The sequence below is a fragment of the Vitis riparia genome, chromosome 4 (assembly GCF_004353265.1).
Source record: "Vitis riparia cultivar Riparia Gloire de Montpellier isolate 1030 chromosome 4, EGFV_Vit.rip_1.0, whole genome shotgun sequence".
Lineage (NCBI taxonomy): Eukaryota > Viridiplantae > Streptophyta > Magnoliopsida > Vitales > Vitaceae > Vitis > Vitis riparia.
The window spans coordinates 23699914-23844092 of NC_048434.1; the positions used below are offsets into that span (position 1 = coordinate 23699914).

Below are 144179 nucleotides of genomic sequence, written 5' to 3' on the forward strand. Positions count from 1 at the left end.
TAGCACACAGCCCAAACCCATTTTGCCCCCTACAAAACAAATGCAGAAATGAAATTCAAATTCAAATTCAAATTCAAATTTTGAATGATGAAATATGGTTCAAGAAAAAAGTATCAATATGAGAAGGGGACAGGAGTGAAGTGAAGTCAGAGGTTTGGTGTTTTTCTTTTGGGTAAGGTTTGGGTGCTTCTAATGAAAATTTTCGTAGTTGATGTGTTCCTACTTGTAACATGCGAGAGTGCATTTCCTTCACATGTTATAATAAATTATTACTTGTCCCAAAAATTGTATATATTAATAAATATAAAGTATTAAAACCCCATTTGAGATTGATTTTAGGCTCCTTATATTTATTATAATTAATGCATTTTTTTTATAGGTAAAGAAATTATTATAATTAATGCATGTAATAAAAAAATATATCAAAGAATTTGGCTCATTTTGCAATAATTTTGAGAAATTGGTAAAAGGTAAATTTTCAAAATTAATTTTCTAAAAATCACAACTTGTATTTTAAATTATCTATTATTTCTTTAAATAATTTTCTTTCATATATTTTTTTTTACATATCCTTTTTTTCATTTTTTGTAATCTAAGCTGGTGTTTGTTTTTTTTATTTAATTTTAAATAGTACTTAACAGTGTTAAGTATTAGATTGCTTGTTTTTGTAATATTTTATTTATATTAAGTATTAAAATATAAAGAAAAATTAGTATATTACTTTTTTTTATTTAGAAAAAACCAAATATTATGAGGGTGTTTAACTTTTTAGTTTTTCATTAAAAACAATTTTCTTTTAAAATTTACATTGTTTTTTGTTTTTTTTTTTACTTTTTCAAGATGTATTATAAATTTTTTACTGAATAAAAAAAAATCAAAATATTTGGTTTTTTCTAAATGGAAAAAAATAATATATTGATTTTTATTTTTTATTTTTTAGTGTTTAGTAGAAATAAAATATTACAAAAATAAATAGCATAATACTTAACACTATTAAATACTATTTAGTTTTAAGTTATATTTAGAATTAAGTAAAAAAAACATAAATACCATCTTTGGTTTTTTTTATTCTTAAAAAAAGTTATAATAAGTCATAAAAAAATAAAAAAATAAACTATTTAAAGTTTGAAAACAAATTTATTTTAATAAAAAATTAAAAAAACAAACATCCTCTACAAGTTATTTCATCGGAATTTTATTTATTTTTTTTGAAAATTTTAATAAAGTTGATGCCACGTAAGCTGGCATTGGTAAAGTGTGGAGAAGTTGGTGACTTGTGGGTAGGCTTGAAAATAGTTGCCACTTTTGGGTGGGTTGGACATGGTCAACGCGTCCACGGCTATCACTCCATTCACACTTCAACTATTTCAATTTCGAACTCTCCATCCAACTCCCATTTCCAATGATTTTAGGTTATGTTTGGTTTTCCAAAGAAAATGTAAAAAAAAAAATTTTTTTTTTATATATTTAAGATTAATTAGAAATTTATATATTTTTAAATTATTTAATTTTTATATAAAAGTATTAATATAAGCAAAATAATTTAAAATAACATATAATAATTTATTATTAAATTTTAATCTATATTTTATTTATTTTTTCATTATTTTTTCCTCATATTTTTCAGAAACTAAATATAATCTAAGAAAATATTTTTAAAATAGTATATACTTTAAAAAGTTTAAAAAATAATTTTGCTTTATGAAGAAACAATTGATAGCGATATTTTTTTAAGACCATTTTCATTAAAAATACTTTAAATAAAAAAAAATCCGAAACATATTTATAGAATATCTATTTTTTGAATAAAAATCGAAAATGTCTCATCAATCAAATTATATTATATCTATATGTCCAATCTTGTGGCTTAATTTTTGAGTCACATTTATTTAAAATATTATATCTTTATGTCATTTATTTATAAGCTTATGAAACAATTTACATTTCATCATTACAACAATGAATGAGAATGAAAGTTTGATGGTCACGATATCTTAATATATTCTCCACCTTTATATTCCCATCATATATTTTAATTAAATTTTATTTAATTAATTTATTTTGAGCAATAAAAAAGAAGTTGACAAAATATTATGATTATTGATGCAATATTGTAATGACTCAAATTCTAAAGCCAAATTTTTTTAAAGATATTTATTTTTGGTTTTAAAAGCAATTGACTATTATAATAAGATAATGAAACTTAAGTTTTAAAAATAGATATTTATGATATATTTGGAAATTGTTTTTGAGAAGTTTTTATTTTTATTTTTTTAGAATAAAAAATATAGAAAATAAGTTTGATAATTAAAAATAATTTTTTATTTTTTGTTTTTAAGAATAGAAAATAAAATATTTTTAAATAATATTTTTAATTGATTTTTGTTATTTTCACCTGTTTTTGAAGGGTTGTTTTAAGAAATATTTAGACAAATATGTAAAATGATTAAAATAAAATATTATATATAAAATTATTTTTAAGATATATTTAAAAATATTAAAAATAAATAAAAAATATTTTAAAATTTTAAATAAATTTTTATTTTATAAAAATTAGAGAGCAATCTTCATAAACTATTTTTAAGAATTGCTTCCGAAAACAGTTGCCAAACACCCTTAAGTGAGCTATATTTAACGGATCCACGAGCCCTTTACAGACATGGGATTGGGGAGTGGAAATAGCAATTCCGGTGGTGGGCCCAACCCAATGCTATGGTGTACCTCCCGGACGGCGCATCCTAGCACCCAATGGACGGAATCTGTGAAAAACACACCAAAGAAGAATTTTCAAATCTAAACAAGTTGGGTCTGATTGGTTTTACACGTATATATATGATTCTGACTGTGTCTTCTTCCCATTCCAACTTCTGCGTTTTTCCTTCTTCTCTCTGATTTCCTGACTTGCCAGACCTTTTATTTCATTTTCTTGCTCAATTTCTCAGAAGGGGTCTTCTTTTTTCCTCTCCATTTTCTTGTTCTTGGGCTATTTTTGTTGTGGGGTTGTTTAGGATTACAATATTGTACGTGGGTCTTCCTCGTGCATTTGGAGCTTTTGAGTGTTTGGCTTAAATGGGTTCAAGGTAATCTCTCTCAATCTTGATCGGTTTCTTGAATTCTTTTGCTTTCTTGGGTTTTCATTTGATCATTCCCTTATGAACAGAAGAAAGTTTGTTTCAAATTTTTTATTCTCTGTTTGTTGTTTCTAATTTAGAAGATTATTTGCTTCTGTTTGGGTTTAGAAATCAATAATAGAAACTTGAGCCCCCTTTTTTCGGATAAATTTGTATTCATTTTTATATAGTCAACTCTTTCTATATATAGATGCATGCCAAGTTCATTGCTATGAAGTGCCATCTTCTGCTCTGGCACTGGTTGATCGCTGAGAAACTGTAGCTAAGGAAAAGAAAACTTGGATCTCTCAAAACATCCTCCACAACCCCAACATCACATATCATTCTAATTTTTCTCATATTTTTTTACTAGGTCTTCTTGGCTATTGATCATGTGGAGCATTATGATAAAGTTGAGTTCTAATAAATGGCAAGATGAACTGTTGGAAGTGTTTAACTCTAGGTCTCCAGTTCATGGTACTTCTTGGGCTAAACTCAATTGCCTAACTTGGTAACTTTCCAAGATACTAGGCAATAACAGTTGCCCATATCTTGATTGGGTTATAGGATACTCGGTGTTTTTTAGGTCAGTCCATGGGAGTAATGAATGATCAAATCTCCAATTTTTTAGTGAGTTTTATTCACCATTTGTTTAATTAAGAAAATAAATAAATAATAAATAAATAATGAATAAATATAACTACAAATCTTGAGCTTCAGCCTCAATTGTGCCTTTGACAACACATGTATGGTGTTTTTATTTAGGACCATTCTCGTTCCTTTCCTCTTGATGACTTATTCGTGATAACAGAATTAGAAGAAAAGGAAATTAGAAGTAAGATCCTAAGTACCCTGCGTAACTCTTTTTAATTTTTTATATAGTGGAGGCAAAGAGAACATAAGTGATTTTTTAAGGAGATATTTTAACTTAATATCTTTTAAACTATAGTATGATAATCTTTTTAATAAACAAGTTTAACTTTGATTTTTCATGATAACAATTAGAAACAGTCAATGTGCAAGTCTTGTGCAGATCTTAAATAGTATATATTGTGTTGTATATCATCAGCATATTGTAAGGTACATTTAAGATTCAATACATTAGTCATCTGCTAACATATGCACCATGTCATATACCATACATTTTTGACAACTATGGTGGGGATAGAGGTAATTGATAGTGTAACACTTAAAAAATGCTTGAATGTGATACCCAGTTTTTTTGTGTTTCCTGAACAATAGCTCAATCTGGTACTCCTGCAAAGGCTTTGGGTGCTTGAGTGACCACCTGGCTAGTTGATACATGTAAATTCCACCTCCACCATGTGCTTGCAATTTTAGCCAAGTAGCAGTGGAACTGGTGTCTAGGTTCTGTTTTGGTCTATGATTATTTACAGGCCAATACCAAGGTGTTTCTCTGAGACCATATTTGGCAAACATCTGTGACAGTCATGAAGTTCAGTTAACTGGATGTATATCATTAACAAGGTGAACCATATTGCTATTATGTGCTCCTTTGGCAGTGCATGGGGTGTATGTGGGCTCTATTTCTTGACCAGCTTTGTAGATCCACATAGTTGTTGATCAAAGTAATTTGTTGCTTTCATAACTGGGTAGACTTGGTAGAAAATTGCTCATGTTGCATTGATGGTCATCAATTGATTGAAACCAATGACACTGTGGCCTTGTAATGTGTCGATGTGTCATGTCCGTGTTTATGCTGAATAGTTCCTGATATAGCCTGCATTTGAGCCTACATTTATGAGAATGTGCTCCTGATATTATCAAATTATAAGAGAGGCTTCTGCAGAAAATGGTAATTGTTAGTGAATTGTGATCTTACATTCCCCTTTGCAATTGTCTGTGCTTCATTCTGCAGTTTATAGTGTCTAGTCAGGACTTTGGAATTGATGACTAATATCCTTTTTCCTTCTTTTGTGTTGAAGATCTCTGTATGGTCCTTCTCTAGATTCTCCTGATCCTGTTTTGGAAAGAAATCTCATGGAAGATACAGGAACAGTTATTCGAAGTGGGGAAAGAAGCTACAATCTTCATGAAACAAATGGGGTGCTAGATCAGGTCTCTAGTCCATTGAGAAGAGAAGTGCTTAACAGGTATGGTTCCCTTAATTAAGGGCAGTTGGACTAATTTGTTTACTTGATAATGCATTTTCCAGTGTGCTTATAAACTTGTTTCCTTCAATTTTAAGAACCGACAGGTTTTGTTTGATAGTCTTTTGTTGCCATTTTCTTAATGCATATTAACTTTGTTGCTGGATTTTCTTTCTCCCCTTCCCTTCCAATGGAATTTCTATACATGAAAAGATATACAGCATTTGATTTTGTTACTCATTTTATTTATTTTCATGGCACTTGACTTGATTCAGACAATGGATACTACTGAGGTGGTAGAAAATGCCAATCAAAGACCTTCACTTTGAATGGATTTTGGACCACCAATTCTCCTTGTTAAAAAGAGGTTCATCTTTGTGTTGTGGAGAACAAGTTGATGGAAATGCAGACTTACATGGGAACAGATATTAGCTTCAAGGTCTGAAATCCTAGACTGAAAAAGAGTCTGAAAGATACATCATATGGAAAGAACTTTGTGAATTTTCCCTAGAAGGGTAATTAGGATGGAGGATATGAGAGTTTGCAATGGGCACATCATTATCTTTTGAAAAAGAATATAGACATGCAGTCTCTCCAGTAATTATCACTCTACAACTTGATTGTGCTACCTGTCCTAAAAACATATTTGGTATGAGAAAAACCAAGAGTAACTTTGGCCAGTAACATTCAAGAACCATAATCAGTCTTTTTATTACCTGCATAAAATTCCCACTATTGACTGGATTCTTGTTTAAAATAACAGCATTCCAGTTGTTGGTTCATCTTATTTTTGAATTTGTCTTACATTACCTCTTTTGTGTTTCTGATATAACCCCTTAAGGCTCCTAGTATGCTGATTTTTTGCTGCATATAGTCATTACTTTTTTTGTTTCTTATGCTTCTCCTTCTTGAGTATCTACTACCTCTCTACCATATATATATTGGTTAAGCATCCCTTTTCTCCATTTTTGCATACACCTCAGTGCAAGCCTTTTTGTTTAAGAGGCTTCTCATGGTCGATAATGTGAACCCCATAAATTTTTATGAGAAAAAACTCTGATTGCAAATTATGATGAGTTTGGTTTCCCAGCAATAAAATGCAGTTATATTGATTATAATGCTTTGCTTTTTCTGGAAGTTGTCCAATTCAGAGTGCGGTCTCTTAAAATTTGTTACTTTGCTGCATAACAATGGGACTACCTCTTCCTCTTTAGTTAACTTCTGTTAAGTGGAAATTCTCTAGTTGTTGGCAAGCTCAAAATCTGCCAACTAATTTTAGGATGGTGCTTTGAATGGATACTTTTGGGTTCTTGACCTTTCTCTTTATTATCCTTCTTTGTTTCCTATTTTCACAGCATGGTCGGGTATGTGGAATGGTAATGTCATCTTGACACTGAGAGCAAACCGATATCATTAATATGTCAGAATAACTGTTACTATCTAAAATGTGGATTTTGGTCTTCTTGAAAGGCGCAGAAGTCTAATGGAGATTATTGATTGCTAGAGCTATTGTGAAGGAGTTAGGGTTTACTCACTTCCCAATGGTTGATGCCAAAGGGGACATGATGGAAGATACATATTTAAGTCCACTTAAAAATATTAATATGGATAACTTGATTCTGGTGGGGTACATTGTATTTCTTGGTTTATCCGTGTCTGACTCTATCCTTTGCAAAAACAGAGTTTCTTCTCTTTGGACTCAAATCTAATTAATAATTGATTTGTAAGTAACCAACTTCTAAGATTATTTTTGATTCATTGTCCTCAGTTTGCTTGAAAGCACAGCTAATAATCTTCCTGAAGTCTTTTTTTTTTTGATAGGAAACCACGCATGAATATATTGATAGAAAAAAAAATAGTACATAAGGAGGATGAGAAATCCTCCAGCCAAAGGTAAAACTAAACAATACAAAAAGATAACATGACACTACACCGTCCCATTGGAACTACACATTGCTAGTCAATCTAGTTGTAAAACGTTAAGGGGAATGCCCTTAAAACCCGTTGAGCAAAAAGCCCAAAACGAAGCGAGGAAATGAATGGAGTCCCAAAGATTCTCTGAATTCCTAGCTTTGTCCTCAAATATCCTAGCATTTCTTTCCTGCCACACAACCTAAATTAAAGCTATGCACGCGTTTTGCCACAAAACCAACCCTCTCTTGGACTTGCCAAAACCTTTATAATTGATGAACATCATGTCTGAAATGCTTTTCGGAGGAACCCAATCCATCTTGGCTAGCTGAAATAGTTTGTGCCACAACCCCAATGTCATAGAACAATGAAGGAAGAGATGATCTGCTGATTCTCCTTGCTCCATACACAACTTACAAATGTTAGGGCTAAGAGCTTTGTGGGGTCTCCTCAATTGTAGCAAGTCATTGGTATTTACCTTCTTGTGTGCCACAAGCCAAACAAAGGCCTTAACTTTGAAGGGGACTTGAGATTTCCATACAAACTTAGTGGGGAAAAAAGGAGATGAATCAGGCATTTGGGACAAGGCTGTAAAGAAAGACTTGACTGTAAACAATCCTGAAGACAATAAGGACCAAGATCTCGCATCTGAAGCGGAAGTGGATAGATTCATACAATCAAGAGAGCGCATGAGGCATTCTAGATCTTATATCTCAGAATCGGTTAGATTACGACGGAAATTAAAGTTCCATGAGAAAGGGCGAGCCGAATCGAGAATTGAAGATATAGGAATATTTTTATCCGTTACTACTCTAAATAGTCTTGGATATTGGTCTTTGAAGATTTGGTCCCCTCACCACAAATCTTCCCAAAAGTGAATTATTTCCCCATCTCCTACGATAAACCGAGTATACTTGGAAAAATCCTGAAAGACTTGTGCAATGGCCTTCCAAGGACAACGATGTGACCACCTGACTAGAGTGTTGGCATCCCAACCATTTGAGTGTGTCCCGTAGATGCTAAGAATGACCTGATGCCACAGAGCTGTACTCTCCCTAGGAAACCTCCACAACCATTTCCTTAAAAGAGCGCGATTCCTTAAAGGAATCTTCCCAATCCCCAAACCCCCTTTTACCCTCGGCTTACACACTACATCCCAACTAACAAGATGGTCTCTTTTACCTTCCCCAACCCCTGACCAAAGAAAGTCCCTTTGCATCCTCTCAATTTTTGCAGCCACTGAAGCAGGAATCTTAAACAGAGAAAGAAAGTAGCTAGGGATATGGGATAGGCATGAGTGTGGGAGAGTTATCCTACCACTAAAAGATAAGTAAGCCTTTTGCCACCCGTCTAATCTCCTAGAGATTCTCTCAATCACTGGATCCTAGAATCCATAAGCAGTTGGATTCCCTCCCAAAGGAAGACCCAGATAAAGTATAGGCCAATCTGAAGCCTTGCAGTCAAGCAACAAGGCTAACCTAGAGAGATGATTCTGATAAAGGTTGATGCCAAAAAGATTGCTCTTGTCAAGATTGACCTTAAGCCTAAAAACTTGACCAAACACTAACAATAAACTCTTAAGAGTTTGCAGTTCTTCCTCACTAGAGCTAGCAAAGAGGATGGTATTGTCTGCGAATTGCATATGGGACATCCTACACCTATTTCTACCTACCCTAAAGCCCTCCAACAAACTTCTTTCCTCAGCTTTCAACAACATTCTACTCAACACATCTGCAACAATAGTGAACAGGAAAGGGGATAAAGGGTCACCTTGCCTTAAACCTTTAGATGCCTTGACCCACCATTTAGCATTACCATTCACTAGAATAGCATAAGAGACCGACGATAGATAACCTCTCATCCATTTCCTCAATTTAGAACTAAATCCTTTCTTCTCCAACACATGATCCAAAAAATCCCATTTAACATGGTCATAAGCCTTTTCAAAGTCTATCTTGAATACAACTTCTTCCTCCCCTGATTGCCTTTTCTCGTCCACAATCTCATTGGCTATAAGAACTGCATCTAGAATTTGTCTCCCTTTAACAAAAGCATCTTGAGTGGAATGGATGGTCTCTTGTAGTACTCCTCTTAGTCGCCCTGACAAGACTTTTGCTATTACCTTATAGAGACAAGTGATCAGGCTGATAGGTCTAAAATCTGAAATCTTCTTTGATTGACTCTTTTTGGGCAAAAGAACTATGAAGGAGGCATTGGTGTTTTGATTAATAATCCCGCTATTATGAAACTCTGCAAACACCCTCACTAAGTCATCCTTAATCACATCCCAACAATCCTGAAACACTGCTATGGTGAAACCATCAGACCCTGGCGCCTTATCCCTATTTAACTGAAAGATGGCATTATAGATCACTACTTCGGAGAAAGGGGAATCCAGCTTAGAAGCACTCTCTTCTGATATAGGGGACCGATCAATACCTTCTACTCTCCAAGACTCACCAGGAGGACTCGAGTAGAGCTTTTTGAAATAAAGTAATTCCTTAACCCATTTTACCTTAGCTTTTTGTCTCCAATGAATTTTTACCCTCATAATTATTTCCTTTAGCTCCTTTTTTCTTACAGCTCTTTGAACAGCGAGATCAGAAGAGAGAGCCCCTTCTTGTTCATTGGCATCAATGTTAGCTATTTCATCCAAGATGGTTTTTTTCCTTTCCTTAAGCATTCCAAAAGTATTCTTATTCCAATCTTTCAATTTTGCCTTAACAAATTGTAACTTCCTCATGAACTTGTGTCCTTCCCAACCATTTCCTTCAAATTCTCTCCACCAACTGCTAAAGCACTCTTTGAAACTATAATGTTGCAACCACATATTCTCAAACCTAAAAGGTGTTAGACCCCACTTGAAAGGATTGGTATCCAATACAATCGGCCAATGATCTGATGTCCATCTAGGAAGAACTTTTTGAAGGCTTTGAGGGAAGGAAAACTCCCACTCATTTGAATAGAGAAACCGATCCAATCTCTTACATACCGATGACTCTTGCATATTTGACCAAGTAAAAGAGACATTTCGTAATGGGGGATCTTGTAACTCACATTCTCTTATAAAGCCATCAAAATCCCTCATGCTAGAAGTGAATCTAGAGCCACCCAGTTTTTCTGATCTTCTCCTTATAACATTGAAGTCACCTCCCACACACCCTGAAGGAAAAGTAAGGCCAAAAAGGTCTAACAGCTCTACCCAAAAATCCTTCCTAGTTAAGGGGTTGTTTGGACCATAAACTGCGGACAACCACAAAGGTCTACATCCATCCAACAAGAACTTGACTGAGACAGAAAAAGATCCAATTACCACGTCCTTGCTGCTCATTTTCTTTGAGTCCCAAATGATTAAAATCCTTCTTGAAGCCCCGCATGTCGGGAGAGCAACCCACTCCTTATTCCTAACCGACCAGACACTTCCTACAAACCTTCTGTCGCACACCTCTCTTTTTGTTTCCTAAAACATCACTACATCCAGATTCTGAAGTCGCAAAAAATCCTTAACCACCCTTCTCTTTTTCCTAGATCCCAACCCCCTGATATTCCAACTTATGATCTTCATAAAAACACCTCACTGACCCTATACCTCCTAACCAACGCCAACAGAACTCAAGTATCTGTGGCGATTCTTTTCTTTCGCCTTGAATACACGTTAATATCCAAGGAGCTTAAGACCTCACAAGCTTTAGCCATTTTGCTAGGGGAAAGACCTTCAATTTGGAACCCACCCATCTGGGAGAACTCAGTGTCTCCCTGGCTAACTGTACCCAGAATAGGGGCCCCATGAGGCAAGCTGAGTTTGGTCTTCTCATAATTAAAGCTTTCAGACAAAAGATCTAGCCAGCTGGGGCACCGCATCATCACGGTTAGGAATGCCAACAAACCCAAGATGATAAGCCCCAATGTCATCTTTTTTTGAAAAAATTTCAGATAACACTCGATTTTTGGTAGGAAACTGGGATTGAAAGGCTAGAATGGAGAGATCAATAGCAGAAGAACTCGGGTGTGGAGGAGCCACGCTAGAGAAAGGAGAATGAAAAGGCAGAGAAGGCTGAGAAAAATGATGAGAAGATACCTAAAAAATTTCCACTTTCGTCATTCCACAGTACCCCTCAAAGTTGAGCCCTTTTTCTCTGGTTGCGGGATAAGAAAGATGATCTGTGACTGAAGATCCACTATGAGAACAACCCACAAAACCCTTAAAACCTGCTCCGTCTCCTCCTTTAGCAGTATTGTGCATTTTCTCCTTCCCTTTTGACTGAAAAGGAGCCCTAAGAAGATTCCTTTGCTTCGCGTTATCCTTCGTCGACGTCGTTCCTTCCTCGGGACACCCTTGAACCAACTGTGTTCCTGCTTCGGTGACGTCTTCCAATGGAAGAGTATCACTAACTGGCATCAATCTCTCAGTCGTGAGTGGCTCGCTTCAGCTTCGATTCCCTTGTCGGCATACAGAGCTTGATGGAAACAGAGCATTCCATAGCTTCCTTGAACCGCACTTCATCGCGGAGCCCCTCTATTGATTTTTAGGATCCTCGTGGCCTATCTTCGCCTTCCCCTTTGCAGAAAGAATAGCTTTGTGTAAAGGGCCCTTCGAATATCTATCTTGATTGTCTCCCATCTCTTGGCCCAACAACTGAATCGGGCCTTTCCCATGGACTTCCCTCTTCCAGCCCACGTCAATTTTAGACCGTGGGCTGGGCTTACTAAAAGGATGTGCTCTTGTCATATATTTGGAGGCCCGAAACCCATCTTGGAGAGTTGACTGGGCTTTGACCCCTCCAGCCTGCTTTGGCCCATCAGATCCAACTCTCTGCCTTTTTGAATTCGAATGTAGTGGAGGTTGGGACCAGCTGTTTCCCACTGACGTCCTGTTCTTTCCACGTGTCCTTCCAGGAGCGTTCTCAGCCTCTTGACCACCTCTCCACTCCATTGTTCTGCCAACTGCCCCAACCGAAGACCCCTTTCCAGCCGTTGATCTATCTTCCTCTTCCCTCTTTCTGCCAACTGTCCCCGTGTGAACCTCAGCCAATTGCCGAGTTGACTCACCCATTTCTCTAACCTGCCTACCGTCTTCCTTCCCGGCCACTGCAACTGAAACTGTGAAGTCCCAACCCCCATCTAACACCTCAATCAAAGCGGGAGAACCAATCATTCTTTCATTACCACTTTCACCCTCGCTTTGCTTAGATAAAAAGGTTTCAATGTTCGCCAATCGATCTTTGTCACCGGCCCCCACTGCTCCATAATTTTCTTCAAGTGAACCTCAGACCATAAATGAAATGGTAAACCCCTTAAATCTATCCAACCTTCCTTGAATTTCCCCTCTACTTCTGAATTTTCCTTTGGCGACCATCTTCTCAACAAGACTGTAATTCCGTCCTTAATCCTGATGAACCTTGAATTGTGTAGTGATAAAGCTTCCTCTAAGGTTTCTACAAAAAACAATCCTTTTCCTTCGGCGAATGGGACGATTGTCACCACGCCTTTGTGCCCTAGCCTTCTCGCCATGGCCCGGCCGACCTCAGCCCAGTTAACAGCACCATCTTGACATTCGCACACCACAACCCTCGCCCATCTCCCAAATGGAACAAGACCGTCTGTCCTCAGACCTTCGTTTCTGACTACATTCGCAAAGGACCGTTGTAAGGGACCCGCATTTTTGTGCAAAATCCTTCATTCCCTGCTCTGCCTTCCCTTTTCATCAAAACTCGAGGAGGGGACCACCAACATTGAATACAACGCAGACTTTAAAAGTTCCCATCCCCTGCTATTCTCTCCCTCAGGTATTACCAAAAAAGTTGACTTCCTATTGGAGGCGAACTCTGATAATCTTATAAACCTGCCATTGAAGCAAACCTCCAGTAGATGTACTCTGGTCTTTCCTCTAAATTTTCTGTTGAAACCCATAAAAATCTTCATCTCAATGGCCTTTGTCAACTGTTCTATCAACCAACTAACCTCCTCCTTCTCAAAGCCTAAGACGAAAACGGAGCCTTTACTGTGGTCTGTTATTGAACACCATTTTCCTCTGACCTCACCCTCGAACCTAACCTAGAAGGTCTTCCTCTCCACAGAGACCTTCAAGGTCCTTACCATTCTCTCTCATTGTGTTTTGATTGTATACCCCAATTCTTCCTGAAGTCTTTTTTTATTACCCCCTCTATTGAAAGAACGTAGTACTGATCTTTAGGGACACATTTGATATTTTGTGTTTACTGATCTCTAAGGACACAAAAGCCAGTCTATATGTTTTATGCATTTCCCCCTCTATTGAAAGAACATAGTAAACATTAACACAATTGAGCTTCAATTATAGGTTCTTTATTAATTTTTGTTGCATTTTTATGTAGGTCAGTATTTTCAATGAAGCCTCTGGGAAGTGAAGAAACAGACTTGGAAGATGGGAAGTTGGAAAAGGATAGAGAGAAATCAGTACGAAGTAACAGGGTAGTTAGAATACACAATCAGGCTTTATTGTCTGGCTTTGCATATTGCATCTCATCCTGCAGTATGATTCTGGTTAACAAGTTTGTCCTTTCCAGCTATGATTTTAATGCCGGGATATCTTTGATGATCTACCAGGTTACTTTTCAAATTTGATATCTGTATTCATTTACAATGAAGTTTCTAATGTTGTGTTATCACAATTATTTCTAATGATCTCTAAGTAGATCGTATTAAGACAACTTTTGATGGTTAATTGTGGCACTGTTCTGTTGATGCAGAATCTCGTCTCAGTGATTGTTGTTACTGTATTGAGTTTTTTCGGCCTAATAACAACAGAACCGCTTACATGGAAGCTGATTAAGGTCTGGTTGCCTGTGAATGTTATATTTGTTGGGATGCTTGTTACAAGCATGTTTAGGTATGGAGTTCTCTCTCTCTCTCTGTATATATATAGCTCTCTTCAAGCTGATTATTTTCAAAATCAGCTGAACACCTTTCATGTTAATTTTTGGGTAAATTGCAAAAATCACTTGTCTTAATTTAGCTTCAAAACTTTTTAAAGCAATTTCACCCCTAAATAATGCCCAAATATCAAACAAGATTCAGATTTTTCTTCAGAATTTGATGAAAAAATTCATATGACAATCATATATACATTTCCATGAACTTTTATATGATATGTTTGGGTGTCCAATTTGTCTGTGCTTGTCACATGAGCTTCTCCAGTCAAGTTTTTATGAAAAATCTGACCAAAAGGACCTATTTGACGATTGGGCATACTGTAGGGTTGAAAAAAATGTTCAGGGGCTAAATTGATACAATGGTAAAAGTATAAGGGTGATTATTATAATTTACCCTTAATTTTCTGGATTTCAATGGAGATGCAAAAATATTTTTAGTTTATTCTTTTTCTTTTGGTGGAGAAACTTCACTCTTTCCTTGCACATTGGAAGAATTTTTTATTTGATGTTGTCTACTGATTGAAATTTTGCAGCATTATGACTAGTTCCTTTTTGAATTTTGTACTGAATAATTGTAGATGGCAACTTGGTTACCTTTATTTCCTGGGTAGTTGAGCATTAAATTTGATGTATGACAAGGTGCAAACACATTAAAATATTTCTAAGTTCTAAGAGGATTCTATATGAGGAAACATTAAGTAAATGAACCTTGAAACATACGGTACAATGATTTATGCTTGTGAATTTTACTAATAGTTTATGTTAGTATAATAGTCAATTCAACAGTTTGTCTGTAAATTTAGTTTCAACAACAGGTTGAGATTTCAGCATGCATTTATTTATGGTTCAAAAAACCATGAACTCTTGCTTGCATCTTGTAGTCTAATTGTAGTACATGCGAATACTAGTGGTGGAGGATGGTTATGCATCCTGAACTGTGTTTTATTGGCATTTGAACTTTTTTCTGGTGTATTTGTTGTACTAATTGTTGTGAAACCTTAGTGGTCTATAATGTGTTGACAAAAATCCAATGAGAGATCTGAAATTCTAATTTTATCTGTTGGTAGACTAGGGGATTGTTTTTCTTTCCAATTCTAATATGTCATTTACTAGAATATTATTACATGGTCATGTCTTTTCTTTGTCTTCCAAGGGTATCATTAGATTGTTACAGTTATTAGTATTCTATAATTGATGGATTTGGTTTATCATTGCAAAGAGGAGGCAGTCATTCCAGTTTTATACATACTTCTTAGGTGTATATAGTTAATTAAGAGCATCGACACACATGAACAAGTTTGGAAGTTTAGTATTGTTAACTTCTTGATAAATGATTTTGATTATGAGAATTTCATTCTTCCATTTTTATTTTTATTTTCAATTTTAAATTTTCAAACTCATTTATATTTTCAAACTTATTGTGCTGTGTCATTGGAAAAGGTAAAAAAATTCAACAGGCTAGATGGTCCAAATAATTTGATATGGGTTGGGGAGGGTTTGTGGGAAGTTCTAGGTTTAAGTCCTAATGGGGACAAAAAATTTACCTATCAAAAAAAATAAAATTATGATAATTTGACTTTATTCATTGATTTATTTTATTTGTCATTGAAAGTCTCTTGGGTGGAATGCATCCAGTGGTGAATGTACAGCTGTTGTCAGTGTATCCTCTTGTAAAAGTATTATGCTTATGTAAACCCATTTTGTGTTTTAAGTAGTGAGCCAGCACCACTCTGTTCTTTTGTTTTATTAATAAAATATGATAAATTTGTTTGCAGCCTGAAGTACATTAATGTCGCTATGGTCACAGTTTTGAAGAATGTTACTAATGTGATAACTGCTGTTGGTGAAATGTATCTTTTCAATAAGCATCATGACAACAGAGTCTGGGCTGCTCTCTTCTTAATGGTATGTTGAACCAGTTAAAATGTAAATTTGGGATTTTTTACATATTATTCCTTTACAAAACTAGATGGATTTGTAAGAAAAATACTGATTAACAATTCTTCTGTTAGTTATTGTCACCCTTCCTCCTGCTTGGATCTGCTTGTCTCTCATATTCTATTGTCTTAGTTGCCTTTATTTTTCTTTGTTTGCCTGTTTTAAATACCTACTGTGTCTTATATAGATATCTGGGATTATCATTTGATAAGTCTCTTATTATCTCACATAACTATTGCTTTTTTTCATTTTGAGTATGCAATTTGTGGGAAAAAGGTTTTTTCAATGGCTAGGCAAGTGTGGGATAGGAGCTGCTTGTTTTTGTGTTTTTTTTATTAGTATGAGCTTGCAGTGCTATAGGGGGTGGGTGATCCATTTATCTATTTTCGTGCTTCTCTTCCTTTCTTACTTGGGTGTGATGTGCACACTCCACATGTTCTTTGGCTATGCCCTTATTTGGAACCTTTATAAATGTATTTTCTTGCCTATCATAAAATAGTATGGGGAAAAAAGTTCATCAAAATTTTATGCATATTCATTTTTTATCTTGGGTCACAAGGGGTCTATTTACTTAGTTATTTGTTTTTATTGTGGGATAGAGACGAGGGTGCAAGAATTTGAATAGGATTTAGGAGACAAATTGATGTAGGACAACCCTAGGATGGTTGCCTACACTCAAGGGTAGGTGGGCTAGGGTTTTATTTTTAGGGTGTAAGGAGAGGAACAAGGAATAAATTTTATGGTAGAAAATTATAAGATAAGAAATAGAGAGAAAGAAGAAACAATGAAGAAAAGATGGAAAACCTTAGAGTCTCACTAAGGCCTTCTAGGAGAAAATCAATGGAGTCTCACCATTGAGGGTTGCAACCTTGCAATGAAAGAAAGTATAACATTATTCATCAAATTCCTCCGTTTGATTTACATTGATTAGCCTATTTATAGGCTTCTCTAAGAAATCCAAAGTCTACTAGGACTCTAATAACCTATTATAACTTAAATTCTAATTATATTATAACTCAACTAGCTAATCCTAATTAATTAGACTCCAACAAATACCAATCCCAATTCAATTCTAATTAATATTAATCCTACTTAAAGTTTACTTAGGTCTTCACTTTCTTCCTTGAATAAACTTTAAAAGGCTTTCCCCCATCACAAAGTTTCATGATGCCAATGAGATTTATCTAAGTTTTTTGAGTTTGATTCTTGACAAAGTAGCATGTGAAAACCTTTAAAGGATTAGGCCTGCAGAATATTTATATTTGATATTTTTTTAACATGAACATGTTTATTCGATGTTACAATGAATTCTCTCTTGCTGGAGTTTTGTGTATATCATGATGCTATGTTTGCCATGATAAGTGACGACACACTTCCCTTCTTTGAAGATGTAAAATTTCACCAACTGTTTTATCCACCTTTTTACTCAGTGAGAAAATTTGGAGATTTATCAGCAAATTCACAAATTTCTAAAGCTTATTCACATTGATGTGCTTCATATCTTGTTATGGATTTTTGCTAAGGTTCCATTAAGGAAATCTATGAACAGGCTTTATTTTTTCTTTTACCTTGTGCAGATCATTTCAGCAATTTCTGGAGGAATTACTGATCTATCTTTTAATGGTATTGGCTATACATGGCAAATTATTAATTGTTTCTTGACCGCATCATATTCTGTGAGTATTTAATTTGGAGTCTTAGTCCTTTTCTATGTAGTAGTGATTTTTATGACACTGACACACACACACACACTGATCTATGTTTTAAGGCTATTGGTTATACATGACAAGTTATTCACTGCTTCTTAACCGCATCATATTCTGAGAGTATTTAATTTGGAGTATATGTGTGGATGCGTGTGAAATATCATAGTAAACTTTTTTTTTTTCTTATTATTAAATATGCCAAACCATAATTTCTTCTTGCTTTCTATTAATTTGTGATGCTAGTTTACATGTTTTTTGCCAGTACCTCACAGCCAAGGGGCGTGTGTCATGATTAGAAAACATTGGTTATTATACAAACACACATATGCACACATGTAAAAGAAAGCAAATAAATAAAAAATAAGGGGACATGTGAAATTTCAACTCGGTTCTTATATTCAATTCACTGCTCCAATCTTTTAAACAAATATCCATCACAGTCCCATCCTCCCCTAAATCTCATTAAATTCATAATAAAATTTATGATCCATCACTTGGTTCATACAAACAAAACACATAAGGTCTGGTGCCAAATCAACCAAATGAATGGCCATGTCACTAAAATATTTGTTATGAAGAGAAGGGAAATCTGAAAAGGTTGAATCTTCTAGCTTGGAACATTAATCAATTATTGATGGGACTTCCAAATTACCAACTGCTGGCTGAAGATTATTGCTGAAATAGTCACTCTTAGAATAGTTTGCTTTGTCATTAATAAGTCTGATTATTATGAAGTGAAGAACATCTTGCCCTTGTTAATATCATCAGGATAGTTATCTTTGTCAGTGGACCCCAGTTTACAAATCTCTTTTAATTGTTCATTTTCAAGACTACAGTCTGTTATGTTCGTTCACTGGTTCCATAGTTGCCTCCCAGAACCTCCATCATTGGCCTCATGCTCCTGTAACTGAGCCACTTGCATGTTTCCTGACAAATATTCTATCTTATGTTACATGGTAGTCGTCTCTGTCTGTTGGGTTTGCTTTCCCCTTCCAGCATGGAATTGTGGTTTTACTCCATTTGGCCATAGTTGAGATTTAAGGTTTAAGCTCAGATACCAATTTGATGTAGTAAAAAGGGATCGGATCTGTTGTTCTTGCTGCTATAGTTGTGAGTCCACTAAAAGGAGAATTTCCAATGTTAAAATGTCAAGAAATAGCAAAAATCTGTGAGATCAAATTTGGAACTTTATAACTTGAATTTTTTGGGTCCACTAGACAATATCATTTGATTTTTTATTAGTGGTGGAAAACTTAATATAATGGACTCGAGTACGAATATTAAGTGTACAGTAGCTCTACAACCTGATACTTTTGCCTTTCGATCTTAGCCCTTCACCCTACTAAAAAGGGTGACATAACTACTATTTATAGGAGGATTGAGAACATGATGACAGTCTATAGACAAAAATAGAAACAAAAACTACTTTAAACAAAACCCAATGAAAACCAATCCTTAGGATAGAGCTGAACTAACGTTGAATTCCAAGCTAACTCAGAGAGCCTCTTCATGTTTTTTAAATGCTACTGTGTCACTTAGTGCTATTATACATGGATCAATACATAGTTTTTGGGTGTTTTTCTATTCAAGATGGTTCTGGGGACACCTGGCCCTCATACTTATGTTTGAGTAATTTACTTTAGTATCGAGTCCTAATGGTTTTTTAGTTTGTTTATTTATTGATATACTCTGCCAGCTATCTCTCATTTTCCGTTAGTTGTTTAATTACTAGTTATTGTTCTAGAATATCTAGCTGATGGATTATTATTTATTTATTTTTTTATGTAGTTGACCCTACGTAGGGTCATGGACACAGCCAAGCAAGTAACAAAATCTGGAAACTTGAATGAGTTTTCAATGGTCTTGCTAAATAACACACTTTCAATGCCTCTTGGGGTTATCCTTATGTTTGTGTTCAATGAGGTGGATTATCTCTCTACAACGTGAGTTTTCTTCTTTTTTTTTTTTTTTGTATTAGTTGTGTTATTAATTTGGTGCATGAAAGTTACAGTTAATTGATCCTTATCATTGTTTGTCTACTTTGATTCTTCTAGCGGATAAAAAAAAAAAAGAAGGAAAATTATCCATAATGTTTATGATTAGCTCATGAGTACTGAAAAGGGTCACCAAGTTTGCAAATTCCCCTTAACAAATATAATGATTTTGTTTTTTAATTACAGGAATGAAACAAGAATTTATAAAATTGTTATTATTATTACTTGATCAGCAAGCAAGGTTATATATATATACAATAATAATAATAATTTAATAATAAAAATTATTAATAGTAGTAGTAGTAGTAATAAATTGAAAAAGGAAAAGACAAAATAGGAATACATTTGATTTAAAAATGAAAAACATGGGTATACTTGACCTTCATATCTTTTAGATCTTTTTTAGGACTTACAAAAAGGGATGATCCTTAAGGAGACTTACAAGCTACTTGTGACCCTTCTGGATGATTTTTCCTAAAAAATAGTCTTTTGATTTTGTGCTATCTGATATCTTTATTTCTTTTAAGTCAAATGATTTTAGTTCAACCAAATAACTATTGTCTAAATATTTAGGTGGATTAGGAATACAATGAGACTACAAATATTTCCTGATGTTATCAGTGTCTCCTTGTTTCTACCTTTGTATTCTGTTTTTTCTAAAGGGATTTTTCTTATTTCCTTTTTGTTCCCATTTTGTCTGAGCAATTTAGTTATCTTATTGAAACTCCTGCATCTTTGAATTAAAATTAACAGGCCACTTTTGAGGCTGCCTACCTTCTGGTTGGTGATGACACTGAGCGGATTTTTGGGTCTAGCAATCAGCTTCTCTTCTATGTGGTTTCTTCATCAAACAGGGGCTACCACATACAGGCAAGATGCATCTTATTGTGGAGATTTCATATTGGGTCTTTGTTATTGTTGTTCAATAGGTCTTTCGTAATTAAATTATCTTTTTTTTCTTTCACTCAAGTGATAAATTAGTGACCAAACAGATTTTCTTTCACTCAAGTGATAAATTAGTGACCAAACAGATTCTCACAAATGTTCACTGTTAATTGTCTGCAATCTCAGCCTTGTGGGGTCATTAAATAAGATTCCTCTATCTGTTGCTGGCATTGTTCTATTCCATGTCCCTACTAGTTTGGAGAACTCTGCAAGCATCTTCTTTGGTAAGTTCTCTCCATTTAGTATGCCCAGCAACATGATTATCTTCGTTAAACCTCTCAAAAAACATCATTTTGAACTGCATTTTGTAGGTCTAGTAGCGGGAGTATTTTTTGCCAAAGCCAAAATGAGGGAGAGATCTCAATCCTGAAGCAGAAACTGCTGCTTGTCTGTATGCAATTTTGCAGCTTTGCAGACACCAACAGTTATGCTTGCTTACTTGTTCAATATGTAATGTCAGCACAGTGAATCGGTTAAACATATTCCCTTTAAAGAGCTGGAAAAGAGATCCTGAGTGTCCAAATCTTCTTCCATTTTGGCATGGCCTTGGGTACGTTTTGGGAATGCCAAGGGCTTCTGTGTTTGTAATATTAAAGGAAAACACTCTTAGTAATTCTTTCTGACTCAGATTTGTATTGTATATCAGAAGCCCTTTTCTTCCACTGTATTTTGCTTTTTTCTTTCTTTTTTTTTGAAAGAAACAATTTCTAGTGTAATGGTATAAGGCCAATTTCCATTGCCTTTTTCTGAGCAGATGTATTCCTCTTAAACCTTCCATCTCTTCTTTCTATTTTCTTTTTCCGCCTGAGTTGAAGTTGCAACATAATTTTAGTCTGTCTGTTTGTTTTTGTGGAAAATCTTAATGAATTTCAGATGTTTGCTTATTGATTATTTTTTCAAGTTGACTCCTATTATCAGATATATTTCTGAATATAAAAAATCCCATTTTTGCATTGATCTCTTGTATTCAAAATCAGGGACAACTTTCACAGAAGAAGAGGAAGCAAAATTGGCTAGACGATATGAAGTAACCCTCATGAGGTTAAGCCCATGCAAACAGGCAGGCCGAGTCTACCAATGTGATGTAACAGTCAGCCTCAGCATGGATTCACTTACTAGTCCTTCCAAGTCACCTTGGAATGTCTTGAGCCTTCATTGCTCCCATCTCTTTAGTCTTTACATTGCCTGTTGAGGCTTTGTTCATTTTTTATATAACTTATATAAGCACACAAAATTACAAGGTTGACACTTCCCAACTTATATATTACTCTATGAAAATATAAGGTAACTTTCGTCAAAGACACCCACACTTCTACATGGTGAGTTCAATGCCTTGAGAAGGGTCTTTGCCCCTTTTCAGGGCTTTTTTTAACTTCTGTAGCAATTTTAAAAAATAATTATTAAAAAAAGATAGTTGGAAAAATATTGATAAATCTATCACACTTTTTGCCACGAGGAAGGTGTCTTTTGAAGAGGCATTTTCCATAATTTTCAAATTCATGATACGTATTTAAAATAATTGAATTTAAATTAAATGTGTCTATTGAAGAAACATTTTCTACTATTTCAAAAGATTGAATTTATATTAAAGGTGTCTCTTGAAAAGACATTTTCCACAATTCTACAAAATCCAATATGTATTAAAGGTATCTCTTCAAGAGACACCTTCTATAATTTGATAAATTTGAATTTAGGCTATAAGTGTCTCATGAATTTTGACTTTAAGTTAAAGGTGTCTCTTCAAGAAACACCTTCTACAATTCGAAAAAAAAAAATTGAATTTAGACTAAAGATGTCTATTGAAGAGACATTTTCCACAATTCCACAAATTCTAATATATACTAAAGATGTCTTTTCAAGAGATAACGTTCACAATTTCACAAATTTTAATTTATATTATGTCTCTTAAATTTGATTTTATATTGAAGGTGTATTTTCAAAAGACACTTTCTACAATTCTAAAAAAATTGGATTTATACTAAAGGTATATCATTAAGAGACACCTTCCACAATTCCACAAAATCCAATATATACTAAAAGAGTCTCTTGAAGAGATACATTCTACAATTTCCAAACACTTGGATTTATATTGAAGGTGTATTTTCCATAATTTCACAAATTTTAATTTATACTACCATGTATCTCTTAAATTTAATTTTATATTGAAGGTGTCTTTTCAAAAGACACAAACACCCACAATTCCCAAAATTGGATTTATACTGAAGGTGTTTCTTCAAAAGACACCTTCTACAATTCCACAAAATCTAATATATACTAAAGGTGTCTCTTGAAGAGACACCTTCCACAATTTCACAAATTTTAATTTATATTTTAGGTATCTCTTGAAAGACACCTTCTACAATTCCCCAAAAATTGGATTTATACTAAATCCATAATTAAAAATAAAATAAAATTGGGCTTTATAAAGAGACACTTTCCACAATTTCCATACACAATGAAAAATTTCAAATTTATGTTGAAGGCATTTCTTGAAGAGGCACCTTCCACAATTCCAAAAAAAATGGATTTATACTAAAGGTGTCTCTTGAAGAGATGTCTTCCACAATTTTAAAAAAAAAAAGGGTTTATATTGAAAATGTTTCTTCAAGAGACACTTTCCACAAAAGAAAAAAGTAAAATAAAATTTATCTCTTAATTAGTATTACCTTATATTTTGACATTCAATCCAAAACCAATCAAAACAAGTAAACCAAATACCAATTAAATCAACACCTTTCCAAAAAAGTAACAATACTATTTTGTGTAAAATAAGTCTAAAATAGGTAGAATATTATAGAACTTACGTTAATAAAAAGTTAGTCAATCCAAAATATAACAAGTATAAATATACATCTTGAGTATTTTTCGAAAATAATGATATGCAAAATACTAACAATATCCAAAATAAAAGTCATATGTAGTAACATCCTCAATGTGTACCGCATGAAGGAGTCTTCCTCTTTCGTTGTGGATGCCCATGATATGAATGTTCCACTATTGGCTCTATGGGGCTAATATGTACCCCCCCTATGAGCTCGATGACCACATCTCTTACCATGTCCTCGACCACTATCATTCTTTTGTCCTTGTTGATTATCATTTGCTATATGAACTAACTCCTCAATGACCAATGTAGTCTCTATCGGTTGTGGTGATGATGTAATAAGTGGTACTATAAGTGTGGTGGATGACACCTTTATAGGTGACGGGCTAATGTCAGTCGATGGTGCATCTCTAAGAACAAATGTATGCCTAGTCTCTCTTGTATCAGCCCCTCATCCTCTAGTCCGTACACCTCCAGATCGAGTAATGGATGAGTCAACTATTGATGAGGTGGTGGACTAATGTCAATCAATAGTTGCACTCGGGCAACAATTGGTGTATGCCTAATCTATCTCGTACGAGGCCTTCGTCTTGTAGATCATACATCTCCTGATCAAGGCTACAGTTGTGTAGTAGCATCAACACTAAATGGAGCATCTAAGCGATCTATCTCATGTATGGCCTCTAATACAGTAGTCATTTGGGAAAAAAAACTTCCACAACTAATTGCCATGATTCATAGTGCCATCCTTACCAAAAGAAAACACCAAAAAACAAAATATCTATTCCCTCTTATGATAATGAAAATTTTAAATTAAATAACTAAATAAAACTAAAAAATGATAATAAAAGAAACCTTCACCCAGAGGCAGAAAGAGCTTTAGGAAAATAATTAAAGCCAACAATTGAATAAGATATTATCTAAAGGACTATCTTATCATCATAGTGGCCTAATTACCAACACATTTCTTAACTTATTCTTCTTTTTATTTTAAAAAACTAAAACAACATAAAATTATTGTTCAGAACATTATTTTATCTTATTTTCATGAATTTTTCCTATAAGATCCAATCATTACCAAATCAAATTGTTTCAAAAAAATAGAATTCCATGCTTCATTCAATACATCAGACTTGAGATTTTATTTTAAAAAAAAACCAAAAAACATAAAACACAAAACCAAAAATGTGTTCTTTTATTTCCTAAATTGTCACACGAACCGACATCACAATAACATCACATTTCTGTGCATTATCAACCAATGGTTGTCTTAGTTAATCAATAACTAGGTCATAGCTTGAGATGGAACAAATACGATGCCAATGTAACAGTTAAAATATTAATAGATAGCAAATAGAATCACAACAAGCTCACCCATAAGTAGAACCACAAAATTTTCAACTTTCCCACACTTTCTTAACAACCAAATAGAATCATAACAAGTGAAACCACAAAAAAAATAAAAATGAAAACTTTCTCCATAATTTTTGGTCTACTCAATTTCATTGTAAAAAAAAAAAAAATGAAAACTTCATATTTTTTTTTTCAACTTTCCTACACTTTCTCAGTAACCAACACAACCACACCACCAAACATAATCACAAAACTTACAGAAAACACTCGAGGGCAATGGTGTCTCAGATCTACACTTTACCTCATTCCTATCGGTGTTGATGCAAGGAGCTCCACTTCATGTGAGCCTGCGGGAAAATGAGTTTTGGGGCAAAGAAAAAAATGGGTTAGGGAAATGGGTTTGCATTTCTCTTAAAATATAAAATACCATTTTTTCCACTCTCAATCCTATGTGTTCAAAAGTGCCGTAGAATTGGAGTTATTTTCCAATCTACAACATTTAAAAAAATAATTTCCCCATCAGCCATACATTTATATAAAAAAAAAATAATCCCCCTTTTTCATATAGGCTAATGGAAACAGCCACCCCTAAATATCTAGGAACAAACTAACCATCCAAGTTTACATTTTCAAAGGTCTTCTAGCCTGTTGAAATTATCTTCTCATATTCCAACTGCTGCCATGTGTCCAAGTTCAATAGACCCCACTATGCACAATCAAGATTAGGCTGCTCCACTTGCTCATGTGGTTAAGAGATCCACTCAACCCAAGCTAAGTCTCCATCATGACATAATCCATATTGTTAAGTCCTTATTATTAGGATAGAACCCTTAAAAGCATGACATGATATTCTAGTTCACTTTTATCCATTTTTATTCCATGCATTGTACTTTATGGGTATTCTCATTTAACATCTCTTATATTGTAAATAAATTGGGTGTATTAGGAGTTGCATAAAAGATCTAAGTCATGGTTCTTTGCAAATAGATGACTTGTTCATAATTGGTTCATAGATTTAGGTAATCCACTAAAGGTTGTAATGCATTACTTCATAATTGGAGAGATAACCGGTCTTAGTCATTGTGATGTTTTTCTCATGGTGAGTGCATTAGTTTATATGGTTATACATTGACATGACCTATGGTGAGTCATGACGTAAGGTTATCAAGTAGTCATGACTTCACCAAACTACTATGTTATATTGTCTCTCAACCTTGATAGAAAACCGAGTTTATGCTAAAATTAGGAGTGGCTTTGACCTACGAGTGAGATTTTAAAGTGATCATACATTCCCTATAGATTAGGTCACTGTTAGTGGAAGCTAGTAGCAATAGGTATTTTTTATAAAGACACCATGATAACTTATAGGGTTAAGATAATGTGTTTTCTTGGATGATCCTTACGATATTTGTTCAAGTAAACTATGACTATAATAGTTCCTTAAGTGGAACTTGACATTAGCTCTAGTGAGCTAAGATATATCAATTGACCATAGTATAAGAGGATTTGAAACATAAGGATGGTAGAAACAGTCTCAAGAGGTTGATAGTTTTCATCTTGTTAGATTATAGACAACAGTTCATGGAGAGGCTGTATATAATGGATAATATAGGTCATGGGCCCGAGCATTTAATGTCACACCTTAAGTCTGAAAACTCAAAGTGTAAATTAACCCAAACATTCCTCTTGTAATTGGAAGTTACCAATTACCAAATTCTTGTTTTGAGTAGTAGAACAAATTCTATAATCTTCAAATTTCAATTTTAAAACTAACACATCAACTAAAGTGTTATTGTCCAAGCAACTTCAAACTTGAACAATAGCTAACAGTAATCAAATTCTAACATTTAAACAAAGTCTAAAAAGAAAGTTTAAACAAATGTCCTAATAACACCAAATTTTCATCCTAACCGTCATTCATCGCCTAAACTAAGGGTATCTGAAAAATTGTCAATGAAGGAGAATGAGCTTAAAGTCTAATAAGGAATATTAATATAATTTATTAGTCAAACAAATTTTAATTATAATTACAAATATGAGATATAATGTATATTTTTTTTTCATAAAACTTTCGAGTTCCAAAAATATATTAAAACATTTAAAACTTTTTTACCAAATATTTTTATATTTATATCAAAACAATTTCATATCAAATTCGAATAAAAAGCATTCCAAAATATTTGTGCTCTAGTTATAATGTACTCCATTTTTCTTTTCTATGATATTTTAAATTTTTTATACAAATTTTTATCTTCATAGAACAAATAATTTTAGATTAAGTTTTTTTTAGTAAATTTGAATGATTTAAAACAATAAATCATTTTATGGATACAACAAATTTCAAATGATTAACTTTAATAACTTTAATAACATAAATACATTTTTTATGAATACTAATTACATTTTATATGGAAAATGTTTTTTCAAAAGATATTTTTAGTATAAATTCAATTTTTATTTTTTATTTCGATATGTGATCGATATGAAGTTTAGAAGGTTATGAAAATTGTGGTTGGTATCTCTTCGACATGACCAATAAATTTCCCAATAAAAAGATATGAAAGGTGTTTTTATGAAAATTATGAAAGATGTTTCTTGATCATAAAAAACGTCTCTTTAAAATACTTTTAATATAAATTTAATTTTTTTATCATACGACTAATATAAAGATTATGAAAGAAATTTTTCAAGAGATAACTTCTGTAAAAGTTCTTATGCATTCCTTTATGGTTTTACAACTACCCGTTTTTATGATTATGCGAAAAATGTCGTTATGGCAGGTCAACTTGTAACAGGGCTGATAATGCGACCAGTATTATATACGTTTTGAACAAGAAGAAGAAACGGTGTCGTTTAAAAGGCTTTGGATGTGAAGACAAAGCCGAGAGGTGGGGAGGTCTTGGGGTTGGTGGTGGCAATGGAGACTGGCAACAACCCTAATTCATCCTCTGCAACTGCAATGTCGAATCCTGGATGGCCCACAATTGATGGTCCACTAGGCCTCTCTGAGGAAGAGTCTGTGGCTTACGCTCGCAGATTCTTTAGATTCGGATTCTGCCTTCTTCCTTGGCTTTGGGCCCTCAACTGCTTCTACTTCTGGCCTGTTCTTCTTCGCTCTCGTTCCTTTCCTCGCCTTCGCCCCTGTAATTCTCTCTCCTTCTCTGCCTTTTGCCTTTTCTTTTTCATATTCTCAAGACCCATTTCAAGAATTTCTGGATTTTGACTATTGTCTTCTCTTGAATCTCTACCCTTACATGCGAGTTTTCTTTATAAACTTTCGCGTTTCCTTTTTGTTTTTCATATATCTTATATAAGACTTTGTGGGTTTTGAGTTTTGACAAGTGGGTTCTCTTGAATCCTCATTGTTGCATATGGGTTCGCAGGAATATCTGGGTCATTGCCCCATTTGATTTCTGACTGAGTTGAAATTTCATTTTTTATGTTCTTGGTGTTGGATAATTCTCACTGTCACATGTTTCCAGTTGCTAGTGTTTGATCTCCCTAAGAGTAGGATCTCGAGAAGTTGGATACCTTGCTTGTTGGATTTTTATGATATTAATTGTGATATTTTTTGTTATTTGGCGTGTTTTGGATTTTATTGTCATGAATTTTCAATGGAACTGATCAAAATTTCTAAAATATTTAGTTTCTCACTCCCATAAGTCTAGAATTTTGTACTTCATATATATATGTAAATCTGCTAGGGGGCGTCTGAGCAACCTCCTTTCCTATACCCATCAATGAAGTGGCACTTGGATTTCTCCCTCCCAAAGGAATCACTGAACTCCCTTATCCAAAAAGAAAAATGAAAATTGCTGAACTGAATTTGGATTGTAGCTACTTGGGTAATTATGCTCGTTTGGGTATTCTGGGAAATATTATGTCATTTACTTTAAAAAACATTTTATGAATCTTGGGGGGGTGGAGAAATCAATGTTGAGCTGTTTGTTGATAATCTTAGATATTGGAAATTTTGAGTGATAGATGTATTTTTTATCAGCAACAAAATATGTCTTAAAGATGCTGAGTGATATTTAAGCCATGAATTGCTTATGCATTTAGGTCAAAGCATTTCTTTTTGTTTTAAGAAGATTTTGAGTCCCCTTGAGAGTTACCTTCAGGGCCATTTTAATTTCTCTCTACGTGGGGAGAATAATTTTTTATTTCCTGGGAAGGAGTTTTGGGGATCCCGTGTTCCTCTTAGAACTTGCTTTTTTGCTTGGGAAGCTGTTTGGGGGAAGATCTTAACTGTAATCATCTTAATGAAGAGGGGATGACAAATGGTCAATAGATGTAATTTTTGTAAAGAGAGTGAAGAAGCAATTGATCACATTTTGATTCATTGTGCCAAGACAAGAGAACTTTGGATCTTTTTATTAGCACTCTTTGGAGTGGCTTGGGTTTTTCAAGATTCAGTGAGAAATCTCCTCCTTCAATGGAAAGTTAAGGGGTTTCAAAAGAAGAATAGAGTAGTTTGACGCTTGGCTCCCATTTGCTTATTTTGTTGTGTTTGGAAAGAGCGTAATTGAAGAATCTTCAAATATGAAGAACTTTCAGACTAGGGTTTAAAGGATCTCTTCTTTCGGACTCTTTTTGAGTGGACTAGGGATTCTTTGGAGTTGGATTTCCCCTCTATGTTGATTTTCCTAGAAAATCTTTTTTGTGGTTAACTTTGCTTTGTTTGTTTGTTTGGACTTTCTTTGTTTGAGTGTGTGTTGGTTGTTTTTGTGCATACAACCTGTATATGTAGGGCACACCCCCTTTTTTTTTTGGCGTTTTTTTATTGCATGTTCTTGTTGTCTATAAAAAAAAAAAAAGGGTTACTTATGAGCTGCAATCACATGCTCCTTAAAAGAACAGGGTGGCACCACTAGGGAGTAGAGCCCTTGGTGGCACCTCTTGAGTTGGAATACAACTCGTGTTTCTCCAATTTTTTCCTTAGGCAAACGACCTCCAAAATTTTTGAAATTTGTTTAAATTTAAGTTCAGAAAGTGAGAAATCTAACAAAATTTGTTTCAACTCGATTGGACATGTCTAGCCCCTTCAACTGCTTCAAAACATTTTACTAGTCAAACAGGGTCAACACACGAGAACTTCTTGCAAATTCAGTCTTTTGGTTCAATTCACCCTTCATTCTTGTGTCTGGGATGTCCCAGGAGTATTTCAAGGTCATCATTATTCATTAAATATGCCTATAAATATAAAAAACTCAAAGAAAATATGGGAAAGCTGGGTGTATCCAAGATGACATACGCTTAGTTGAAGAGTGTTTTTAATGGTGAAATCAAGCTAAGGATGTGATCATTGCTCCTATTTTTATACAAAATATGACATTAATTAGATGATGTCCCATCTATTATTAAGTAATAGTGTCATAGGTACTGTCATTTACTTTAAAGTTTTTGCATTTTTAGGTTGTATTCAATTATTCTCAAGAACTACTAGGAAAAGAAAAGAAACAGACAGAAAAAGAAAAAACAAAAGAAAAATGTTGGAGAATTGGTGTAGTACTTTCCAGATTATACAACTTGAATAGGTTGGGATTTGATTGGATTTTGTTCTTTTTCTACACAGTTGACTTGATTTACTTCTTGATTTATTTCTTGTAATTGAAGGTTGATTTAGTGGAGTAATTCTAGGCCTAGAATAGAGTAATTTCCTTCTCTTTTCCTATTGTGAAACATTATAAATAGACTGTAAATATATTTAGTGAATATACAAGTATTATTAAAAAATTATTCTCTGTTTTCATGGTACGAGAGCCCTGTGTTCAGTAGCCTTTTTTATCTTTCATACTAGTTCCAATTCTCAGTGTTTGTTCCAATTTTTTCGAGTCTTAATTGCTGGAATTGTTTGTGTATCCTTCTGGTCTTCATTGCTAGGTTTAGTTCAAGACCCATTTTTCTATGTCCTTTTTTCCACCCATTTTTCGATGTCCTTTTTTCCTTTTTTTTTTTTTTTTTTTCATATATATAGATAGATATATATGTCTGTGTGTGTGTGGTCCTTTGTATTATGGTAATCTTGTCCTATCTTCAATCAACACAATATGACAGAAAAATCCGATGCCTCTTCCATTATTACTCAAACAACCATAAACGCTCAATCTAGTCCCAATGCAAGAGGAATTCTAGAGTATTCCAAGCACATTTTAATCGAATGGAAGCAATTACCTAGAGCAGTCATAGTTGAAAAGAAAAGAAAATGACTCTATTTTAAGTCTAGAATTACTCCACCAAATCAGCTAACTGTACAAAAAGGGAAACAAATTCCAATTAAATCCCACCCTACTTTGGTTGTATAACCAGGTAATTATTGCACTGATTCACCAACACTGCCCCTTAAGCTGGTGAATAAATGTGCTTCATTCCTAGCTTGTTAGTGATAGATTTGGAATAGTTGAGTTGCAAATTCCTTGGTCAATATGTTTGCCAACTATCCTTTTAAGGATATATGGGGGATGCATACCAATCCACTATCTAGTTTCTCCTTTGAATAAACTCCCCATACATCATCACATCCTTACCATACTTCATTTTAAAATTTTGATAACAATCTAATTCAAGCCACAACCCTGATATAACATTGTAGCACTCAAGCACTGAAAGATTACCTTATTTGGTATTATGAATTCTAGTCTTGAGTTCATAAATCTTGAGCAACATCTCTAACTGATGCAATACAGAAAGTAAAATGCAAGGAGAGTATAATTGAAAGGACCTTACGAATCACTCCTAGAAACCTTAGGCTTTACACCCAAGTAGTCTTTGCATCTCACAAAGGAAAAACTGGCTGCTGAAAATTCATTGATTGATTGATTGATTCCAAAAGATTAATCAACTACTATATAAGACTTTTCTAGGGACTTATATCTCCTTGGAACTAGACACAATAAATGCAACTTGAAAATGACAAACTTGGATTGATTACTGACCACATTAAAGACTGTTGGAAAATGACAACAATAATGACTGAAAATGGTAACTTTAACCATTGACTAAGCCCATAACTTAATTTCTGAAAGTACTTTCTAGGCTGAACCCATATTGATTTATATAAGATCCCAACTAAGCCCATTATCATCTAGAGAGTGCCAAATTAAAGCTTGGGCCTTGGAGTCCACTCCTTTGTGCCTTTGATAAACGTTTAAAGGTGGCTGCCACTTGTTTCTATCAACTCTCCTCGGCTTAGGAAAACTCGACCTTGACGAGTTAAAGGCATGAAATCTCTCATAAAGGTCTTGATTAAGTGTTGGAATTCCCCGTCCATGATCCATGTGCAATCTGAAAGTGGCTTTCCTCTCCATTTGACAAGATACCTTTGATAGCCCCCTCCTCTAGTTGAAACAATTTGGTGACAATAACATCTTCAATTTCCTCCTTTAAACGTGGAGCTGGTGGTAAGCGAGCATTGGGGCCACTATTAGTTATAACATCTTCAGGATTAGAACATAGGGTGAGGTCCTCAATGTTGAAGATGTTACTAATACCCATATTTTCTGGCAAATCAATAACATAAGCATTTGTGCTAATTTTCTTGAGCACTCTGTATGGACTAACATTCTTTGAGTGAAGTTTCTTGTATGTACCTTTAGGATATCGTTCAAGCCTTATCCTTACCACAATCATATTTCCTTCCTTAAAATCAACAAACTTCCTTTTCAAATCAGCTTGTGCCTTGTAATTCTCATTGCTAAGAGCAATCTTCCTTTGAACATCCTCATGTAAATCATGTATATGCTTGCTAAAAGCATCGGCTTCAATACTTGGTCGTGCTTCCATTAGTAAAGGAACTAAATCAATAGGCTTCCTAGGAAGCAAGCCAGTCACGATCTCAAAGGGGCTGCGACTTGTAGACCTATTTACTGAACTGTTATATGCAAACTCAACCATAGGAAGAATTTGATCCCAATTACTAACATGTTCTCCAACTAGGCAGCGAAGTAGATTGCCTAAACTTTGGTTAATAACTTCTGTTTGGTCATCAGTTTGAGGGTGAAAAGTTGAAGAAAATTTCAGCTTTGTGTTCAGCATCTTTCATAAGCTTCTCCAAAAATAACTCATAAACTTTGCATCTCAATCAGAAACAATAGTCTTTGGCAAACTATGCAGTCAGACAATCTGTTAGAAGAACAGTTTAGCAATATGGACAACATCCAAAGTCTTTGAACATGGGATAAAGTGCACCATTTTAGAGAAACGATTGACCACAACAAATATGGAGTCATGTCCCTTGAAAGTTTTTGGCAAACCAAGGACAAAATCCATGCTTAGGTCTTGCCATGGCTCATGTGGCACTGGAAGTGGCATGTATAGTTCGGTATTTTTCTTCCTTCCCTTTGATGGTTGGCATGTGCGACATTTAGAAACATTCTTAGCCACATCTCTTTTTAAACTTGGCCAATAAAAACGATCTTCTGTCATTGCAATCGTCTTATCTCTTCCAAAATGACTAGCTGCTTCTCCAAAATGCAATTCCCATATCACTTGCTCTCAAAGTGATGTGTTAGGTAAGCAAAGGCAGGTCCCTTTGAAGAGATATCCATCATGCAGCGAAAAATCTGGATATGCTCCTGCAATCCCTGTTGCTAAGGCATCATATATAATGTTGAAATCCTTGCAAGAATTATAATCCCGCTTCAACAAATCAAATCCCATGACCTATATAGCCATAGAAGAAAGAATATACACCACTCGACTAAGAGCATCAATTGCCTTATTCTCAACACCAGATTTATGCCGATTAACAAAGGTGTATTCTTGTAAGAAAGAGACCCACTTCCCATGATGATGGTTAAGCTTCTTTTGAGAGTCAACATAAATGAGAGCTTCATGATCAGAATATAAAGCAAAGTCCTTTGGAAGGAGATAATGATGCCAATAGCGCAAAGTTTGAACCACAACATAGAATTCTTTATCATAGATTGATTACTTTTGCTTTGCTTAATTCAAAATTTCGCTGAAAAATGCAATAGGATGCCCTTCTTGACTGAGCACACCTCCAATTCCCACATTCGATGCATCACAAGCTACTTCAAATACTTTTGAAAATCAGTAAGTTGTAGAACAGGTGCTTCAGTTAGCCACTTCTTTATTTCTTCAAAAGCCTTTGTTGCTGCCTTTGTCCAAACAAACTGGTTTTTCTTCATACAAGCAGTGATAGGAGGCATAACAGTGCTGAAACTTCTGATCAAGCCTCAATAAAATGTGGACAACCCATGAAAACTTCGTAGCTCCTGCAATGTGCTAGGAACTGGCCATTCTAGGATGACTTTCACCTTACCATGGTCTACTTCTAACCCTTTGGCTGAAACAACAAAACCCAGGAACATAATAGCTGAGGTCATGAAGGAACATTTTTTCAAATTTATGTAGAGGTTCTCTTGTCGAAGGATTCTCATAACTTGTTGCAAATGGGAAACATGATCTTCCTCAGTCTTGCCGTAGATTAAAATATCATCAAAGTAAACAACTAAAAACTTGCCAATAAATGGTTGAAGCACTTGATTCATGAAGCGCATGAATGTGCTAGGAGCATTGGAGAGGCCAAAAGGCATAACCAGCCACTCATAGAGGCCATCCTTTGTTTTAAAAGCAGTCTTCCACTCATCCTTGGGGGCCTTAACTGTATTTGATGATACCCACTTTTCAGATCTATCTTTGTAAAGATGCAAGAACCAGCCATCATATCCAACATATCATCAAGCTGAGGAATGGAAAACCGATATTTGATAGTTATCTTGTTGATTGCATGGCTGTCTACACACATGCGCCAGCTGCCATCCTTTTTAGGGGTTAGTAAGGCTGGGACAACATAAGGACTTAGACTTTCGGTACTTAAATCCCTTGAACAGCTTCTCCTCCATTTGTCTTTTCAGCTCCTCATACTCAATTGGATTCATACGATAGGCTGGAAGATTAGGCAATTGAGATCCCGACATAAAGTTTATAGACTGTTGGAAAATGGCAACAATAATGATTGAAAATGGTAACTTTAACCATTGACTAAGCCCATAAGTTAATTTCTGAAAGTACTTTCTAGGCTGAACCTATATTGACTTATATAAGATGCCAACTAAGCCCATTATCATCTAGAGAGTGCCAAATCAAAGCTTGGGCCTTGGAGCCCACTCCTTTGCGCCTCTGATAAACTTTTAAAGATGACTGCCACTTGTCTCTATCACTAACCTTGGAATAAGTCTGACTGATGGCCTCCCAAATCCCCCTTTGTAGAGAAGAACATACAAAGTTTGCTAATCTTTTGCTGCATTGAGTTTATAACGAAGACATTATTTGAGAATCCTCCTCACTTTGAGCATTGAATTCTTCTTTAGCTTGAGTAAATGATTCAATTTCCCTTTTCCTTTCCCCATTATAAAAATTTATAAATAAACTGTAAATATACCTAGTGAATATGCAAGTATTATTCAAAAATCACTCTTTGTTTTCAGAAAAGAACTAACATGAAGATCAATCTGGTGTTATTGCTTGTTAGGGTGCCTAGTTTGTTAGGGCAAACATCGTGATTTATGGTAGAGGTGCATGGTCTTAGGTTTGCTTTCTACCATTGATTGAATGCCCTGGATTGCCTGGTGCTGGCTGTGGGTGGCGGGGTCAGTACCCCAAGGCTTGGGTCCTCATGCATAGTCTGAGCGGCTCAGCCATGGAAGGTTCCTTGGCAATTAAAAAAAAAATCTGGTGTTACTTGAAGACATCTTTTTATTTTTATTTTTTTTTAAAGCATTTCTTTATCAAAAAGAGATCAGGATGCAGGGTTTGAAGAGAAGAAAAAGTATAAATAGAACAGTAAGAGTTCTCAAATCCCACTACATTCTATAATCACTACCATACAAAAACCTCCAATAGTAAAACTTCAGCTTTGCCAACTGATCTACTATCTTGTTGGTTGATTTAGGCTTGTAGTGGAAAGAACATCACATCCTGGATCTTTGAAAATTTTGCAAGCACACAAGCCAAACATATCCTCAAAGACACTGAAAAATCCTGTTTTAGGGTTTTCTCTAAGAACCATTTTATAAAAAAAGGTAACTAAACAAAGTTTCTAGGTGTTTATTTTTTGCCCCTATTCTTAAGAACAGAAAACTGTTTTGAGAAAATTAAACAAAATGTGCATGAAATTGGATATTTTTGGGAATTGTAATCATCAATGTGTTGAGAATAGAAAAGGAAGAGGGAGAGAGGATGGGTGGAGGAAATGATAGCTAGGGCTGGTTAATAATCTTCTTTCATATGATCAAATTTCCATGTTTCTGATATCATACTATGAATCTATGATTTCAGTAGTACTAATAGCAGTAACAAGAGCCTCTATCCCAAAAGCACATTGCTTAGCCAATAAGTCAGCTGACTGATTAGCTGGGTAATTAATTCCCTTCATGGAGCAAGCTAACTCAGAAGATGATTCAAAAACTTTCTGCAACAAAGAATCCAATTTCCAGGGCCCTCTTTTTCATCTCTTGGGCCCAAAAAATCATTGAGTTTGAGGCCAGTAAATTTTATTTTGAGTTTAGTTTGAATAGAATAACTTCTTAAATTCAGCTATGTATTGAATTTTAAAACGTGATTCTGATTTCATTTCCTTTGATGTGATCCACCATAAAGTAAGGCTCGGTTTGGATCATGGAAAATTTGAATGGAGGGATAGGGGAAAGAAAACAAGGAGGAAAAAAAGAATAAAAAAGAAAAGAAAAGAAAAGACAAGGTAAAGGAAAATAAAAATAAGTTTAAGCACAATAGTTTATTTGACTAGCCTTTTTATTCTTCTTTTATATAATAAAGAATTTGAAAATAGCTTTTAATAATTTATCTTATATTTTGTTTTTCTTCATAATTTTTGTGGCAAATAGGACAAAGAATTTGAAATTCTTCCTTTATTCCACTTTCTTGACTACTCTCAAGATCTAAATGGAGCATGAGAGAAAAAGATTTAATTCAATTTATTTTTGTCATTAAAAAGCCTCAGTGTGCAACCTTCAAGCACAATATGCAACATCAAAGGGGAACATTGCCTTGTCAGGAAGACTGGATTTCAAATTTAACATAAATCTGTTATGCACAAATGCATAAAATGGATTTGTCAACTCACTTTGTTCCCCAATGGAGATCTATTAGAAACCAAGCAGCTTCTTTCTTAAATTGATCAGTGGCTAGATCCTGTATTAGGTGGATGTGACTGTAGGAACAAGAAATATACAATATTTGAGACAGGGTACATGTTTTTGAGTCTCTCAGCTTGTCTTAATGTTAACGTTGGTTTGTTTGGGTTTGGTAATTTCCATATTCTTTGTTATAGTTTATCATTCACTTACTAATCTCTTGATGGAGCAAATTTTGTTTTATTTTTCACAGCTTTGAAAAATGCAAGTTCATGATGTAAATACATTTGAAACAGGGTCTTTTGTCTGGACTCTGGAACTATGTTATGACAAATTATTATTAAGAAAAAGAAAATTATATATCATGTCATGAAAATTAGAATGTATTTCTGTCAGGGTTTCATCCTTTTTGTCCTCTGAAACTGTCCCCCATATGCATTTCTGTTTGATGGTTTTGATTGTCTTTCTGTGTTTTATAGATGTTGTAGGATCTGCAGCCGGGTTCACGGTTTTCACAGTTCTTCTCTCCTCATGGGCTCTTACATTTATCATAGGAGGGAAGCATCTCTTTGGCCATGTTTGGGATGAACTAGTAATGTACAATGTTGCTGACAAGTTAGGCTTGACAGGTTGGAGCTAGTCATATACCTTCCCCTGGGTCCGAAGGTCACAACACTTCCTCTCTTTACCTATTTTAAGTGCTCATAGATGTATATTTTGTTGTTGAGAGAGATTGAAAGACTTGGTTATGTAAGTTACTGTTGTTCATGGTGGAAATTCAAATCAGGAAATGAAGTGTAATTTAAATGATGCTGCTCATTCTTGAGATTGCCACATGACCAATATATATTTCGAAGAACAAATATATCATGAGCTAGATGAAGCTGACATGCTAACAGGGAGGAAACCTTTGTCCATTCTGTAGAAGGCCTCTGGATGCTTATTTTTTTTAAATACAGTTTCTAGGCTTCACTTTTCCAAGTGCCAAACAGTTCCAAAACAACTTTATTTGATTTCGTGTGCCTAAAGCCGTGTGATTAAAATGCTGGGTAAACTTTGGTTTTGTGGGCTTATCTGAAACAGCAAACCAGAATCAAATCTGGTTTTTTCCTTTATGAACCCATCTGGTACATTTGTGAATGGTGTATGCAAATTAAAAGCTCAGTAATGAATGGCCTTGAGCCACTCTCTCACATGAATGGATATATTGCTTGTAGCAAATCCTGCATTGCACAATCCTCAACTTACCATTCTGAAGATAACCCCATTCATTTTCCTCTCATCCATTTGGTTTGCTCGCTTTGATCTGTTGTCAACTAATATATATAGAACAAACCACACCGGAACAGCAAAGCTTTTATTATTGTACGCAACAATCCTACTTGCGAATTGTTACACCACAAATGGTTACATGTCTTTGAGTTCCTTCACACACTCTCAAGTCGATTACAAGAAAATATCCAAACTTCATTTGCCAGCATGGAGATGATATCCTCATCAAAGCCAAATTAATCACTTCCATGCAGAAGCAACTATTAAGATTTTGTCTTCCCACCCAAAATGAAGTGCACCACCCTCCTGCTTCACCTTATACCGGTTGCAGTACTGTTTTAGAAGCTCTTGGATTGAGTTATTCACAGATGAGCTCAATGGACATGGTCTGAATCCGGCCATTGTCATCCTTGCCCTCCATTTCCCCGCAACCTCATACCTCTCTATCCTCTCCTCGCCTTCACATGCTACAATGTTTACTATATCTCTAGCAAGGCAGTGCTTTTCAACATTAATCCTGTCTGGGTTCTCTCTGGGCAATGTTGCATCAAGTGATTCAAACACAGCCGAGTAATAGTTATAAGCTTCAATAAACCTGGGGAAAAATGGGGCAGTGTTTGTGTTCACATCCTGCTCTACAACAGTCACCAGTTTAGGAGTCAAGCTCTTTACCATTCGAAGGAGTTGGTCCCGTTGATTTACAGTTGAAACACTCTCATCTGGCATGTGGTGAAGTTGGAAGGCACAGTTCACAAGAAGAGCCTCACCTGGCAGGCAGTTGAGCATTGATGGGGTTATATCTGCAGTTTTGGCAGCTATTGCTCGGAACTCAAATGGCACACCACATGCCTCTGCTAGCTGCTCCAGTCTCTGGCCGATGATCTTCAGACCACCAACTTTTCGTTGAACCGATTCAGGATCATCCACCCCAGTAATCCTCACGCAAGGCTTAAAAGGTTGAGCAGCAAGTGCCTGTATCAGGGTTATGTATTGGCTCCCTTGATTTATGTCAAAATCTATTATATGAACACCTTTTTCACCTTTGAAGGCTTCTGTGATTGCACCATTTGCTGCCATGAAACCAAACTTGAAACAAGGGCACACCTCAAAGAGGATTTGCATGGCAGAGAGCCGGTCGGAAGTGGGTGGCTCTTTGCATTTCAGAGCTCTGTATAGTCCTTGGCCTGATGCAGCCATGCGAGCTGCAAGTCCTTCAACCATGTAAGCCGCAATTCTTTGGGGAGGATCTCCTTGGATAGAGACCATCCTCCGGAGAGTGGCAATGATGGTGGACGCTTGTTCCATGTTGCCTTCTGAAAGGGCAGCAGCACAATTGAAAAGCATCTGCTTTGGGGTTGTGGGCCTAGATGTGCACGCTGATGTTTCTTTGTTGCCGCATATGCTACTGAGGTTGGAGTCAGATGAAGAGTCCTTTGGTGAATTTGGCAGCAATAATATATCCTTGATCGAGTCAGCCCATTCACTATCAATATCCATGTTATGTTCTGGACCGCTAATTCCACCATAATAATTATAATCATCCTCATCATTATCATTCAACAGTGCACTTTCCAGTTCTCTAAGCTTTAACCTAATATTATCTTCACCAGAGTCTATTGGATCCAAGATTTTCTCCAAATATGAGTTGTGTGCGGTAGCAGAGGAACAGGAAACTTGGGGGCAGAATGCCCCCCCAGGAACGCCAGAGTTAGATGGGTGATAGACGTTGGCTTGCAACGCATGCAACTCTGCAGTCGAGGACTCGGGGAAGCTCTGCTGGTTGTAATTGTCCAAGTGGTTAGATTCAGTAACATGCTTAAACTTCTGTTTATTTGAACTGTACATCTGAGTGGATAAACCAGAAGGGTTGCTGCTTCCTTTGGCCTGGTAAATTCTTGGCTCCCCATATGAAGGAGCAGATGAATCTGCAGGTCTGATTAAAGACATAATTTTGTCCAGTTTTAAGCGAAGGTGACTTACCACAGAAATAAAAGGCCCCAGCACTACCAATAGTATTTTGGGCTATGTTTAGCTTGCTGCATGTCCACCACCATTAACTGTAATAATTACCCAAGACTACCTCTCTACCTCTCTCTCTGTGTAAGAATAAGCACCTGAAAAAGAAGGTTGGTGTTGGCTATGCAACCATCAAAAGATCGTTTCCAGGATACAGGCAAAGAAAAATGGACGCATAAAAACTGCAGTAATATGGCAAATATAAGTAAGAGAGATTGATTTGTTGGGGGTGACAAGCATTGTAATGAGCTCATAAAGAGGTTCTGAATGACCCCTTTTTAGTATTGGAAACCATTTATAAAGAAACTGAGCCATTACCTAAGAATTTTTGTCCATAAAATCAACAGTTCCCGTTGAAAGCAAGAAATAGGTTTAGCTGTCCATTCATTGTCATGAAGGGCAAAAAATCAGCAAAAGGGCATCCATGGTTTATAACAGACTCATGGCAGAGGCAAACTAGAGTAGAGTGAGAGCCATCTCAAAAGTCCAGGGAAAAGGGTTACCTAGCTACCTCAGGCTATCTGGAGTGAGTACCATCTAAGTGTGATGGTCTATCATGTTTCTAAAAATGTTACAAGGCTTTGGTTTGATGTGTTCATCAATTCCATTCTAGGACTTTCGATCTATTGCCCAACATAATATTTAACATAACAATTACAGAAGAAATTAACACGAAAAACTCATATCTACCCTAGTTGGTTTGAACTACTGACCTCTCAACCTGAATTGTTTGAACTACTGATCTCTCAACCTGAATTCACTTGGGAAGCCCTTCTGGTATCAACTGAGACAAAGCTTGGATGAAATTTGAGAAACTTGAAGAAGGGTATTTAATCCTTGACTTAGAAAGAGCTGTTGATGATCTGTAACTCTAAATACTATCCTTTCTCCTTTCTATACATATTGTTAGGTGAATTGCAGGAGTGGTAGGTCTTCTAATCAGGATCAGGTAAGATTTATGCCAACAAATCTATTATTGCTTCTGCAGTTTGACTTCCTTTTTCTTCAAGCAAAATAGTGCCTGTTAATACTATTTCCTTCCTATGTATACATTACCAAGAAGGCTGCAAAGCAAATTTTTTAACCCGATTTAAGACTCTCCTTTACAGCACAGTCAAAGCAAACATAAGAAGAGATGAAAACAGAATGAAAGCTGAATGGAACTGTTTAAAGGGAGACATTCCAACTGATTTATACACCTTCCATGTGTAAACATGGGTAAAAAAGATATGTCAACAAAATAAAATTTTCTAATAATGATGACAATTGGCATTAGCTTTCTCATTCAGATATCAATATGGCAACTCCCACCTCAGACATCTAGGAATAGCAACAGAAACAATTCACCATATTGAATTTGTAAAATTATCTCAAACAAAGTAGTAACACTTCATCTGCAAAAGAGTACCCACAGATGAAGCAATCCATAGCCAACCAATAAAATTTCAAAACAGAAATAATGATAAATTAGAAGGGGAACAGAAAGAAACTAACCCACTAAGCAAAACAGCTAGAGGCAGCTCTTAAGGCAACCAGATACAGGATGAGAAATCCAACTGTGGGCAAAAGAGAGCTATCAGCATTCATATGGAGATTTGAGAGGAACCCAGATGGACAAAAAGCCTTTAAAATGGCTTGGAGAAGGGGATAAGATTGGGGTTTGACCATGGCTACAGGAAAAATGAGAATAGTTTAAAGGCAAGTTGACACTAAAATAATATCTCCAACATTAAAAATGAGGCAGATGGATGTGTTCTATATGGCAGAAACCCAATAAAATACATCAGAAAAAATAGCAATGAACCTGAAAGAGCAGAGATGAAGAATTCAAAGAACCCAAATCCACAAAGGCTTAAGAAACGGAAAAAACAACTATAAACAATGTTTTTTGAGGGTCCCATATACCATATTCAAGAATCCAATAGATGCTCACATCCAATGCTCCATTCTTACAGTTCTCTGTGAAAAGATACCACAAAGAAAAGAGGTAAAATGGATAGACAAAATTTCACCCCAACTATTCCATTTCAGTGATCTTCATCTCCATTTCCCCTTCATCCATTATTCTTCTCTAAAAGCTCTCTCTCTCTCTCTCTCCATAACCATGCCTGTACCAAATCCACTATTGTAGCTGAGATCATTTGAATTTAATCATGGGTATTAATCAACTGACTAAAATCATGTGAGAAATGAAGATGGTGCATGCTAGAGTGCATGGTCCTCAGCACTCCTCAGCAGCAGACAATTGTTCCCAACACTTTATTAGGAAGTCAATGGGACAATAGCAAACTGCTTTCCAGATGCATGGTCAGTAGATTCTGAGACACATTCATTTCCCTGTCAAAACTCAAAACAAGGGAGAAAGTACAAAAAAACTCTTAACCTGCTTCACTTCCATTTTACTTTTAATTATCTTTTCAACTAAAAAGTTCATACACTTTGTAAATAAGCAGATGAGCCTCCAATGGAAGATATGACAAGTTAAGAAATCACTCACTTTCAAAGTTAATTTATCATTCAATAATAAATTTGAACAACTCAAGTGAATGTGAGACTTTCTTTTTTCTTCTTTCAAGGATGATCAACACTTTAGCATAAAATTAAAAAAAAAAAAGAAAGTTTGAATATAAAATAGTGTTACCATATCATATCATATTTTTAATTATAGGTATTATCATCACAAAGGATGGACAATTTGTGTTCAATTTTCATTTGTAAACTATCAGTTGGAAATTAATGCATGTCTACTCAACAATGACCTGCCTCATTTGTCATTGTGTGGCTGTCTATTTCATGGTTGTCAATGGAGTTTCAAATAATTTATTTCCATCTTTTTTAAAGTACTCCCCTACACCCTTTTGATAAATTTTGCTTTTCTCTTCTATTAATTAAAAACATGCTGAGCTTTGCCTTTCTTATCATGCCATTTTTTTTAATGAAAAAAATGTTTATGATTTATTTAATTCCCTAATAAACATTGTTTTATATAAGAGAATTGTAATTTTCTCCACTCTTGTATTCTTTATTTAGACCCATAAAACAAAAGTTTTAAAAATATTAGGGTTTGTTTGTGAACTGTTTTAAAAAACGATTTATGTTTTTCAAAATAAAAAATATAAAAAACACGTTTGGTAATGAAAAACTGTTTTGTTTTTTGTTCTTAAAAATAGAAAATAAGGTACTTTTAGAAATCATTTTTTAGTTATTTTTTGTTATTTTCATTTATTTTTTGAGGACGATTTTGAGAAATAATTATATAAATATATAAAATGATTAAAAATAAAATACTAGATATAAAAATTATTTTTAAAACATATTTAAAAATATTAAAAACAAGTTAAAAACATTTTAGATTTTCAAATAAACTTTTATTCTATAAAAATCAAAAAACAATTTTTAGCTGTTCTCAAAAACTATTTTTTAGAATTATTTTAAAAAACAGTTACCAAACAAACTTGACGTTGTTCAAGAGGTGTTTTTTAAAATAGTTTCATGATATTTTATAAAATAAAAGTTTATTTGAGAATGTGAAATATTTTTAACCTATTTTTTATATTTTTAAAAAATAAATTTTATCTGCTTTATTTTTAATCATTCTCTATATTTTTATAATTATTTTTAAAATAATCATTGGAAAACAACTTAAACTAACTAAAAAATGTTTTCTAAAAATATACTATTTTTTGTTTTTAAGAATATAAAATTATTTTCTATTTTCTAATTGCTAAACATGTTCCTTTTTTTTTTTTTTTTGAGAACAAAAAATTATTTTTGAAAACTATTGGCAAACAAGGCCTTAGTTACATTTTTATTTTATTTTTGAAAACTATTGGCTGAAAATATGTGTGATGCAAGATGGACCACAAGCCCAAAATCTGAGCCCGTTTATGATTTATGGCCCAGCCCAGTTAACTTCTTGAAGAAAATAGAAACCCACTGAACCCTCTTTTCCTCTTTTGAAGAAAAATTCAAGTTTTTTTGGTTAAAAAAAAAAAAGAAAAGCTAAAAAAAATCCATGATAATTTGAGATTTGATAAGGAAGATGAACTTTTCATATTGAATATTGTTTCACAAAATATTTTCTAGAAGGCAATCAACTGAAGTCATATTCATTCTAGAAACATCATCTTTGATGTATTTCTATTTTCCTTATATTCTTTTTTTATTCACTTAGAATTTATCAATTAAAGAATGGTTAGTGAGAGCCATCAGTCTTCTAAATAAAGAATGTATTTAGAAATAGTTTTACTAATTTTGTTTCCTTATTGGCTAACACGTATTGTTTTTGTTTGCTTATTGGCTAACACGCACTATTGCCCACTAAAAGCAGTCTAATTTATGGAACCATTCAACAAATTTTGCTACATTAGAAATGAGAAAAAGTAAATGATACTAAGTGCCCATTTAGAGTGATTTTAAGTGGTTACAAACATTTCCTAATATTTGAATTACCTTTTTATAAATATTAGGTGACAATCACTTCATAGACAATTTTTATAAAATTACTTTTTTGTTTTATGTATATGTTAACGTAGACTAGAAAATAAGGATTCGGGTTACCTTCTTGTAGACCCGAAATCTCAATTGATTGTTTTACGAATAAATGAAAGTCACTATTTCTATATCACAAGTGTCTTGAACTTTGTTTTTACAGAGAAAAATAGAAAAAAAATTTAAGAAAGATGACTTTTTTCGCAAGTTTGTTCTTTCAGATTCTTTCAAAGAGAACGAGGGAGAGAAAAAAAAAGGTTGTTATCTTATTTCTCATTTGTTGGGTTAGTCGGGTTGCGTCACTTGGGCATCCAAACCCAATTCCAACAACATCCAAGTATGAGTGATTCTCTTAAAAGCACTATCACTAGAAAATTCTACTAATAAAAATGTTACAAACTAAAAACATTTTAATCACATTCTCTCATATTGATTCCAAATGAGATATAATTAAGGCTATATTTAATTCACGAAAAATGAGAGTGAAACCAAAGATTTGAGATGTTTCTTACCATCTCATTTGAAAATTGAGAAGTAATATTGTTGAAAATTTCTTATTACCTTTTGAAAAATCCAGGATCCAACAAAAAATCATTTCACCATTCAATTCTTCATCATAGGCTGTGTATGGAACCACAATGAAATCGAAAACCACTTCGTTTTATAATATAAAAACCTTCTACCTACTTTTCAGAGAACTTTTCCTCTTAAGTTCTCTTTATCTTTATTTTCAAAGAAAATAAAAGTAAGCCAGAGTTTGAAAGTGAGAGAGTGAGATCTATTTTTTTTTTAATTTATATATTTAGTGGGGTAGTTTTTGACAGTTCCAACTCTCAGAAATCGCTCCCCCCCATCTATCGGGTTGGGTCAACCTGACTTGACTTGGGCTCCAACTCCAACAAATATAAAGCGGAAAAGGACCAAGAAGACAAAAAGAAAAAAAAAATAAGCCAAATATTTACATTTGATTTACGATAAAAAAAAATAGAAAGAAAAATAATATATGATGATAATTATTTTAGAACTTATAATAAAAGAAATAATATCCTATTTTAATTAATTTCTATGAATATTCATATAGAAACTTAATAAAATAATAAATTTTCCTTATATATATATATATATATATATATATATATATATATCATCTCCGTTATCTTCTATATATAAATTTACATGTCCTAGTTTAATTAGTTTCTAGGCAAAGTGTCTATACATAGTAACATTCCTTTTGCTTCAATCAAAATTAATTCAAATAAGGTAACACCATGTTCCACCCCAAAAAAAAAAAAGACCTAATTTCTTCCAGACCATAATAATTCATTGGCCTTCTAATTAAATAAGTCAGTAGAAATACAGAATCATAAATGAGTTTATAAGCAAATGAGAGAAGGTGATGGATGGATGAGGAAACCACGAAGGTTGTTCAACTGTCATTTTCTTGTGCCACTATCTCAATACCCACAACCTGTCTCAATCAGTAGTACATAAGCTGCAACCTGAAGAATATCACATTCAGCATAATATTCTTGTTGCCAAAATGGCGGTGAAACCAAACTCATCATCATCATCATCATCTTCTTCTTCTTCTTCTTATATATACTTGTATTTTTAATGGGTTTAGTTTGAGTAAGCATGGAACAACAAGAAACTTCAATCCCATCAAACCAATATTGGTCCTTCCGTGCGGGTTACTTCAGAGTTCAGATGTTGATCTTGTTTTGGAGGTCAGATCGATCATAACCTTCCAAGAATATTTCCTTGGAAATACTGTTCAAAAGAACCGTGCTTAATGACTTGGGGGAATGGAATATTATTAGTCTCCTAATCAGCTTGATTCCGGGTCAAATCATCAACCAACTAGCCCATTTTGACACATGAGATGAAATATGTGTCTGCATGTGCGGTCCAATCAGGTGCCCCCTGCAGGGATTTTTAATTTTTGTCACAGATTTATGTAGGTCCATGTGTCAATTTCTAATCCAAGATCATTAATTTTTTCCCTGATTCAGTCTGTACTTCAAGATGATATGAAGTAGATATCAACCTTAAGCATACAGTTTCCATCATACCATGTTGAGAAGTCTGAAATCAATGGTTGAGAATTTTATCTTAACACTCTCGGAAGTTTTTGTAACGATTAAGAAACTCTCCAAACAATAAATCCCATGTACCATGTTGTAGGGTAGAAAATGTTACACAGACAGGTTACAACTGAACTTCAAAATTTTTGACATGCTGATCATTAACCCTAATCTCTTCATGACCAACTCAGATCTTCTTGAAAGAGAAACAGTACTTAATTTATCAGTGATTCAGTGGTGCTTAACAATGCTAAACATGGAAAGTTGATCATGAATTACTATTCCATGTTGAAACAAAACTTAGAGAAAGCTAGGTGGGTAGCCAGCCAGCCAGCCAACATGTAAGCCACTGTAGCTAGCATGCAACAAAATGCATTAAATGAGAACAAAAATGGGATGAAACATAGAGAAAAGTTACTAAAAATTAAACCTAAATGTTTAGCAGAAATGGAAGCATAAGATATGGGGGGGCCACAGGTACTGCAGAAGAGGGGCTTAATTAATATCAGTAGTAAAAGCTGAGGGGATGCCATTGAAGATGGTAGTGGGTTTTGATGCTGAAAGTGTCTGTGTGTCTATATATATATGCATATATATAATAGAAAGTTTGATGGTGGTTTTCAAGTGCTAGTTGATGTCACAACTCACAAAGGGGTGTGGTTGGGAAAAGAATGGGTTATCTAGAAATAGTGAAGATGAGTAGAGTATATTTCCACATATATATGTTGCTTAAATGGACTTGCTTTTGGTAGGGTAGGCTGAGGTTAATTTTTGTTTTTGAAAGTTTTCATGAAGAGAAGACAAAAAGGCAAAGTGCACAACTGCACATCCATGGAGAATATACTCTGTTATCACCTTTTCCTTTTCCATTTCCTTTTCCTTGCCTCCATATTTATTTATTTTTGTGTGAGGAGTTACTTGACTTTAATGCTTCATGATTGGATTTAGAAAGGTATCTTCACCCCCCTGCAACTCTCTTTACCACAAAACTGCAACAACTAGGATGAATTTGCAACCCACTTAATATATATATACAAATTAAGTCATGGAAGGAACTGATTAAGTAAAAATATATCTATTTTTTACCCCTATAACAAGAAAATTTACTTATTTTTTTCTCCTTTTTATTTATTTATTATTTAAGGGTGATGTTTATTTTTTTTTATCTGCAATCTGAATAGATATATCTCAAATGTTGTATTATCATTTGTGTTTTTAATTAATTCTTATTAATTGCAAATATTTTATCTAATTAAACATAAAAGAAAAATTAAATTTTTTACTTTTATCTAAAAGTTGAAATCTAATAAATAATATTTTTCTTGTATAAGTTTTTATTCATATTTAGTACAAATTGAACAAAAAAACACTTGTTTTTTATTTATTTATTTTTAAATAGAGCTTAAAACTAAATAACATGTAAGAGTGTTAAGTATTAAGTTATTTGTTTTTTAGAGGGGCGTTTGTTTTTCTAGTTTTTTTTGTTGAAAACAATTTATTTTAAAATTTTAAGTAATTTTTTCTACTTTTTTTTATGACTAATTATAAATTTTTGACCGAATTAAAAATATCAAAATATTTGATTTTTTTTAATGAAAAAATAACATATTGATTTTTATTTTAACTTTTTAATACTTAATGGAAATAAAATATTACAAAAACAAATAATCTAATACTTAACATTTTTAAGCACTATATAGTTTTAAGTTCTATTTAAAATTAAGTAAAAAAACAAATATCATCTTAATATTTTATTTTTATTAAGTATTAAGAAATAACAATAAACTAATATGTTACTTTTACTATTGAAAAAATGCTAAATATTTCGTCTTTTTCTATTCAATAAAATTTTTTTTTAAAAAAAGTAATAAGTTAAAATACAAACAAAAACAAATGATTTGAAATCTAAAAAGCAAATTGTTTTAAACAAAAAGTTAAATAAAAACAAACACTTTTAGTTGTTATATATTCATGCATGTTAACTAGCACAAGAGATTAGAAGCTAAACATCTTTTAAGTCAAAAAAGAAAAAAGAAAAAAGGGGAGGATGAAGAAGACTAGAAAAGCTTTTCTTGGTTTTCCATCTAGAACGCCTTTCATGACATGCCACATTCACCTATATGCAGACATCCATGTTGAAATTTTAACAACATTACTTGTTAGAGCAGACATTGCTTTTCAACCATGCATCAAATAGCTAGTAATTCATATATATATATACACATCTGTTTCAGGTCATTTTCAGCAGCCCTCTCTCTTTCTCCATAAAGAAGAAGACCAGATTTTTACATTTTGATGTAAACTTTCCCACTTTAAGATGGCATCTCTATGAAGAAATGTTTTAAGTACGGAATCTTGAAGAGATGGTAAAAGCAATTTACCAATTATCATATATTTAAAATGTCAAATTATTGCTGTATGTTGCCAAGAGTTAATCATACAGTGATATGTTGCTGAAAATGATATTGATTTCTAAGCATCAGATGTTGAACATAAATATATTATAATGATCGGTCTTGCAACAATCCATTACACTCGGGTTTCCCCAATTTGTGCAAATTTGTCCACCAAAATTAATCCGGCATAAGTGACCATCAATTTCCCTTTCAACACAATCCAAGCCAACCAAGATCTTGGGCTATCAGTTCTTGAATATTTTTTGAGTTGCTGCCCTATTGTCCGTATGATTTTATGTACAAGTCTCCAGTACCATGATAGAATCAAACCCTTTAAAGAAAGTGGAAATTTTAATGCAACAATATGCTAAAATGCTTTCTTAAAATGTTCAAAATTACAGCAGAATATGGTTTTCATAGGAGCAATAAGGTCTGATAAGATCGCAATGTGATACCGGTTATTTTGGTTCTTTTGAAGCTTTACTGCTCTTGTCACCTGTTTCCCAATTCCTTAATCAACATATTGAAATCAAAATCCACCAAAATATACTGTGAACTATCAGCAAAAGAAGTGCCTCAGATGTCATAAGAAGTCTATACTAAAGAAGGGTCTTGGGGTGGGTCAATTTCCACCATTATTGAACAATTCTTTATTTGAATTTTTTTTTTTTTTCTTTTCACCTTGTTCTTTAGGAAGAGATGATAACAATGACTGCCTAATACTAATGTTGTTGGTTAAGGATAAGCTGTGTTAAACTAATTTAGTTGGAAGGACAGAAGCTGAGAGTCAGATTTCTTGGGGTGTAAAATCTCAATCAGTCAAGAAAGCATTTTATTAACCTTCTTTTGTTTGACTTTACATCCACATATATGAATGTTGAGAAATGAAGACACAACATCTTCTTGGAGTTTCTTCTACCCATGATGCCGTGCTTAAACAACAACTACTCTCCTGTTAGATTTAACCAAGCACCTTTTTCATATTTAGGAACTGATAGCTACATCATCTTTGTTTTTTTATTATTTTTCCACCCCTTGAAATTGAGTACTAATAACCCTTTGTTTATCATTAATTACACATTAACTTTTCTAAAAATAGGTAAAAGAATATGGCTTATCATTTTGAAACAGCATATGTTCATGTGTTGATAAATCTGAAGTTCTGAATAGGGACAAGGTATGAGATTCAAAGTGAAAAAAAATAATTAGTAGATGGGTGTTTCGACTTGTTTTTACGATCCATGCGATTACAAGTTGAATGATTCGCGGTTTGAATTAATCAGAAAATGATATGTATGTTTAATCACATGTATTTCTATATATATAATCTTTACCCAGCTGAACCTAGCACTTGTTGCAGTCTGTTCATCCAGCCTTTCTTGTTATGAATGGGCAATCTGTTTGGCCTTAAAAAGGATGATAGTTCCATTAACTCAGAGTGCAGCAGGTGTTGACATGTAACTCGGGCCTCAGCTCCCCACATATGCATATATGTGTACATAAATGAAAGCAACATACCATATGGTTTTTAATTAAAAGACTTACCATAATTATATATATGCATGTATTGAAGTAACATTATTGTCATTCGATCCGTCCAATCAGGTTTGACAGCAACCAGTTTACCAACTCCCATCTTACACAAATCAATAAGCTATCCCCATTTCATTACCCTAATAAACTGCACTGAAACAAAAAAACTTCCAAATTTACAAAGGCATTATTAATGAAGAACATATATGGTATGAAATGGCCTGGATAAAGCTATCACATGGAATAAGCTCACCATTTGGATTAACCATATATAGAACCATAGACATATATGGTGTACCAGTGAAAGGGAGAGGGAGAAGGCCGGGAGAGAGAGAGAGTTGTTAAGGAAGTTAGGAGAATAGGTGAGAATTTATTTGGAAATTTGAAGGTCCAATGGAAGTACACGAAAGGGTTAATTATATACATATAAAAACCATATGTTACGTGCGAAGTACATGTATATAAGCGCAAAATGTCGTGTAAAACCAACAAAAGGGACTTTTCATCCAATACCCTAAAGACTCAGACCAACCCACTTCCTTATCTATCTCACTGTACTTGTATTCATTCCTCTTAGTCTTGTTTCTTCTTCTTTCTTCTTCTCTCAATAATATCATTATTTGATCATATGCCACAAGCTATGCAGTTTGGTGCCTGGAGTCTCTCTCCGATGGAGGATTCTGCCGGCGGTAGCAGCGATGATGGGAGGAATTGCCAAAGAGGACACTGGAGGCCTGCTGAAGATGAGAAACTCCGGCAACTCGTCGACCAGTATGGCCCCCACAATTGGAATTCCATTGCAGATAAGCTTGAGGGAAGATCAGGTAGTTAGTAATTAATTATCACACCATCTTCTATCTTCAATCTTCAATTTCATATGTATTCTTACTTGATTTTTCTAGGATCAACCCAATAGGTCTCTTAGCCTCCCAGCAATTTGGATCCTGATCAAATTTGTTTTATCAATAATTAAATTCTATTTTCTTACTGGATGAACTCAAGCTTGGCAATCTTCCATACCTTCAAATTGTCTCAAAATTTGGTAGCTTGTCCTATACCTGACATGGACTCTATTACTCATGTTCTAAGAAATGGGGTTTTCACATTTTCCTTTTTCTCTGTAGGGAAAAGTTGCAGACTAAGATGGTTTAACCAACTTGATCCCAGAATTAATCGGAAACCATTTACGGAAGAAGAGGAAGAGAGGCTCCTTGCAGCTCATCGGATTCATGGAAACAAGTGGTCTCTCATAGCTCGCCTATTTCCCGGTAGAACCGACAACGCTGTGAAGAATCACTACCATGTTATCATGGCAAGAAGACATAGAGAAAGGTTGAGGCAGTGCAGTAAGAGAAGTTGCCAAGATCATCCTAATGACTCCAACACAAACCCTAGTAGCTTTTTCTTGAAGTTCTCCAGGCCCCAGCTAGAGTATAACACTAAATTAGGGTTTCCGGATTTCCAAAACCATGAAAGAAACGGAATCTTCCCAGTTTCATTCTCAAAGTCGTTGCCTTCATGGACACACAGTGGATCAACGAATAATCCAAATTCACTGAGGCTTGATAAGATTTTTGGTGCAAGTTCTTCTTCCTGTTCGAAAGAGCCATCACACAACGGTTTAGATCAATCTCTTAGCTCTTACTATTCTAACTCTTCCAGCTATGGCAGTTACAGGAATTTAAGTTCACTAGGGGTGCCTTACCTTGGCGATGATCGGGGAATCCATGGAGCGATGAAGAGCAAGTTAGTGAAACTCAGTGATAATTCAACAACATTTCCCAAGTTGCGAATAATTACTGAGCAAAAGCAAGAAGAATCAATCAAGAGCACGGATGTTCCCTTCATCGATTTTCTTGGTGTTGGAAGCTCTTCTTAGTTAGGGGAACTCATGATCTTCATGACTTAGTAGTTCTTTTGGTCAGCTGGTATAATCTTAGACCTTTAGCTCTTCTCATTTTCGTATACATGTAGCTGCCTATGTCCTTTAAATTTAAGGTTGGTTAACTGGAATTTTAGGAATAACACCCAGAGGTGTCTCCAACATTCCTTTGTGGTCATACATACATATATCATTAGAGCTGCAATATTAATGTTTAATTTAATTACGGTTTAATCACCAAGCTCTGTTTGTTTCTTTGTTTTAATTCCTTCATCTGAAGAGTATGTAATGACTGAGATGCTAAATTTTGTTCTATGTATGCCAGTGATTAATTAAGTTGTTTCTGTTCATGGCGGCTCGTAGTACAGAACATCATGCCATATGTTTAATGACCAAGGATTTATTACAATAAAACAAATTTTGTGTTTTCATATTTGAGGCCTTTGGGCAAGCTTTCCATCCTTTATAGGTGACATGCAAGTTCATTTGATAATTGGTCCTAAAATTTGATAGCTGACATGTTCCATTAATCAATCTCTTTGTGATCAAGCGAATGACGGGTTCGTCATTGGTCTGGTCTATTGGTGATGTTAAAAACATTCCCATGCTTCGAGGGTTTATGATCAAGGTTAAGTCAAAAAATCTTTCAGAAGAACAATGTTTTATACATAGTAATTGTTCTATTTGCAATAATGGAATTGACACATGCATGCAGTATCCTGCACACTTGTCTGGGCAGATGGAAACACCATGAACATCAAAGGTATTCAGTGCATTATTAGCATCTGGATCGAAGTTTCAGAACTCTGAAAGAAGAAGTTAGCTATGGGGTGCATCAAGTAACAAAGAAGTTTAATAATAGGCATGTTACATACTCCTTTGAAGATTTCCAAATGGCACAGTACATATTCTTCTTGGGGTTTGAGTTGGTAAACCTCAGACCTATTTTCAACTGGATCAAATCCAGTGGACATTGATTTAACTGGAGAGTAAACCACCATTTCAACCAAATACCATTCAGAGCTCCATCCAAGTACTGGTCCTTTATATATATATATATATATATAGATTGGTGGATTATGGAGTCCCAGGGGTTGAATATTGTCAAGGTTGGCATGAGAATTAATGAAGCCTTGTCGAATTTAAAATATCAATCCATGTCGGCAACTTTGACAGTTTCTTCTAGGATCCATGCTTTTGACAGAAATTCAAATACGAGCGGATATGTTGGAAAATCACAGAGATACGCACATAAATTCAAAGATGAGTACTTGAGAAGTGGGTACACCACTACACCTGGAGAGCTCATTTCTCACCTGAGAGAACCCTCTATACACTTTTCAACCAAGTCCTCCTCCTCTGGTTGTTCCTCTCTCTAGTTATTTCTCATTTGACTTTCAAGAGAGGAGGACTTTATTAACACTATTAATTGCATGCATCTCAATTTTCCATTATATATATATATATATATATATGCATTCCATATGCGTTGTACTCTAAAGACTATTAGTGACCACTCTTACGTATTGGGCTTGGTTGTATATTCATGACCTAAGACCTACTTCAAGGGTATAACACTCATTTCACATCTCAAATCCGAAGACTTTAACTGAAAAAAAATCAAGCAATTATCCAGTGTTTTGATATAAAATTTCTATTACTTATTTTATATCCTTATTTTGCTACTTTATTTTAACCATCATCAGTCGGTCAATTTAGAGTGCATTTGAGAGTGATTCTAGAAAGTGTTTCTAGTATTTCTAATACTTAAATGATCAAAATTTCAAGTATTAAAAATATTAAAAACGCTTCCTATAATCACTACCAAACAGACTCTTAATCTATAACAAATTATTGGATACAATTTCAGCTATAGATTTGTAATCTTCAAATGAATTAACATTTTAACTATACCTATTTACAACATCTTATGAGGACCTGCGACCTATCTTAATTATCAATAAAACTTATGCATGTATTTTCAAATATTAAAAAGAAATGGCAAATTAAAATTGCATTTTCCAAGAGATGAATGGCCTTTTAAAATTTGAGAAGCAACTAGAATATGATCACAAACTCAATTAAAATGAAAATTTCCTATCTAAGACCATGCGGAACCACCATTAACTTCACGTTAAACTTTAAGGTACATAGGGTGTAACCCTCCTTTCGAACCCCAATATTGATTGTGTAGGAACTTCCTATTCCACAGGGACAAAAAATAGAAAAATAAAAAGCCCTTTGCTCCCCAAATATTCATTTTAAAATTCATTTCAAAAGAAAACTCTTTGCATTTCCCTTTCAATTTTTAAGAGGGTGTTTAAAAAAGAATGCCCATTCATTTACCTTAAAAAAGGAAATCAATTTCTTTCATATATTTTCATAATAATTGTTACAAGTGTCTTATATTCTTACTATAACGACGTACTCTTGACCATGTAAATGTTGTTCATTTTGGATCCAAAAAGTCTTTATAACTAAAAGTCTTTATAACTATGTCTATAAGATTAAGAAAAGTGTATACATATATAACTTTAGAAACTTTTTTTTCAAATTCGATGTGAGATATCACATTACCCCTCTTCCATGCTAACACAATGTCCTTTTTGTATCCCATGAGATTGTAGTGTCAAACAAACAAATGTCTTTCATAGGGCCAAACAAACCTTTACACTAGGGTCGATGATTGATTGATACTATTTGTAATGACCCGTTCCCAACTATGTAGATATTATTTACTTTGAATCCAAATGACTCTTATGACTTTAAAACACATTTACAAGGTTAAGAGAAATATATATATATATATATATATATATAGTTTTAAAAACTTTTTCTCGTATCCAATGTGAGATATGAACAACTTCAAATTTAAATAATTGAAATAGTAATTAAATTCTAACATTTAAATAATGTTCAAAATTAAAAGTTTAAGCAAAAAAAAAAAAATCCCTAATAAAGACAAAGTCACATCCTAACCATCATTTCTCGCCCGAACTGAGAGTAATTGAAAAAAAAAATGTCAACAGAATAATAAGAAATATTAATACAATTTCATAAATAAAAAAAAGTTTCAATTATGATTACAAATAAAAAATACAATGTTTAATTTTTTTCATAATTTTTTTTCAATTCAAACATGTTAAAACATCCAAAACTTTTCAACCAAATATTTTCATATTTAAGTTAATAATAATTTCATATCAAATCCAAATAAAATGTAATCTAAATATTTTTACTTTGGTTATCAAATAATAAATGGTACCAATTAGTTGAGATTTTACAAATGAGTGGTTAGCCTCAAATTTGTTCATTTTAAGGTGAATGAAACTAAACATTCCAAATATCAGTAACATCTGGCCAAACCTCTAGAGGTTGGGGTTCAAAACAATTATATTCCCTACTAATAAATGTAAAAATAAACTATTATATTTGATTGACTAAGGTCAAAAGGTAAACATTTATAACTTGTTGACTAAGATAAAAAAAGGGTTAATAATTATAACACGTTGTCAAACACTTTGTTTCATTCCCTATCAAACAAACTCGAGCCAAATATGTTATTTCATTTATTCAAACTTACAAAAACATAATATTTCCATATATTTTAGTTATAAACAAAAGAAAATGTTTTCATATATTTTTCATGTAAAATATATTTGATCTATACATAGAAACAAAAATAACATTTTACATAATTCAAAATAACATATAAAAAGATATCGTCTTCTTTTAGAAAATTTGTATTAATTTTCCTAGCCTTGTAGAAGCACTCAAAAGCCTGAGGAATTAATTTAATCCTAAAGAATTACTCCTCATCTAAAATAACATAAGAAAATAATTATTACTATTAATTATTTATTTAAAAATTATGAATTGACAATCCTAATAATATCTTGTATTAATATTAATATTCTTAATTACAAACACTAATTTAAAACTCTTGCTCTTAAATCCAATACGAAGAATCTATAATTTTTTATTTTTGTTTAAACTAAATCTCATAAAGAACCACTTCCATTTATTTAATAATAATTATTATAATTTTACTTTTCTCCTCATTTAAACTTAAACCAAGAGTCATCTATCCAAGCAACAATCCTAATTATGTTGTAATTTTTTATTTTATTTTTTTACATATTGTCTGTGTAACGCCCAAGCATTTTCTTTTAAGGGTAATTTAGGAAATTACTAATAATAATTAATTTAGTTAATTAATTATTTTAATAAAAAGGAAGAGGGGTAAAAGGGTAATTTTACGGATAAATAGCCTAGGTATAAATTAAAAATTTTATTCTTTCCATTCTTTTCTGAATAGAGTTCATATTCGCAGAATTCTAGAGAACGTAGGTTGGACTCAGATTTCAGGGTTGAAGAACAGATCTCTATAGGCAAGAATCTAACCCCTAGTTTAATATTTTAGATTCATTGATTAATTTCAAACACATTAGATATATTTTTTTTGGAAAACCCCAAATCTAGATTAGGGTTAGATTATTTTTTAAAATTCGTTTTAATATCAAAATAATAAAAATTTAAGATTTTGATTTTATTGTTGGAATTTAGGAGATCTTAAATTTTATTAGATGAAAAAAAAAAAATTCATTGGAAAGTTTTGATTTTAGGTTAGGGTTAATTAAAAAAAAAAAAAAATGAGAACGCGTGTCCACAACACCGGAAGGAAAGAAGGAAAAAAAAACAAAAGAAAAAAAAAAAAAAACAAAAGGTGCGTGTGCCAGGAAGCCCTTATATATATATAATGGATGGCAATGGAAAAACAAAACACAGGGCGCGGCAATGCTATGGAGGCTTTTATATATATATATATATATATATAATGAATCATCATTAGGCAAAAAAAAAAAAAAAAAACACAACTTGCTTTTTGGTGTGTACCCGAGATGAGTAATGGTTGGGTGACTATTGAATTGGATAATTAAAAAAAGAAAAGAGTAATAATAATATTTAGTTTTAGATTAATAAATAAGATAATAGTAATAATGGTCTTTTTATAATAAATAGAATGAGTGATTTGGCAAAATATATATATATTATATATATAGAATTTTATAATGAAATAAAATTGTAATTTAATTAAATTAGTAATGTGTTATTAGAAACAAATTGAGAATTTATTAATTTTAATTAAATAAGGAATAGAGTAATTAAATTATTACTTTGTTAATCAGAAATATTAATCTTAACATTTAGAAATTTTTTAGGATTATCAGATTTATATTTTGAGGTAAATAGTAATAGTGGTCTTTTTATTGTGTTAGGTGAGGAGTAGACTTTTCAGGGTATTTTTTTCCTTCAAGGTCTTTGCACATTTTGAGGTAAGGGAAGTTAATGCAATATTTAAAAAATTAAATTATTTTATATGTTATTTTGAATTGTGGAAAAGAAAATGATATTTTGTTACCATGCATGGATCAAACTGTTTTGCACTAAATATTATGTTGAAATATTTTGTTTATTTATGACACAAAATATGGAGATATTATGTTGTGTAAATTTGAATACTTGAACAAAAACATCACTCTGGTTTATTCGGCCCTATCAACGGGATATAATAGTTGACTATTCGGCCCTGTCAACGGGATATAATAGTTGACCTTTACATTTCATGGTGGGAATGTAATTGATTGGGACCCCAGCCTCTAGGGGTTTGGTTAGAGGTTACTAGTACTAGTAGTGTTTGGTTCCTTCCACCAGGAACAATTTAAGGCTAGCCACCCATTTGAAAAGTCCCACCTAATTGGGCATTTGATATTTGATAACCAGAGTAATGAAAATTGAATGGATTTGATTGAATCTTATGTGAAAGTGTTTGAATTTGATATAAAAATGGTTGGTTGAATTTTGAATATATTAGTATTGTTGAAACTCTGATATTTGATGAAAAAAAAAATGATATCTCCTATTTGAAATGAAAATATTTGATCCATGAATTGTATTAATATTCCTTATTGGGCTGTGAGCTCATTCCCAATTGTTGAAAATTTTTCAGGTACTCTTAGTTCGGGTGAGGAGTGATGGCTAGGCTGAGGAATAGTCATCATTAGAATTTGACTTAGGATTTTATGTTGGATTTTGTTTTAACTGTTAGTTATGTTCATTTGGATCATTTGATATTTGGAAGTTATTTGGAAATTGAATTTGAGGATTTTAGATTTTGTTCTGCTACTCTGAACAGGTATTTGGTAATTGGTAATATCCAGTTACAATATGATTGTTTGGGTCAGATTATACTTTAAGCCTTCGGGTTTGAGGTGTGAAATGACCGTCACGCCCTTGGAGTGGGTCTTGGGGCGTGACAATCTGTGCACATAATAATCATCATATTTACTTTATTGTTTCCCATACCATCATAACATAATATTTCATCTTCATTGAAGCCATTTTTTCTCATTATATTATTATAAATTATTTTCTGCAATCCTTTACAATCTAAACATTTCATCTCCACCACACCCATTGCTTCTTTTTATTATCTTTTTTTTACCCCCAATGCATACAATCTTCCATCACATACACATAGTGTAACTTTTTTTTCTTTCTTTTTTTTCTTTCTTCCCCTATCTCACTCTCTTTTCCTATAACCAAGTTATACAAGCAAACACATTCTCACGTTCTCTCTTAATTCTTACATTTTAACATGTGTTATTTCCTTATATGTATTTTTTATTTAATAGATCTACTTGTTCAAATAACCCTTTTTTTTTTTCATAAGTACAATAACCCTATGCAAGCTGTCCTTTATACTTCCTACTCCAACACCACATCATCTATTACACCATAGTGTTTTTCTTTCTTTCTTTCTTATCATATCCAATATCATAGTCACACACTTTTATTGTAACCATTTTTTTACTATTTTTTTCCACATCAAGATCTATGATTTCTTTTATTTTACTTATTTATTTATTATTTATTTTATTGTTTAGATCTATTTAACTGAATATTTGAAATTTCTTTATCTCCATTAATAAATCATTCTGTATTAATATATTTTCTATTTTTTTATTTAAAAATAGATAAATCAAACCTTAATCTAGATTTAGATTTTCTAAAAGAATAATTAAATTCTTCAAAACTATTTAACAAATTTGAAATATTAATTTAAGGGTTAAAATTTTAGCTAAAGAAACCAATCTTCAAACCCTAAGCTTCAAAATCTTCAGCCCTATATTGCCTTACATTCTCTGATATTTCTAATCTTTGTGCAAAAAGTGTTTTTGTATAAAGAAGTCAAGGAATCCAATTTATACCTAGGGTTTTTAGTTTGAAAAAAACCTATCTACCCCTAAAATTTAATTCAAGGTGTTACATCCTCTTCTCCTTAACAAAAGTTTAGTCCTCTAAACTTGACATACCTGAGTTTTGAAATAAATGTTGATATTTTTCTTTCATTTCTTCATTTAATTCCCAAGTAGCCTCTCAAATACTATGATTGCTCCATTAGACCTTTACCAACTTGATAATAGCATGAAGTAATATATTATCCATCGTATCTACAATCTAAATTAATACTTCTTCACGAGTTTGCAAAATCTAAATAGACTCTAATTTCATAACATGAGAGAGATCAAAAACATATTTCTTCAAAGCCAATACATGGAATACATTATGAATTTTAGATAAGCTTGGGGGTAAGACTGCTTTATGCTAGGAATCCTTGGATTTCTCTATTTCTTGGCCTTGGATCATGTAGGGTGCATGCATCTATCTTAGGCTTTTTCTAAATCTAACGCAATAAAAACAAATGACATTAAAAACCATTATTAATGTAGATCTAAAGTTAGAATGCTCAAACATGTGATCTAGATGTTCCTAGATCAATTTCCATCTGATAAAGACTGAAACCATAATGGTCATCGTAGAACTCATCTACTTAATGATCTTTCACCCAATCTCTCTCTCCATGGGTCTTGGTATGAGGGAAATGTGAGTTTTTTTTTCTCTCTCTAGAGGGTGGCAAGGGTTTCTCGACCTCTTTGGAATCTCAAAACATATGAGAGAAAGAATGAATCCCTAACCCTCTTCAAGGGGTTTATATAGGCTTCCATGTGGGCTTAAGTGACTTGAGTCTAAATTAGGTTTGGATTACTTAATCTAGCCTATGTGGGTTTTAATTAATTAATTATTGCTCAAATACCACTCGAATAATAACCAAAAGTCCAATAGGGAACACCTAGATGGGGAAATGGGGCGTGAATGAGTGATTTAAAAAATTTTAACTGAATTATTTATAAAATATGTTTAAACTTGATCTCAAGATTTCACCCCAAATAAAAATATGATTTTTATGATTAATTGATATCTAAATATTAACAACATATATTGATATATGTTAAGGACAATAATAATAACCACCAAAATAACCAACCTAACAATCTCAATGGTAATCTCAACAAATTAATTAATAATTAGTTATAAGTATAAATATATATGTACTTTTTAGGAAAGCCCTACAATATATTCAAATTAATCAAATTAACCTAATCTAGGCACTTAAAACATAATATCAAATATAAACAAATAGATAATGGAAAACCCCTACAAACTTGTGGAGATAAAAAAAAAAACCATAAGGTCTAAGACCTACCAATCTAAATCCACTATTCAAAATCAAGTTACACAGATTTACCTGATTGCTTTACCCTAAAGACTTACACTTTAGTACCTACAATTTGATACACGTCTGCGACACAACAACTTTGTATTACTCCCTAGTAGATCATTTGATCCCTCCGAAGGTATTTGGGTCTTCAACCAACAATGCAAAGATCCAAATCCTTGATTGAGAGATCATGAATGGTATGATAATGAGTCTTTTTCTCAAGGAGTCCATCAAAAGAATAAGAGGTCTCTAAAATCTTAGATCTTACGATATTTAATCTTTTAGCCCAAATCTCTAACCCTCAAGGGGTTATTAGAGAGGTATATATAGGCACAAGTCAAAAGAGTCCTAGTATCTTAAGTTTCCAAATTAGAGTTTGAGTGAAATTCATCCAAAATGAGTTTTTAAACTCAACATGACTTTCATGACCACTTGGGTAGGCTTGGACTTCTTGAGTGCTCTGCTTGAGCATTCCATGTCATTTGAGCAGGCTAACCGCTTGAGTGAGATAAACCACTTGAGCATCTCCTATTTTTCAAAAAACATTTTAAAAACATTTTAAAAACATTTTAAGTCCAAAAATAATACCGAACCTTTTTATGCCTGAAAGAAATCTTATATGCCACAAGCCAAACTTTTTTAGATATACCTGTGACTTCCCCTACATGAATGAAAATTGTCTTAAAAAAAATGCAAATGACAAGCTAATCAATCAACAGAGTACAACTTGGAAAGTAATTGCGTCAAGATAGATAGCTTGTGACTTTGAACATTCCTTAGTGAAATATTATCAGATTTACTAATTAATTAATGAACGTGATATCTTGAACTATTCAGCTATTGATGTAAATCAAGACAATAATATCCACACAATTCCCTTCCAAATCACTATTGATTCTCATGTTTGTGTTCATTTTGGCCTTGAATAGATCTTGGTTTCATGGGTGCTATAGAGAATTTTAGCCTTAAAAATTCTCATAGAAACCACCCCATTTCACACTCACATAGGTGATTCCTATTAAGAGTATCGTGCCATACCCCACTCATTTTCCAAGCTATAGGACTTATTAAAAGCAAAACTTAACATAGTTAATGTTGCAAAAAAAAACATTATTTCATCATAGAAATAGGTAAGAGAGATTATCTCTTTAGTGTTTCTCTTAGTCATTCATAACTTAGTTGTTCATTTGAACCTAGATCTTAGGATCTCCTGTTAATTAGGTTGGGTTACCATTATGAAGACTTTTTGGTCATAGGCTTTAATCTCATTTCCCCTAGTAAGTAGTTAACTTTATCTCTTGTCAAACCTTTAATAAGAGAATCCTCAAGGTTGTTCTTTGATTTGATGTAATAAATGGAAATAACTTCCTTTGAAAGTAATTGTCTTGTATTTTTTTCTCTAAGGACTCCCAAAGTTCCTTAGCAGTTCTTATTAGACTATACACACTGTATAATGTGTTGTCCAAACTATTGAAAATATAATTCTTGCACAGGAAGTTAGAATGATTCCAAGCTTCCAGAATTGTTTGCACTTGTTCACCAATTTCACCATATTTTAATATAAGGGCATTCTCATATAGGATCAGAGCAAGATTTAGGGTTGTAAGGTAGAACAACATTTTTTTTGTCACCCCTTGAAGTCCGTCCTAGTGAACTTCTCAGGTTTCTCACCATGTGAGGTAGCCAAAGGTATAATAGAAGATGCAGAATCCATCTTCACTAAAAAAATCAATTGTAATAAAATTAGAACTAAAAACAAAATTCATCTTAAGATTGTTATCCAAATCGCTAAAAAATATATAGATAATAAGTGTGTACAATAAATATACAAATAAAATAAAGTAAATAGAAAATTGAAACTCACAAATAAGGTTGAATGAGGCTAAAGTTTGATTCTATGTCCTTAGGACGAATTTGTCTCACTCAGGTGCTTATGGTTTATTGATAATCATCTCTTAGGATACAACGATTACTTTCTTGTGATATTAGCACTTTAAATCACAAGAAACAATGATTTACTTGGTAATTTGTACTCTTTTGAATACCAAATATTTGGTAGAAAAGAGAAATGACTAGACTTGAAGTTAAAGAGGACTTGAATGTTTTAAATGACAAGAAAGGAGAAAAAGTGGAGAGAACGAATGAATGAATGAGGAATGGGGAGGGAGGGGGTCCCTATTTATAGATTTGTTGGTGACTTATTAGAAGAGACGTGCCTTTAAAATACTAGATAAATCCTTTGAAATAAGTAACATCCATTAGGAAAAGATGTGTCCTAATTTCCATTCACCTATATTAGACACATCCTTTGAAATAAATAGCATCCATTAGGAAAAAATGTGTCCTAATTTCGATTCATCTATATAAATATTCCAACATGATCTAATTCCCCTAGAGATTGCAAATTGCAAAAGGGAAAGGCTTAGGTCTTGTTCAAAAAGCTTTTGATTTGGACAATTGCTCAAAGGACAATGACAAGCATTTTGAAGTTGATTCATTGCCATCAATTGATGATTTTAGACATAAGGAATGTTTTGCCCAATCCAAGCTTGTTGAGGAGGTGTAGATCAAAATTTTACTGAAGACATTGAGCTATTACGATTTGGGGATGTAGTTTTCTAGGAGAGATTAAATGGTATAGTTGATGGGGACCTACCAATGGGAATAGAAACCGATGGTTCAATAAGTAGTATTATGGAGTTCACACTTTTCCCTGAAGTTGCAACTACCAACACCAATAGTGTAGTCTCAGTTGCACCTTGAATTCCAGTCCTGCATGGCCATACATGGGCACCTTGGTGCACACTATCATTCTTCTAATGCTTTTCTTTTCCTTGCAATCTTACCTGTTTTAAATTTGGTTTTCAAAACCTTTTTCATTAAAAAAATCTCAGATTCTAAATTTCATCCTTAGGTTAACAAAATCCAGATTTTAATAAAACTTTTGCTGCCAAGTTTCATTCTAGCATGCACCTTTTTTATTTTCCTTGTTTTTAATAGTTTTTTTTTTTCGATTTTTAATAATCATGAATAAATTTTCTAATTCCAAAAATAATGTAATTTCTTCCAACTTTCAATGATCCTTCCATATGATCATCGGAAAGATGGAGTTCATAAAATGAATTCATGGAAATAAATTAGGCCTTGGTGGGAACCTAACAACCATGATATTTTCTTTGATAATAATTCAAGTAAATTGCATGATTGATATTGATTAACTTTGATATATTTTTTAATATACATGTGAGATATTTTACACTTATCATTATGCACTAAGCTTGTCGTTAAGGTACAACCCTGAATCTATCTTGTTATTTACCTCTTATTATCATGATGATCATCCTTGGTATCCATTGATTAACTAGTTGATCGTCATACTTGCCTTAGTTGATTAGTAGAGACCTAATTTTAGGGCTTAAAGGGGTGTTACGATTTTTCATCGTACCTTCCCAATTAATAACCTGACCCTCGAATCTAGACTCAGTTTTTACAAACTTGTTTTTCCTTTCCAAGAGTCACATTTAGAGTTTTCTTTCATATTTTATTTTACCTTTTAAAAATAAAACAAAAATAAGTAGTGACTTAAAAAACTTTTCCAAAAATTAGTTTTTCATCGTACAATTTTTTTGTAACTTTTTTTACATTTTTTATCCTTAGTTTCTTTCAATATTTATCAAATTGTCATCCTACAACACCCCAATTCATCCATTAAGAATGATATTATTGTAATTTCATCCAACTTCAACACATTTTCTAACTTAGACATCTTTTGTTATGATGATATTTATCCTTATTTTTATATTATGTTTACTACACTGTCATTCATTTCATTTAGTGATTACACTCATTATGAATGATATTCTTATAATTTCAGTCAACTTCAACTCTTTTTCCCATTTGGACACTTTTTTTTGTTGTAATTGTATTTTATCCTTACTTTTATATTATATTTACCAAATTACCATTCAACCACTATTAAGAATGACATTCGTGTAATTTCAATAAACTCCAACCCCTTTTCCCACTTAGAAACCACTTCCCTATGCCTTGTTTATACTATATATAAAAGTTGAAATGTGGACAATATTGTTGTGATTGTCTTTTACCCATATTTTCATGAAAGATTTACCTGGTTGTCATTCCTTTTGCAATGTGCCTCATTTTTTGCTCCACATCACTTGTAGATTTTTTTTTTCATTTCAAAATAAACTTACCCTTTTTCCATTCATTCGCACCATAGGAATCATTTCTTCGTCTTCCTCATATTAGGGTTTCTTCTCATTTTGTTCAATACCACCATTGAACCTAAAACCTCAAAAAACGCTTATGACTATTTTTTTAGCCCAATTCCCTTCAGTTATTTACTTGTTTGTCATTCATTCACACCACAAGAATCCTATTTCTTCTTCTTCTGGATATTAGGGTTTCTTCTTATTTTGTTTAACACCACCACTGAACCTAAAACCCCAAAAAATGAAGCAACTGCAAAGTGTACTTCAATGCCAAAAGAGACGAGGAAGAGAGTCAGATTTACGGAAGATAATGGAGGGGAAAAACAGATTGAGAACTGTAGAGATCGATGGATCGGAAATAACAAAGTTTTTATATGTTTGATTTTTACTTGTAAAATTTGATTGTCATATTAATGTAGAAATATGTTCTACCATTAAAGAAGTCAAATATCTATATAAATATATTTATAAAGGACACGACCAAGTTGCATTTAATATTAACTATCAAGACGACTCAGATAATATAGATGAAATTAAGAACTTTCAAGCCGCACAATGGATTCTACTCTACATTTGTTATGCCTCAATGTGAGTAGGTTATTTTATCTCATTTGGTCTTCTATCCTACAAGGTTATTTTTCTATTTTTGATGCAAAACATCATACTCAAAATAAAACTCACAAACAACATCAACTATTATTTGATGACACATGTGTTGATCTTTAAAGCATCATCAATCCAACAAACTACATAATGCATAAGAAATCACAAAAATAATCAACTATTACAGTTTTTGAAATATGCAATATTGACTCTATTAGAGGAAGATAAATATAAGAAATGCAGGTAAATGATTTTTAATAAAATGCAACTGTTAAAATCGAATAAATAATAATAAAAAAATACATATATCAAAACAATAGAAGAATAACACTGATATTTCTTTTCACTTCCTTTTTCCAATTTTCACAGCAACTAAATAAACATTAATTTCAAAATAATATTAATTGAATATTTAAAATGATATCTAAATATAAAATAAAAAAAAAATTATACTACTACCTAACATTTTACGGTCCTTGTAAACCAAACCTAGTATTGTATAAAAGTTATGATTATTTTCTAATTTCAAAAATAAATATAAAACAGAAAAGCAAAGTGAGCTTGGGGCTAACTTTGATGGGCTTTCATCAAGACCTATCTATGGAAGTCGCACCATTTACCTGTATTAGAGATCAGCCCGCTTAAAGCCCAATAGTTAAAAAATTGGGCTGGCCCAAGTTAAGCCCATTATCTGACTACTGGCTAGACTCACTCTGTACACCGCTCTAGGGATTGCTTTGCGGCAGATGGAGTCACGATCACTGCTTACACAAAAGCGTCCTATCATTTGCTTCTCCAAACGCTGCTGCGTTTCGATCGATTTCTGAGTTCAAGGTATTGCTCCAATCTCTATTCCCAATTCAATCAATCAACTTCGTTGTGTGCAGTAGTTTGGATGCTGAGAAATACTTATTTACAGTCGTTTGGATGCTGAGAATAGTGAGAAAATGGGAGAATTTTGAATCATAGATTTTTCACTATCTAGGGCTCGAGAATACTGAAAATGACAGTGTACCTAAGGCTCCTATGACTCCTTCGCTTGGTTGATTTGAGGGTTTTTTTTTAATTTTTTAATTTTAAATTTTTTTGCTTGTTTGGATTTTTGGCAGCAAAGAAAGAGAGAGAGAGAGAGAGAGAGAGAGAGAGAGAGAGAGAGAGAGAGATAATATAGGAATTACGGTTAGTTTTCTTTTATTTTTCTTCATTCTCTTTCTCTTGGAACCAAACAGAGGGTCGGATTTCACTCTGAGGGCTTTATAACTTGGGAATGCTATTGCTGGAAGGTTCAAATTCTAGGGTTTCTCTTTGAACAGCCGTGGAACTGTTGCAAGTCTGGATTACAGCTTAGAATGAAATTTTTGTTAGATTGACGGTTTTTGCTATTTGGGAATGCTTTCTTCTTGTGTAAAAATAAATTTGGTTTAGAGAAAATATGAGAAAAGTAACTAAAATTTTAAATTGTAAAATTTTTGCAATTTGGCAATACAGAAAACTGCCACTTTACTTGAAACTTGCATTGACTGACTAGAGGGTTTTATTTATTTATTTATTTATTTATTTGAAGCAAAGGATGAGAGATAACACAGGAATGAAAATTTTGCTTTCTTTTGCTGCTCTATTTTCTTGCAGACCAAAGAGAAAGCTCGGGCTTCTCTTTGAAATGCTGTTAACTTGTTAATGCTATCACTGAAAATTTTGAATACTAGGATTTCATTTTGAACTACGGCTACAATTAGAATTTTTATAAAATTAACTACATAGGAGCCTATTAGGGTGCCCAGTTGGTTAGGACAAATATTGGATGTGTGGTAGAGGTGCAGTATCCTGGATTCGATTCGTCCCGCTGGTTGAATACTTTGGATTACTTAATGCTGCGAGGTTTGGACCCCATGGAGTGTCTGGAGGGACCAGCCATGGAAGGTTCCTTGGTTGTAAAATAAATAAAATAAGATAAACTACCTGAGAACATTATCTTATACAATTATATATTGAATTAACATTCACTAATTTTAGCATGTAACATAAATGGTACCTACTATGCTGCAATGGAATCCCAGTATAAATGAAAGCCTTGGGAAAAAAATGAAGAGCATCAAAACAAGGGTAAAAAATCTTTATCTTAACAGAAGAAAAGAAAGAATTTTAAAGTGCAAAATAAGTAAAATGAATTTGATTTTATTCATTGCAACCAATAAAAAATAAACTGGTGAATTTATTATGATCTTTAAGATGAAGTTATTATTATTATAGTTGAATAATAAAGATGTAGAATACGACAGAAAATAAGTGATATAATCAGGGTACTTTAGGAAGAGAAAAGTCTACAAACTCTACATATAATATGGATATAGATTTATTTTCGTCTCTATTTTTTTATGAAGTTTGAAGAAAATTGTCTGGGCCTTTTGGGTTAGGGTATTCTATTTATAAATTGTCTTGCTTAAATTATATAGAATTGAATATGTGCATTATTAGCTTGTGTCTCACCTTGCTTAGGTCTGTACCTTATGCCTAGGCTTCAAAAGGAGTATTAGACATCTCTTGCACCTCTTAAAAGCATGTTCAAGGGTCAATAAGGCGTAATGCTGTTGCGGTGTTCTGCAAATTCCATGGTAGGTCATGTTCAAGGATCATGATGTATGCCTCTGTGTAACTTGTGCCTCTTCTGGACTATTTGGAAAAAGATATATAAAAGATCTTTTGAGAATGTGGAACTCTCAATCCAAAGGTTGAAGTACTTGTTTTTGTGTAACTTGTTAACTTGGACCAAACTGTTTATTGGTGAAAGATTGATGTCCATAGTGGATTTCATTGATTAGTTGGGGTCGGTTTGAGGGAGTAGTTTTTTGTTTCCTCTTCCATTTTTTTTTTTTGGCGCTTTTTGGCTGCCATTGTATACGTTGTGTGTACTTTGGTGTGCCCTTTTTGGCGCTTTTTAATATAAATCTCATTTACTGATCTTTAAAAAAAAAAAATGATGTATGCCTCTCTGTGGTTGGGTTAAACTAGAGGTGTGTTCCTGATCTTTTTTGAACTCCATGTAATTGTGGCTCTGGTCTTGTAATAGTAACTTTTCTCTGTGAAATATCCCTTTATCTGACCAAGTAATGATTGCTCTTTTCCACAGGCCATAGATCATTTTTCTCTGATGGTTTTGAAAATGATATTTTTTAGTGAAAGAAATTTATCAAATAAAAAAATGTGAATGATTCAATTTAGGTTGTTTTTAGATTGTGTGCTGCCTCTGCCTTTTATCTCTATCTTTATTAATTTGATATGAACATGGTATTTTGTCTGTTTCTTTTTGCAGTAGCTGGTGTTAAGTTAAATCTTGAGCAGTGGTTTGGGATTCCACAGAAGATGGATATAATTGAATCCATCCTTGACATTCCAGTGCAAGATCCAAAAGAGGAAGAGTTCTCTTCTGCTGATTTGAATTGGACCAAGTTTGGAAATCCCGAGCACCATGATGATGTAGCTCTTATTCCTTATGCACGAGTTGATGCATTTATAATTGGAGAATGCTCTAATGTTGAATGTCCAACACGGTTTCATATTGAGAGGGGAAGAAAACGATCTAAAGGCAGCTTAAAGGAGTACAAAAATGATGAATATTTGGAATATAGGCTGTAAGTTTTTATAGTATTTGTTGACCTCGATATACTTGTAGCTTTGTGTTCGTATGTCACTGTATGGTGCTGGGAGGGCATTACATTATGTTTAGAACCAGAGTATCCAACTTGGATAAGCTCTATATAAGCATGCAAACTGCAATAAGGTTCTGAGCAACTTGATTTTATGGTAAACTTTATATTCTGTTTTGACACTTTCTGATTCAAAATTTTCAACTGTATGTATTCTAATTAATATCTCCTTAGTGCTAATAAAAATGCATGTATTGAGAAATTTTTTGTTGCTATCATTATTATTATTGTTACTATTCAAACTTCAGTTACTTATCAAGATTCAAAACCAGAGCTTAAATCCTTGTTTGGACAATTGCACATTTTGAAGTGCTTCCCAGTTAAAACTTTCTGGTTTTTTTCACATATAGTTCCACAAGTGGTGAATGAGCAAGGATGACAGTTGACCATAGACTTAGATATGTGTTGTAGGATGATTGAGTGATATAGATTATATTGTTTATATTGTCGCAAATTACTCTTTAAACCATAATTTAAGCTATTGTGCTGATCTTTTTTTCTTTTTCTTTTTCTTTTCTTTGTGAAGGTATTGGTGTTCATTTGGTCCTGAGAACTATGGGGAAGGTGGGGGTATATTGCCAAGCCGGAGATATAGACTTAACACCAGAAATCGTGCTGCTAGACCTCAATCTATGCGGGGCTGTACATGCCATTTTGTAGTGAAACGCCTGTATGCCCGTCCCTCACTTGCACTTATTATATATAATGATAGGCGTCATGTGAACAAGTCTGGTTTTGTCTGCCATGGCCCCCTAGACAGAGATGCAATTGGCCCTGGTGCCAAGAAAATTCCATACATTTGTAGTGAAATTCAGCAGCAAACAATGTCTATGATCTATCTTGGCATTCCTGAGGAAAACGTGTTAGAGAAACACATTGAGGGGATTCAACGTTACTGTGGTTCAAATGCCAAAGTTAATAGCCTTGCTTCCCAATATGTTCACAAACTTGGTATGATTATCAAACGCTCTACCCACGAATTGGACCTAGATGACCAAGCTAGCATTCGAATGTGGGTTGAACGCAATAAGAAATCCATATTCTTTTATCAGGATTCTTCAGAAGCAGATCCTTTCATTTTGGGCATTCAAACAGAATGGCAGTTGCAACAAATGATTCGATTTGGCCATCGCAGTATTATGGCGGTTGACTCCACATTTGGAATAAAGAGGCTCAAGGTAATTGACTCATTATGCTCATTTTTTTCAAGCTGTTCAATATTAACAAACAGGATATTTATATGCTATGATTGGTTTGGATGGCAGTACCCTTTGTGCACGCTTCTTGTGTTTGATTCAAGACAGCATGCACTCCCTGTTGCATGGATTATTACCCGTAGTTTTGCTAAGCCAGATGTGTCTAAATGGATGAAAGCTCTTCTTGATCGAGCTCGTGGTATTGACATTGGGTGGAAGGTCAGTGGGTTTTTGATCGATGATGCAGCAGCAGAGATTGATTCTATAAGGCAGGATGCTCTTGCTCTTTAAGTTTAATTTAATTTATATATCATATGATATAATATAGTTTAATTTGTTTGGTATCAACCTGTATTTCAGGGATGTATTTTGCTGCCCTGTGCTATTTTCCCTCTGGCGTGTCCGTAGATCATGGCTAAGGAATATCATCAAGAAAAGCAGCAATGTTGAAGTTCAGAGGGAGATGTTTAAACGGCTGGGAAAAATTGTCTACAGCATTTGGAGCGGAGTGGATTCTCTGGTTGCCTTGGAAGAATTCACCCAGGATTTTGTTGATCAAACTTCCTTCATAGAGTACTTCAAGGCATTGTGGATGCCTAAGATAGGTTAGATGACTTGCTCTCTCGCTCACATGTACTTGCCTGCATGCGCACATACACCCATCTACCACACATGCATACATCCACCTACACTTGCATCTGGATATTGTGTGTAACTGCCTCAATGTTGTCATATCTAAAATTAGTATCATTTCTGTTGCAGAAATGTGGATTGATATGATGAAAACACTTCCACTTGCAAGCCAGGAGGCATCAGGTGCCATAGAAGCATATCATGTGAAGCTGAAAGTTAAACTATATGATGATTCACATCTTGGTGCACTCCAGAGGGTTGATTGGTTAGTGCATAAGCTAACAACTGAGCTGCACTCGAGCTACTGGCTTGATCGCTATGCAGATGAAAGTGATTCCTTTCAGAATGTTAAGGAAGAATATATTGCTTCTACATCTTGGCACCGAGCACTGCGAATTCCTGACACTTCTGTTATCTTGGAGGATAAGAACCAACTTTTTGCCAAGGTTTTAAGTCAAAAGGATAGCAATCTAACACATCTAGTGTGGAATCCTGGATCAGAATTTGCTTTTTGTGACTGTGAATGGGCAATGCAGGGAAACCTTTGCAAGCATATCATCAAGGTCAATATGATCTGCAAAACTCATCAAGCCTATCAGTCTTCCATGTCATTTCAGTCATTCAGAGAGATCTTAATGAATCTGTGGAGAAAACCAATGGATGATTCAGTTGCATTGGATCAGGCGGTGGCCTGGACACACCAGATGCTTGATCAAATTCAAAAGCTTGTTGAACTGAACAGTGCCAATGACATTGGCAGTGTGGTAAATAATCTGCCTTTGAAATGGGTTTCCAAGAAAGGTAGAACATTTGTTGGCAGACCATCATCCGCCCCATCACTTCCCTCTAGTTCCAAGAGTAAACCCCTGGATGCTGCTGCACGCAAAAAGAATCGGAAGCGGAAAAGATTGTCACGGTTGAGATAGTTGAATGATTTGGTAGATTAGGTTTTCTTCTTGGACAGTTTTGACCTATGCAAACTGGATTTCTGCTCATGATTCAGATACTTTCTTTGGGTATCCAATTCAGTTCCTGATGGACACTAAAGTTTTCCAGAAACTTGTAATATATTCCATCTATCAAGGATGAGTGCGCTTGACCTTAGCACCAAACTTGTATTTTGGCGCATGGTGTGTTTATCTGGTAGATGCTGGAGTTAAAGATTCCATTGAAGAAATGAAGGATTCATTCTTAAGTTTTAGCTCCCTACACCTCTTTTCCCCAGCCGAATATCAAAGAGACTTTTCCATAGAAGATAGATGGATGGCTCTACCATTAATATGATAGTCTTGGGCACTTCCATTGGTTTTTTGTTCCCACAGTCCTCGGGCTCTGTTACATTATTTGGTTTTTTTGGCCTCATGCATAAATCTTTTGTCAGGAAGAAAGAGTATGGGAAAAATCTACTTTGATATTGATGATTGTATGATCTCCATGTTTTGTAGATTTACACCTGAGAAGCATGTATAGACCAGTTACAGAAGTAATAATTGGAACTATGTACATAGATTCTGTTTCTTAGCTGATTGCTTGTGGAGAGGTTTTGTAATAGACCTTTATTATTTTCAGAGATTTTAAATTTTGTGCAATCAAATGCAGTGTAGTCCCTTCTTTTTTTGTCTCCTTTTACTGCAAAGAAATATAATCGTGGGGGAATGCTTTGAACTGCTTTCTGACTAGCACTTCCTCTCTATATCTGAAAGTTTTTCCATGACTGGAAGCTGTCTGAAGAACTAACAACTAATGGCACACGCAGTTCCCCAAAGAGGCTGTGAATTTAAGGAGTTTGAAATGGCACATGAATTCCAACCCTCTTACATGAACTTCAATAGAACTTTTGATGTTTTTGTCTCCCAAAATTTGGATTATTTCAGTGGTAACAATATAACAATAAATTTAAAAACAGAATGAGATATTCTGAGCAAGGGGAGCTGGGTTGTCATTGGCCCACATGGAAATAGGGGTGGAGAAGCAAGAGGAATAAGAAGCCACATGATTTGATGGCCAAGGTGGACCCCAAGACTCACAACCCACCACGCAAATTCTCATACAAAGGCTTTGTAGGCTGCCAATAGGAGTGAGGCAATCTCACCTTATCCACACTCCCACCACAACATTGCATTACACTCATCATCTCTTCCTTCCACATCACTCCTTATCAATTATCCAGCCCCCTTCCAAAACATTGCTTAGTCTCTGAATTTGCACTTCAGCTTCTCCTCTTGCACTTACAGCTGCAGCAATGGCATCAGTCAACTCCAGTGTTCTAGCATGTAACTATGCCATCTCCGGTGCTGGAGCTCCGGAGCTTAACTCCAAGCTTGTTTCAATGCCATCTGCTGCATCCCCAGCTGTGGCTGGTCTCAAACTGCCTGCGATCAGGGCCCAACAGGCCAGAGTTTCTGATTCCAAAAATTCGGGTGCTGGCGAGGGGAGAAGAGCTGCCCTTGTGTACTTGGCTGCCACCCTTTTCACCACTGCTGCTGCCACCTCTTCTGCCAATGCTGGGGTGATTGACGACTACCTGGAAAAGAGCAAAGCGAACAAGGTTTGTTCCAGGATCCTTCTTTTTATGTTTTTTTATTTTGACTCCTATACAATTATAAACAATACTTATACTGAAGTCGGATCATGAATAGGAGTTGAACGACAAGAAAAGGTTGGCTACAAGCGGAGCAAACTTCGCCAGAGCATACACTGTTCAATTTGGAACCTGCAAGTTCCCTGAGAACTTCACTGGCTGCCAGGATCTCGCCAAGAAAAAAGTGAAACCCATACTCTCAACTAATATCCTCTGTTTTCCCAGTCGTATTACAATGATGACTGTATAACTGATTTTCTTCCGTTTTGTTGGTGCAGAAAGTGCCTTTCCTTTCTGAAGATCTAGAGTTGGAGTGTGAAGGAAGGGACAAGTACAAGTGCGGTTCCAATGTTTTCTGGAAATGGTGAAGAGGGCAATCTGTTTATCTCTCTGGCAAACCATCTACTACCCTCCAACATGTATCTAATTTTCCATCGAGAATCTTTGAATGCTTTACTCAACTTATGTTCTCTCTACACTTTCTTTCTGTTGCTTTCTTTTTCTTTTATTGAGTACTCAGAGGTTATTGTGGAATGGTGGGAGTTTTGTGCCCAAACCTTGTGGCTGGGTTGGACCTCTAAACATGGCTTTGGGTTTAGGTTCCTTGGTTGGATCATTCTTAGATCGACTATATTTGATCAGTACATAAAATAACTAATGGGGTTGATCAGGGAACTCCCCCTCTGCCCCTACACTTAAAAGCGTGAGTGATCTAATAAGGGCTGTTTGTGGCACCTGCAAAATTGGGCTGCTCGATCACCATTACAGTTGCTTCCTATTTTAATTTACTGATGGTTGGTTTTCCTGCATACAAGGATTCAAGATCATTACAGAAAGGCATTCTTCAATAACTAATGTAATTACTTTGCAGAAAATCAAACCATTCCCTTAGTAGGCAGATTGGGGTGAGTAGGGGTTAGCTCCCTGATGAGTTCAGGATTCTATTGGGACTGTCCCATTGCAATCCCTAATGTCACAGATTTCCTGCTAGATTTCCTGCCTGTGTGCAAGTTAGAGAAGAATAGATAAATGAAAACCAATGAGTTTTCAAAATCCTGTTTCAACCAGTTGAGAACCAAGATGACAATGTGAACATCCCATTTATAAAATGAATTTGTTTTCTGTATACATATCCCAGTAATCTGTATATGTATCACAGCAATCTCTACAAAAACTAAATGGATTTTTCTATATGAACCTGTGATTGTATAACCTGAGCTTGAAATAAAAAAAAAAGACAAAAATTACAGATGGAACATGGTTAAGAGAACCTGCCCAACATAAGACAAATCATCCTGACTAGCCAGTCCAACCACTCAAGATGATTGCACCTTCAGCAGAATCTTGAGGTAATAATGGGCCATATGTGCTTTCAACCTCAAGAGCACTGGCACTAGATTGAATTTTTGATCGACAAAATGCACAACAATCCCAATCCAATGGTTCCCAAGCTGTAGTATGGTTCAAATTTATCCCATTTGCTCAAAGCTGCCGCAGATCGCCAATTGCTGAGATGTGATTCAAGTAAATCCTCAAGATCAAATTCAGTTAACTGCTATCAATTTGTAAATTTCCAAGGTGGTCTAAACACCATGATGAAGAAACATTGCTCTGCATCTGGGGACATGACACTGGAAAGACCACATCTGTAAAACCTGAGACAAATTCACAGTGCCACTTTGCTGCTGGAGCAAGACCAAGTAGAGTAACATTTTTCATGCATATCCCTTCATAAGGTGCACCCTCAATACCCTCCAAGAGTGGGGCTTTCGTTGAATTCAAACTGAGCACATTACTTATAAAAATACCCTTTATTTTTGGGACAGCTTTTGGGTCCCATCCGTCATCAGGGTGGTCATTGGAGCCTCTACTGAACCTTATAGGTACCTTAACTCTCTCCATTCTTATGTTATTTATGGTAATATTTACCACATATCCTCCTCTCCCCTTATCAGTCTTTATTCGTACCCCAGCTGCAGAATCCCAAATATGCAAATCCTCCATGGTGACATTTGAAATTCCACCTGACATCTCACTGCCTATTCCAACCCCAGAACACGTTGGAGTAGTCCCTGAAAGTCTCCTCACTATGATGTTTGAGCTTGGACGAGCCATGGCGATGCCGTACTGATCCCACCCACTTTTCACTGCTACAAGATCATCCCCGCTCTCAATATAACAGTCTTCAATGCAGACATTGGTACTTGAGTCTAAACCATCAAGTAAGAGATTAGAACTTCTATTCATTTTTTTAATCCTTCTTTCATTGATCTAGCAAATATCATGCTTAGATGAAATGCAGAGGGGGAAGGAACAAAGAAAGGAGAGCATACCTGGATCAATACCATCGGTGTTTGGGGCATTAAGAGGAGCCAAGATTGTCATGTCTTTGATAACAACATTGCTGAAACAAGTAAAAAAACAAATTAGCTAAGACCATAAAATTTACTCTCAAATAACAGGCAGAAAAAGAAGAAAAAAACAGTCATTAATCCTATTGTTTATGAGTGTTGTAATTCATTACATATTTCCCCTGTCCCTGTGCCTGCAAATCAATCCTTGAAACAATTAAGCCCACCATCAGGTCAGCTCCCATAAAATGTGATCTTTTACAATGAAATACCCCACTATTTCAAGTTCTTTTAGAGCGTCCCCTTTATTTTTCCCTCGAGATCAAGGCAGTTTTCTTGGCTATACGAAAGGGAAAAATTAGGTCTACTAGTTAGTTTAAGATTGGATTGAGAATTGAGAGAAGCTCAAGGCTGCAAGCATAGCTATACTCAGTGTTTATATAGTCACTAATGTCACAAACTATGTTATTCTTCACTTTCTTTAGAGTGTAATCATTTTCTGATATTAAATCAATTATCTTTACCATGGTCCAAGAATGTCTATTTCATATCAAAATGAGCTTGATCATCGAATAACTGGATAAGCATATATACACTTGAAATTGCTAAAACTACCATGTAAAGAAAACAGAAAGAAGGTGAATGGAAATTAAAAATAGACCACTCTAGAGAAGCCAAACCTGCAGTAAACAGGATGGATAGTCCAGAAAGGAGAGTTTGTGAAGGTGAGGTTTGAGATGAGAATGTTCTGAGAGTTCTTAATTTCAAGCAGGTGGCCTCGGGTGTGCTCCAATGTCCTGTTCCACCACAGCTCCCACCACATCTTTCCTTGACCATCAATTGTTCCATTCTGTCCTGAAACCAACCAAATAATACAGAGTGATGTGATGCTCATAAACCATTGGTTAAAGCTACCGACAGTGCCCAAATTGAAATGTCACAACTATCCAATCCCGGGTGTCTGAGGGTACACCAAAGGACTCCTTTGATACTTTTTCTTGTTGCAAATATTTTCAATGTCATGTATGCACATTAGGAAGCAACAGATAGTGTTCAACCACACAAAAAACTACCACAATGGAAACACCATCCCAAAAGGCGAATACAGGCATAGCTCAAATTCCAAAAGTGAAATAAAATGGATTGTTGATGCATCATACCAGTAATGACAACATTGGTGAGAGCATCTCCATGGATAAGACTAATATGTCTTCCACCTAATCTCTCTCTTCCTCTTCCATATGAAGGCAAAGGCTCTATGATTGGCCAGTCCTCCAAATCCTATTTTTAATACAATTCAAACAAACAGAAGTATTTAGTAACTCACCAACAAACAGATGCTTACCCAGAAAATTTTGAAAAGAAGAATCGATAAGGAAGTGTTTGGATTTAATTAATCTACCACTGGTTCAACTGATTCAATCACAACTGCATTGTGGTCTGAGCACTCAAGAAACACCATCACCGTAATCACCAAAACAAACACCATCCTAAGCATATTTCACTAATTTTTCAGAGGAAAAAAGAAAACCCAAATCCAACCACAACCCTCAATTCAATTAAATCATCCAAATAAACAAAAATCTAATAAACCCACTTCAGAGAACATAAAAACAAAAAATAAATAAATAAACCCGTTTCATAAAATAGGAAAAACCAAAACAGTAATTTTTTATTTTAGAATTTTGGTACCTGGGAACCCAGAATCACGGCACCCTCTTCCAGAAAAAGGGTGAAATTGCTGGTGAGATTGAAGCTTCCCGTAACCCATCTTCCTCTTGGAACGTTAAGCTGGGACCCACCTTTGTTTCCGAAACTTTGCATGTACCGTATAGCCCTCCGAAACGTTTCGGTATTGGACGTCACGCCGTCGCCCACCCCACCGAAATCTCTTATCGACATCACCACCTTCCTCGGCGGCACCTCCCGGAAAAACCCGAAACAGCTGGGTGTTTCTTCCGATATTCCGGTTTCTCCGCCGCCCAACACGACCCATCTCGGGAAAACAGTTTTGGTGCCGATTTGGAAACAGGAAACGACTAGAACTATAAATACAAGTGGCAGAAATGCCCATGAAGGCCTGGTAAAACCACCCATTGCTGCACCAAACCATGCTTTCTCTGAATCCATTTTACACTTTAGATACATTAAACTTCTGAAATCTTCCAACTTGAAATTTATAATTTATAAATTTAAAAAAAAAATAATTAATTGAAAATAAAAACTGGGGTAGAAAAAATGGTGTATGGTGAGACGATGGGTGATATATGTACGAGGAGAGGAAGAGGGGAGGCTCGTGCTTAAGGTGGAACAGTGCGCATTGCGCATGCTTGAGTGCGCCGTTTAGAAAGTGTGTTGTCTTACGATTTAAATTACGCTTCTCTCCCTTCACTTCTAAATAATTACAAAAACTTATCTTGCTAGTTTTAACTTTTAATTAATTAATTAATTAATTAATCGTTTTATTACACTTTCCCCATACCCTCTAAACTTTTTCACATTGCTCTCCCCCATTTAAAATCCAACAATATACCCTTCATATTTCGTAAATACATATAATGTACATTTATTATATGACGGTATTAACTATAATAAATGAAAAGCACATATATTAAACACATGACATGTTTAAATTAGGGTAAAATTGTGATTTCAACTTAAAAACTTTGAAATTCAAACCCAAAACTATATCATTGTTTAATGGATATCAAAGAAAAATGATAGATATTATTAAATTAAAAAAATAAAATATATATTATTAGATTAAAAATAAATAAATTTTGTGTGTTTTTTAAATTACATTCATGATGAAGATAGTGATAAAATGATCACAATTTTCTTTTAAAGTAAGATTAAGTGCATATCATGAAAATAATTTATCTTTATTTTCTTAAACTAAAATAATTCAATATTGATTTTAATGGGTAACATTAATTTATTGATGTTTATTTTATATTCTAAATTTAGCAATATTTTAGAAATATAAGGAAAATAAAAGTAGACAATTCAAGATATTGGATAAAACTTAATACTTAATTTGATTTTAAGTTAAATTATATTTAAATTATTAATTTAAATCTTATTATTGAATTCTTACTTTAAATAGTAAGGTTGCTTGATAAAATTAATTTAAAATTTATTATAAATCATCAAATTAATATACTCATCATCGATAAAGAAGATCAAGTAACAATGAAAGTCATCTAATAATAAAAAAGATTACAGAAATAATTAAAGTGAATGATGGTAAAAGGATAAAAGAAAGATGTGAATAGAATAATAAATTAATTATTTTTATTTATTAATTAAAATTATTTTTTAATTTAAATTATATCATTAAATTATTTTATTAAATATATTTAATTTATTTAATGACTTTGAGGCACAATAATTTTTATAACTGACATGCAAATATTTCCACATTATTAATTATGGAAAAGTTGATGATAAGAGAAATAATTTTGAAGAATATCCATTAAAAAAATTTAAAAAAAAAAAGTAAAAAGGAAACCGGTAAGAAGAAGGGAAGCGTGACCACATAGGAGTAGGAAACGCGGAGGCGGAGGGGCGTATATTGCGCATAGAGGCGTGTGTTAGCAAATAGTTTCAAAGCCGGACGTTGGGCCGAGTGTGGAAAGTTCGAGAAAAGCGTGATCTGGTCGGCGTGTCATGAGATTTTATCGTCTGTGGTTGAGGCCAAAGGTCCACAAATATTCCACCGATATTTCATAGCCACGTCAGAATTTGTTTTTTCTCTTATTATGTGGCGAAGATCAGTTGGTGGAAAGGTTGGGTACAAATGTGAGGTGCTCCGCACCAGATTTAGAGAAAATTGACCAGGGCGTGATAATTAAGGCGGTGTAAACGTAGCCGCTCGTCACGGGGAACTTTGACAAACATTTAAAAATGTCAACCGTTTGGATTCATGTCGTACTGACACGTGGCTAATTTGTTTTGTTGTTTATTGAAGTGTTTTTTCTCAAATGATTAATAGTAATTCTACTTCATACCAATTTAGGGTTTTAATTATTATCAACAATAAAATAAAAATATTAAAAATAAAACTAAAGTAAAAATTTAAAATATATTTATATATCTATATATCCTTTTTATACATAACTCTCTTTTTAATGTTTTTAAAGATAATAAGTTTTTTTTAAAAAAAGAATATTAAAAATATAATTAAAACAAAAATATATAAAACTAAACATTGATTCCCGTCATAAATTAACTTATCGTAATTTTAAAAAGTGTAGGACTTCATATGCTACTAACTCTCCTAAAAAGAAATCCTAGCATTAGTGACATTCAAGCGCCCACTCATCTTAATAACTTAAATTATTAGTTAAAATTAATTTTTAATTTAAATTATATCACTTAATATATATTTGACAATTAAAAACTGTTTTATATTTTCTCTTAATAATAGAAATATGATGTTTTTAGAAAACATCTTTTAGTTTTTTCTATTATTTTCACTTTTTTTAGAGCTATTTTAGAAAATAATTATACAAATATCTAAAGTGTTGGATATAAAAATTATTTTTAAAATATAATTAAAAATATTAAAAATAGGTTAAAAATATTTTAGGTTCTCATTTAGGCTTTTGTTATACAAAACATTGAAAATAATTTTTAAAAGCTGTTTTTTTTAAAAAAAAAAAAAATTGTTTTAAAAAACAATTATTAAATAGTAACTTTATTTTTAAAATTATTATTATTATTATTATTATTATTATTTTGTAAAGACCTGTAGCATACTTAAAAATTTATTCCTATATTCGATATGAGATATTACATTTTTAATATAAGATACTTCTCGTATTTTATATAAAATTTATTATTATTATTATTTTATTTTAAAAATATAAAATGGAATATGCATTTAAGCTGGGATACCAACAAATCTCCAAATTACTTTTGCAATGAATAATAAATCCAACTTTTTTACCATCACCAAATTTTAAAAACAAAAACCAAAGGGAATTTTATTCCAATTGGGCATGGGCTCAAATGTACTTCTCATCAACCCTACTATTACTTGACCTTTGCTTTTCAATTTAATTATTATTATCTATAGTGTACGTATAATATTGCATGAAGATTCTTATTGCTTCAAAAATATTATTAATTTTGCTTTTCAATTTAATTATTATTATCTACAAAGTATGTATAATATCCATGAAGATTCCAACTACGTAGAAAAAAATATTATTATAGCCGAAAAGGAGACGTAGTGGTGGTGGTGGTGAATGTGAACATGGAAAGAGAATCTTGGAAACGTATATTTTTATTTTAGTTTATATTTTTCAACCTTTCAATAACCTAAGTTAATGTCAAGGATCATTACTAGATGTAATAGACCTTAGTATTATTTAAGAATAATTTAATATTTTTAGGCTTTCTCAAGTGATGACACATGGACCATTACTATGAACTCCCTATCATTTTTGAAAATCTTTATCTAAATATTTTTTACCAATTTAAGGTTGGTTTTTCTTCAAATTGATTTTCATTTTTGTATCTTCTTGAGTGCTTCTAGAGAAATCTTTTTTTTTTTTACCCAAAATAAAGAATAGGCTATTGAGTATGACACTTCCATTAAATTATAATTGAATATAAAAGAGTATTGTGGAATCTCAAATCCCCTACCATATTATCATGAAAAATATGAAAACAAATAATTTAAAAATTTTATTGCATCGGTGAAAGCTTTGAATCTTTGAATCGTTAATCAAGAACACAAAAATAAAATAATCAACACAAACGATACATGAGGTTTTAACGTGTTTCAGCCAACTATCTATGTCCACAGATGAAAGAAAATCATTTTACTATACAATAGAAAACATTATAGAGGACAAAACCAAAACATTATCATCGGATACCTCTTGTTATTCCTCACATCTCGATCCATCTTGTATATAGTCTTTATATATCCATCTTCATCTTATAACTTTTTTCCTTAATGACTTATAATATTTATAGAGATATTTTCAATAACATTCCTTATTCTATAAGCAGCTCTAAAAATTATTTCCTTATTCCTAATTCTCACTATAAAATTCAAGTGAGCAATTGGGATGATTGCATTGTGTGAAGCCAAGTTGTTCATAAGGATGACGATAGTGCCATTTTTATTTGCTATTGATTATAAAAATGTCATTATTATAGATACCCACATTGACAATGTACTTGATTAAAAGTACAAGGAATAAAGTAAGTGAGAAACACTTCATTTTGAAGATCTTCAATGGATGCATAGAAGGCGTTCATAGGGTATAACAAAATTACGACTAATGACTTTGGATATTGTTCCTACCACATTCAAATTCAATCATGATGCACCCCACTATTAGGAGAAAGCAATCATTTGAAATTAATTTTAATCCACATTACTTCCTCTATCTCATCCCATGTTTGGCATGTATACATCTAACACAAGGAAAATGCAAATGGGCTAGAAATAACATCTCTTTCCATAATGACACTACTAATTAAATCCGTTTTTGAGTTTTAAATTATTTTTTAAAACTAATATATAAGTATAATTTAATTTGAAATTTATTTTCTTAATGATAAGTCACAAGTAAAAAAAAAATTACATTTAAAGATTTTTGGTATCTTGGATCATGGAGAAAGAAGAAGAAATATATCATATTCAATTTTATTTACCTTTTATGATTTTTTAAAAAACTTTTTTACATTTTTTTTTGTTTTAAAAAACCGGTGAAAATAATTTCTACTTCTTTATGTAAAAAATGTTCTCCATTTCCTTTTATTTTTAAAAATTAGAAACATAAAACAAGTGCAAAATAGTGCTATGTATTTTTAATAATAATTTTCTATTATTAAGAATAGTAAACTTTTTCTTTTTAAAATACACTATAAAACAAACTCGTTATTTCTATATAAAATATAATAGCTCTTAGGGAATCATGTAGAAAGGTTAATGGTTTGAAAAAACTAAGGTTTTATGATCTCAAAATTTAAAATTTTGAAGTATTTTTCAATATATAAGGTAAATTTATACTTTTTATATAAATGTTATTACTAAATACTTTTTGCTATTAAAAATAAAAACTTGAATGTTTATTTAAACAAGATTATGTTTGACAAAGAGAAAGGAGAGAAAATGATTGTTTCCATTATGTTATGTTTGGTTCCTAAAAAATATTAAGGAAAGAAAAAAAAAATTCCAATATTTGGTTTTCCTATTACAAATATGGAAAAAGACAAATATAATCAAAATTAATAAAAAAATTGTATATTTTTAAATTATTTAGTCTTTATATAAAAAAGTTAAATAAATGAAATGAGTTTAAAATACAGTATGAAAATAATTTATTGATTTTAAATTTTCTTTTCTTTTGTATTTTCCCTCAAGCTTTTTAAAAACTAAACAAAGCCTTAAGATAAAAAATTAATTTAATACTTATTGACTTAAGTTAATTTTAAATTAAATTATGATTAAGTTATTAAATTATATAAAGTCATTTAGTCGATTTATCAAAATTATATCAAGGCTGTCATCTAGGATGCGAAGCACTTACTACCTCATCTGCCCCTTTAGAGGCCACTATTCTTGAAATCCTGGCATTAGAATGGTCGCGTCCTTCAAGAGAGTTAATAGGGGGATGTCGGTATCTTTGCAAAGGGATCCACTCGATGACTAGTCCCTACTAGATCACTGACATCTCGCTGAGAAACCCGACCAAGATTGTTGGCAATGTGGTGCAAAGCTTGTATACAAACACTGATTTTCCAGCTGCGTCCATAACAGGGCATTCTCCTGCCTTGACAACTCAGTCTGCTCAAGCATAGCTTCCATCCTCCTTTCCTGGTCTAACTGACGACTTTTGAACTTAGCTCGGAATGCATCCATGGGTAAAAGTCTCCCCACGTTCTGTTTCATCCATGATCCTTCCTTCCCAAGATCGAGGGCGGTTAATTCCCACTTTGTTCCGTCGTGCTTGGCCACGTTTCTTCGTGGGTCATCCATTTTAACTAAGTTCTCAGGATGGACTTATTTCTTCTATCGTCCCAAGAATGTAGCCCGTAGTCCATGGTATTAAGCCCATAGCTCCTACAAGATAGGCAAAACTAACAAGGTTGCCCGTGGCCTCGGGGCTTGAGGTGTTACTCATAAGCTGTGTGTTGAGGCTGTTATATTGATAAGTTTCTTTTTTACCAAAACTTTTTCAAGATTTCTCTTGAAAGCTTGAAAGATGGAAAATTAGAGTTAAAAGAAAGGCTATTTGTATCTTAATTCTAACTTGAAAAAATCAAACCCTAAAGTACGTTATGTCTCAATTCTAGATGACTATATTTTTGAGCCTTAGTTCTAACTTTAGAGAATCTTAAAGCTTATTTGGTTGTATGATTTAAAAACAATTCTCTATTTTTAAATATAGAAAACTATTTTAAAATTTTTTTAACACTATTTGATTATTGTTATTTGAAAACAGTTTTTAAAAATAAAAGTAAAATATAAAATAATTTCTAAAGAATAAGTAGAAGTTATTTTCATCAGCTTTTTAAAACAAAAGAAAAACATAAAAAAATTTGAAAAAACTATAAATAAAGTTGAAAATAATATCATTTCAGTTTTCTCTCCACGATCTGATTTTGATACTAAAAATCTTAAAATGTGGTCTTCCTTGAAATTATACACTTTTCTAAATTTCTTTTAACTTCTCTAAAAAATTTTATTAAGAAAATACATTTTCAAAAATAATTTGAAACTCAAAAATCGATTTAATTAATACTAAAAAGTAATAGAATTTAATAACATTAATAAGTCATAAACCAAAATTTATTTTAAATGTCTAGGTTAATTTCTTCTTTATATATATATATATGAATATCATATTTTTACAAAAAAAAAAATTAGGAAAATAAATTATAAATTAAGTAAGACTTAATGCGTTGGATTCATTAATGAGTTTAATAACTTTTAAAAATGATTTAAATTTCAATAGTGAGACAATTAAGATTAGAAATTTATGGATAAATATTGGTTTGAAACAACTTTATTGTTTCTCTTTTACATAGAATCCTCATTATCTAATTTTTTTTCATTAGACAAATGAATTCCAAATTAAACAACAATACTTAATGTGTTGGATTCATAAAAGCGTCTAGTAATTTTTTTAAATAACTTAAAACTCAAATAGTAAACCAATTAATACCACAAATTTATAGACCAAAGTTGGTTTAAAATGGTTCTATTGTTTATCTTCTACATAGAATCATTATTTAAAAATTTTTTAATTAGACAAATAAGCTCCCAATTAAACAAGACATCATGTGTTTGATTCATTAATAATTTTAGTAATTTTTAAAAATAATTTGAAACTCAAATAATAAATTCATTAATACCATAAATTTATGGATAAAAATTGGTCCATAATGGTTCTATCTATTTTTATGTATATAATTATATTTTTATAAATTTTCTCACAATAAAAATGAACTTAAAATCAAGTAACACTTTGTATTGTATTTATTAATGGGTTCAACAATTTTTGAAAATAATTTGGAACTCAAAAAATAGATCTAATTAATCATTAAAAAATAATAATCAAAATTGATATATTATAGATCGTGACTTTATTATTTCTCTTATACACACAAATATATTCTTTGAATTTAGGTAAATAAATTATAAATTAAGTAAGACATAATTAATAATTTAAATTCTTTTAATGAAATTTTAAAAATAATTTTGAATTAAAACAGATCTAATTAATTGTAGATTAAATCAAAATATTTTAAAATAATATTTTTTAATTTAGTATTAAATATGTACATGAAATAAAAAACTTGACTTACTTACATGTTAAAAAGGTTAAACTTTATTAATTATTTGTTTTAAATAAAATATTTTTAAAGATTATTATTTTTTTTATTTAACAAAAAAAAATCCACGAAGATGTTAATATCTTTATGTTTTATAACATATACTAAAATAATATATTTTTTATAAAAAAATATAATTTATGATTTTATTATAATATTATTATTCATATTTTACAATATATATATATATATATATATATATATATATATATATATATATATATATATATATATATATATATATATTAATTTATTTATAATTAAAAAACTATTTTCATTTTTAATAAAACTTGAATTAAATTTAATTTATGTTATATAAATTTAATTTGTAATGTTTTTATAAAACCAAAATAAAAAATAAAAAAGATATATTTAAAAACAATTTATCCAAACAAATTTCTTAATTTTTTTATTTTGAAAAACAACTTCTCAAGCACTTTTATTTTTATACAACACTAAAAAATTGTTTTTTTGTTCTTTTAACCTAAAAACAATTTTTAAAAAATACAACTTTATACGAAACCTAAGAGAATTTTGGAGAGCTATTTGGTAAAACGAACTTGGCTGCATCCTTATTTGAGAATTTTACTTGTACTATCCTATAGGTGTGTGTTATGACACATCTTGGTGCTACCACAATTCTCATTAAGATTCTTTTAGGTTATGTTTGGTTCTTGAAAAATTTAAGGAAAAATGCAAAGGAAAGAAAATAGAGAGGAAAAGTAAACGAAAAAAAAAAAGTGAAGAAAAATAAAAAATAGAGTTAAAGATGATAAATTATTTGTATTTGTTACTTCAAACTCATTGTATTTATTTTAACTTATCAATATAAAGATTAAATAATTTTAAAATACATAAGTTTTTAACTAATTTTAATTATATTTAATTTTCTTTGAAACATTTTATTGAATAATCAAACGTGAAAAAATCATTTTCCTTAGTATTTTTTTCTTTTTTTTATATTTTTTGAGAACCAAACACAATCTTATAATTTTAATTTCATTATATAAAAATCAATAATAAAATACTTTTTAAAAAAGAAACTAAACTTTAATATAAAATAAATTTATTTTTTTTAAGTATGTATGTATGTATATATGTATGTATGTATTTATTGCATGCATACGTGTGTTGTTTGTTTTTATTTACTTCGTTAACAACCGAGAAACTTAAAACTACGATAAGATAGAGACGTTGGAATATCTTTTGATCGGAGAAGTCTAGAACGTGGGACACATAAGTTAATGGACATCCTTGGAAAAAATGGTTGACTTGAGCAAATTCCAAGGAAGTCTTGTAAAATAATGGGACAAACCCACTCTCTTGGAAGCTTCACCTTGCCTTCTCCCCTACTTCCACCCTCCCCCAAAGCCCTTTCCTTACACCCAAAGTCACCCACTTCTATTGACAAATTCAAAGCCTAATGCATAAAAAATTTATGAAATTGACATATTTTTTTTCTTTTTAATTTGTAACTACCTATTATTCATTCAATATTTTTGGTTTTTTTTTATTAAAAATATCCTTTTTAGCTTGTATAAAATATTTATTAATCCCTCATAAAAAAAAAATGTTTTTGATAGAAGTTCATTGAATAGTTTAAACTATTGCATTTTGATGATCAAGATTGGTTCAATTTCACTATTGGGCTTATAAAATTAAGCCGCCATATACCATAGAATATCATTTAATAAATTATGGCCAATGGTCTTGTCTCTTAAATAATACCTCCCCATCCTTTCCACATTAGTCCCCACCAAAAATTATAGAGGTCCAACCACTATTTGGTAATTCAATTCAAAGCCAAGGTTACTTTGAAGATTCAAAGTCTACCCCGGCTTTTTAAAGTGCAACCTGTCCCCAAAACGTGATCCTCAAGCTCCATCTTCATATCCACACTTTTGTACAGGAGGAAAATTGAAGTCCCAATTCACCATGGATGTTGAACAGGAGGAGCTCCAATTTCTTGGCTTCTTTGGCATCATCAAAGAGTCTGTCAAGATCATATACTCATGGAGGAAAATCTTCAGCCAAATCACTCTAGCTCTCATCCTCCCTCTCACCTTCATATTCCTCGCTCATATTGAAGTCTCTGATTTCCTCTTTTTCAAGATCCTCAGGAATGAGGACAGGCTGGATCGAACCCGGGCTGGAACCCCCAAATATGAGAAGCTCTCCGATGTTATTTCCTCCGAGTGGATAGTCTTTTGGCTTTTGAAGGTCGCATATTTCACCTTCCTCCTCATCTTCTCCCTCCTCTGCACATCCGCAGTTGTGTATGCGGTTGCCTGCGTGTACAGCGCCAAGCAAATAACCTTCAAGAGGGTCCTGAGCGTAGTCCCAAAGGTGTGGAAGAGACTCATGGTCACCTTCATATGGAACTTCGTCATTGTTTTCTGCTACAACGTTGTCGCCGCGGTAGTTTTGTTCATGTGGGCTATCCTGATAGGAAACAACGTCTTTGGACTCGTGATCCTCCCCCTTCTCTTGATCATATACGTCATGGGGTTTGTGTATATAAGCGTAATCTGGCATTTGGCGAGCGTTATATCGGTGTTGGAAGACAGCTATGGGATCCAAGCCATGGTGAAGAGCAAGGCCTTGATAAAGGGCAAGACGGGAGTTGCAGTTGCAATTTTCCTCATCCTCAACATCTGTTATTTCATAATTCAGCTGGCTTTTGAGAACCTGGTTGTGTTGGGGTACCCATTGAGCACCCCGAATAGAATTCTGCTTGCAATCATCTTCTTCCTCTTTCTGTTCAAGTTGATTCTCTTTGGCCTCGTCATCCAAACTGTGATCTACTTCGTCTGCAAATCCTACCACCATGAAAACATCGACAAATCTTCTTTATCAGATCATCTCGAGGTTTATCTAGGCGAATACGTGCCTCTAAAGTCCAAGGATGTCCAACTGGAGCAGTTCGACGTTTGATTCAATTGAATTGCTATGGAGATCATCCCTATGTTTGCCAGAAATTTTGGGTGTTTTCTTTGTATACGCTACTGTTTATTAATTTGTCGAGTATTATAATGGAAGAAGAAACTGCTTCATTTGATTGGCTTTCCATGGCGTAATTATTTGGCCACTGATAATGGCCTCATCGTGGCTTACTAGCCAACAAAAAATGAAAGAACCATGATGATGATGGCAGCATTGGACTAATTAATTAAATTTAAAAATATCTGTTAGTTTTCCTGTCATTTGTCAAGTTAGATGGCCATGGCTTTCATGTATGCTAACCTAGACATTACAGCAAGCAATGAATGCTTCATTTATTAAAATATCATTTGGAAGGAAAGTTGATCATAAAAAAAAAGGGATCACCCACAATAATAATATTTTTTTTATTATTATTAATATTATTTTTTAGAATTATTTCATTCCCTAACAACTTTATTATAGTTTTATAACTTTGATTTAAAAGTCAATGGAAGAGAAATAAAATAAATTAGAGGCACAATGACCATGTTTTTTTCTTTCTTCTTTTCTTTTCAAGCAAGAGGAAATTTTATGGGCTAGAGAGGAATACGGTTTCCCACTTTTAAAGTAAACCCGTCAAAAAATAATTCAATTTTCATATTTAAACTATAATGATCTTTTCCAAAAGTAACTTTCTATTTTCCTCCTTAAATTTGGAAATAGTTTTTCTACATTCATGCTTAAAAAATTATTTTTAAAAAAATATTATATTTAATTAAAAAAATCCCCTCAACTTCAACCTTAGTAATGAAATACATGAATTTTGAGAATTATATCTTAGAATTAGCTCCCAATTGAAGTTTTGTGGAGAAAATGTTACTAAGTAAGACATGTTGGAAAATATCTATACTATTGTTCAAGTCTGAATATGCTCCTATAATAGTAATATCGAAAATATTGATTGATAAAATATTTAGAGTTAATTAGATGTCTTATGATTGTTGAACAAAATAACATGCTTCTATTAAAAGAATCATTAATCTTGAATGATTGGTTTTGTGTCATTGCTAAGCAAATATCGCATTTTCCCATGGACAAGACTGTGAATGTGAACGAGGATGCGATAGGGCCATAGTAGACATAGTTCCTAACATTATGATAGTTATATATGCACCTTACCCTTTTGATATGAACAAACTTGGTCACCTAAGGTCCTCTAGAATGTGTTGCATCATACGTAACTCCAATGAGGATTCTTTAAAAAACCAAATGATTCTTGTGCTTAATGATTACAATTGTGTTATCAACTTACAAGAGAAATTGATTATTACACCATTTGTTACTAATGTGGTCTTCATATCACCAATTCTTCTAAAACGAATTCAAGGAGATATATCCAACCTATTCATCCTTCTTAATTGTAAATTATTTTTTTATTTTATGGTGTCAATAGATGCTTCAACTAGATGATCACATGTTTTCCTTTGATCTAGATTATTTCCTCAATTGATCCATCTAAGAGCTCCGATCTCAAATTATCTTATCATGGAAAGGAGAATGTAGAGAGGCTTGTAGTTGTTGAACACCACATATGTTAGTCCCGATGATGATAATATCATTGACGTAAACAAGAAGAATGGTGATACCAACAACAGAACGATGAAGAAACATGACATGATAATTAGAACTCTAAATAAAATCCAACTTATGCAACAATTGGTGAAATTTATCAAATCATGCATGAGGAGCTTGTTTAAGCCTATAAAGAAAATGTTAAAGACAACATACATGAATTTTGGAATCAAATCTTGCTCTAGAAGAAAGACTCATGTAGACCTTTTCTTGAAGAATATCATGTAGAAAAGTGTTTTTAACATCCATTTGAAAAAGGGACCATCCTTGTGAACATGTAATGATTAACAAAGTTTGAATAGTTGTCATTTTAGCCATCGGAGCAAATGTCTTAAAATAATTGATCTCATATTCTTGCAAATTTCTAATAGCAACTAGACAAGCTTTATCACAATCCAAAGATCCAAATGGTTTTTGTTTAATTAAGTCTATTTGCTCAACCCATTTAAGCAAGGAACAATGTCTCAAGTACAATTTTTTTGTCCAAGCCTCCAATTTTCATTCATAATTGTTTTACCAATGTGAATGTTATTTTAGCTTATGAATAGGAATTTGGAACATCGATGGAGGATAAGGTAGTTATGAGAGACAAGTGATTATGAGGTATAATTTGTCAAGTGGATCTTTGTAGAGGAGGTGCAATTGTCGCATTGGTTGCCTCATGTTATTCATGACTTGGATCAAGGCAAGGAAAAGTTTCTTAATGAGCAACTTCTGTTTCTTGACTTCTAATTATGCCTCTCTCCTATGCACTACCCCAAGTTTAAACCTTATGACATTAGAAGTATCATGGTCAAAGTTATGAAGATAAGAATATGAAGATTGAGAAATGAGAACATTAGAATTTTGGAAAAAAAAAAAAAATTCAACAAAAATGACATTTTGAGAAATGCTAGATGATGTGCAATGGGATCATAATAACAGAAACCTTTGCAATTAGATGCATACCTAAGAAAATCATATCTAGTAGACTATATAATCAATTTATTCCTATTTGATGACAAAAGATGAGCATACAGGTGATAGAGTGCGATCAGGATATTGGTTATGCAAACAAAAGTACGGAGACTCGTTATGTAGATTAAATAATAGAAAATGATTAATTAAATGCATGGTTATAGGCAATGCTTCTACCTAAAATTGAGAAGGTATTGATGCATCAAGAAGCAAAGTTTGAGTAACATCTAAGAGATGTTAGTTTTTTATTCAGCTACTCCTATTTGTTGAGGTATGTCTAGACAAGATTTTAGTGAAATTATTCCCTCATGTTGAAGGAATGTTTGAAATTCATTAGATGTGTATTCACCTCTAGAGTAAGATCTCAAGATTTTGATAGATGTGGGAAATTGATATTTTACATAAGCAAGAAATTGCTTGAAGTTTGAATATCATTCAAATATTTGATTATTGTGCCGAACAATGAACACTAAGTACTAAGTAGGGAAGGGTGGCTTGATTGTTTCATTAAGATACATTTTTATCCTAAAAAAATTTATCATTTAGATACATCCAGAGAAAAATTGGGTGTTCATATCAAATTATTGAAAGAAGTGTGATAAAGTAGGATAAGTACAGCTAATGATTTTTCTTTTGAATGGACAAAATCTGTCGCAGCCAACTGACAAAACTCAAGAAAAAAAACCCAAAATAACAAAGAAAAATGGGTGCCTGTAAGGTTCCACCCATATCCTGTTTCCTCCTGCCCACACCCCCAAACTGCAAAACCCCAATCCCAATCCGTCAAAAATTAAACCCCAGTTCTCCAAACAGACGGGGTTTGTTGATTTCCACCTCCAGTCTTTCTGTTCTTCTTCTTCCCCCTCCCACTTCCTCCTCTGCTCTTCCCACCTTCGACCCCGTCTCTCCAAATGAAAGAGACGCAAGCGCTGACGTCTCTCAGAGAGTCTCCGAAGCCGTCAGTTTGTTGGAGAAAGGTAGAGAGTTGCAAGCTCAGGGCGACTTCGAACGGGCTCTTCAGTACTTCACTCAGGTCCGTTTGGCTCCCGAGAAACCTCTGGAAAATAATAACTAATTCGATGTAGTTTCGCACCAACAACACAGAATCTTCTTATCTTACTTGGGTTTCAGGCCTTATTCGAATATAGTGAAGTGTTACACTTCACTGGTAAATTCATTTCTGTGTTTGGGCGGGCCTGGCTGCTACTTTACTATAATTGCTTTACTATTCTTACTGTTTTATTTTCATTTGGATGGAATTATTTCTTTCATTATGATGTTTTACACAATAATTTCTCTGCTGACATAACAATATCACGCAGGGACATGGCTTGTTTACATGGCTAGGTAGCTAGATAATTAAAAAAAAGAAGATAAAATTGAGTGATGTAGGGAGTGATATAGCTGTGACACCTTGAACCGAAGCAGGGCGCCAGAATCATTTCACATATGGAGCTGGAAAGCCCAATGTATGAATGAATCTTCAAAGGAAACAAAATGTAGCTAGATAAATTAGACAAATCAGAATACAGGAAAAATAAAATTACTACTTGAAGAGATGTTACCTCAAGAAATGAGAACACTAGAAATCCACTCCAACTGTCCCAACCCCACCTCACCTAGGTCAAGAATCAATAAGATCATGACCATACTTTCTTAGTTGTTACCATTCTGTGATGCCCCTGGATCTACCTGCTCTTGGGTCTGAGTGTCACAGAAGCATCTTCCATGCCAGTTTGGTCTCAGGAAAATGCTAACCTGCCATGTTAGTATGTGGTAATGCGATAAGAGTATCATCTTCCAAGTCCAAAATTTTGTCCTTTAGGCAGCCCATTAGAGTTTTCTGCCCAAATGTGAATGTGGGCAGAAGCATCTTCCATGCCAGTTTGGTTTCAGGAAAATGCTAACCTGCCATGTTAGTATGTGGTAATGCGATAAGCGTATCATCTTCCAAGTCCAAAATTTTGTCCTTTAGGCAGCCCATTAGAGTTTTCTGCCCAAATGTGGATGTGGATGCAGATAATTACTTGTTGAATTTTAAACCATGAGCACTTTCGTTGGCTGTTATTTGTGGTTATTTTTTCAAGATTGCTTCATCTCACCTACCCATAAATGTTTTAATTTCTTAAGTGATTGAAAAAAATCAGCACTCTTGCATGTGATAATGAAGTAAATTGATATACACAAGATTGGCATTATTTTACTCCCATTTAAAATTATGTTCTAGAAATCATATTATTTTTTATTTTTAATAAACAAAGCAATGCCAATTTGTTTTCTTCTTGCATAATTTGGAGTCTTTGACAGCATTATTAAAGACTTTGGACATCTGCTATTTCATTTTTGACCAACTTGTGTAAGTTTGACACTCAATTGCAATTTGTTTTTGCCATGATTTTCAGTTATCATGGTCAAGTTCTTAGTTAGAGAAACAATGGCCAAGTTTGACACTCAACTGCAATTTGTGATACTTACCTACTAGCTGATTTAATTGACTGGTACCAACCATTTCCTGGGTTTTCACACAAGGAAATTATTGGTTTGAAAGGCAATTAAGCAACTGTAATTATTTTATACCAATTCTCTTCATACTTTGACACTATAGAGTGAAAAAACTTGTATTTCTTCCAGAACTCCACCTTTTATCATAGAAAAGAAAGAAATTCATCCTCTTTGAGTGACACTTGGTTACACAATCATCTTCATAATGAGATTTTTGTTCCCATTATTTCCATAGAATTCCTGAATGGAACTTTTTTCAGATTGTGGGACATTCCTAAGAATTCTGGCAAAGGAATACTTTAAAAACGCAAATGGGATTTGGATTAGATAGTGATTTTTTTTCCCCAAAAAATTACACCCGAGGTATGTAATAAGGATGCTCCCCTGTTTTCATTTCTTGCCATGTCAAATCTGAACAGAACATCTCTCTCTATTGCAGCTCACAAGAAGCCTCATCTTTAAAAAATACTAAATTTTGTCGGGACCAAATAATGTTTGGGCAATCTGCTTGCTGCTTCAGAGCATATGTTTGTTCTTCTCTATTGCAAGTGTTTCTCCATTTTGTGTCTGAATATGTTCCTGGTGATATCAATTATCTAGCTTGTACCCAGTTAGAGGACAGATGATTTCAATTCCTATTGGTTAAGTTATTGAGATTCACTGAAATGTTGAAACACCATGGCAGATTTTCCTCCTATTTTGTGTCTCAATATCGGCATTGCTGTCCTTATACTGAAGTAATGCTGCCTTTTCCAATTATTTACTCCCAGAACTGTTTGATGCTGCACTAAGAACTGATCATGCCATCATGGTTGGACAAATGTGTGTTTAATATGAACATTCCATCTTGGTTGTCATTATCTGATTTTCATCAGTATAATTATGTAGCCTTGTGAGTGAAGGTTATCCACATGGAAACGCATCTTGTGATTTAGGTTTCCCAATGAGTGAGCATAAAATTTCCTCATACAGATGAAGCTTCTTTCTCGATCTTCTTTGCATAATGTGAATTTCACAAAGGGCATGTCCAGGTTTGCAGAATATTAACAGAGATTTAGTAAATGAAACAAAAGAAATTTGGTTCTTACACAATCACATATAGAGTGAAAGGGCCCAGCTCAAACTGGTATCCTTTTGACATGAATAGCAAATTGCTGAGTGAATATGATGTATTATAGTGTGAACACTTTTATACCTGAAGGAAATTTGTGTAGAATCCTCATTTTTGTGAATCTATTACAGTTGCAATGCAGTTCAAATCTTGTTTATAATGTGTGTGTGTGTGTGTATACACTTAATTTGCTTGTCTATCACACAATCTAACTCAATTTGTATGGCCTTCTGCTAGATTGAAAATTTTATGACATCAGCTAATAGAGGATCATCTTTTTTATTTTTTCTTTTCCTTGTAATATTAAGCAAGGCATCTAAAGAACATGTCTCTTTCAAATTTTAGATTGACCTGAGTATCATTCTTCCATCTCAAATTTTTGTGCTAAAAAATACCCACAAAAAAAAAAAAAAATTATTGTCCTCTACCTCTGGTCTGAGAGGTCACCTTTTACTTGCTTTTTTAAATGAGAAAAAACCCTCAAATCAAAATTTTCATTTTGTTAATAAAATGTCAAAAAAAAAAAAAAAACGGTTTCAAGAAGTTTAGGATATGTATCACCAATCATAAGATCGTTAAAAATGGCTCCTCCAAGATGGGAGCTCCTGATGTACTTAGTTCAAAGCAGGAATCAAAACAGTATTGTAAAATTTATGTCATGAATATGCTTGATTATTTCACCTGCAGAAGCAACTATATGACCCTGAACCGGGGGCTGCTTTTCCCCTTCTAGCATCATCACAATTAGTGTTTACAACTTTGACAGCATCATAAAAAAAGATAAGCCCTGTTTCTTACAAACTATAGGCCAGTACTTGACTCAGGTGGCTTCATAGTGAGACAATTATGTGTTTTTCTTTCTTTGTTTATTTTTGTCCTATGTGTATTTTTCATGTACAACTCATCTGATTATGATATAATCAGGTAAACCATTTGCCATTGTGTTGGCTAATCGTAGATCATCTGGTTGGCATGATATGTTCTTAATTTCAGGTAGTTAACAACTATAAAGACTTTGCTTTCTCAGACTATGCAAGAGTAGGGAGGGCATTGGCCTTATATGAGGTTGGTGACAGACAAGAAGCTATAGCAGAGATGGAAGATGTTTCCATATCTCTAAAGGGATATCCAGGTAGTCTTGAAGATGTTTCCATGTCTCTTGGTTTACATACTTTGCCATTGTAACATTCTTGTTTGGGGTTCTCTGCAGAAGTGCATGCAGCTCTAGCAGCAGCTTTATATGCAGACAAGCATGCTCCACTCCTTGCTGAAAACCAGTTCACAATTGCTACTCTACTTGATCCTCACTATACAGACATTGCCTATGTAAGAGAAACAAAGCATTGGCCTCCAAGCTTAATTAGTTCATTGCAACACTTCATCACACTCTCATAGACCTTTCTAATATTGTATATAGAGCTTGTTATTGGCCAAAGGTAACTGCCATGGATGTTTGGTTATTCTGGTTGCTTTTTACTTGCAAATCGTGAAATTTTAAAGCTATATATTTCATGTAATGTATCAATATTTCACATATCAGAGCCAAGTGGTATATGGGAATACAGACAGTGCATTTTGTTGATTTCCACGTGTTCTTTTCCATCTTTTATGTACATTTATTTGGGAAGAGTATGGTGTTATTGTACTTTAATTGCAGCCCCTAGGCATCTTGTAATGCTATCATTGCATTAGCAAGTCAAAAGCTGCTGCTTCGCCCGATGACCTTTCATCCTTTCTCTGTCAGATCATAATCCGCGCTCACATGTATATTGTAGCATGCTTTGTCACCTGTGTCCGTGTGGGGTATGACCACCCACTAGTTTTTTTCTACCAGTTAAGCTCAATGGCATCATCATTTCTTTTCTCGGCTTTTTCGCCTGGAGTTCTCACTGCCCATAGGTTTAGGCATTTGAGTAGCAGTTTTTTTGGTCAGTTGTCATCTTGGACATGGAGAGTTATGATCTGCTCTTTGATCAGTACTCGTCTTTGCTTTGCTGATGCATATCTGGTTATGTCTAGTTTTCAAGTGCGGCTGCTTCGGATTGTTATCAATGTTATAAGAGCATGAACAACCACCAGTCTAATGGTATAATATCAGGAATGCTAACAGTAAAGGCCCTCATACTTATAGTGGTGAATACATGAAACCTGTGGACCAAATCTCCCTCAACAGATCTCAAGGATGTTTGCAAGGGGTTCTTTTTGTGAGTGGTCTGTACAAGCCCATCTCTAGTGGGAGTTGTTACAATACCCATAACAAGTAATAGTCCTCCGCTGGTTTTTGAAGTCCAAAAGTGTGAACAGACAGCTGTTCCACTTATTCGGTGGCGTCGCACTAGTCATTTGAAGGGTCAAGTTTCTCGCCCTTTTCGCCTAAGTTTTGGGCCAAAATGAGATGCACCATCTCATTTACTTGGGTTGCTTCCTCGCCGAAATTGTAGACAATTCTCATGCTTTGGGTGTCTTGGCCTCTTTTAACTTCTGCCATCAATGAAGGTAAAGAAACCCACTTGTCTCTTAGACTCATACGGTCCTTTGTGGGTCCTCCCACAGGAAAGATTACAGATAGTTTGCTGTGCCAGAAACATTCCTTTCCAATGGCACCTAGCCCTCCATCCTAAGTCAAGCATTGTTACAATAATACCACATCAGCGTTGGTAAAATCTGATCAGTTTTTTCAATCTGTTGAGTGTATTAAACTAATATGACTTGCATTTTCTTGGGTAGACTCACTGATATGGGATGTAAATTTTTACGAAATTAAGGGTATGACAGACATAACCCAGAGAAGCAAATTTGAGAACCTAGCAGCACTGGTAAATTTAGGCAATGAATATGTGGTCAGTTGAATTCTGCCCTTGGAGAGCCAAATTCAGATTAGGATTTTTTATTTTTATTTTTTGTTTGGTTCAGTTTGATTAGTCTTGATAAAGTAGGTTCTCACTCTCAGTTTGAAGTTTGACCAGACTCTGCAAATGAGATTGTTTCTCTTTTTTTTTTTCTTTTTTTTTTTTTTGGGAATTTTCCCCTGCAGACCCACAAATTTATCCCGTAGAATGAAGTTTGTGATTGAATCTTTGAGATCACATCATGAAATTGTAAATGATAGACAGTCCTCTTCTTTTGGTAAAGTATTAGTTTGTGTAAAGTAAAGCATTATAGAACCCGTAAGTACAAATTGATGCTTCTTTACAACTGATAGAGAAAGAGAGAGACATCATACAGTAGAGACAAGAAACATTTAGGCATCATCAATCATATTGATCAATGGTTTTGGTCCATAATTCTCTTTGATCTAAGAAGCTTAAGCAGCATTCTTGCCTTTGTCTTGATCGTCCCACTGCACTGGCTCTGAAGCAAAAACAACAACTGTGTCAAAACTCCTGCAGAAATGGCTTCTTCCCTTGCCCGTAATGAATCAGTGCATAGCACCATAAGAGAGCTAACAGCGTTCTCACTGCCTTGGTGATCTGATACTTTGAAAGTCATCTTAACCAGGGCCTTAACGCCATTGGGATTGTTAAGGACCGCCTCTCTTCCACTCTCTACTCCTAAAAGCACTTCTAGTACTGCCATTGCCAATGGCGCTGCGCTTTTTTCTTTCACTTGGGCATTGGAAATGTAGCTTATGAGTCCATCTACTGCCCCTTCCCTTATCAAATTTTCTTTATTTGATTCTACAGAGCACAATGCCAATATGGCTTTGATTCCGGCTTCAGAAGCCTCGCAGTCATGGTGAACAAGGAGGACTATCCCCTGTAAGAGTTGGTGGGTCGTTCCAAGCGTAGCACATAGCTCTTTAGTCTCTGAGGAAGATGAAATTGCCTCCAGAAGATTACATACACTTGTCTTTATCATGGGAGTCCCGTGTTTGAACAAAACAACCAAAGATTCTAATTTTGACTCCTCTTTCAGCATGTTTAGGCACCCCAATTCACTGAAAGCCAGCAATTTCAAGGCACAAGAAAGTGCTTCCTCCACAAGCTTCAAACTGTCCCTATATTGCTCGGCTTCGACCTGTCCAAATACAAGTTCCAATAGCAATGGCAAGAAGCCCAATTGGATCATATAAGAATTCCTAGATGACAACTCATCACTCGAAACTCGAATTGCTTTGAGTGTCTCAAGCTTGTTCTCCAATGAGGATTCCTGAGATTGAAGGCTGCACTTCATTGCAGCCAATGAGGGGCCAGGACCCATTACCGTCAAGCTCTCAGGATCCACTTGTTGACCTGTTTGAAGCCACTGATCTATCAAATGGCGAAGAGTATGGTTTGGAACCATAGATGGATCATGGAGCTTCTGCATTGTGACAGGACATGTGAGGTTGCCTGCAGCCAGCCATTGTTCTATGCTGGACCGATCGTACGTTTGGCCTGTGGATAGAGTGACTGGATCTGTGAACAAGTCTAGACTAATCGGGCATCTGAACAAGTGGGGTATCACCATTTCAGCCTCGTTCATTGAGGAGAACCCAAGCTTTCCAGCAGACTCCAAAAAACTAGTGGGAATTGTTCAAACTGAGAATCCAAGAAATGGGTGCTGAGGTAGTCTGTGAGAGTGAGAGTGAGAAAACTGATGTAAATCCAATTTGTAGGAATTGGGAACATGAAAGCATTGAGAAAAAAGGGAAGAGTAATGGTAAAAAAGAAAGCTAGTGGGGTTCCAATTCAGATTCCAGAGCAAAAGTTGAGAAATGACAGGAGGAGGGTGAGTAATCAACGGAAAATGGGAGGAGGGAGAGAGAAGAGAAAACAAAGAGAAATGGAAGCAATAAAGAGGAAGTGATGGGAAAAGAAGTAGGCAGAAAGGTTTAAGAGTCAGAACCCATGGTAGCAGTTCACACTGGCAGACAACACATGAGAGAGAGAGAGAGAGGGAGGGAGGGAGAGAGAGAGAGAGAGAGAGAGAGAGAGAAAGGGAAAAGTGCAATCTTAGTTGGAAGGAACGAGAGGAGAACACCCACATACAAACACCAAGAGAGGGACGGCCAAAGAAAACCAAATGGGCCTTATCCTATTCCTAGTGAGGAGCCGAATTGCTAGTAATAATATTGAATAATTTAAAGTGATGGACCCCGACCTCTCCCCATATTAGCCCAGTCAAACTGACCCACCTAAATCCAAAATAATTGTTAAATGTCTTTGAAGGTTGAATCTTACCCAACCATTGAGAGTTGAAAAGGAAGTGTGTGCTTCACAGAGAGAGTGATGGTAGTCACAAGGCTCATGAGAATATCAATAATCAATGATATGCCAAAACCACCCCCTTAAAGAATCTAATTCACCATCATTCTATCTTCACACAACTCCCCTGTTTTCTCATACTCATTTAATCATTCCACACAAAACTCCACCTTACCGAGTCAAGCATTTCATTTGTATCCAAATATTGGGATAACTTCTCAACTCATCCGTCCTTTTTATTGACTCACTACATACCATCTGTCTCTTCTACACTTAGTTTACTCTGTTTGGGTGATGACAAATTTAAAGAAAGAACAAGGAATTATTCAAAAAAGAGTTTCTTACTCTATCTCTCCTTATGTGTATCCACTAGGATTAATCAATCTACTTTGTTTGGGTCATGGAAAGATTAATGTAAAAACAAGAAGTTATTCAAAAAGAGATGTCTTGTTAGGTGTACCTTGTACTATTTATTTTACTTTATTTGTACTATGATATATTTTAAAAAAAAAAAAAAGAAAAAAAAAGCAAGGAATTATTCAAAAAGAGGTTCACACTAAAAAATATAAAGTAATTTTCTATTTTATAAAAAAAGAAATATCTTTTATCATAAAATAAAAAATAATTTTTTGTTCATAAAAACAAAAAATACAATGCTTTCACAAAATATGTTTTAATTATTTTCAATTATTTTCACTTGTTCTGTGATAATCATTTAAAAATAGTAATTATATAAATATTAAAAAAATATGTTTTATAAATTGTTAATAATTTTCAAAAATTATTTTTTAAAATTACTTTTTAAAAATACTAATCAAATAGGGCCTTAGGAGGAGGAAAGGAAAATAAAGAAGACTTTCCCTTCGTAGTCTTATCTCTCCTTCTAGACAAAGAAAAAAAAATGCATCCATCTTAAAATGAATTTTATTATATTTAATTTTTATGAGTGTTATTTTTAATAGTCGCTTTTTGGGGTGGTGTAGGTATCAATCAATCAAAAGAGCTCACACGCCCAAAATGTCACTTTCTACCTCTCTCTCTATCTTTCAATTTTCTTCTCTTACTCCAATTAGATATATCTTATCCTACCATATCTTTCTTAAATAGTCCTACAAATATACATATTTAATATTATATCAAATTGGTGCCCTAATATTATTTATTTTCTATGATAATTCAAATAAAAAAATTATTATTTTTATAATTTTGGTTTGAGAAGCATGCATGGATCATGTCATAACTTTTACTAAGACATAATTTTTTTTTTTTTAAAAAAGGAAAAACCTAATTGCGTTCTTATTGTAAATTTAACGTGCTCTTCTTATAAATTTTAATTTTTTTATGCGTTTATTTGAAATATCGATATTAAATATTATTTTTATTTAAATTAAGAGTGTGTTTAATAATGATTTTATTAAATATTTTTAATTTTTTTAATATTGGGAAGATGAAATTTTTATAAAACAAATTAATAATATCTCAAAAATCGTGTCAAATGGATTCAATATGAATGCTTCCCTTTTTTCCACGGAGTCATAAAAGCACGCAGAAATTGTCAAAGAAAGAACTTTTGACGAAGACAATATTAAGCAAAAATTTCCAAGCAATTTCACCGAATTTCCAAGAAGAAAAGGAGAAAAAGGAAAAAAGAAAACTAGAAAATAATTCCAAGAATTTTCTTGGCGGAATCAAAGTGTGAATGATGATGGCAAAAGTAATAGGAATGCATGGGCACAAGAGAAATAATAAAAGAAATGTAGCCTTATATATATATATATATATGATAAATAATAATGGAGGGGTTGAGACTTTTGACTGCCTACACATTCCAACCATTAGGACAAGTCAATGTATGGCAGCTGCTTGGCTCCACACTGCCCCTTCTCATCATGTCTCCATCCAATGGTCAACAAAACTTTCCAAATCCCAAACTATCATGCCCTCCATTTTCTGCAATATTTTTAAGGAAAAAGCCTCCTTTAAAAATATAAGTAATATGAGAATCATCTTTGCATATGATCCCAAAAGTAGTTATTATTTTATATATTTTTTAGAGTAAAGGCATCGTCCAAATACAATTAGCACTTGAATAATGAATTCTCCTTTTATTTTTATTTTCAAAAGCTTGTATTAAGATATATTTTTTCCAATTTTTAATCAAGTTGGTGGGATTATTGATGTAAACCTTATTCTACTTGAATTGAGCTTTCACCCATTTAGAAGTTTGCCCGATTGATGTGACAATCCATTAATTACAATTTTCATAATTGATCCATTATTTTTTTTTATAATTTTTTTCCCTTTCACCTATTTAAGAATTTATTCGATTAACCTAACAATCCATCAATTACATTGACTTGGTTTCACAATTGATCCATTATTTTTTAATCGTTTTCTTTCTTTCTTCTTTTTTTCATCTTTCACTCCTTTAAGAGTTTACTCCATCGACCCAACACTCCATTGATTACATCAACTCGGTTTCACAATTGATTCATTATATTTTTTTTCTTCCCCTTCCACCCATTTCAGAGTTTATACATCGATCCAGCAATCCATCGATTGTATCGACTTAATTTCATAGTTGATCCATTATTTCTTCTAATTATTTTCCTTTTTTCTTTTCCTTCTCATCAAAGCCGTTTTACTTTATTCATAAATGACATTATATTTCATCTGTTATAATAGAAATTTAAAACTTTAGTAATATTTCAAAGAATAACAAATAGAGGAGTTGTTATAAATTTTTAAATATTTTTATTAATATTGTGAAAAAAAAAACATACAAATTTCTTCTCTTTAAGATTGTTTGAAGGATGAAGCTCTTAAAATTATTATTATTTTTGTAGTGATATCATAACATATGTAAAAATAATAATATTTTCTTGAAAGGATGTTTGTTACCATTTATTCTTTTATGCTAACCATTGAAGGTGGGCAATAAAAAAAATGGAAGTGTGATCAAAGTACAAATACAAAGAGTGGGGGAAAAGACAAACCTTCTTATACTTTGTTCAAACTTCAAAGCATTAAAAGCCTCTTTACATGCATCTTTGTCAATTGAGCTGGCAAAGAAGACAACCCAAATGTTTACCAAAAATAGGTAAGACTGGTTTAAAAAACAAAAGTGGGGTGGGGGTGGGGGGTGGGGTAGAGAAATTTAGAAGGGGAGAAATGAGTAAGACAAAGAACAAGATGACAAAAGAGAAAAGGCCACACCATGAAACTCTCGAAACTTGATAAATATGAAGAAACTTTTGGCCTTTGAACACTATCTTGTCTGCCATTTGAACCATTCAACTTTCCCACTCATAATACTTAGTTTTTATATTAAGATGCTGATCCATTTTTCTTTATTCCTAAAAAGTTGAAAAGAAGGCGGTTTTGTAATCTAGCTGAGGAGCATATGTAATCTAGAAGCAAAGATTTTTATTCTTTCTGCTTTCTTGCCTCATCAAATCACATCAATGAATTTTTTTTTTATTCACCTATTAATATACAATTTTTAAATTTAATTTCAATCCTTCCATTTTAATGCTTGTAAATTGATTTTCTAGCATTTTATCCTGCTTAAAGGAGGGTTTTTGAAAAAAAAAAAAAAAACTTATTAATTCAAATATTTTTAAAAATATAAGAATTTTAAAGCTCTTTTTAGTAATTGTTTTCGAAAATAGTTTTAAAAAACAGATTTTGAAAATAATTTTGAAAAGCTATTCTCTTTGGGAACTTCATTTTTAAAGGAGGGTTTTTGAAAAAAAAAAAAAAAGTTTCAAATATTTTTTTAAATATGAGAATTTTAGGTTTTATTTGATTACTGATTTTGAAAATAATTCTAAAAAATAATTTTTGAAAATAGTTTTCAAAGTTATTCTTTGAAATTTGGTAGAATAAAATTGTTTAGAAACATGAAATATTTTTAACCCATTTTTTATATTTTTAAACATATTTTAAAAATAATTTTGGTATTAACAAGTTATTTATTTTTAATCATTCTACATGTTTGTATAATTAATTTTTTTAAATAACTTCAAAAAAAACAAGTAAAAAAAACTAAAAGATGATTTATATTTTCTGTTTTTAAAAACAAAAAATAAAAAACGGTTTTCTAACTACCAAACATGTTTTTCCGTTTTTTTTGGAAAACAAGAAATTATTCCGTTTTTTTTTTTATCAAATATAACCTTAAAATTATTCTAAATTTATCTTTTTAAGTATTGAAGTTATTTTTTAAAAGATATTTCAAAATTCAATCTTTTTGAAATTTCTTTTTATTGGATTCCTCTCAACTACATTAAAGATGAAAATATTTTTTGAATTTCCATATTTTAAAAATTCTTTTGAAAACCCTACCTTTTTTTTTTTTTTTTTTCAAAACCATAATATCTAATATTATTCTCCCCAATCAATATTTGTTATTGAAAATATTGTCTGATATTATGTTGAATGTTCCCAACAAATTTCACTTGAAGATATATAAAATAAGATTCTTTTTAAAGCATAAAAGAAATATAATCAAGAAAAATAACTAGGTGTGAATATTATGCCTTGTTTATTCTTATATTCATGTTTGAATACAAATTTATGCTGCCAAGACAAGGGAGTCAAAGATTTTTGTTTAGAGAAAAGGATGATCCTCAATCAATGAAAAGTTCCCCAATGGTGGTCAGGGAAATTTACAATAGTATTCCCTTTCTGAAAGCAAAGTTTGATTTAAACTTTTTTTGTATTTTTATTTCTGACCACTTCAAACTAGGATAAATACAAAATTGAAGCTTGACCATAATTACACCCATAGTTTTGAGATATTAGTCTTTAGGCAGTATTGGTGAAGGATTGACATAAATTTGAAGCTTTCAAATATTTTATGGAATATTAAATTATTGGTTTGACTGCAAGAGTGATGGAAAAAAATGAGTAATTAATGAGTCTTTAATGATCAATTAGTTAATAATTTAATTCAAATTATTATGGACATTAACTAATAAATTCAAGTCAACATCTTAAATAAAATACAACTAAAATCAAATTAAGTGATTATTTTAAGTTTTATCATATCAACTTTGATGTTAGATCATGCAACATTTAATGGTAGAATATCTGCTCCCTACCTTATTGGAATCTGACAAGATATAAAATTTATAATTTCTATGGGTGCCTCTCTTGGGTTAAGTTTATCCAACCCATGAAGAGTTTCTTAAGCACATATCTCGGTCTACTTTTTTTGGGTGTCTCTAAGCTCAAACTAGGGTTTCTTAGGTGTATTATGCTAAAAAAGTTGGGAAAAAAAAATGGTATTTTGTTAAAAAGAGAAAAGGGAGAAGAAAATAAGGGTCACTTTTTTATATGTTGTATTAGAGCTCAATGGTAAAAATGGAGGTTCCTTCATTAATATTTTGAGAAAGTTTCTATGGTGTAATCTCTTCACTCCCTTCCTAATTTATTTTGTTGTTAAAGATGATAAATTCTTATTTCAAGTACTGATATATGTTTTCACTAGTTTTTAGGGTGAGCAAACTAGTGAGGAGTTGCATTTCCATTTTTATTGAAATAGAAGAAATCTTCATTATGTTTTATTATTATTATTATCTCATTTAGCAAGGTTTTATCACATTCTATTTGTCATTTTACTTAGGTATTCTTGGATTTATCCTCTCTAGTTGGGTTGTTATTATTGTGGAGGAAGTTTGAACTTGTGCAAATGAAATATTCACTATTTCCATAGGTTTTAGTTGTTTTCACTTCACTGACTGGTTCTTCAATTGTCATTTGTCCCTAACAAATCATATCAAAGCCTACTTATGGGAATTCTTGGTTTTGAAAGAGAGAAATAAAAGGTTCTTAACCTCCATGGTAAACTTACCAACTCAAATTAGGTAATATGGAATTCCGAAGATTTTCTTACTATTAAAGATTTATTAGATACTTTTGAGGATGAAGAAGCTAGGTTTAAGGATATTTCTAACTTAGAATGAAAAAAGGATTACCAAAAAGACAATTGTCTACATTAAGTAATTGATTGACACAACCCCATGCTATCATGTAGCAAATGAAACAAATACTAATGATCTCTGAAAAACTTGGAGTTAATATTTGAACAAAAAACTACTTGCAATATATGTATATATTGGTTGAAGAAATTAGTGAACATGAAGCTGAAGGAAGAAATTCAATGATAAATCACTTGAATGCTTCTAAAAGCATGTAAATCGATTAGTTGCTTCAAAAATAGTAATGGATGATAAAATGTGCCCTCCTTCTTACTATATTCCGAATGGGGCATTGTCTATGAAACTTGTGAAAGGAAATTTAGAGGAGTCGAGAAAGAAGACTTTTGACATAGAAAATGCATAGACCCTTGTCATAGGAAGTAGAAGAAGAAGCAAGAATGAAGGACAAAATTGCCATGATAAGTCTAAGGTCCTAGTCTAGGGATAAAATTAAATGCTTCCATTGTGGCAAAGACAAGCATATAAAAAAAAAATTATCTTGTTTGAAAAAATGAACGAAACATGAAGATAAGAAAAAAGAAAACGATAAGAATGTTATAACTTTTACATCCAAGAGTGATAAAGTTTTGACACTTTCAAATGAGTGTTTATATATAGGTGAGCTAGGTCTTGAGTGGATTATAGAGACTATAACCTTTTACCATACTATTTCTCACATGAAGTTGTTTTTTACTATAGAGATGCAGCTTTTGTCGTAATCAAGATAGAAATTCAATTCACCATAATTATAGGAATACGTGATATTTGCTTTGAAACCAATGTGCATTATATAAGTTGACACTAAAAGATGTAAGATTGTTTTAGATTTATGCCTTAATTTGATGTCTGGTTTTGCATGCTTTGGATTATCAGGATATGAAAGCCACTTTTACAAAGGCAAATGGACTGAAGGCCCTTTGGTTATTGTTAGAGGAAAAGTATTCTACACTTTGTAAAAGTGTAGAACCCAAAATCGGTCTTAGGGCTTTTCATTAGTCCTAAATTTCAAGCCTAATTTTGTACTTTAGAATTTAAAGCCTGTTTTTTTCATTACGCCCAACCCATTAGAACCCTCATGAACCCAGATTTTAAGGTTTAAGAGAGTTTTTATTTTATTTTTATTTTTTATTATTTTATTTTATTTTTCTTCTCATAGGCACCATCCTTCTCTGTCATGCATCCCTATCTCATTCTCTCTCTCTTTGCCTCTCTTTCTCTCCATCTCTATTATTTTTTTCTTTTTTTTTCTTCTCTTTCTCCTCCCTCTTATACCCACGTCCCTCGCCCATCTCTAGTAACACCATCAGCAACCAGTTACCGTTGACAACAATGCTGCTGGTGCGTTGCCGTTGCTGGCCATCACTTGGCTCCTTTTTCCTTCTCCCTCCATATCTCTCTCTCTCTCTCTCTTTCATTTCCTTCTACCATAACCTTTCACCTCTAGCCACCTACTACCACTCCCCATGGATCCTGCCTCCTTCACTTTCCAATTAGCACAACTATAGTCGATTTCTCTATCTCCTCCATGTTGCCATCTTCATCATTCGTCTCATTCCTCCATTGCATCATTGCACCATTGCACCATTTCTCTTTTGTGACCTCACCTTCAAATTTCATTCATGGCTATTAGTTGGTATCATTCCTAAGGCTTTAAGAGACAAAGGTAAGTTTTCTTTGATCCTTACGGTTGTTTAAGACTGTGAACCTTGTTTTTTGGCTTGAATGTTACATTAATTTGGGCCAATAATTTCTTTTATTTAGGCCTTCAGGCCATTGATTTTTTTTGTTGGGCTTGCATACTTGTTAGATTTTAATTCCTTTACGGCTTATTGTCTTTCTTAAGTTCCTTTAGGCTTCTCTTATTTTATGGATGACCAAACCCACAGCACAATTTTTAGATTCTAATGACCACCACATTGAGAATAGAAAAAATGAAGAAAATAGAAAAGGGAAGGGGTAGATTCTTTGAGGATTTTTTTTTTAAATTTTTTATTTTACTTATTTCATTTGATTTTATTTCTTTATCCTGTGAGGTTGGAGAGATAAAAAAGGGAAGAGACTTTTATTAAAGAGGAGGCTGTCATACGAAAGAAGAAATGGGAGGAAGACTAAAAAGAAGAATAAGAAGAGAAGAGGAATTTTGGGGATAGAAGAATTGAAAGGATTTGAAAATAGGTATAACATCTTTTTGTTTATTTGCTTATTTTTATTTATTGATTTATCTATGTTTTATATTGTAATTATATCGTAAAGTGCAATGAGTAATGAGATTGGGTTCGTATAATTTGGACTATGATTTCTTGTAACATAAATTTCAAGTTTGAATATTGTTATTTTATTTTATTAGTATATTTATTCGTAGGTTGTATATTTACATACAAATTTTTTTAATTAATTTCATAAGATTGCATGAATGATGTCATTACTATCTATTAATGTGAATAAACTAAAAAAAAATCATCCTTTAAAGAAATTAATCTTGTAAAAATATATAGTTCACTTTCCTTTGTGCTTTTATTTCATATTAATTTGGTATGCAATATATGGTGTTTGGATGAATGTTCTCTTTGCATCAATGGAATCCTTGGGTTCCTAAAATTGAATAAAATAATTTTGATGAGTCCTTTTTATGAATAAATTGCATTTTTCTTTGAGAAACAAATTCATTTTAGTTAATATATTATATTTGTATATGATTTCTATATTTGTAAATATTTCACTTTAAAATAAATTTGTAAAACATTGTGAATAACCAAAACTATTTTTTTTTTAATCAAATTGAGCACTAAGAGTTTATTTACAGTTCTAGTATTTATATGCAAAATTTCCTTCTTCCCCTATTACTCTAAAGTTGTTCTTAGTTAGCTATGCCTCCTACCCATACTAGTAGTCTAAGTGTGTCAACACAACAATTTGTTGGGAAACCTAGATTATTGTGTTCCTTAACCTTGGATCTTACAGGGTATATGTTATCTATCCCTAGGGCTTTTAAAATTTAACGTAGTGGAAAAGAAGGGTTTCAAAAACCATAATACAAATTAGATCTAGAGATTAAAGTTTCATACCTACGATTCAGATGTTCCCAAATCAAATCTAAGCTGGTAAAGATGTCGTGGGTGTTGTAGAACTCATCTACCCAAGAGTTTTCTACTCAATCTCTCCCTCTTTGAAACCTAGCATGAGAGAAGAATGGGTTTTTCTCTCTATTAGCATCTTAGATTTAAGCAACGAAAGTAATATAAATTTTTCAAAAATTGATCTTTAGGGTTAAAACAGTAACCTTTAGGTTTGGATGTTCTTAAACCTTAAATTCCAAGTGTTGAAGAGTTAATTGATGTCCTCGAAAGTCTCATAGACCCACGATCTTCCACTTGATGACTCTTTCTTGATCTTAGCACACTTTTGGTAGGAGGGAGGGAAAAAGAGGGTAGAGGCTATAAATTTTTTTCTCTCTAAAGATGGAAGACCACTTTATGAAAAAGTTATAGAATTCCTAACCTCTAAAGGGGTATTTATAGAGTTTTCCAATGGGTTTAAGTGATTTTAGCCAAACAAGGGCTTAGGTTACTTAATCTAGCCCAAAATGGGTCTTAATTGATTAATTGAAGCCTACTAATTCGTCAATTAGCTTAATCCAAAGACCTTGTTCACTTATCCCTATGCAACCCTATGAAATTACCAAAATGCCCTTATGCACAAAAGTGAACCTAAAACTAATCCAACCCTCACAAAACCTGCCAACAAGGTATATGAGCCCAAGCGGAGATCGTTAAAACCTATATGAGTACTGACTCCCTTAGAATCCAATTATGAAGTTGATTCAACATCCTACTACAAAAAATTAATTAAACTCTAGTATCCTATGTAAATAACAATGGGACACCATGGGCTTAGGCCCGCCTCCATTGCATTTAGTCTCCTCATGAATTGATATTTATAGTCTAACAAGGTGAAAGTTATCAACATTTCAAGATTACTTCTGCTATCTATCCTTATACAAAGCAAATATCCAGTTTAGCACATAGTATCACATTCACAAGGCCACCTATTGTAAAGGTATAAGGTACTACCTTAATGTGATTTCTCTCTTCAAATGTCCAAAGACAATGATATTGAGAAAGACAACTTTAAACCTTAGCAAACCCTTCTTGAAGTTGTGCATTATGCACTTGACCAAATGCTCATCAATGTAGGTGATATAACGCAATTTTCCTATTCTTGTAGTCCCAAAGCACTTTAACCGTATAATATATTACCTCATTTCAAGGTTTTCATCTAGAATTGAGTAGGTAAACAAATCTTGAACAATGATGATGTCCTTATATCATTCCTAATGAGTAGATTGTCATACCAACAAGATCTTAGAGTACTACCATGCTTCCTTGAACCTTTTTGTGCACACAAGGCCCTTTTGCTATGAAAATGTCTGCTTGTTGTATCTCATGAATGAGATGCATCGGAATGAATAAGAGTATTATAATGGATTTGACTATGGCTATTGTTGAAAAGGTTTTCCATAGTTAAAACGATGTTTTGAATGATAAACTTAGCTAAGCTTAGCCATATAAAACTCAACCTTTCCATCTACTCCTTTGTTCCTTTTGTAAACCAACTTACACATATGGGTTTTATACTTTTAGGTGCTTCTATAAGAACCCATACTATGTTAGAATACAAAGATTCAAACTATCCTTTCATAGCTCTATGCCAAGTATGATCATTAAAGCTACTCATTGCTTCATCATAATCCCTCAGAAATAAACCTCCCATTATGATGAGCCATATATGTCCTAAAAGTATCAAGAATGATGTGTCTCGATACTCCAAGATCCATAGTAAGTGTAATGTGGAATTATCTTCTACTATTCTCTAATATATATCACTCCTTGCAGCTTTCCTTATCATATGGTCTCCATTAGAAATCTAACATTTGTATCAACAGGCACCTTCTAATGATCCTGACTATAAAGGTAATGATTCCCAAGAATATCCCTAAAAGGATTATAGGAAAAGATGAGAAATATGTTGTCGATCTCACAATGTCTATCAAAGTTTGATTCCATCTTTCTTCTACTCCATTTTGTAATTAAGATCCTCGTGCACACAATTAGGATATAATCCTATGCTCCATAAAGAAAGAATCAAACCTACTAGACACACCACCTTAATCTAATCAAAGTGCCTTGATACATTTACCCAATATGTTATTCAATTCCACCTCAAAATTCAAAGAATTTATCAAATACATCAAATTCCCTATCCATGTAATTCCTAATACATCTAAGTCATATACAATACAAGAGATGTCAGGTCAAAATGCTTCTAACATATATTGCATGAAAGAATGATACATAAAAATGAAACTAGAATAATATTAAATTTCAAATTTTTTATATCATGACATGCTCTTAAAAGTTCAATCTTAACACTCATTGCATTTAAACTATAAAACAATTCTCAAGCTGTTATCATTAAATATTCGAGGATGTTAGAATGAAAATATTGAAATATACCAGGACAATGAAAAAAATAAAAAGAATGTCTTGCATATAGTGTATGAACCAAATATGTAAATACCACTTAATAAGAAGAGTAAAAGTTGAAAAAAAAAATTACAACATATTATGTAAATACAATTTTAAATTGAAAAAAAAAATTTGTATGATTAAATATCATTACTCATTTAAGTAGTATATAACATTCACATGAATGCAATTTTATTGAGGAATAATGGATAATATTCTTAAGTATATTTTATGAATTGAAATATTATAAATTTTTTAATCATAGGTGCAAGGCAGGTACTTTCAATTAGTATTTAAAAATACCTGTGACTGCAAGGCTTGATGTTCAAAGACCATGCCATGGAAACATAACAGCGGCTCCATCTTACTTTCAAGAATACATTTTCCTCACCCTGACTCTCTCATTCTTTTTGCTGTTTAAACAAATGTTCAGTTCAAAATTAAAGGGATGAAATGATTTCATCAGTATGTTCATAGCCATGGATGATACAGATATAAAATGGATTATTGACCAGATTTTATTGCCTATTTTGGATTTCTTTGAAGTCGTCATGCTTCAGGAGGTTTTCCTTTTTCTTTTTGGTAGGAGATTAGGGTCTTCTTGAAGATGGAGAAAAGGATGCTAGTTATTGAGATTGGAAGCACTTGATCAGGCCATGTAGAATTCTGAGCATCTCTAGGTTTAAACAAAAATTCAACCAAAAAACAACAAAAATATTTCAAACTAATGATATATTTCAATTAATCAGAAAAAAAGTAAGAAAAAGAAAACCTAGAAACGAAAATCTAAACTGCTGCAGATACCAATAAATGCATATGCTGCAACTGACCTGCCCATAAAAGAACATATTATACAGAGGAAAGGAAGAAAGGAAGAATTGTCTTCCAGATTGTATTTTTGCTATCTGTCTCTGTTTCATTTTAGGAGCCTTTGAAGTCATGGTTATGGACTGTACATAGCCGGGCCCCTCTGCTGCGGAGGCCTCCGGTTCATCTGCAGGAGACTATTATATTGGTCGATTGGTGGAGCCGGGCTGTCAGGCGTTCCCAATCCATCTTCTTGTGGCCCTACTCCAACATACTGTTGTACCACCAGCACTGAAACTGTTGATGCAAAATCTGAAGAGGCCAGCATATCCCCAATCGCTCCGAGCTCTGGGCACTCGCTCCAGTCAGTGAGCCCTGCTGTGAGTGGTGATATCATTCCTTGTCCTCTCCCAACTATGAACAGGTCATGTATGCTGTCTATTGATCTTATTGCCGCCACTGTCTCCTCTCCATTGTTAACAATCTTCTCTGTGTAAACAATCGATTCATCATTAGAATTCTTCATCCTGAAGTCGTTTATATACTCCTCATCAAGCTGTTTCTCTCTGTCACTGTCTGTTATCACTGTTAATATCCTAGGATCATTTGGATCACTGCTAGGCTCCACTGTGGACTCAACCGTTTCATCCCCAGCAATGAACCGCATCACGGTGAGGCTAATCCCAGGATGTTCAGACATCCTCTCTGCATATGACAGTGCCTCTCTATCATCTGGTCCGCCAAAGAACAGCACAGCAATGTGGTGAGATACCTGACTTGCAGCCAAGCGTGTGGACCCATTCAAGCCTCTGTCAACAAGAATACCGACTGAGCAAGGTGCATTTGCTAATACATTCTGGTTCACTGCTCGAAAAGCTGGGTTTGTGGCTTCCATCCCTCCATCAACTGTTTGCTGCTTATGGAAAGGGATGATGATAAAGGCTACACGTTTGTCTTCTGCCAAGTTGCAGATATCTTCATGCATGGTGGAGTAAGGGGAAATTGCTGTCAGGGGCTGAACGGACACGCAGGAGGAATGCTGCTCGTAGTTCTCAAATGCGTTGATGATGTGGTCAGATTGAGCTTGGGTCCTGTTGAGGGCTGGGCAGCCAGATTTCCGAGTGTTGTGAACAATAAGCATAGCAGATGCGCGGCCAGTGAGTTCTACTAGGTGGAGTACATAGATGCATATTGGTGATTTCTTGGAAGGGTGGGAGGCTTCGAGGAGGTTGATGATTGTTGGGACATTTCGAGGGGTGTGGATGCAGACCAGTATTCTAAGCTCACCGTCGGGCTTTGACCTCTGAATTGTTCTTCGTTTGTATGGGATGAATTTCCTCGCCGGCTTGTAAATATGTGTTACAATGGGTGCAATGATGGAAGTCATAATGACGGCTACTGTAACCATGATGGCGAATGTTTCATCGTCTAAGACCTGCAGTCAACACATTGTCAGCACATGACTACTGAGAAGGTGTAGAAGCATCATAAAGAAAAAGGAAACAGTGAATGACAGAGTACATGTTGGTCCCTCCCAACGTTGAGGACGATCATTTCAACGAGGCCTTTGGTGTTCATGAGCAAGCCAAGGACAATTCCTTCACGTAAGGGCATCTGATAAAACAGAGCAACAATGAGAGTCCCAGCAATTTTGCCAGCACAAGCAAGGATGATGACCAGAAATAGAAATCCCCATGTAAGAGCTCCGTGGATTTTGGTGACATCAGTCTTAAGCCCGCTGATGGCAAAGAAGAGAGGAAGCAGAAGCCCTGAGACAAAGTCCTCAAGCTTTTCTATGAGAGTGACACCAAGTTGTCCATTTGGAATAACCAGACCAAAGACAAAAGCTCCAAAAACAGAGTGCGTTCCAATGGCATCTGTAACGAAACCAGAGATCATTACCCCAGTGAGAATGAGACATATATAGAACTCGCTGAAGGATTCCCCCTCTGGAGTTCTCCGAATCATCCAGGAGATAACTGGTCTGACAATGAAAATACAAACTACGACAAAGAATACACTGGATAGTATCACCCAGAGGGAAGCCAGTGAACTACTCTCATTCTCGGCCAAGGCAATGGCCACAGCTAAGAGAACCCAAGCACACATGTCATTGATTAGAGCAGACGACATGGCCATTCTGCCAAGCTCTGTGTTGATGAGTTTGAGCTCTGCGAGAATCCGGGCTAACACTGGGAATGCAGTGACGGAGAGAGCAACCCCAAGGAAGAGCACAAAAGTGCTCCGATTCATTTGGCGATCTTCATGGTGAAGAATTAAGGAGAATGCGCAACCTATGATGAAGGGCAAGATCATGCCAATAATAGCTATGGCAATGGCCTTTTTTCCAGTCCTCCGGATTACTGTGAGGTCCATTTCTACCCCAACCAGAAAGAGGAAATAAAGAAGCCCTACATTTGCCATTGTCTCTAGTACCATCACACTTCGAAGGGGGAATATCAGGTTGGCCAAATGCAGGTTTTGCCCGAGGACCGAAGGGCCCAACAATACACCACCCTATATTCAGTAAGCCAGCCATCAGTTCTTCGATGGGAAACATCAATGGAGAAGAAGATGATGATGATGATGACAATTCATGCACTCTAACAATGGCAATAACAACATTCAACATGGGAAATTCCTTTCTCAGATGGATTCACAGTGCTGCTATATATCAGTGTAAATTGATTCAAAACATGCAAATCATCCAAAAACTTTGAAGTTTTCCTGATTACTAATCGTTCTATCACTTACTTTTGTTTTTCATTGCATACACTTGATGGGCCTTCTTATAATCAAATACATAATACATGCATACATGATACATACCAAGATCTCAGAGATGACACGAGGCTGGCGAAGAGGCTTCAAGATGAAAACCAGGAGGCGAGTGGTAACAACAACCAAAGTTAATTGCAAGATGAAGAGAGGAAGAGAATAATCTAAAGGGTTGTCACCCTGCCAAATGCCATTGGTGGTGATCATGGTGGGCGAATAACAGACGATCATATCGTCTGTTCTGTTGACTGTAGCCGTCACGTCAGCCATTTTTTTTTTCCTTCTTTTTCACCACAACATAACCCCCCACCAGCTTCTAAATGAGTGTCGTGTTGCACTAGCTGCCATCACCATGATTCCTAGGGAGCAACATCGTCTAATTCCTTCACACGCATGCAGAAAAAGTGGAGAAAAAGGCAGAGAGACCAGTCTTGTTTCAGAGGGGAAGAGAGGGAGGGAGATGGGTGGAGGAGGAGGAGGAGAAAGATCAAAGGAGAAAGAAAAGTGTATGTCAGGAGGAAATGATGAATGGAGAACGAAGTTAGGTTAGTTTTGGTGGTTGTCCGCCCCATTTGGAAGCTCTCTATTTTGTGGTCATTAGTTACCGTGCATGCACAGAGGCCTCTCTATTTTAAGAAGCCAAAAAAAGCCATTTCACAGCTTAAACCTCCCTCTAATCACTCTACATTACACACCACTCCGATTAAGTTTCCTTGATCCAGTTGTAGGGTTTTTCTATGCTACTTTTGGTACCATGTACAAAAGTGCCACTCAATTAAAACTGCCCACATATATATATATTAGGAATGATTTCATTTTTTCTATATTTGGATTTTATTTAATGCTATTTTTTATTATTTATTGTTACTTGAATTTTTATTTTTATTTTCTATTGTTGTGATTTGTGATTTGTGCATCATTTGGGTACTGAGTGCATTAAAAGAACCTCTCCTCTCCTCTCCTTATTTTATCTTTTGGTAGATGGGATTAGAGACTTCATATTTAAGGTTTAAAGGAAATTATTACTGTTTTAGTTTTTAAAATTAGTATAGCAAGAATCAAAAGAGTGACTATACTTTCATATATTTTTTCTATATATATATATATATATATATATATATATATATATATATATATATATATATATATATATATATATATATATCTTACAATGTTAATGGATATTAGTGAGGGGTTTAGTTACATTTTCCATTTTTTTATTGAAATTAATTAGAAAATTAGTAATGAGGTAGTAATTAAGAATTCTAGCTACTTATATTTGGCTACAAAGAAAATGTTAGAAATATTTAGGTTAAGTTTCATTTGTTGATTACTCATGATTTGTGTCTATGCATTTTTACATATATGGATTTGTAAAATTTTAAAATTGTGAAGTATAGCTACTTTTGCCTAAGTATAGATCCAAGTGGGGAATGAGGGTGAATTGAGTATTGATGAATTTAAAATATCAATGATTTAAAGGACGAAATAAACAATAATAAAGACAATCCATGTTAAAATAGAGTAAGGATGTGAGTTATATACATTGTTTTATAGTGGTTTAATCTAATCCCACCTATATTTGCTTTCTTCAAGCTCTAAAACCAATTTGAGGGCCCCACTAATCTTTCAATGATTCAACTAAGGTGGTATTTGTTTTTTTACTTAATTCTAAATAGAACCTTAATGCTTAATAGTGTTAAATATTAGATTATTTGGTTTTGTAGTATTTTATTTCTATTAAGTATTAAAAAGTAAAAAAAATCAATATGTTATTTTTTCTATTTAGAAAAAGCTATATATTTTGACTTTTTCTATTTAGTAAAAAGTTTATAATAAGTTATAAAAAAATAGAAAAACAAACAACCTAAATTCTAAAATTAAATTGCTTTCAGCAAAAAACCAAAAAAACAAACACCACCTAAGTCTTTATCTCTTTACATTTGGATTCTCGATTCCAAATGATCAACTTTCAACAATCAACTCTTAAGTGATATCTCAATCTCAAAATCCCTTATAAGGTTTACAATTGAAGAAAACGATTGAAAAAAATTTACCATCGATATTGGCTCAAACAAATACAAAGTGAAGTTAGGATTGAAGGGTATATACTAAGGTGTGCAAGTCTTGGATCAAATTTGCACTCAAAGCTCTTAAGATTGATGAATGGTAAACTCAAGGTGCTCTCTTACCAATAAATGAAGTTTGAAGCAATTAGATATAAGATGTATTGGGAAACTAGCTTTTTAGATACAATTTCCCTCAATCGATTGACCTAGATGATAAACCACAAGACTAGTCATTGGTGGTAGAAGATACAACAAATAATTGCTAGAAGTTGCAAACCTTAACCCGATGACTTGGACATTCAACTAGTCATTCAATCGGTCAAACTTCCTACCTCAATCGATGATTATTGCCAAAATAAGGGATGGAGGGGAACCAAAGACCACCTTGAATAGTATACCTAAATGGTCGACTATATTGTCCCTATTTCTTTGACAATTTTGAGAAATTGTACAAGTTTAAGCTCAATCAATGAAGGGATTTAACAAGAAACATTTCTCCTAACACATTAAAAAAATCCTATCTAAATTTTTTTAACCAAGTTAGGGTAACTAATTTTTCATCCAATTTATAAATGAATAAAACCAACTTTAAGAATCTTATGGATCAATTTTTTGTTTCCAAGTTGAAATTTCAAACTTTAATTTCTAGAAAAGAATACTTCAATTTTTGTTTTTTTTTTTTTAGAAATTTGGTTAAATTTCTTATATTTGTCTGTTACCAAATTTAAATCATATATGCTAACTCTTATAAGAATAAAATAAATAATTCAAAATTTGCATTGAACAAATTTTACACATTCAAGTATATGTACATGAACAAGATTTGAAGGGGCATGTATAGTGTAAAATTTTAACCATTTATTAATCATCATGTGTAATAAATTTTACACAATACAAAATAAGTGTAACAAAATTAAAAAAAATCATCACTTAGCTAATAATTTTATTAAATCAAATTGTGACATATGCCAAATTATCCAATAAAAAAGGAAGACAAGTTGTCTTCAAATTAAACAAAGAAATAACTTAATTTTAATCATTTAATAAATTAAGTATGTTTGATAAAATAATTTAATGGTATAACTTAAAATAAAAAACAACTTTAAGTAATAAGTAAAAACAATTAACTTATTATTTAATACATATATTCATTTTATCTTTTTATCCCCGTTTGTCTTAATTATCTCAACAATTTCTTTTGCTGCTCCACGATTTCTTTACCCTAAATATAATTTATGAAGATAAATATGTTAAATTGATAATTTAAATAAATTTTATCAAACACTTATAATATTTAAAGTAAGAATTAAGTAATAAGTTTAAGTCAACAATTCAGGTATAATTTAATTTAAAATCAATTTAAGTTATTAAACAATAAGTGTTAAATTTTACCAAACACCCCTAAGTAAAAATGGTGAATTTGAGAATCGAAAAGGTGCTCATCAATTCTTATTAAAAAGTATATAAATATATTTCAAAATCTTTTTAAATGTCAACTACAATTAATGAATAATATTTATAAGAAATATAGAAAACTATCTAAATATATCTCTATTAATCCCTATAAATACGAAAATCTTAGGGGAATCTTCTTGGTATAGGAGAACACATAGGAACAATTTGAGAGAGCTCTTATAAAAATTGAATATTTTGTATAACAAAGATTTTTTTTTTTTTTTTTTGACAATCTTTGAAGATTTCTTGAAAATCTTTAAAGATTTGAAGGTTTCTTGAAAGTTGTTGAAAATATGAAGAATTTTAGTAAACATTTTTATAAAAACATCTAAAAATGTTTCAAATAAATTGTCAATAAAAATATTATTAATTTAAAAACTAATTTTTTATAAAAACATTTCTAATAAAGGTTAATAAAAATCTTATTAATTTTAATTTTTTTTTTGGTCAAAATCACTTTCAAGTTTCAACACTTCCTACTTTAGCTAGCAATAATTTTTGTTAGAAAAAAAAATGGGGTTAGGATATATATACCTTCAAAATTTTAATAGTTAAATATTTAAAATCTAATTTTAATTATTAAAATTATTTCAGATCACAAAATTAGGAAGAAAATGTGGCATGGCATAGCATTTTAAAGATGGGCCTTGGGCACCCAAGAGCAGATACAGATGCCATCACGCAAATCAACGGGCAATTTGTTTTGGGTAGGTGCTGAAATACAAAGAGACAGCAGTTATGATTATGTCAATGTGCAACCTATCTTCATCATTGGGATCTTTAAATTCATTCAGACTTGTATCTTTTCATCATTCCGCCATTCCTAAAATTACAAAACCCTCACTCTTCTCTCAGTTTCCCAAAGTGGTTTCCTCCATGTCTTACCACAAAGAACTCGCTGCTGCCAAGAAAGCTGCCTCTCTTGCTGCTCGCCTTTGCCAGGCAATTCTCCTCTTCTCTCTCTCTCTCTCTCTCTCTCTCTCTCCTCTTGTTTCTGTTCTTCGTTATTTCTCTTAGTGATGATCTTAAGGACTGAACTTTGTAATTTGAGAGAGCCCCATATCCTAAAATGGGCATTTGAGAGAAACCCATGCTTTGGATTTGCCTATATTGTCCACGTTTTGGATCGGAAAGAATAACTCGAATCTTAAATTGCTATCTGAGCAAAACCCATATCTTGGCCCTGCATACCTTGTTAATCTTTAGGATTGGAAATGGTTGGTGAGCAAGGTCCAGAACCTATAATCATTATTTTAGCAAAACCCATGTTTTGTCTTTGCCTAAAACTCGAGCAGGATTCAGAGTCTGAAATTACTATTTGAGCAAAACCCTTGTGGATTTATCCATACTCGACTTGAGTTTGTGTGGTGGTTTTGTGATGTTTGGGTGGTGATGAATGTGTTTTGTAATTTGATGCAAAAGAGGCTGGAGGGAGATGGGTTACTGACTAGTCAGCTCAAGGTTGGTTTGGTAACCTGAGTTTGAAATCTGGTTTATGTGGCCATGTTATTGTGTTTGATATGAGTGCATTGTCGAGTGAATGTGCTATTCCTAAAATGAAAATCAGGCGAGTTTACCAGATTTGAATTGAGATTTGACAATTCAATTAACTCCTAGCATCTGTTTTGTTTGGGAGGATTCTTTGCACTAATATTAATTTCATGTAGTTGATATGGGATAAAAATTTTACAATTTTTGGTATCTTATTTGAGCTGAAAGTTTTGACCCCTTTTTTTTCATTTAAAACCCATCATGGTGTTATGACTAGAACATTTGAGAGTATATTGCCTCAAAGAATCCATAGATTAATCTGTGGTAAGGATGAAGTTATTTCAGATAAAGCTCATTGCCCATGAAAACCTTGGGAAAGAGAAAAAGGAGGAGAGAGAAGGAGATGTGCACACTCGGATGCCGCCTAGCTAGGTCCCTAGTAGGCATGGAATAAACTTACATACTTCAATATAGTAAACATATTCCTGTGGATACTAAATGTATTCCTTGGTACTATGTATATTGACGTAGCTAAGGGCTGAATAGGTTTAAATTGGTTTTGTGCAATGTCCTGGATATTTTGTGACCCCTTTGATTATTTGAAAACTCCCTAAAGGTAAATCCATCAATTTGATAATCAATTTTAGATTGCTGAACCTTTTAGGAGTGAGGGCTCCTCGGGAATAGGTCTAAATTGATTTTATGCAATTTTCAGGGCATTTTATGATCTTTTGAATAAATTTAAAAACTCCCTAAACATCCATCATTATGTACTAATTATTATAACAAAATTTGGAGTTAAGACTGTAGTGACCCACCCTAAAAGGGGCCCATTAGGAGATAGGAATCCTACTCCAAATCAGAATCTAAAATGGAATCATTGTCTTAACAAATAATTTGAAGGCACTAGCCCAAAACAATTGGATCATTTGAGTTTGGATTTCATGTGGTTTGAGACATTATCTGAACTAAAAATTAATTTGGAGAAGAGTGAGCCTATTCCAGTTTAGGTATCGATGACGTGGAGGTGCTAGCTGCTTTTAAGGTTGCTAGATAGGGTATCTATCTTCATTTTATTTAGGCCCTCCATTAGGAGTTCAGTTCAAATCAACAAGGATCTGGGACCTCGTAGAGGAGAGATTTCAAGAGGCTCACTATGTAGAAAAGACAATATCTTTCCAAAGAGGGAGACTTACTTTAATCAAAAACACTTTTTCTAGTCTTCCAATCTATTTTATGTCACTATTAATAGTCCTAAGAAAGGTGAGTCTTAGGCTAGAACAAATCTAAAGAATTCTTTGAGGTAGGGTAGAGCTTGTAAAGAAACCCCATCTTGTTAAGTGGTCTATAGTTTATTTGGACAAAATGCATGGGGGTCTTAGCATTAGAAATCTCTCCATCCTAAATAAGACTATTCTTGGCAAGTGGTGTTGGAGATTGGCAACTAGAAGATAACCCCTTTGGAAGCTAGTTATTATTCTTAAATTTGGGGAAGAAGAAGGGCTTGGTATTCAAGGGGAGTGAGAGGTGGATATGGGGTGGGGGTGTACAAGGCGATAAGAAATGCTTGGGACTCCATCAAGGGTAGATTTTGCTTCACCATTGGAAATAGAAGAATGGTAAAATTTTGGAAAGAAAGATGGTGTAGTGATTTATCATTGGAAGAATCTTTTCCATCTTTGTTCTTTATAGCCCTCACTAAAGATGCATTGGTAGCAAAAGCGTGGGAGTAGTCTGGGGAAAGAGGTTGGTGAAACCTTCACTTTTCAAGATAGTTTCACAATTGGGAGTGACAACCTTTTTCTAGTAACTCCATCGTGTAAAGTTAGGAGAGAGGAGGATGATAGTTTGGAGAGGAAGGAGGCCAAAAGTGGCAAGTCCTTTGTTAAATCCTTCTACAATTCCCTAGTCAAGGGAAGAGGAGTGCCTTTTCCTACAAAATGTGTGTGGAATTTTAAATTCCTATGAAGGTGGGTAGAATTTTAACGATCAATTAACTTAAAATGAGGCGAAGGATTATGCTGAATAAATGCTATATGTGTAAAAGGGCGGAAGAATTGATTGATCACTTGCTCCTGCACTATCCTAAAACAAGTATCCTGTGACAATTGGTTTTTTCGTTGTTTGGTATGGTTTGGGTGATGCATTCAACGGTAAGAGGAACTTTGCTAAGATGACATGGAACTTTCATGGGCAAGAAATCAAAAGGAATTTGAGGGCCACTCCATTGTGTTTGTTCTTGACATTGTGGAAGGGAAGGAATAGACAGGCCTTTGAAGATTCAGAACTTTCAGAACAAGCAATTAAACTGTCTTTAATCAGCACTTTTTTGGAATGAGTCAAATCACGTATAGATAATTATTCTTTGAACATGATAGGTTTTGTAATTAGCTCAAAATAAGGAGAAGGGTTTGTTTTTTGTTTTTTTATATTTTTTGTTTTTATAAAAAACAAAAATGTATTAATTATGGATAAAAAGAACAAGAGAAGGATGATGAGTCCTCCCCACAAAATACAAGAAGCTGATCAAAGAGTGACTGAACTCTTTCTTTGCTTGTCTGATTCTTTTAGCAAGAATGTGTAAAAAACAAAAATGTATTAATTATGGATAAAAAGAACAAGAGAAGGATGATGAGTCCTCCCCACAAAATACAAGAGGCTGATCAAAGAGTGACCGGACTCTTTCTTTGCTTGTCTGATTCTTTTAGCAAGAATGTGTACATTGTGTGTACCACTTTATTGCCCCTTCTTGTAGGATATATATATATATATAACCTCTTCTTGCCCATAAAGAAAAGTTGTTTCCAGAAATAAACATGCAGCAGGAAAAGAATACAATACAATTAAATGATGCTGATAAAGCAACAATAACTAAAAAATAAAATAGTGGAAGCAAATGTTTACAAAATGTGCTGCTTAGCTGAGAACTACTAAATTGAATTTAAAATACATAAACGAAATGGACTACACATCCCACAAGTCTAATAAGAAAAAACATTGAAGCTAGGTGACTAGTGACTTGCTTTCTAAAGCTAATTCTACCATTTATTGGCACACGAAGATCCTCATCTTAAAAACATTAAAAATAGATGGAGTGAACTTAAAGTTCAAGGAATAGTCACAATGTGTAAGTGTTAGGATGGCCAATCTCAAGAATTTTCTAAGTTTTGAAACATAACTTATAATGTGCCTATAAAAAAACATAACATATAATAATTTTGGTGTACAACCACTAGCATAATATAATCATGGTAGCATTCATATAATGTATGAGATGTAACACATTCAATTATAGGTTCAGGCATATCTATGGTCAATATATTGACCATATACAATTCTACTAGCTGTGGCCAACCTACATTAGCACAATCTTCTGGGTCTCACTAATTTGAATTCTAATTCCAAGGAGCTCATCTCTCAATCATCCTTAGCATACTTTGTTGCCTTGGACTCTACCACCTAACTCAACATCAATACTCATAACCTCACCTTATGATCCCCTCTCTTGCTACATAAATGGTGTGAACTTTTGGATCAGAATTTCACAAAACACCTAATGGTGTGTACATGTTATCATGCCCATGAAATTTTAATACCAAAAGTCCAACAATTTATTTAAATTATAATAGGGTACATAATTTCATTAGTTGTAAGCATATGCAATGAGTTAAATAATTGCTTGAAGACAAAGTAGCATTTATTTTTCAACTTAGTATGCATTTTACCAAATTACAATTCAATATATATCTCATGTCATTAGTAAATTTATTTATTTTTTTAATAGGCAAATGAGAAAATATATGAAAAGCACCTATTAGATTTGATTGTTTGGTGTGACTACTCAACATCATTAAAAGACTTCTATTTCTTTCCTTTTAAAGAGTCTAAAACAAGGAGAAGGGAGCGACCCTCCTAGTTTTTCTCCGTTTCTCCCTATGAAAGAGCCATGCTTACCTAAAAGGTTCCTTATAGTTGAAGCGTGCATCACCTAAACCACTCCAAAGAGAGAGAATATCAGTTGTCACAACAAACTTGCTTTGGAACAATGCAAAAGCAAGTGATCTGTTGTTTCCTCCTCACCTTTGCATGAAAACATCTATTCAATAAAGTCTATCCCCTTCTTTGAAGTTGGGTAAGAGTAAGAATTCTTCTCCAAGACACTTCCTAGACAGAAATAAACCTTCTTTGGTACCTATGTGCTCCATACCATGCTTGTTAGGAAAGGGTCTTTATCTCCTTCAAAACAGGATGAATAAAGGGATTTAACCAAAAATTTGTTGCTCTTGAACTCATCCATCTCAATTTGTCCTCCATTTCCTTTTTAATTGACAACGATTGTAATTTCCATAAGAAAATCTCCACTTCATCAAGCTCCTAATTATTACATTGCCTTGAAAAGTGAGAGCTCCAACCGCCTCCTTCCCTAACTTGCTCCCACGCCTCTACAACCCATCCCCCTTTGTTAGATGCAATAGAGTATAAGTTTAAAAATGCTTCTTCCAAGTTAAATCCCCATATCATAAGTCTTTCTAGAATTTAACCCTTCTCCCATTCCTAATTGAAAAGCAAGACCTGTTTTTTATACCCTTCCATTCATTTCTCATCGCTTCCACACCCTCACTCCATATCCTTCTCTTACCCCTCTCAAACACCACCCCTTCCTACTCTTTAAACTTCCCTACTAGGATTTGTTTCCATATAGACACCCTTTTAGTAGTAAATCTTCAATTCCACTTACCAAACAAAGCCTTGTTTAAGGTTGAGGTCTTTACTCTAATGTGCCACCTCCTTACAAAAAAGTCTTTTTGGATCTTTTCATGTCTTGAATTAACCCTTTAGGGAATGATAAACATGGACATGACATAAATTGGAAGGCTTGACAATGTGCTTTTTATCAAGGTAAGTCTCCCTCCCTTTGAAAGGTATGCCTTTTCCACCTTGCTAGGCTTTTCCCAAAATCTCTCCTCTACTCCATCCTATAACTGAAAGACTTATAAGAGACTCTTAAAGGGAGACCTAAATAGGGAGCGAGAAGCTTCCCTATTCTACAATCCAACATTGAGGCTAATTCCTTCACATTAGCTACTCCCTTAATAGGAATTACCTAGATTTTATCCAAATTAAAATTTAAGCCAAATATCACCTCAAACCACATAAAAACCCAACCTAAATATCTCAAGTGATCTTGATTGGCATCGTAAAGAATCATAGTGTCATCAATAAACAAAAGGTGAAACACTTCCATTCCCTCCTCATCCCTTTTAGCCACCTTAAAACCCAATATAAAGCCTCTTCCCTTGGCTCTGGTCAACATCTAACTAAGAGCCTTCGTTGCCAAGATGAACAAATAAGGGGAGAGGGGATTGTCCTGCCTCAAACCCTTAAGGCTTTGAAAGAAGCTTGACATGGTTCCATTAACAAGAACAAAAATATTTGCCATAGAAATACACCATTTTATCCATCTAATCCACTTTTGGCTAAAACCCATTTTGGTCAAGATTGCAATTAAGAATTCCTAGTTAACATGATCATGTCTTCTTAATGTCCATCTATAAAATAAGGCTCAAACTGTTGCTCTTTGGTTTGGAGTTAATGACTTAACTAGCACTGAGAACTACATCTAGAATTTGTTTGCCTTCTATAAAAGCCTGTTGATAATTTGAAGCCACCTTTCCCACCACTTCTTAAAGTTTGTTCACTAATACTTGAACTAACAAATTGAACAATCCCCTTACAAGACTAATGGGTTTAAAGTCCTTCAAATCTTATGCACCACCTTTTTTCTGGATCAACACCAAGAAAGTGGTGTTTAAGCTTGTCTAGAAAGTGCCTTGAGTGAAGAACTCCCTAAAGAATCCATGACCTTAAACTTAACTATATCTTAACATGATTGCCAAAATGTCATTGTGAAACCGTTTGGCCCTGGAGCCTTGTCCCTATAAAGACTGGAGAGAGCATAAAAAGCTTTCTCCGAAAAAGGCTCCTCCAAGCTCCTGGAGACATCGCTTCCCAAAACCTCAAAACTCAAACTCCTAATGCTTGGTCTCCAATCTCTTGGCTTAGAAAGAAGAAAGTGAGAAGCGTTGCACATCCCATCCTTAATCTCTCACTCCTTAGACAAACTAGCACCATTAATTATCACTTTAGTCAACAAGTTTATTCTACTGCGTGCATTGACCATTTTTTTTTTAAGAAAAACTGGGTATTCTTACCTCCTTCCCTTATCCAAATTTCTCTAGATATTTGTCTCCATGGAGTTTCTTTCATTGAAGCCCACTTTCAATGTATTGTAACTATTAACAAGTAATATATAACATATGCAAGAGATATTTATTGTAGAAAAATTTAGTAAAATCTTGCGTATTCTAAAAAAAATTTGTAGTCAAAATTATAGTAGAATTTGCAATACGTCTTTTCAAACTTAACTTTCGCCTCTAGCGTAAGAAAAAAGCTAGAACTAAAACAGAGCATGTTGAAATGCTTGTCACTTTATAGATTTTTCTTACTAGCCAACTGAGTTGCAAAACTCTCCAAATCTATTCTATGTTGAATCTAGTAAATATGTAAAAATAATGTGGAAGCCCCATAACAAATTCAAATGGTATTAGAATATCTAGAATCCAAAACCTTTTAGCACCTTGTGCTAACAATCTACTTACCTTTGCGAAATTCTTTTTCAATGCAAATAGAATCCAAATTTAGTAGAATTGGATTGTTTGTTTTTATTTTTTTGTTTCAAACTTAATAACATATAAAAATAACTAGGGGTCAAGATCATTAGCCAAAACATTCTAGAATTTTGAAAAACACAAGTGGTTCAAAGCAGCCTTACTTGAATCACCATGTTTATCATCAATCTGTCCGAAATTTTTGTACTAGGCTTTTGTGGTTCCAATGTAGCGAAACTTAGATGGTTGGGCTTGTTATTGAGTTTACTATTTTATAAAAGTGACTAGAAGTCCTAATTTAAAATTTTGGGACTTTTCCAAGGTATTAGACTCATTGATGTTTTCCTAGTTTGTTTGATCCCAAGGTATTAATATTTTTCCAAAAAGTCTTAGAATTTTTAAAATCCCAAGCTGGTAGGAGTACCAAAAAAGAAAGAAAAAAAAGATATTCCTCCTCCATGGGATTTTCCTTCTATCCATGGTGTTATCTCTATCAACCCAACTCAAATCTATTCACTTAGAGATGATTAATTTTTTTATTGGAAACAAGATATATATTAGAAAAGGAAAAAATGCTAGAGAAGGATAAGAGGTCCTCCCCCTCTTTCTACAAAAACCACACAAAAGACTAAACACCTCCGCTAAACAAGGAGGACTATACATATAGACAATCTCAAGCCTCCTCAAAACTCAAACTATCTCATAGTTAACCACCTCTTTTGAATTACGAACCAAGTACCAATTGAATTGAATAACATTGAGTGGAACACCCATAAAGGCGACTGAGCAAGAGCCTAGTTGCAATGATTTGGGGTTCACCTATTGTGGGTTGAAAAGGCATAACCAATCCCCTTAAGTAGCAATACCATAGGAGTTCATTCCTATACACTTTCAATAAGTAGAAATGAATTAAGATTTAGAGCACACTATTTTCTTCATTTTCTAGGATACCAAACAACCTGAGAAAAATAAGGTTCTAGTCCTTTCATTGTGCTCCTGTATTAAGTAATGAGAATGCTCCCAATTAGACACATTTATTTAGATATTAAAAGTTATTTCATTGTTTACTTGATATTTTCCTTCACTTTCTCAAAGAGTAGAGGAAAAATGGTTAAAAAGTTACAAAACTCCATCACATGCCGCATCCAAGTCTTTTGGCTACATTCTCCCAATCAATTTAAGAGCAAAAAGAAGAAATTAGGTTATGAATAGAGATTGGTTCTGACTTTTAAGGAAATGAAAAAGATTTTCATGCCACAAGATTATTCACAATCCCTTGCCCCCTTCATATACTCCTTTGAAGCCTTACAGCTGAAATAAAGAAGAAGAAATAAATAAATGAAGGAAAAAAAATTGAATTTTTCTCTTCCATTTAGCCTTCTATACTTTTGAAGTATTTGGGAATTTACTACTATGTTTCATTATCTTCATGGAGTGACCAAAATACCCTTAGTTGATACAAGAATAACAATTATGCCCTTAAAATCTAAGGGTGCCAAGTGTCCCCTAAAATACTTATTTTTAATTAACTATTCTTTTTTTTTTTTTGTAGCTATTTTTAATCACTTGAATTAAGGTTAGATCTTTAATGTTTTAAATCTATGAAATTTATGATTTAAGGAGAATTTAATCGGCTATAAAAATTGGGGACATTGACCTCAATTGTATTTACTTAAAAAAAACTTGGGTTGTTACAATCTAATATAATACTCACTCTATATTAACTGCTTAAAACCAAATTCGAAAGGGAACTAAAGAGGCTGGAATGCTCCGTCAATTATGAGGGGAGAAATAAGCAGAAAGGTCCTTTTCAGGGCAAGGGGAATCAGCTGATAGTTGTCCAATGAAGCTGAAGATTATAAGTTGGAATGTGAGGGGAGCTAATGATAGCTCTAAGAGGAAAATTATTAAGAACTATATAAGGAGTCAGAGGGTGGACCTAATGTGTATTCAGGAAACCAAGATTCAGGAGATGTCGGAAGGCATTGTGAGAAGCCTGGGTACAGGAAGATTTTTAGATTGGAGAGTCCTTAATGCGGAGGGGGCTGCGGGTGGCATTTTGATTTGGTGGGACAAGAGGGTCTTGGATATATTGGATTGGAAGGAGGGTCTTTTTACTCTGTCTTGTAGATTCAAGACTATTGAAAATGGGGCTACTTGGGTTTTTACGGGAGTGTATGGTCCTTTTACTAAAGTGGAAAGGGAAGGTATGTGGGAGGAACTTGGGGCAATAAGAGGTCTTTGGGACGATCCTTGGTGTCTTGGTGGGGACTTCAATGTCATTCTGTTTCAACAAGAAAGGAGCAGCCAAAGTAGAATCAGTTCAGCCATGAGGAGATTTGCAGAGACTGTGGATGAATTAGAGCTGGTGGACTTGCCTCTGCAGGGGGGAGAGTTCACCTGGAATGGGGGGCTTAATAATCAGGCGTGGGCGAGGCTAGACAGATTTTTAGTCTCCCAAAACTAGTTAGATCAGTTTAATGGAGTCACTCAGATCAGGTTGTCTCGTCCAATTTCTGATCATTTCCCAATCGTGTTAGAGGGGGGTGGAATTAGAAGAGGCCCCACCCCGTTTAGATTTGAAAATATGTGGCTGAAGGTTGAGGGGTTTAAAGACATGGTGAGATCATGGTGGCAGGGGATTGAAGTCAGGGGCAGCACTAGCTTCAAATTGAATGTTAAAATGAAGGAAATTAAAAAGAATCTGAGAGTTTGGAACAAAGAGGTTTTTGGGAGGCTGGAGACCAATAAAGCTGTAGCCTTAGAGCAAGTAGACCATTGGGATAGGGTGGAAAGTGAGAGAAACTTGACTGTGGAGGAAGCTGACTTAAAAAAGGAAGCCAAGGACTCTTTTAAGAAATGGGTGCTGTTGGAGGAAGCCCATTGGAGACAGCATTCAAGGGAGATTTGGTTAAGGGAGGGGGACAGAAATACGGGGTTCTTCCATAGAATGGCTAGTGCACACCGAAGAAACAACACTATGGGCAGAATTAAGGTTAATGGGGAGTGGCTGATAGAGGAGCAGGAGGTGAGAGAAGGAGTTGTGAACTCGTTTCAGCAGGTGCTTTCTGAAGACATGGTCTGGCAGGCGGATATTGGTAGCATCTAGGTGGGTTGCATCAGCCAGCAAGAAGCAGAGAGTCTGGAAGTCCCTTTTTCAGAGAGTGAGATTCATTCGGCACTGATGGAGATGAATGGGGATAAAGCCCCAGACCCGGATGGTTTTACTGTAGCCTTTTGGCAAAACGTATGGGACTTTACAAAAGAGGAGATCATGGAGATGTTTAAAGAGTTTCATGAGCATAATGCCTCTGTTAGGAGCCTCAACAACACCTTCTTGGTGTTGATTCCTAAGAAAAGCGGGGCGGAGGACCTGGGAGACTTTAGACCTATTAGCTTATTGGGGGGGCTCTACAAACTTTTGGCTAAAGTCTTAGCTAATAGGCTCAAAAAGGTGATTGGTAAGGTGGTATCTGGCGCTCAGAATGCCTTTGTTATGGGAAGACAAATTCTGGATGCTTCCTTAATTGCTAATGAGGTGATAGATTCGTGGCAGAAGAGAAAGGAAAAGGGCATTATCTGTAAATTGGATATAGAAAAAGCGTATGACAGCATCAATTGGAAATTCTTAATGAAGGTCCTTAAAAAAATGGGCTTTGGGACCAAGTGGGTGGGATGGATGTGGAACTGTGTGTCTTCTGCTAAATTCTCTATTCTTGTTAATGGAGTGCCAGCTGGGTTTTTCCCTAGCACTAGAGGGCTTCGTCAAGGGGATCCTCTATCCTCTTACCTCTTTGTTATGGGAATGGAGATTCTGGACGTTCTTATCAGGAGAGCGGTGGAGGGGGGATATCTAACAGGGTGCAATATTCGGGGTGGTAGAAGATCTTCATTGAATATCTCTCATCTATTCTTTGCTGATGATACTATTGTGTTTTGTGAGGCGAGCAAAGAGCAAGTATCTCATTTAAGCTGGCTTCTCTTTTGGTTTGAAGCGGCCTCGGGACTTCGTATTAATCTAGCCAAAAGCGAAATCATCCCAGTTGGAGAAGTGGAGGAGATTCTTGAGTTGGCAGCTGAGTTAGGGTGCAGGGTGGGGTCTTTGCCCTCTCACTATTTGGGGCTCCCTTTAGGGGCCCCCAATAGGGCTTCTTCTATATGGGACGGAGTGGAGGAGAGGGTCAGGAGGGGACTTGCTCTTTGGAAAAGACAGTACATCTCCAAAGGGGGGAGGATTACTCTCATAAAAAGTACCTTGGCTAGTATGCCAATTTACCAAATGTCTATCTTCCGCATGCCCAAGTCCGTTGCTAAAAGAGTGGAGAAAACCTAAAGAGATTTCCTATGGGGGGGTGGACACTTGGGAGGAAAAGTTCATCTAGTTAAATGGGAAGTGGTCTGTTCAGAAAAACTCAAGGGTGGGCTAGGGTTAAGGAGAATAGCCACTCTGAATAGAGCCTTGTTGGGCAAGTGGATTTGGAGGTTTGCTTGTGAAAAGGATAACCTTTGGAAACAAGTGATCTCTATAATATATGGGCAAGAGGAACATGGATGGAGGTCGAAGAAGGTCAATGGGGCGGCTGGAGTAGGGGTTTGGAAGGAGATTATGAAAGAATCAGAATGGTGCTGGGAGAATTTGGCTTTTATAGTTGGGAAGGGTTCCAAAATTAAATTTTGGAAAGACAGATGGTGCACTGATACTCCGTTGTCCCAATGTTTCAACCATCTTTTTGTCCTTGCTGCGCATAGAGACGCCACGATTGAGGAAACGTGGGATCAAGATTCGGGTCAAGGAGAGTGGAATCTTGTTTTTGAGAGGGACTTTAATGACTGGGAGTTGGACATGGTTGGTGATTTGCTCCATACTTTGAGGGGTCATAGGCCTTCACTGGGGGATGACTCTGTTAACTGGAGGTAAGGAAGAAATGGCTTTTTCAGGGTTAAAGATGCTTATAGGCTGTTGGATAAACCTAATGATACAGTGTTTCCTGCAAAGAAAATATGGGTGGATAGGGTGCCAACTAAAGTCTGTTTTTTTGCTTGGGAGGCCACTTGGGAGAAGGTGCTCACTCTGGATAGGCTTCAGATAAGAGGGGTGCAACTACCAAATTGTTGTTTTTTGTGTGGTTGTGAAGAAGAGAATGTAAATCATATTCTTTTACACTGTATAGTGACTAGAGTCCTTTGGGATATTATTTTTGGGTTGATAGATATCAAGTGGGTCCTCCCAGAAACTGTAAAGGAGACTCTTATCTCCTGGAGGGGCTCATTTGTAGGGAAGAAAAGGAAAAAGATTTGGAAATCCATTCCGTTTTGTATTTTTTGGACGGTTTGGAAGGAGAGGAATAGATTAGCTTTTAGGGGGGGTGAGTTGAATATTCAGAGATTAAAGAATTCTTTTGTTTGTAACCTGTGGAATTGGGCCAAAGTGTATTTAGATGAGGAGTCTTTCTCCCTTATAGGTTTCTTGGAGTGGATAGCTTCCACTTGAGGGGAGGTAGTTCTTTCTGGTCCTTTTCTTTTTTTGGGCTGTAGCCAGCTTCTATACTCCCTGTATGCTTTGTGGCGTTTAGCCTTTTTATTGAATATCTTGCTTACTTATCAAAAAAAATATTTTTAAGCAATTCAAATTGTTGCTAGGATTTCTTTAATAAAATTACAAGGATTATTCTTGTTATTTACTAATCATTATTGGTAAATTAACAAATTTTAATAAAAAATTGAAAAAATTTCCTACCCAAAATTCTTGGCAAATTGATGATGCTAATTTATTATTATTTTTATTTCCTGAATTGTTTTAAATTGATTGGGGATTTTTAATTATTCCATTTATAATTTTTTTTTTTAAATTACATTAACAAATTTTATTAAAATATTGAAAAAAATTTCTATCCAAATTTCAGGGATGTCACAGAATATATTAGTGTGATTCTTGAATGCCTCTGTTTCAGTGGCAAGTAGCACCACACACTTGGGTAAGATTTGACCTCTTTAGGTTTAGAAGTTCCAATGGAAGGCAAATCTTGTGCTTAATGTCCCATACATTCTGTTAAGGTATATTTCATGTATTTAATTTGTCATTATCTCTTTGTGAGATTTCATAATTTGTTGGAAGGTACTCTTGATAACGTATGTTTTATCATTCAGGAATTGTAGCTCCTACATTAAGCAGGGTGTGGATTGTAGTTCCTTTTAGTACTTTTTTTTTCCTTCTTTCTTTTGGTGTACATGGGCTGTGCCCCACCTTTTTGCTAGGCACCTTTCAATAAATTGCTCTTTTCTCATTTAAAGAAAAAAAGAAAAGGAAAAAATCACAGTTACATGTCGATGATGAAATATGAACTTCTTGTTTTATTCTAAATGTTTATTGTTATGATCAAATTGTTTGTTGTGGGTGTTCTTTACCACTTCTAATTGCTTCATTATGTTCTTTCTCTCTTCCCATTTTCTTTTGCTAGCTTTTCTTTTCATTTTTTGTAATAGATATCCTATGCTTTTATTATCTCCATTCTTTACCTGGCCTACCAACAATTCAGTGTTGCGGTTTAATTAGGTCAGCCTAAGTGGCATAATGAACTTCTGGATTCACCAGATCTTTCTTTATCATGATGAAAATTCCTTTTTTAAGCTTTTGGATCATTGAACTTTTGGGCCCACCACATCTTTTCTTATTATGATGAAAACCCCCCTTTTCTAAGTTTTGGATCATCCATCTAAAATATGACTAGCATCCAAAATGATCTTTCATTTGTTATATCATGTAAGCAGTATATGCCTATTATTCATGTATTTCCAGGCTCTTGAGGATAATTGAGTTGGTTTCCAACCTCCCCAGTCCTTCCTATTGATAGCAACACTGAAATTTGATTTTGTATGTGTGCGTGTCCTGATTTCATGTATGGTTTAGTGTGTATATATGTGGATATATGTATTTATGTATGTATTATTTTTTCTCAGAAAGTGCAAAAGGCGCTGTTGCAATCAGATGTCCAATCTAAATCAGATAAAAGCCCTGTCACAGTGGCTGACTATGGTTTGTATCTTATTCACCTGCACATTTATTTCAACTATATTGATATCTGCTATCAGCTCTCTTAGTTATTCTTATTAATGATATCCTCAGCTGGATTGAAAACCAAGGCACTGTTCAGTTTCTAATCAAATTGTTCACCAGCTATCTTTTTGTGCATGAGATATAAATTGGAGCAGTCAGGTTTTCTTTTTAGGCAACATATTGAGGTATTATATTTTTTAAACGGTTCATGCCTACTTCATATAAATTCTAGTCCTTGGAGGTGAATAGGATCAAATAAGGATATCTGCTGAAATATTTTGAATTACAAGCAGCAGTTGCATTTGCATCATAGTGAAGGAATTAGTAATCCTTTCTTTTTCATTATATGCATATGATTCACTCAATTGGTCTGCATTCTCACATACAAGAAATGACACTATTAGCCATCTCTTATATTTTACCTTTTAATGATGGTTAAGAATAACAAACTGCATTTTTTTTAACATATTTGTTACAATGATTTTCTTTTGTAAGAACTGAGCAGGAACCAAAGTTTCTATTAAAGAAAAGGAAAAATACACTTGCATAAGGGGATGCGTTCTGGTTAATTTCCTCTTAGGAATGAATCTTTCACTTGATTAAATCTTCAAAAAGCTGTTATCTGTCAAAAATTGTATAGGCTTCTCTTCTTGAATCTAAGGTTCCTCAATATATTTCAGGAAAGTAAGTTTCTTTAGAGCTGCTTTGTTTTGGGACCTGGTGTCATATAGAGAATTCCGTCTTTTGATGGTTGAAATAAAGTTTGTGTCTAGGTGGTAGAATAGCCCTTGTGCAGTCCTATTTATATCTTAACCCTGTCTATTTCATTGCTGTTTTCAAGATCCTAGTAGAAGTGACTGCTAGGATTGGGAGATTGCAACAGGACTTTCTTTGGTCAGGATTTAGGGAAGGGAAGAGAGACCATCTTGTTGGTTGGGAGCATGTGTACAAACTGTAAAAGAAATGGGGGGAATGGGGTTAGATAGGATCTCCTTGAGGAATAGAGCCCCTTGTAGGGAAGTGGCTGTGGAGATTTCTTAGGGAGAGCAATGCTTTATGGATTAGGTTCATCTTAAGCATTTATAAAGCCACATGCAAATGGCTGGGATGCCAACACTGTGGTCAACTGGTCACATTGTTGACTTGATACTTTTTGAAAATAGTTGGTCTCATTGATTGGAGCAAATTTAGTGAGACTTTCTTTGAGGATGTGGGATGGGAGAGAGAAAACCTCATCTAGTGAAGTGGGCCACCGTTTGTTCAGATAAGAGAAAAGGGGGCCTAGGTATTCGACGTCTTCTTCTCTCAATAAGGCTCTTTTGTGCAAGTGGAATTGGTGCTTTGCAATAGAAAGGGGGGTGTTTTGGAGACAAATTATTAACAGTAAGCATGGGGAAGTTGAAGGGAGTTGGTGTTCTAAGGAGGTAGGTGAGAGTTATGGTGTTGGGCTATGGAAGGCCATAAGAAATTTGTGGAAGATAGTTAATTGTAGAATTTCCTTCTTAGTGGGCAATGGGAGAAGGGTAAAGTTTTGGAAGGATAAATGGTATTGCGATGGACCTTTGAGTGTTTCTTTTCCTTCTTTATTTGCCTTAGCCACCTCCAAGGAGGCTTGGGTGGTGGACTTGTGGTCTCACTCTAATGGTAGTGGTGTATGGATTCCTAGATTCTCTAGGCACCTAAATGATTAGGAGATCAAGGATGTGGAGTGTTTCTTCGCAAGATTGGTTGGCAAGGTAGATGAGGGATGAGAAGACAAGGTATGCTGGTTGGAGGAAAAGAGTGGAACTTTCTCTGTTGGGTCTCTTTATTCTAACTTGGGGGAGGGGAGATTTGTGCCGTTTCCATCTGGTATGGTGTGGAATGCTTGGGTTCCACCTAAGGTAAGCTTCTTTGCTTAGGAGGCGGTTTGGGGAAAAGCTTTGAATTTTGATCAGCTACAATAGAGAGGTTGGTCTTTGGCCAATAAATGTTTTCTATGCCTTACTCACGAAGAGTCAATTGACCATATCCTCCTACATTGTTGCAAGGGGAGGGTGTTATGGCAGTTTTTGTTCTCTCTTTTTGGTATCTCATGGGTGATTCATTCCACTGTCAAAGACACTTTGTTAGCTTGGCAGGGCTCTTTAGTGGGGAGGAAGCGGAAAAAAATTTGGGGTACTACTCCTTTATGCCTTTTTTGGATAATTTAGAATTGGAGAAATAGAAGAGCATTTGAGAATGAGAAGCTCTTTGATCATAGGTTGAAAGTACTATTTCTATGCAGTTTGTATTCTTGGTCCAAGTTATTTATAGGCAATAGATTGATGTCCTTTTTTTATTTCATTTATTGGTTGGTTTTGGCTTGAGGGAGGGAGTATTTTTGTTTTCCCCCTTTTTTTGGCCTTTTTTTGGTGGCTATTGTATACATTGTGTGTACCTTGGTGTGCTTTTTGGCGCTTTTCAATACATTTGCTTCTTATCTATCAAAAAAAAAAAAAAAAAGGCATAAGTTGATTCACAATAAATTAAAATAATGATGAAAATATTTTAGGTATTTTTTCCTCAGTTGTCCAGCTTGTATTGCTTCTTTAGGAGTTTTTTCTCTTGATTTAATCATATCTATGTACTGTGACACACACAAGAAATCGTTGTTTAGCCTAGTGGTCACTTTCTTTCTCTATGAAAATTGAGGTAAGGGGTTCAAATCCTTATGTTGTGACTATAGATAAATTACAATGATTAGAGCATCCTGCCTAAACATAAAATTATGACAGTAATATTCCCATTTCCTTGTGTGTGTCTTATCCTGTTTCCACTTTATTTTTGCGTCTTGACCTCATCATGATCAGATGCTTTTTCCTAACTTGGCTTGGTATTGGATGCTTGTAAAATGTACCTTTCCTGAGGTTAGGTTTTTTACTGTAGAATTTTTAAAGCTTTGATCAATAGGAAACAAAAATATTAGGGAAATATGAGTGTTTTCACATGCTACTCAATTTGATTTTCTTGAATAATAGAAATGTTCCATGTTTTTGATCAGGCATCCAGATTTTATATTGCAAGGAAATCCCACTTTTTAACTGTCCATGGCTCACTAGAGAAATTGCTTAATGTGTTCTAATCTTTTGAAAATTTGAGTTTCTTCTTATTTTTACACTGCTTTTGTGTTTGTGTATAATAATGAAATGTGTGCTCTAAGCTTGTGATATTTGAGTTATAAGATGTGATTTAATTGTAACCTGGATTAATAAACATTTAAAACCTTGATCATGCAGACTTAATTATCTTTTTGATTTGAAATATGAAGTTTTTTAATAATGAAAGAATACAGGCTAAATTATCTGATACACTCTTTTGATGGGATATAGAAATTCTGGTAGTCTTGATTTTTCAATCCATTTTAGTTCACTTTGGTAGAGTTTGATACTCTTAGCATTTTGATTGTGCATAAAGGCTCTAACTAAGCATTCATGCTGTGGATGTTTTCAGTAGTCACTATGCTTCTTTTGGCTTTTAGGATTGATATAAAATGATATGAGCTAATTACCAAATTGCTACTATTTCTTATTTGTGATTCTCAGGCTCACAGGCTGTAGTTAGTTTTATACTGCAGAGAGAACTTCCATCTGAATCTTTCTCATTAGTGGCTGAGGAGGTTTGTTTTTATTGCTGTAATTTTTAGTGACTTGTAATGATTATATCTTTTCACCTTTGAGTTGCAGAGCTAGTTTCTATAATTTTTATATCTCTAGGATTCGGGAGATCTTCGCAAGGATGGTGCCCAAGAAACACTAGCACGCATTACAGAACTTGTGAATGATACTCTTACCAGTGATGGGACATGTGTATCTCGTGTATCTGAGGAAGATGTTCTTACTGCCATTGACTCTGGCAAATCTGAAGGCGGTTCTAATGGCCAACACTGGGTTTTGGATCCTATTGATGGCACCAAAGGGTGAGCTTGGTTATAGAAATGCAACAATTTGACATGATTTCTTATTTATCTTGCTTCTACCAGTATGAAAATAGATGTTTATGTTGTCATGATGGCATGAAGTTTCTTATATTCTTTTTACTTTGCTATGTTGTATGCACATGTGGCTTGTTAGCATTTGGCCCACTCTAGATCCAATCATAAACGTCAAAACCTTATTAATCAAGAGTGAGAGAAGGAGAGAGAGTTCTTTTAATGAGTGTCTTTTTCTTTTTCTTTTTCTTTTTCTTTTTTTTTTATCCGCTCTTTTGATTAGATGAGTGTAAATCCTCCTTTAGATATTAGTATATTAACTTTTCCTAGAGGCTGGTCTTCTCTTAGTGAGTTCCTTAGTAAGTCTAATATGGATTTGGAATTAAAGGAAGCACCCAACAAGGAATGGCAATGGAATGGGTATATTTAGGTACTCGTCTCCTTCTGCCGTTATAGGATGGATTTAGGAGAAGCCTAAATGGTTCAGGTGCAGGTTTGGGATTTTTTTTTTAAACACGGGCCAAATTCAGGTATTGCCTTATCCCACCTCATCAAACCTTGATTATATATAATTAAAAAAAAATAATTTAATTTAAATTTCTATCTTTTTTCTTTTTCTTTTTAACATATATAAAATAAAAAGAATTTATCTATCATAAAAATGAATTATAAAATTTTATAATGTTTATTTATTTATAGATGATATTTCTTTTTAATATACTAAACAATTTTAAAAATTGAATGGGGAAGGCAGGGCAAATATGGGAAATTTGCCGACCCTTCCCACCCCTTTTAAGTTTTTTATTGGGATGGGGATAAGAATTAGTTTAAATATTTGGGTAGGCTTGGAATGAAGGTGACCCTCGAACAATGTTGTCATCCTACACCCAATAACAAAAACCAAATAGGTTGTTGGCATTTGGCCCTCTCGATGCCCAAGCATAGACACCAAAATGTTATTAATCATGGCTTTTCCACTGCAGCTGACTGGGCTTTCTTGTGGCAGCATTTGATACTGATAAGACAAAGAAATGAATTTGTTTTTTTATTTTACTTATTTGTTTATTTTACTTGTTTCTTTTGGGATTTGATTATGATTTGTTGAATGAAAAAGAAAGTTGATTTCCTTTTCCTTCGATTTTACCTTGCTTATTTTTGAATTTTAATTGTTTTGAGTCTTTTGACCACTAATTGAATGCTTTATATTGATTTTAAGTACTTACCAGCCCACAATGATGAAATAGCTTGTGTTTGTGAGTTTTTAATGTAGTTTTCTAAGAGGAGACCAGTATGCAATAGCATTAGCACTGCTAGATGAAGGAAAAGTGGTGTTGGGTGTCCTCGCTTGTCCAAATCTTCCCTTGGCATCCATTGGTGGTCAAGATCAGCATTCTTTACACAACCAAATTGGCTGCCTTTTCTCTGCTAAAATTGGCGAAGGAACTGATATGCAGCCATTAGATGGTTCTTCACCAATAAAGGTTGATACTAATGCAATTATTTCAATGGATATTCCATTTGAACATTAGAAGCTTATTTTTGATACTTTTGATTGCCCTTTAGGTGCATGTCAGCGCCATTGAAAACCCTGAGGAAGCATCATTCTTTGAATCATTCGAAGCAGCACACTCAAAGCATGACTTGTCTAGCTCCATAGCAAAGGTACTGCATTGTCTTTGCAGATGTCTTATTGTTCTCTCTGTCTTATATGCCTAATTATTTTCTGAACAGAAACTTGGAGTCAAAGCACCCCCGGTTAGAATTGATAGCCAGGCGAAGTATGGGGCTCTATCCAGAGGAGATGGGGCCATTTATCTTCGCTTCCCTCATAAAGGATATCGTGAAAAAATATGGGATCATGCTGCTGGATGCATTGTTGTGACAGGTACCAAAACCTCAGTCTGCCTTTTCTTGGTTTATTTCTATTTATGTGAGAGAAAATGAAAAAGAAATCGTAGTGCACTACCTTTGTTTAGTTACAAAACTCATCTTTTGCACTTTAAACTTATTTTATTGGTAGTAATAAAACTGATTTCATTTCTGAAATCTATTTGGATGTCCCATGAGCAGCAGCTCGATTAGCAGGTACTCCTGTTTATCAATGGGGGTTCCCAGGTTGGAGCTGAGCCTCTGGCTTAATTAATACACGGTTCTTGGGGGAAGGGTCATATACTCATGGTCTTCCCAGCTGTATGAGGTGAGGCTAGTGGATTTCCATGTTATTAAAAAAAGAAAAGGGAGAGAGAGAGACAGAGGCAGAGAGAGAAATCTGGTTGCACATAGAAGGGATGGGCTGTTATTGAAAACATGACCAACTATTTTTTTCCTCCATTTTTCTCAATATTCTTTTAGATGTTTGGTTTTTATCGTTTCTGATTTTCAGACTCTATTTGAATAATCATCATTGATTGAAGACATAGCAAACTTCTTATTTTTATATCTCATTATACATGTTAGACCTTTAGGATGTTTGATTTTTCAAAATCGTTCCTTCTAGGAATGGTTTATATGATTAACGTTTGATTTTTCAGAATCATTCGTTCTAGGAATGGTTTATGTGATTTCTCAATGAAACACATCCAACTGTTGTCATAATTTATTGGTTATGGTTTCTTGATTAAATTTGAAATTTCTTGTCATGTTTCTCATTACCTTGGGGGAAAAGTTCTTGACACTCATAAAAGATTGACTTGTTGAGTCTTAGTGGGTCCAAAGTAGACAATATTTATATGGGTTGTCATACACATCAAAACCAATCCCAAACAGAAAATTTGTAGAGTTTGACCATCCATGAAATTCATGAGCTATACCAAGGATGTGGGGTCTACATGGGAGGGTTAATATGATGCACCAGATCACCTATGGAGAGAAGTTTCTGGTACTTGCAACAGACAACTCATTGATAAGTGTTGATGTGTTTTAAAGTCATGGAATCAGTGGGCTCAAAGTGGATAGTATCTATATGGGTCACTATAGTTCTTGAGACATTTTCTAATTCAAGGTGTGATTATATCATTGAAATGGAAATATTCCATTTTTCTTTACATAGTGCTCCTGTAGAAGAGCTCGTTGGATAGAGTATAATGTTGAGCCTTGTCAAGAAAACCAAAGTCATTTGAAAGCACTTTTCATAAGTGAATGGCCTAAAATGCTTCATTTGTGCTTTCAGCATGTGCTAATGGACCATACATGGTACAGTTACTAGGTTGAGGAAAATATGATTCAATGTGTTGATGTGGAACCAAAACAATGTAATTCAATGTTAGGCTTGATCCCATTAGTTACTATGCATGTTAGCTTTGGAGCCCCAAAGACCACAGGCTCTGACTGAGATGACAAATGCCAACCAAAACCTGAAGATAGAGAACCCGAAACTTCCAGGGGCATGCATTCTCAATAGCTTCTGTGGGGCCAGCAAGTGTATTGTAATGCTTGCATCAAAGTAGCAGCTATAAAATTCCATTTAAATGAGAACCCATGAGAACTCATGGATTGTCCTGATAGACAAGTTTTCAAATTAATGGTTGTATTGCATATCAAAAAAAAATAAAATAAAAATTAATGGTTGTATTGCTCATATACTCAGCTTAAGTGGGGGAACAGACCCTTTTAACACTTCATCGCCTGCCAGAGCCCAGGACGAAGACCTGTTTGTTTTTATCATTTCATATCATGGACGATATTCATATATGGGTGGTAGAAACCACCGATGTTCATGACATTTTCATTTGTCCATTGGTTTTTGCAGAAGCTGGGGGTGAGGTGTCAGATGCGGCTGGGAACCCATTAGATTTTTCTAAGGGAAGATATCTTGATTTGGAGACAGGCATCATTGTCACGAATAAGAAGTTGATGCCATCGCTATTGAAGGCAGTTCGAGAGTGTCTTGATGAGAAACCTTCCTCATTGTAATTTCTTTCTTGCTTGCAGTTAGGAGAGTTTACTGATGAGAAAGCTTCTTTTGCTGCAGTTTCTTTTATAAAATTGATCATTTATTCGGTATGTGAGCATTTAGGCAAGTGGGACGGTAATCAGCAGTATTTGATCAAATCCTATGTTGAAGTTTATTGCATCTTTTCAGCTGTATCGTAACCACTGGCCTCAGTTTCAAACTGTCATCATTTTCTGCTCTAGTAATTATGGGTAATTGGGACTATGTATAATTATGTTTCGTCCGGATGAATGAGTCGGATTTGTTTTGAAATGTTGTTTTCTTCTCTTTGTAGTTTTCTGGTGAAAGTTCGGAAAGTTTGGTTGGAAATCTTTGGCCATGTTTATCAATGTTTTCGGAAAGAGTTATGGCAAATAGTTTTTAACAATATTTCTTGTTGCTTTTTTACCCGTAGGGTAGCCCACTTGTTTAAGATGAACATCGAGAAGTGTGGTCCTATTAAGTGGTATATAGTACTGGGTTCGAATTCTGTTAGTAATGATATCATGAATATATTCGGTGCTGGTTGTTGTGGGACGGTCAGCATCCTGAGGTTGGTCTAGGTCCTCATGGAGAGTTTCGGTCATGGAAGGTTACTTGATTATTATATATATATATAAATAAAAAATTTTCTTGTTGCTTTTCATGTGAAGGACAGTTTTATTGTCTTATTATTTATGGAGGCATTGTGCAGTCATATGTTTTCAGTTCTTCATAGTATGAAATTCGAATTTGAGCAAACAGTTTATTTTTTGTGTGGAGATAGAAGATTATTTTTAAGAATTGTTTTAAAGAATAAACTACTTTTAAATATATCTTCCAAATTGGTTTGGGCTGTCCATCCAACTTATAGTTATAACTAGAGATAAAAATTTATGTGATGTAACACACTTATTTTTAAAAACAATTTTGTTTGTGACAATTCAAAATTTGAAGTTGAAAGATCATTTTTTATTTTAAAAAATAGAAAACCATTTTTAAGATCAATTTTCAAATTATTTTTAACATCAATATTTAAATATGAAAATAAAACAGAATTTATTTATTTGATTTTATGGTATATTTTCAAGAGTTTTTAAAACCTTTTTACATGGTAATCAGTAAATAGTATTATAAATATTTTATTTTTAAACCAAGAAAAAAAATTCTTATATATTTTTAGTTGTTTTATGAGTTTTGTTTACTTGAATTTTGAGAAAAAAAAATATTTTTTTAAATCTATAAAGTAAATCTCTCAAAATAATTCCCTAATAAGTGTTTTTCATCCATGTGTTATCCACATCACAAAATCGTAGTTGGTAACTAGAATTTTTTTTTTACAATGGTTAAAACTATAATTCCCATCATATACTTTAAAATTGAAAAACGAAAGTTAACCTTAAATGCATAGTCACCAACTATGACTTTAAAGATATATTTAAAACTGTATTCACCAACTATCGTTTTATATTTTAAAAAATTCAAAACCATAGTTACTTGTGAAACAAGGCTAATTTGTTTAACGAAAACACCTAAGAGGGGGTGAATTGGGTTTTTCAAAACTTTTTTGAAAATGACTCTTAACAAACGATAATAAAGTAAAGAAAATAAAAAGATAAGGTTAGAGAGAAAGTAAACACAGATTTTATAGTGGTTCAACCAATTCCCCCTACGTCCATTCTCCTCAAGCTCCTTCTAAGTGAGGGTTCCACTAGTTTGAAATTTCAACTAAGCTTCCAAGTCTTTACAATTAGATTTTTGACTCCAATAGGCACTACAACTTTTCTTCAAGTATATCCTCA

The 144179-nt window shown here is 33.8% G+C and overlaps 12 protein-coding genes across 16 annotated transcripts; 8 read left to right on the plus strand and 4 right to left on the minus strand.

The window, feature by feature from the left end:
* The first annotated feature begins 2666 nt into the window (after positions 1 to 2666).
* LOC117912195 (GDP-mannose transporter GONST1) lies at positions 2667 to 21510 on the plus strand. Of its 2 annotated transcripts, none has more exons than XM_034826695.1 (10): positions 2667 to 3080; positions 5057 to 5224; positions 13486 to 13717; positions 13861 to 14000; positions 15819 to 15948; positions 17559 to 17657; positions 19476 to 19630; positions 20435 to 20551; positions 20753 to 20850; positions 20938 to 21510. In XM_034826695.1, exons 1-10 carry the CDS (start codon positions 3070 to 3072, stop codon positions 20994 to 20996), a joined length of 1209 nt encoding a protein of 402 aa, XP_034682586.1. In that variant the 5' UTR covers positions 2667 to 3069; the 3' UTR covers positions 20997 to 21510. The 2 variants fall into 2 exon arrangements, with proteins under 2 accessions (XP_034682586.1, XP_034682587.1); XM_034826696.1 differs by lacking the exon at positions 2667 to 3080 and adding an exon at positions 4902 to 4926.
* Positions 21511 to 27670: 6160 nt separating this feature from the next.
* On the plus strand, positions 27671 to 37900 carry LOC117912196 (probable gamma-secretase subunit PEN-2). Its single transcript, XM_034826697.1, has 2 exons — positions 27671 to 27946; positions 37399 to 37900. The coding sequence occupies exons 1-2, from the start codon at positions 27721 to 27723 to the stop codon at positions 37557 to 37559; spliced, it is 387 nt and encodes a 128-aa protein (XP_034682588.1). The 5' UTR covers positions 27671 to 27720; the 3' UTR covers positions 37560 to 37900.
* A 326-nt stretch (positions 37901 to 38226) lies between these two features.
* LOC117912193 (scarecrow-like protein 1) lies at positions 38227 to 41837 on the minus strand. Of its 2 annotated transcripts, none has more exons than XM_034826693.1 (2): positions 41702 to 41837; positions 38227 to 40305 (listed from the first exon to the last, which is right to left on the minus strand). In XM_034826693.1, the coding sequence occupies exon 2, from the start codon at positions 40136 to 40138 to the stop codon at positions 38432 to 38434; it is 1707 nt and encodes a 568-aa protein (XP_034682584.1). In that variant the 5' UTR covers positions 40139 to 40305; positions 41702 to 41837; the 3' UTR covers positions 38227 to 38431. The 2 variants fall into 2 exon arrangements, with proteins under 2 accessions (XP_034682584.1, XP_034682585.1); XM_034826694.1 differs by lacking the exon at positions 41702 to 41837 and adding an exon at positions 40921 to 41601.
* Positions 41838 to 51322: 9485 nt separating this feature from the next.
* Positions 51323 to 52933, plus strand: LOC117913426 (transcription factor MYB54). The gene is made up of 2 exons (XM_034828401.1): positions 51323 to 51535; positions 51836 to 52933. Exons 1-2 carry the CDS (start codon positions 51340 to 51342, stop codon positions 52588 to 52590), a joined length of 951 nt encoding a protein of 316 aa, XP_034684292.1. The 5' UTR covers positions 51323 to 51339; the 3' UTR covers positions 52591 to 52933.
* A 13859-nt stretch (positions 52934 to 66792) lies between these two features.
* On the plus strand, positions 66793 to 73201 carry LOC117912518. Of its 3 annotated transcripts, none has more exons than XM_034827124.1 (7): positions 66793 to 66885; positions 68548 to 68663; positions 69362 to 69680; positions 70282 to 70933; positions 71021 to 71220; positions 71312 to 71556; positions 71714 to 73201. In XM_034827124.1, exons 3-7 carry the CDS (start codon positions 69412 to 69414, stop codon positions 72508 to 72510), a joined length of 2163 nt encoding a protein of 720 aa, XP_034683015.1. In that variant the 5' UTR covers positions 66793 to 66885; positions 68548 to 68663; positions 69362 to 69411; the 3' UTR covers positions 72511 to 73201. The 3 variants fall into 3 exon arrangements, with proteins under 3 accessions (XP_034683015.1, XP_034683013.1, XP_034683014.1); XM_034827122.1 differs by having other exon boundaries at positions 68567 to 68663; XM_034827123.1 differs by lacking the exon at positions 68548 to 68663.
* Positions 73202 to 73721: 520 nt separating this feature from the next.
* Positions 73722 to 74699, plus strand: LOC117912521 (photosystem I reaction center subunit N, chloroplastic). The gene is made up of 3 exons (XM_034827126.1): positions 73722 to 74132; positions 74224 to 74349; positions 74444 to 74699. The coding sequence occupies exons 1-3, from the start codon at positions 73827 to 73829 to the stop codon at positions 74531 to 74533; spliced, it is 522 nt and encodes a 173-aa protein (XP_034683017.1). The 5' UTR covers positions 73722 to 73826; the 3' UTR covers positions 74534 to 74699.
* A 534-nt stretch (positions 74700 to 75233) lies between these two features.
* Positions 75234 to 78770, minus strand: LOC117912520 (probable polygalacturonase). The gene is made up of 5 exons (XM_034827125.1): positions 78209 to 78770; positions 77677 to 77797; positions 77197 to 77371; positions 76499 to 76569; positions 75234 to 76375 (listed from the first exon to the last, which is right to left on the minus strand). Exons 1-5 carry the CDS (start codon positions 78662 to 78664, stop codon positions 75714 to 75716), a joined length of 1485 nt encoding a protein of 494 aa, XP_034683016.1. The 5' UTR covers positions 78665 to 78770; the 3' UTR covers positions 75234 to 75713.
* A 9542-nt stretch (positions 78771 to 88312) lies between these two features.
* LOC117913355 lies at positions 88313 to 89311 on the plus strand. The gene has a single exon (XM_034828295.1). It carries the CDS (start codon positions 88313 to 88315, stop codon positions 89309 to 89311), a length of 999 nt encoding a protein of 332 aa, XP_034684186.1.
* Positions 89312 to 92557: 3246 nt separating this feature from the next.
* Positions 92558 to 97087, plus strand: LOC117912069. Its single transcript, XM_034826526.1, has 3 exons — positions 92558 to 92921; positions 96495 to 96633; positions 96712 to 97087. The coding sequence occupies exons 1-3, from the start codon at positions 92592 to 92594 to the stop codon at positions 96894 to 96896; spliced, it is 654 nt and encodes a 217-aa protein (XP_034682417.1). The 5' UTR covers positions 92558 to 92591; the 3' UTR covers positions 96897 to 97087.
* Positions 97088 to 98635: 1548 nt separating this feature from the next.
* Positions 98636 to 100488, minus strand: LOC117912393 (U-box domain-containing protein 26-like). The gene has a single exon (XM_034826961.1). The coding sequence runs from the start codon at positions 99963 to 99965 to the stop codon at positions 98766 to 98768; it is 1200 nt and encodes a 399-aa protein (XP_034682852.1). The 5' UTR covers positions 99966 to 100488; the 3' UTR covers positions 98636 to 98765.
* Positions 100489 to 112911: 12423 nt separating this feature from the next.
* On the minus strand, positions 112912 to 116285 carry LOC117912500 (cation/H(+) antiporter 15). Its single transcript, XM_034827091.1, has 3 exons — positions 115833 to 116285; positions 114525 to 115520; positions 112912 to 114438 (listed from the first exon to the last, which is right to left on the minus strand). The coding sequence occupies exons 1-3, from the start codon at positions 116049 to 116051 to the stop codon at positions 113140 to 113142; spliced, it is 2514 nt and encodes an 837-aa protein (XP_034682982.1). The 5' UTR covers positions 116052 to 116285; the 3' UTR covers positions 112912 to 113139.
* Positions 116286 to 120000: 3715 nt separating this feature from the next.
* LOC117912858 (SAL1 phosphatase-like) lies at positions 120001 to 142728 on the plus strand. The gene is made up of 8 exons (XM_034827613.1): positions 120001 to 120247; positions 134422 to 134497; positions 138082 to 138155; positions 138253 to 138455; positions 139738 to 139948; positions 140031 to 140129; positions 140199 to 140352; positions 142216 to 142728. Exons 1-8 carry the CDS (start codon positions 120044 to 120046, stop codon positions 142377 to 142379), a joined length of 1185 nt encoding a protein of 394 aa, XP_034683504.1. The 5' UTR covers positions 120001 to 120043; the 3' UTR covers positions 142380 to 142728.
* Positions 142729 to 144179: the final 1451 nt, after the last annotated feature.

Coding starts and splice junctions, on each gene's coding strand:
- LOC117912195 (XM_034826695.1), top strand. Junction 14,001..15,818: donor CTTGTTACAAGCATGTTTAG/GTATGGAGTTCT, acceptor ATTTGTTTGCAG/CCTGAAGTACATTAATGTCG. Junction 17,658..19,475: donor TCTTGACCGCATCATATTCT/GTGAGTATTTAA, acceptor TTTTTTATGTAG/TTGACCCTACGTAGGGTCAT.
- LOC117912196 (XM_034826697.1), top strand. CDS start 27,721: ATGGAGACTGGCAACAACCCTAATTCATCCTCTGCAACTGCAATGTCG. Junction 27,947..37,398: donor CTTTCCTCGCCTTCGCCCCT/GTAATTCTCTCT, acceptor TGTGTTTTATAG/ATGTTGTAGGATCTGCAGCC.
- LOC117912193 (XM_034826693.1), bottom strand. CDS start 40,138: ATGTCTTTAATCAGACCTGCAGATTCATCTGCTCCTTCATATGGGGAG.
- LOC117913426 (XM_034828401.1), top strand. CDS start 51,340: ATGCCACAAGCTATGCAGTTTGGTGCCTGGAGTCTCTCTCCGATGGAG. Junction 51,536..51,835: donor TAAGCTTGAGGGAAGATCAG/GTAGTTAGTAAT, acceptor TTTTCTCTGTAG/GGAAAAGTTGCAGACTAAGA.
- LOC117912518 (XM_034827124.1), top strand. CDS start 69,412: ATGGATATAATTGAATCCATCCTTGACATTCCAGTGCAAGATCCAAAA. Junction 69,681..70,281: donor GAATATTTGGAATATAGGCT/GTAAGTTTTTAT, acceptor TTCTTTGTGAAG/GTATTGGTGTTCATTTGGTC. Junction 71,221..71,311: donor GCAGAGATTGATTCTATAAG/GCAGGATGCTCT, acceptor CCTGTATTTCAG/GGATGTATTTTGCTGCCCTG.
- LOC117912521 (XM_034827126.1), top strand. CDS start 73,827: ATGGCATCAGTCAACTCCAGTGTTCTAGCATGTAACTATGCCATCTCC. Junction 74,133..74,223: donor AAAAGAGCAAAGCGAACAAG/GTTTGTTCCAGG, acceptor GATCATGAATAG/GAGTTGAACGACAAGAAAAG. Junction 74,350..74,443: donor AGGATCTCGCCAAGAAAAAA/GTGAAACCCATA, acceptor TTGTTGGTGCAG/AAAGTGCCTTTCCTTTCTGA.
- LOC117912520 (XM_034827125.1), bottom strand. CDS start 78,664: ATGTATCTAAAGTGTAAAATGGATTCAGAGAAAGCATGGTTTGGTGCA. Junction 77,372..77,676: donor CACCAATGTTGTCATTACTG/GTATGATGCATC, acceptor GGTTGGTTTCAG/GACAGAATGGAACAATTGAT. Junction 76,376..76,498: donor CACCGATGGTATTGATCCAG/GTATGCTCTCCT, acceptor TTGATGGTTTAG/ACTCAAGTACCAATGTCTGC.
- LOC117913355 (XM_034828295.1), top strand. CDS start 88,313: ATGGATGTTGAACAGGAGGAGCTCCAATTTCTTGGCTTCTTTGGCATC.
- LOC117912069 (XM_034826526.1), top strand. CDS start 92,592: ATGGGTGCCTGTAAGGTTCCACCCATATCCTGTTTCCTCCTGCCCACA. Junction 92,922..96,494: donor CTCTTCAGTACTTCACTCAG/GTCCGTTTGGCT, acceptor TCTTAATTTCAG/GTAGTTAACAACTATAAAGA. Junction 96,634..96,711: donor ATCTCTAAAGGGATATCCAG/GTAGTCTTGAAG, acceptor GGTTCTCTGCAG/AAGTGCATGCAGCTCTAGCA.
- LOC117912393 (XM_034826961.1), bottom strand. CDS start 99,965: ATGAACGAGGCTGAAATGGTGATACCCCACTTGTTCAGATGCCCGATT.
- LOC117912500 (XM_034827091.1), bottom strand. CDS start 116,051: ATGGCTGACGTGACGGCTACAGTCAACAGAACAGACGATATGATCGTC. Junction 115,521..115,832: donor GTGTCATCTCTGAGATCTTG/GTATGTATCATG, acceptor TACTGAATATAG/GGTGGTGTATTGTTGGGCCC. Junction 114,439..114,524: donor ACGTTGGGAGGGACCAACAT/GTACTCTGTCAT, acceptor TGTTGACTGCAG/GTCTTAGACGATGAAACATT.
- LOC117912858 (XM_034827613.1), top strand. CDS start 120,044: ATGATTATGTCAATGTGCAACCTATCTTCATCATTGGGATCTTTAAAT. Junction 139,949..140,030: donor ATGGTTCTTCACCAATAAAG/GTTGATACTAAT, acceptor ATTGCCCTTTAG/GTGCATGTCAGCGCCATTGA. Junction 140,353..142,215: donor TGGATGCATTGTTGTGACAG/GTACCAAAACCT, acceptor TGGTTTTTGCAG/AAGCTGGGGGTGAGGTGTCA.